We start from the raw sequence: 144179 nt of genomic DNA on the forward strand, positions 1-144179 counted from the left end.
TGTAGACCCTTCTACAACGAAATTTGTTTTACATGCACACGTATAAAAATTGCGGTTTTTATCCAACGCAATCATAGGTTTGAACGTAGTTTTCAATTTAGACTCGTTTATATTTTTTCGTTTGGGCTTGTATTATATTTTCCCTCCGGTTTATATGATCTTTTCATCCTATATTGACTCTTAAAATTCAAGTCGATCTGAAATTGAGGGTAAATTATATGGCCTTCCAAATACCGTTTCGATCCCCTAAGGGAGCTACTATTTGATTTTTATGGGGGGGGGCTAGGATGAAAAATTTTGTCCTGCTTTTTTTTTTAGTTGTAATCTCTGTCCTGGCTTTTTATTTTTTACTCTATTCGGTCCTGCCTTTTTTTAAACTAGTTTATCCTGACTTTTTTTACACAAATTGTCATCCTGCCTTTTTTTTTAACAAGTTTCTTATCCTGCCTTTTTTTTACTCAAAACTCCTGTCCTGCCTATTTTTTTCAAATTTCATCCTAGTCCCCCCCCCCTCATAAAAATCAAATGGTAGCTCCCTAACATCACTGATAAGACATATATTGTCGAAATCTAGATCTGGTGTACAAAAAAAAAAAAAAAAAATATTGACGCCTTGTGTTTGTTGCATGACATCTTGGTCACAAGTTTATCGTTTTGTGTTTAGTATTAAATTTATATTAAGATCCATTTTGTTATATCTCGTGATCAATCGCCAATGGCAGTCAGCAGGGTTTAAGAACATCAGTTGTTCGACCTGTTAGTCAAATGCGTTTTGTTTAAATATACTTTTTCACTTTTTTGGTCTTTTGGAAAATGTTGTGTGTGACTGGTCAAAAGCCGACAGACTTGCTCCGGAAAGTATTTGGATAAGTAAGCTCAGGACAGTTTCCCCAGAGGGCATTAACTAAAAAACTTAGAAGAGTCACTCATTTTCCCTACCATTACAGATTTTTTGCCATCACTTGAGTCCAGTAACTCCGGCTTCCGTACTGGACTCTCGAACTTTTCAGGAATTTTTGAATTATACTAGTTTTAATAACAGTTGACAGGGATGTGTAAATACGCAGCCACGTTCTTTTACTAAACCTTAGTAAACATTTATTTCTCATTTTTCTTATCATCTAATTACTATATTTTTGGGATGTTTAAAAACGCAGTCTCTGTTGCAATTGCTCTACCGTTGTCATATTTTAAATATTATACCAGCTTAGATCTGTCAGGACTGTTTATTGGGACTGTATTTCCATTCAGTTGTTTAAAATCTCAACTGTCACCACCTTTTGGAATTTATAGTTGTGCTAGTTCACATCGTAAATACTATTTTTATTTTGGCATATCTTTGTAGTCTTTGCGCCGTGTTTGGAAATTTTAAAAATTGTCCCAGCGTTCGCTCAAATTGTATAAATTTCAAGATTTTGATAGAGTCTTAATTTGAATTGACATGATTCATTTGCCATCGTGCAATTACCGAGGAAGGATATCTGTTATCCGAAATATCTAACATATTGTTCGTTTTATTGTGTGGTGATGTTGTACCCTTTTAGACTTGTTTTATATTATATTTTGTAGTGTACTGAATCGTTTTTATGATCCATCGCCTCGTAAGATTTATCGTTGACTATTTATTCAGTCATTTAATATATATATATATATACAACTCGTCTAAACATCAACCCAACAATGTTAATCTGTAAATTTGCTTTCGCAAATTTTTATTCTCCCCCCGCCGGGATTCGAACCCATGCTACTGTGATATCGTGACACCAAATCACCTGCACTGTAGCCGTCCCGCTAGACCACACCACCACCTTGGCTCTACAAAAATAAAGCTTTCGGTGGCCATGTGTTACCTTTTCCCGTCAGTTTTAATCTAGCGGCGTACTACAGTACATGATATATAAGGCATGAATATGTTATTGTTACAGATCAGCTCAATTATCTATAGTAAAGGATCCTACAAATCAATGCAAGATACAGTCACAGAAAATAATTATATTTATAAGTACGTCTGAGTCAGTGACAACTCTACAACAGATTTCTCCATCGGATCACCAGCAATGATGGTGATACATGGCTGTGTACATTATGTATATACAACTCGTCTAAACATATATATATATATATATATATATATATATATATATATATATATATATATATATATATATATATATATATATATATATATATATATATATATATATATTATAAGAAAATTATTAAAAGATAATAACGGTTTAAATGCATCACCTTTTTACTATATATACAATAGTATGAGGTTAACAAATACAAGGGAGACTACTAATGCCATTTTAAGTCCTTAAAATGATACGTTCAAATTGAAATATATTATTTTGTCTCTCCAACATAGAATTCCTCACAATTTGAACATATGACAGAATAGATGACGTTTGAACTTTTACAAGACATATTTTGCTTAACAGTAAAATGCTTTCCATTTTTGAAATAAATTGAACTTTCTTCTATTAAATTTGAACAAGTCATAAAATTGCTTACAATTCTAGCAGAGCCGTGGCGTCCCGAAATAAATGAGCATCTAATGAGATTAATTGATTACCCTGCAAGCGTCTGCAAAATAATATTTGTGAAATGTGTTTTTGCATTACATTTTTCATATTCATTAATTAAGACCTATTTTCATTTACCACAAAGTGTTTGATTAATCTGTATGTAGAAACAAATAGGCCGACAACAACGTTGATTTTGCTTTCTTCAACAGCAAATAGCACCTTTATCCTTTACATGCATTACCGATGAGAACCTATTTTGAGATTGATTGAAATTATATGCCAATAGACAAAACATTATCAAACTATAAGAAAATGTATAATACTAATTGGCGATGCATTATGTCAGATTGATTAGATTATTCACCTTTAGACATGTTTTTTTTTAATTTGTCATTAGTTTACTCCAGTTTATTATCGTGTCATGAAAAAGTAAAAGGATACCATTCTGATTAAGTTATTTTATGAATTCAACTACATACATTTCAACGTTGTACCTATTTCTATGAAATAGTTTACCGTAAAAATAAAAAATAAATATCAAGTTTAAACGAAATTTAAACATTTCTACTACTTGTTCGTGTACAAATCAGTTTTTATATTATACAAAAGAAGACTAGAAACACACAATTGCATTACTATATTTTACCAAATCAGATTGCTTACATTCCTTCAAGATTCACCAGGCCTCTGAATTGATTGACATCTAGTGTGGTTATTTGATTGCCGTTTAACCACCTAAAATATCAAATATGAAAGGTATTTTTACATTACATTGGTCATATGTATTAATTAAAGTATATTTGGGAAGTAAATCATAAGTGACTTAATTTAAGACATAGCTGTTTCCAAACAAGTTATTATATTGCATGTCTATAATAGATTCAACATTATATTTTCATGCATTGCTTATATAATAATGGTAAGCATATAGGGTTATTGCATGAGTATTGGGGAATATTGTCCCGATTAGAATTTTATATTGCACGAACAGACACAAAACTCAAAAAGTCATTGTCTAAGAATAACAATGAATCAATTTCCTTCTTATCCCTAAATATGTCCACATGAAACCATAACAATTCCTGAAGCATTTGACATCTTTTACACAATACTTTCCTCTTTTGTTTGGTCCAATATTTTTAAGGAATTCATTTGTCTAAATTTTTTGACTTCTCGTTCAATCGAACTAATGACAATTGTAGCGAAGGGAATACAGTTTAAAGCCTAAATATAACATCATGTTAGGTTGATTATCCTTAAAATAGGACAGAATTCATGAGCGATACATCGTACATAGGGATAGTTTAATTTATGATGTTATTGTGGCTTTATTTATTTTTGTTGGGTAGCAATTTGTGTGGATAAAGGATAACTAAAATGTTCACGAAGATTTAATTTCGTTGTTTTCCCAAATTCTGCTTACTATAAGTTATATGGTTTGCTGCTGACCCCCTACGAATCCATAGAGGGTAAGTAAAATCCATAGGGGGTCAGTAGTTAACCGTATAACGAACCTTTATCGCACGCTTTACTTTTTTTGTTACGTTTTGTTGAAAAATAAACAATGAAACACAACAACATTAATAGATGACGTCACCGTGGACGCTTCGTGAACCCCCTACGGTCTCATAGGGGGCCACAACGTGACGGCGTTAAACAAATCACAACGGGATAATTTACCCGCGGTGTGATAAAAGCATATAGACAGTTTGTTATTTGTTAAACATTTGATTTCGTAGTTCACCTACACCCATGAAATCAGCAAAAACTGGAAACCAACGAATAATAATAAATCCCCAGTATAGGTAGATCAGACAAGTAAATTACTGATTGAATATGTATATCATTGTATTGATTGTATTAATTTACTTTCGGAATGACAAAAAAGAAGATGTGGTTTGATTGCCAAAGCATTTTACATTTGAGCCTGGTCATCACTTAACCAGACATACAAAGGTTAATCAAAAAATCTTGATGGACAACATTGCGATGAACTGATTTATTTAATTCAATCATATTAATTTTAATAACCTTATGTTCTGGTTCTTAGAAATGGTACATCTTAAATTTAAACGAAACAACTCGTCAAATCTAAACGAAATTGATAACTGTTTTCGAAAAATATAAATGGTTTCCCAAAAAAAATAAAAAATAAATAATTATAGACCTCAAGAAATATTTTTGTACATATCAAACAGATCCATAAAAGAAGCGTCACATATATAACGCCAAAGAAAACCAGCATCACATGGAGGCATTATTATATTTTACCAAATCAAATTACTTACAATACTTCAAGACGTCTCAAATTTTTAAAAAGATTAGCATCCAATGTGGTTATTTGGTTGCAGTATAACCACCTAAAAAAACAAAATTAAAAAGTATTTCTGCATTATATTTGTTAAAATTCATTCATACAAGCACATTGTGAATGAAAATCGTAAGCAGTGGATTTTACGTACAGCTGTTAAAAAATAGATGACATATTGAATGCATACTGAACAGATGGCTATTATGCAGTTAAAATTGTGTTTTTCTCATGCATGGCGTATAGGTACACTATCTGTTTTAAAACCCCAATCGCCATTATTTTCAGACAGTCTCACCGCAACAATAATGATGAATATGTTAATAGACACTATTCTATTTAGGGACTTAACAACAGTTAAGTTGATATTAATATTGGCAGAGTTTTACTGGGATTTTCTGCTAGAATAATCTATAACCTCATTTTGTCATGTCCATGTCAATCGGTAGTTGACTTGTGTAGACTGAAGTAGACTGAAGTACTGTTTATCTACACAAGTCTGAAAACAAATTTGTCTACGAATATCGGTCAAACGTTTTCAATTCAAACTGCTTTACCCTAATCAAAATGCTTACAGGTGTATAATAGAGGTCACGTCACGAAATATACCAACATCCAAATTAGTTATACGATTATTCTCCAAGTATCTGAAAAATAATATTTTAAAAATATATTTCTGATTATCATTTCTTAAATTCCCAATACAAAACAATTGGCATGACCAATTGTGAGCAACAAGTACAATTGGATGTACATTACTAGAAATATTGCATAATTATCAGATGTTTTTCATATAGTAAATAGTTCAGTCTATGGCTTAAATGGTTTACATAAGCGGAAAACCCGGTAAAGATCTGCCCTCAAATATATAAATATCATCTTGTTCTCAATCAATTTTATGACGTTATAAGTGTTGAATTTGAATAAATCAAATGCTCAGTGATCATATTTTACAACTGTTAGTTCGATACAAGTGTAAACAGATTTTTTATAGGGCTCTTTTGATGTCTACAACTAATACACTGTTTCAATCATGTCTAAATCAAGCCGGGTGTAATTGTGTTCGCGCAGGGAATTACTTATAGAAGAACGGTGACAAGGAATATAATTCAACATTTTTATATTGACCTAATATGTCTGTATGAAATCTTTACATTCCTATTCGCATATATTATGTCTACAACGATTTCCGTTGTTTTGATTTACCAAACTATTGTTAGATAATTGATAATAGTCGCGAAGTTTGCTGCCTACCGATTGAAGGAGTTAATTACCACACACTTGCAATAACGACATAAATAAGAGAAAATAAGAGTAATGTACAGACCGTCACGAAATCGAAGTAGTCGAATCTAATCAAGAGACTTATCAGACTGTCGGGATTTTTTTAGACAATTTTGATACTATTAAGACGTTTTTCAAGTAAAGTCATGTAACGATGAAAATAGTCGAGGGCAATGTTTATTATATATGTGCATATTTAAGACAAATTTAGACTGATAAAAACAGCCACCCTTAAAGTATAAATAGTAGTTTTTAGATCAATGATATATTTTAGGATCAGTAAATAATTCGACACACAAAATCATCTTTTATAATCTAAATGAATTTGTCTTACATATGCACCTATATAATCATTAAGAAACAAAATATGATAAGAACCGATTTTCTGCTAAATCATGAAGTTCAACATGTTTAATTAATAGATTTAAGAAATAATATATCAATCGTACGATTGGTAACAAAGATCAATCGGAGACCAAAAATGTCGATATGAGCAACTATAGTTTATCTCACGGCCTCCAACAATGAAAGAAAGCCATTACATTTAGGCCTGATTGACATAATATAACACTTTATTATATCAATTATGTAGTCCAAAGGAAATTTTGATTTTTGATAACATATTAAACGGTTTGTTTAACCCTGATTTGAAGTGTAAATTTTTGATTTTTTTCTCTCTCAAACTAACGTTTTCTCTATTTCTCTTATCAACGATCTAACGATGGTGGTATCGTAGTTTCATGAATCAAATTGCTTACAAGTAATGTAGACCCGTCAAGCCACGAAACACATTAACATCTAATTTGTTAATTTGACTGTTGGACAAGTCCCTGAAAAATAGCATTTAGGAAAGGAATCACTGCATTACATTTTTCATATATGTTTGAAATCGACATATACATGTAAGTTAACACACCAATTGTTTTGGCTGTTCAATTACAAAATATCTAAACGGCCGTATTTTGCTAAATTTGAAATATCAGTAATTGTACACAAATGTAATACATGATATATTTGGACAGTATTGTTAAAATAATTGTGAATTATTTATTCTCGATCTATTTAATTGTATGAATTTCCATATTAGATACACGTCACAAAAGTACGTCTTTGGTTGAGGTGTCCGTTGTTATTCTGTGGTAAGCATGTTGTTATGTACTATCAAAGTATTTATTTTTGAAATTGGCTATGCTCTTGAGTTTGTTTGTAGTGTGTTCTTGTCAAATCTTTATTTGTTTTAACAATGCCGTATACGCCAGAGTTTTGGCTAGCAATAACATAAGGTTCAGCCTACCATTTTGTTCTTAAAATATCCTCTACCAAGTCAAGACTATGTCAGTTGTATGATGGCGTTTGTTTTTGTTGCAGTTTAGTGTTTCTGTTGTTCTTTTGCTTTTTTTAAATTTGAGATGTTTCCCTCGGTTTAAGTTTGTAGCTCAGAATTGTTTCTCTGATCCGATTTATAACTTTTCAACAGTGGTATATACTGTTGCCTTTACATAAACTAAATTAAATTAAGATCAACTGAATTCATACATTGTAGTTAAGGAAGTTCAAAAAAGAATAATAAATAACTATACATTACTATATAAAATAAAAGTAGAACGCGACAGCAAACCTGCAGTGCACGAAAACAAATTATTTTTACCGATTCAGCTTACTTACAAGCGCCTAAGAGTCTCCAAACCGCGAAATAAATTCGGATCTAGTGTGGTTACTTGAATGCTGTGCATGTGCCTGCAAATTAACATTTATAAAACGTATGTCTTGCATTACATTTTATATACTAGTATATATTATTCAAATTTGATTTACGTAGAAATTAAAGTCATCTTCGAATGAGGTTTAAATGTTAGAAAACTAATTGAAAATATTGTATGTCTTGTGATAGATTTTATACAATCCATTAAAGAGTTATCATTTATGTGTAAACTTGCGAAGTTTCTTGATCGACATTTAAAGAAACAATTATGCAAAATCTGCTATAGAAGATCTAAATTCATGTCTTCAGACAGTTTTACAATATCAAAAATGATGAATTTGAACGCAAAATAATTTATCTCAATACGCATATTCAAAGACAGCTAGGTAGATATTAGCCAGACATTCTTAAGACGATCAAATAACGACAGCTTTGCTACAATTGATTAATTTCATTTTGGGATCATTATAACTTTGGACTCCATTAGAATCAAAATGTTATCGATATTTGTCAATACATTTTGAAATAAGAACATTTTGGGTGGTTGCCAAAGTGACAACGTCACAATGAGTAATAAGTAAATAAGTATAGGTCACACAGCCATCAACACATTTCATTTGATCATAAAAAACAGCCATTTACATAGGGCACAAATATAAATAGTGGAAATAGTCAAACAGGAAAATCTACGGCCAAAATCAAAACGAGAAACAAGAACCAAAACAACAAATGACAACCACAGAACAACAGGTATATTTAAATTGAACCGAGTTCATTAATCTAAAATAGAATACAAACAAGAGTGTTTCATTAAAAAATCTAACTACAATGTTTGGTTGTACGGAAATTGTGACCTCACAGTGTCATGTTAAAAACTGAATTTCTGTTTTAGAGGTTTGGATAGGATTTAGGTAAGAATGTAACTATCTTGTTTAAACTAACTGTTTTATCATAAAACATACAAGGTAGCATAAGTTTTGACAAACATCACAATAATGTTATCGTACTATCTTTTAGTGTTTTAGAAAGAGTCCACCTGATTTGCAATACCAAATAAAATGAACAGAGAATATAATAATTTCTACAAAAAATTCGAACACGTTCTAAAATTATTTTTTTTTTTATAGTAACTTCATCACATATCTTTTTACATGACAAACTGAATAAAATTAGATGTGTGATATAGTAGCAAGACGACATTATATAGAGGTAAGTTTCCTTTTGCGGAATCAAGCTACTTACAAGGAATCAATAGCCGTCAATCCATGGAATAATTCAGAATCTAGCGTGGCAAGTGGATTGCCTGATATCATCCTGAAATATTCTTTTATAAACATTATTTTGCATTACATTTGTCATATCAATAAATACATACCAGTCTTTTCTTTTCTTGTTAATTCGACCTGTTGATACTGTTTATAATGCTTTTTTGTCATTTTTTATTTATACGGATCTTGTCTGTACACCAGCTTTGATTATTTGTAATATCTTCACTTATTCTTACAACATTTGTATAAACTTCAAGATTATAAAAAAACCGGTTTTTTTCTAAAGTGAACATTGATTGGTTAAATATTTCTCAGTCATGTCCTGTTTTTGAATTTGTTTGTTAGCTTTTTGGTCATGAATGTTTGTCTCTAATATTTAATTAACTGTGCATTTGTATTCAGATATCGCAGATCAAATTTATTCATTCATTGTTTAATCATACGTTTTTTGATTGAGTTAAGTCTGCCAATTGATATTTTATCGTATGTTTTTCTTTGTTGTGATGTTATGCTATTGTTTCAGAAAAAGGGAGAAGGTTTGGATCCATTAAAACGTTTAATCCCGCTGCAAATGTTTGCACCTGTCCTAAGTCAGGAATCTGATGTACAGTAGTTGTCGTTTGTTTATGTAATATATACGTGTTTCTCGTTTCTCGTTTTGTTTATATAGATTAGACCGTTGGTTTTCCCGTTTGAATGGTTTTACACTAGTAATTTTGGGGCCCTTTATAGCTTGTTGTTCGGTGTGAGCTAAGGCTCCGTGTTGAAGGCCGTACTTTAACCTATAATGGTTTACTTTTTAAATTGTTATTTGTATGGAGAGTTGTCTCATTGGCACTCACACCACATCTTCCTATATCCAGTCATACGAAGATTTAAAAGTGAGAGTGAAGTACGGATTTATTACGGGTAGAACTCTATAAAAACTGGAACATAAGTCAAAATTTTACAAAACAGTTATAAAAGTTGTTCGTTTTAACTCATATTTGAGTCTTATTTTTTACAAATAGTTTGTACTTAACATAACGGTTACCTTTATATTTTTGCCATTTTTTTAATGGAATGCTATTGGATTTAGCAGTAGCTTACGACAATGTTACCAAGGTAACATTTAAAATAAAAAAAAAACGACATGGCTAAAAAAGAAACATACAAACATACAAATAAAAGTACACAAGACCCAACAAAATAAAAATCCAACTAAAGACTGTTATAAATCTTCCGGACATGATTTATTTTCAATTTCATCATAATATATATAGTTGTTTTTGTTACATAATTAATGTTTGCATCGATTCCAGTTAATGAGTTTCCTTCGGAAATGCATGTAACAAGTCGGGGAATATTTCAGTTGTGAATTCACTCGTTCTATTGTTAATATCGTTTGATTATGTCAATTGTAATGGTATTTTTGGCATACCTTGGTAAAAACGTTATTCAGAATTGAATTCAAGCAAAAACTAGTTTCTGGAAAACCTTTTGAAGGTGGTATGGGTGTCTTCCTCCATCTTGGATTGTACAAATACAGAGAACCAAAGGTCCAGATTTTCCATCAAGTTAGCAAAATTTGATGCAGGAATGCAGATATTTATTGTGAATTTTCATTTAAAAGAACCAATTTATAAGAATATAACTTATAAATATTAATATTTCTGCAAATGTTGATTATTGTTTGTGATTTTTATTATTTTTTAAATTGGCATCTTAAGGGGAGGTAACTATAAAGGAGTGCATTTTCTGAAGGATTCTACATGGAATTTTCCTATTTTGTATTTTAGCCGGAAAAAACGTACGGTGACCCTATCTTTTCTTTTGATATTCTCAAAGCATTTTCTGAAAGCCATCTTTTCCTTAAGTATTTAACAAATCTATCATTTTGTTTAGTCTCTAATCACAAAATAGTGTGTTTTCCTTTATAATCCATACACAATGTGTCATTTTGTCACGTCCTGTAGCTTAAAAAAATGGGCGGTGACCTATCATTTTTATTATTTTTTTCAACATGTATCAATAGATACTACGTTTTGGCAAAGTATGAACAAATCTATGATTTTTATTTTAGACTCCCATACCAGCTTAAAAACTATAAGACCAATGACTATTGATAACGCCTGAACATCATAATAGTTCCATATAAACAAATGCAATAAAAAAGGAACATGATATCATGAGACAGCAAACCAGAAAGATTGTTTTGCCGAATCAAGTTCTGCACAAGTACAAAATGTATTCAAAGGCACGTGCTTTTCATTGACATTTCGCTTTTGGTAGGGTAATTTGATTGTAGGCAATGTCAACTTTGACAACAACACCACTGAAAGTAATTAAGAGCTTTTTAACTCGTTAACATATTGCTTACATACTACATGTAACTGAAATATGCGTACGGCGTAAGGAATGATATTTTGTCATGTATGGCTGAAATAATAAACGTAAAATCAGGACAGCAAAAATGTCTGTTCCAAAACCCTAAAACTTCTTGTCTTAGGTCAGTTGTGCTGCAAAAATATATATATATTCAATGTTGTAGTTTAATAGAAAATCTATACAGAGCCAAACAATTTAAGCGACATTTGTTTTCTTTTTTTGTTGTTGTTGTTTCTGCCTCAAAAAATACACATCAATGATTTAATCATAAAGGTTCACCTGTCATTTTAAACAGTCGTATTTTTTTGGGGGCGATTGATTTCGCGCCATTTAAGCTTTGCACGTGTAATTTTCTGTGTTGACATGAGTTATCATTGAGATGTTCATAATTATAAATTTAATGGTAACCACATTTTGAAGTTTTGAAATACTAAGGCTTTTCTACCTCAGGAATATATTATCTTAGCTGTATTTGGCATAACCATTAGAAACTTTTAGTACTCAATGCTCTTCAACTTAATTTGGCCTTTTTAACATGTTTTATTCGAGCGACACTGATGAGCCTTTTGTAGACGAAACGCGTGTCTGCGGAATATATGAAATTTAAATCCTGGTATCTATGATGAGTTGATTTACCTTCTGTTCCTGTACTTTTAAAATAAAGTTTGAAAACTATTTTTGACTACCGTGCAGAGACACACCATTGATAAGACACATGAACGTTTGAAAAAAATTGCATGGGGCGTCAACCCGGCCTCCCCGAAAATGACCGTCAGAAAGCTCTTGGAATGGTTGATGCTAGGATGAGTGTTGACGACGTCGCGGCTCGATTTAATATGCATAAGTCACTAGTTTAAAAACTAACAAACAGATATCGATAAACTGCACAGAATAAACCAATTTCTGGTAGACCCAAAAAACTAAAGTCAAGGGAGGAGCGTTACCTTCGCTTAACGTCAACACATGACAAGTTTATTCCGGCGACACGAGTAGTGCATGAATTAAGTACAGGTACTGGAGTGATTGCCAATCTGTTACCGATGCACCGGAACATGGACGAGTTATTGATTTTGAATAACCCATTTCTACATTTTGGCCCTAATGCGCTCCATACAAAGAAATTCATAGTGAATGTGAATGATTAACATGCATGCTGCTTTTGACATGTCATAATTCCTTCGTTTTATTATCAAAATTATATGTTATGATTTTGTAAAAAAAACCATGAAAATAATTTTTTTGTTTCAACACTTTTTTAGCTCCATATATAATCGTAGTGACCTATATTTTACAACAGCTAATGTTGATCAGGTATCTCTGTCATTATCTCAATATGGAGCGGGGAAAAATAAGTAATTTATTTCATTTAGAAGTGTGATATAATACGACAACAAACCAGCAACACGTATTGTTATTTTTTTGCTGAATCAAATTACTTACAACTGACTTATAGACGTCAAACGTTGGAATATATTCGCATCTAGCGTTCTTAATTTATTGTAGTTCACGTACCTGCAAACAAAATATTTTTAAAAAAGTATTTTGCTTTTCATTTGATTTATTCAATTCTAACCGAAATTCACTAGAGATAGTAGGACAAAGTAAGTGTTATACATATTTTTGATAAATAATTGAAATAGTAATTTCAACTTATTATATATATGTTACAGTAAATAGGTGAAATTAGGAATTACATGTAATTACTAAACATTTCAGTAAATACCTGTAATTACTAGCCAATTTAGTAATTACATGTATTTACTAGTTGTTTCAGTGATTACTGGTAATCACTGATTTTAAATGTCATTTTTACAGCTATTTACTAACTTGATGTTTTTGTTTTAAAATTCAAAACATAATTCAAGATACCAAATAAAAAAGTAAAGGGTAGGGTATTTTAAGTGAGCTTACTTAGGGATGTTGGAATATAAGACACATCAAAAGTGCATACTCTTTAGTGTTTTATGAATTGAAACTGGAAAATGGTTGTTTTATAGGTTTTGAAACTCCGTAAATATATGCATGCAAGACAATGATATCAATTCAAAATTGATTTTCATAATTTTGTTAAACTAAAATCTCCATCATGCACTGTGGTTTAAAACTTTAAAATCATTTTCTCCAAATATCCTGGATTTCTACCAAACTTGGACAGAAGCTTAATGCTTATGATCATAAGATAATATCCAAAAGTAAAGTTTGAAAAAAAATCCTTTTTTTTCGTATATTACTTATAAAAGGACTAGTTTTTCCCCAGTTAACATTACATACACTCTGCAGTTAAAGTTTTTAAAACATTAGAATTTATAAACCATCCTGTATTTTTACCCAATTTTGACAGAAGCTTCTTACAGTACTAGTCAAAAGATAGTATCTAGAGGAAAATTTTAATATTTTGTCCTCATTTTTGTTGAGCCTGCGATTAACAGCAAAAGAAGACTATTTGTTCTGCAAAACCCTTACAATTTTAATAGCTTAATACATCAATAACCCATCTCCAGCTAGGGGTTGAATTGAAAGTATTCAATGAGGTCCAAATATTCACTCGCAAGTGCACAACTCATCAACCTTGTTTCTCAGCTAATTTAACAAAATAAAACCAGATTGGCTGCTAACAGGGAATTATAATTTCACTATATCATTTTTATTAATGATTTAACAACAAAAAAGATATTTATTTTTTTTTTATCTAGAAGCTAATGACATAACTTTATCTTATCTTTATAAGGTAATAAGTCTAAATATTCTTCAAATTCAAAGTTTTCTTTAAAAAGTTAAATAATTAAACATAATGCTTTGGAAGAATTTTCCATTTCTGATTTCCATGTCTGCTGAAATTGGTAAAAAATCATCTGTATAATGGTCAACTTTAACCATTTTGGATTAAAACTAAACTTTTACTCTGATTTAACCAAGTATTTGAAAGTCCATATTTATTCAATAGATTTTTTTATACAAATCAACCATTCAAAATTTTAAGAGTACTAACTGATCTTCTAGTTAGTATTACCATAACTTTTGATCATCTAACCATAATACAACATTGTTTTAGCAGTCAGTAAATAGGTGTAAAAATTCATTTTAAAATTAGTAATTACTGGTAATAACTGGGCCGTTTAAGGAATTACTTGTATTAACTAAGTGCATCGGGAATTACCTGTAATTCCTAAATTTTAGTAATTACATGTAATTCCTAATTTCACCTATTTACTGTAACATATATATATATAAAGTGCCTAGAAAATCAACATATATATATATATATATATAATTAAAACATCCTCATTAGTCATTTAGGCTTAATGATTTAAGTTAGATAATAACCTATTGAACGTCTACTCACGAACATCTACACGCATTCTCAAATAATTTAAAGCCTATTATAAATGAATTTGAACATCAAATCACTTAGCTTAGTATGCATTTTACCTACAGCTGGGTAGTTGTCTTTTTCCCGACTTGTTACTTTTCTCACATGTGGCTGGTTTTATATAGGAACTTCGTAGGCAGAAAGATAAAAGTAAGCTGTATCCATCAACTTTACTTTCCGCTATATAGATGATTTTATTTCAATAAATATTTCACAACATAATGACTATATTGAATGCGTCTATCTCATCGAACTTGAGATGACGCAAACAACAGATACAGTTGCAAGTTCAACTCTCTCCGTTGTCAATCGTACGGACTCCACCAATAGTTGGTTGACCGGTTTGGAATATCAGTTCACAAAAGACAAAATGTTCGAAATGTTGTAGCTGCAATTTACTTTTCATATTGAACCTACCAAATTAGACCGGGATGGAACTTACACGAGCAACACTACAGGTGTCACATGCGGAGCAGGATCTTCTTACCCTCCTGGAGTACATGAGATCATCCGAGGTTTTGATTGGATTACTTATGTTGTGTTGTGTGTACTGTTGTTTTTGTCTTTTTAGCAATAGCGTTGTCCATTTGTTTTCGACATACGAGTTTAAATGCCTTTTTGGCATCCTTTGCCTCTCTTTTGCTTTGCAATATCCGTTTTACCAAATGAAAGGGAAGTAATATTCATAATACTGGTATAAAAACGTTTTCTTTTTCATGTTTTTCAATCAGTAGAAAATTGCATCATTGCCAAATCGGATGGCTTTTAAAAAAATCACTGTGGTTCTATTTTCCGGAATTTCTCACATTATAAGTATATCCTTAAATAGCAATATTTGCTGATATGTATTAAATATTGATCAAGTTGCTCAAACTATAAATGGATTACACACAAGAATAAATATGCAACTACTACGTTACATTTTTCTTAGTAAGGGTCCTCCCTGAACATGGTGAACATTATATCAAATCAAATTTCAATAAGTGTACAACAATAATAAAATGAAAAAAAATGCATACCGACAGCACCTTAAAAATATAATTTAAGGTGGTAAGCAATAGTTTGACCAAAATTAATTTGGCTCGTTTAATTTTCATAAAATTTTAACAAAGCTATTTACTGTGAACCTTTGACAAAAATATATAAAAAATCAAAACATTTGACCCAACCGTTTTATAAAAAAAAAATACACTGGGTATAGGGCAGTTGGACAAACACTTATTTTGATCATTGAGAAGCTTAATATTCCCTTTCAACACAACAGAATTAAAACGTTAAGCGTATTTTATAAAGTTATCTCTCTGCAATGTTAGGTACCACATTAACAAGAACAAACCATCAAACGAATGTGAACGATCTATTGCAATAACAAACCAGCAACACATCTCGGATATTTTTATGAAGTAAAGGTACTTACAGTCCTTTAAGACCCGACAAATCTTCAAATAAAATTACATCCAGTTTGCTAATTCTATTGCCATTTAAGTGTCTGAAAAAATTACATATTTTAAAATTATTTTTTTTCATTACGGTAACTTCAATGGTCAACATCGGTGTACGGTGTAATAATTTTAATTTATAAAATGACACTTTTAAGGTATGCTTTAACACCTAAAACCAACATATATTTTGAACAACAAATTCATAATGTTTTGGTTTTATGATATCAAAAACGAATAACAAAATATTATTTTTATTTAAAAAAAAAAAAAAAAAGAAAACATAAAAACACTTGAGATTTGTTTTCATTTTGTTTTTTTATTATATAGGAAAACACGGGCAGGCGCAAATATACACGGGCCAAATAACTTCAGGAATTTTAATTTTTGATATATAATACAATTGGAAAGAGTAAAACAATAAAAATAACTCCGCTGAAAATTCGAATAGGAAAGTCCTTCATCAATTGGCAAAATCAAAAGCTCAAACAAATCAAACAAATGCATATCAACTGTCATATTCTTGACTTGGTATAAGCACTTTCTGAAGAAAAAGGTTGATTAACCCTAGTCTTTAAGATAGCCAAATATCTCAGTTGTATGGCAGTTTCATAAAACTCCATTATGTGCTGACATGAATTATCATTGATATGGTTACATTCATAAATTAACTGATAACAAAATATTGAATTGTTGAAATACTAAGGCTTTTCTACCTCAAGCATAGATTACCTTAACTGAATTTGGCAAAACTTTTATGAATTTTGGTCCTCAATGCTCTTCAACTTCGTACTTTATTTGGCCTTTTTAACTTCTTTGGATTCGAGCGTCACTGATGAGTCTTTTGTAGACGAAACGCGCGTCATGCGTATATACAAAATTTAGTCCTGGTATCTATGATGAGTTTATTATATTGACAACGATGTGTAAACAAAAAAACAGACATAATAGGTTACCAATCAATACTGCGGCACAATCTCAACCATTATCAAAAACAAATAGATGAGAGACAAATTACAACAAAATGGCACACAGACTAATTAAAGATAATAGAATCAAACCAGCTGAAAATGATGAAATTATTTTGATTTGTCAATTCAAATAGCTTACAAGTATCGAAGATTCGTCAAGCCTCTAAATAGATGATTATCTAATTTGGTTATTTGATTGTTAGAAATGTACCTGAAAAATAAAATTTGCATTTTATTTGAAATTTCATATTTTGTTTAATTGTTTTTTCTATTGATATGTTTGTAAAAATAAATCTATTTGATCTAAACATTGATTACAGTAGATAACTCTGAAAGTAAGAGAAAATATATATAAACAAAATACATGGAATTATTAAAGATTGAAATGCGTTTGATCTCTAACAATGCGTTCTACTAATCGAAAACTTATAGCAATTGATATTTTCTTCCTTTTTATAACATTTCATCTAATAGAAGGTTTGGTCTCAGTTTGAAAAGTATGATTGATCACGTGCTAAAATGTCTAGATAACATAAATACATGTTGTCAATCAAATTACATGAATCTAAATGTGCTTTACAATTAAATCAATTTGAGCAACACCAAAAACTAGAATAAATTTTAGGGAAAGTGCAATACATTTTCAAAAAGCTTAAAGAAAAGACTTTATCTATTACTATATAATACAAAAGGAGGATTGAGATACGTTGCGAGAGCAAACCTGCAACACATGAAGTCAAATTATTCTCTGCGGAATCAAGTAACTTACAAGCGCCATAGAGACTTCAAACCTCGAAATATATTCGGGTCTATCATGGTAATTCTAGTCCGGGAAATTGCCCTGCAAAATATTGTTTCGAAACTTATTCCTAAACTATATTTGGAGAGCATATTATTAAAACTAAAGATAAAAGAAATTTCTTCATACAGTAACTTTGCAAAATGTACTTTAATTATCAATGACAAAATGAATTGAAGATATATTTAAGAATATGACAGCAAACAAACAACACATAGGGGAATTGACATACTTACAAGGTGTGAAGGGCTGTCAATCCATGAAATAATTTAGAATCTAGGGTGACAATTGGATTCTCGGATATTGACCTGAAAAAATATTATTAATAACTGTAATTCTGTATTACATTCGTCATTTATAAATACAAACCAGCTGTACGTAGAAATGACAGCTACTGAAAATGAAGTACATGCAGAAAGCTATGGTTAATATTTCAATACTGACTTACAGGTATTGTTTGTGCACTGAATTATCATGATAGATGTATGGTGCAAATGATTAACATTTACATACAGAAAATTTAGGGTTATTCGTTGCAATTAAATGAACATTAGCTGAATTATACAATATCACTTGATAACGTGTTACCCAATATAATTCATTTTATTATATGAATTGTAAATTAATCTATATTATATTTCACAACAAATTGGTAATAAGTAGTGTTGGCCGATTTAAATTGCGATCTTTAGAGTCAAAGAGTAATATCTTAACATCATGTCCATGTCGAGCACGGTAATGTATGAAAGCAGTCAAAAGTTCCAAGAAACCAGTTGAAATAAAAATGGAAATAGTTCAAGTACTATGTTTTCATTGTTCTGAGTATTCTAATCACCAATGAAAAAGATAGTATCAATTTCATAATGAATAAGGTGTTTCTGTTCCAGTAAATAAGTGGTTGACCGTTGTGGAATATCCGTTCACAAAAGACAACATTTTTATGTTTTTAAATCAGTAGAAAACTGCAACATCGCCAACATTGTGGTTCTATTTTCTGGAATCGCTCACATTATAAGTACATCTTATTAACATTGTGGTTCTATTTTCCGGAATCGCTCACATTATAAGTACATCTTATTATTTTATCTTTCCATTCTCAATTTTATCGTTAAATAGCAATATTTGCTGATATGTTTTTGATATTGACTGGGAGTCAAGTTGCTCATCTTATAAATGGATAACACACAAGAATGAATATGCAACTGCTACATTACATTTTTCTTATAAAGGGTCCACCCTGAACATGTTGAACAATATATCAAAAGTTTTGTTTTCAACCGACCCTCATTATCAATTTCTAGATGTAAGTCTAGATATGACTTAACTGTATCTGTAGTATCCCTTATATCTAGTTCGATGTGATAGATGCGTTTTACATAGACACCAAATTTTGAATTATTTAGTGAAAGAACATCATCTATTTAGCGAAAAGTAAAGTTAAAGGATATCGCTAACATGGCTAACTTCTTATCTTTCTTCTAAGAAGTTCCTGTATAAAGTCAGCCTCATAATAATAGAAAAACAAGTTTGCAAGTAGAGGGGCACAATTTTTTCCATTGGAGTGCAGACAGTCTGTTGGAAAACAAGTCCTCCGAACGTAACAAATATGTTGTCAAGAAATCAAGCATCTTGATAATGTCAGTTTCAGAGAATTTTGTGTTTGAAACAGAGTGATCCTTTACAAAGAAGGATTTATCCCTCCTTAAGACAAGATACTTATATCTACTTTGGCCATTCTTTTTTATGAAACAAAGCAATACCAACTCTTTCAATTGTCTTTTAGTTTGGAATGTGGAATACTTGTGCAGAGTCATAAAAGTTGGCAATCTCCGGCGCAGAGTTCATATCTGTTCCATACATGCTTTATAATATTGCACTTAATATGAGTGTAGTGTTACGAAGTATTGAACGAAATGGATATAGTATCTGTGTTGGAGATTGACAAGTTGGTGGTTACAGTCCTTGGATGGTGTAAACTTCCCACTAACACCATACACCATTACACCATACACCATACAGTACTTGCAACTTTAGGCGTTACTATTTTAGCGATCAGTCAGCGGTCATCGATCCGTCACCGATCAGTCCAGTTCGCGTCAAACTCAAGTCACCGATCAGTCAGATATTTAATGAAAATCCTTGACTGATCGGACGGATCGGACGGATCGGACTGATTGACCTTTCTGACGGATTGAACTCTGCTACGTCACATGTTGAACTCTTACAAATTACGGAATCTTAATTTCGTTTGTGTTTGTATTCAAGATGGCGCTACGCAAAAGTTCGAATCGTCTCTCTACAGTTACACGACAACTTATTTTGAAGTATGCTCCAAAGTTTTCAGCTCTAAAAATTTCACGTTTGTTAGAAGAGAAGTACGATGTTAAAACATCGAGACAATCTGTGTGGCGATTTTTAAACAGGTTCAAAAAATCCAAGAGCATTCGTGATCCACCAAGACGGAGAGTGCGCGGTATTTCAGATTTGCACATCAAGGCTATTGATCAGTGGCTAAAGAAAGACAATGAACTAACTGCAAATGCAATCGCCGACAAACTGAGAGAGACCTTTTCAACAAAGATAAGTAAGGGCTATGTGTCACTGATCCGCAGAAAATTAGGATGGACAGCTAAAAGAGTGAAATATTGTCAGCTGATTTCACATGTAAATAAAGAAAAGAGACTTCATTATGCCATGAAAGTGCTGTCCATGAAGGAGAAGTTTTTAAACGTAATCTTCGTGGATGAAAGTACAGTGGAGATGACTTCAAATGGCAGAATATTTTTCTATAAGCCAGACTCTGATTTGTCTCAGCTGCCAGCAAGAAAGCAGAAGCCAAAGCACTCATACAAGGTATTTATTTACATGCATGTACATTAAGTGGTGGCTCTAGAACTTCTCATCAAGGGGGTGCTGAATGACATTAGTGGTGGGGTCCACTGACTGACCTAAAAAGGGGCGCTCCAGTCTAGTCCAAATAATTATGACGTCTGGCAAGGCTATTTTAATTTTTTTCTGGGACGCCTTCCTAAAGCGTCCAAGAAAAAAATTAAAATAGCCGTCCCAGACGTCATAATTATTTGGACTAGCTCCAGTCATGCTTTTGTGATTCAGTGTTCTAGAATTTTTTTGGCACCTTGACTTACCACGGGTAAGATCAATAAAAAAATTACTTACCCTCATCTAAAAGTTAAATCTGCCAACCAATGCTCGCCGCCCTTAAGGCCGGGGGTCTGGGGGCCGCTCAAGGCCCCCAGAAGCTCTGGGGTAAATGATGCGAAATCCTGCATTCTAGCCATTTCCTGGCACCTTTTTCATGCTTCAGAAAGTACCCTTTTTTGTGATGTCAAATGATGTTTTGTATGAAGCAATGATGACTAAAGTGTATTGAAAAGTATTTGAAATATATGGCTTAATTGTAACTATATACCTATACCACCAGAAAAGTACATTGAACTATAACAGTACTTCATTGACTTTCATACCAATAATCCACTGTAAAAAAAATAAGGGACTTACATGCAACTCTTTTTAAAAATCAGACATGCTCTTTATAAAATACTGAATATTGTTCAGGCTGATTCCCTGAACATTAATGATTAAGGATAAGTCATTTGTTGCACATAGATTTTAAATTTAAAAACTTTTATGACATGCTTTAAATTATATGTTGTGAAGTTTGTCTGAACAAAGCTGGATTCGGATACGATTGAATTTTGTGCAAAATTTAAAAAAAACGATTTCTTACTAAATTTGACAAATATGTTATAGTTATTACTATGTCAATGTATGTCATTTATTAAGAGCTATAATAAATGCAACTGTAAGTTTATTTTCCTCCGATGACAAGAAAAAAAATCGTTTATGTCCCGATTTAAGCACCAGTTATCAATCCGGATTTTCCGATTTTACCGACACCATGACCGACTTTTAGAATGATAGGAGAAGAATGTGGTCTCTTTTGCGCTTGATTACACCTAGTATTAAACGAGTGCTTGAATAAAAGCGCCGATAGACATCGACAAAATCTTCGATCTTTTATCAAAGTTTTTTCTCGTGATATAATAAAAATAAAAAGCAGATATGGGAAAATTGAAGAGGACCGGGAAATTTCAAGAGTTTTTCGGCTTCCCCGAACTTGAAAATTGACTTACCACCGGGTGACAAAGGCTAAAAAATGACTTACCCGTTGTCCTAATCCACTTACCCCGGGTAACGGGTAATGGGAATCCTAGAACACTGCTGATTCCCAATATACATGTACATGTACATGTATAAAGCAACCTAATTTTACTTACAATAAGCCCCCTAGATCCTCCTCTGACATTGTTCTTGTATTTAAGTTTTATCAGAGTTTGCACTTCGCATTTTTTTCTCATAGCCTAGGCTAATTACATGTTGAACATATCTTCATGAAATATAATTAAGTACAAGCTAAAGAAGTACAGGTGGATGTCTCTGGTTCTAATATAACAATATAATTTTGTATTCTTTTAAGTTGGACATGACCAACAATTTTAACATTGAAATGTTCATAGTAATCAGAAATGCTAAAATAATGAATTTAACAGACTTTGGAACAAGGGAGCGGAGTAAAACTGTTTCAAAGTACATGTAGTATGATGTACATGTACCTATATATTTTGTTATCTTGACTGAAATTTTCCAGACATGAAATATTTTACTAAAATTCTCCCTTTAACAGTATATACTTTTAACCAACATAACCAATTCAAGCTCTCAATGCCTTCTGGCTCAATTTTGAGGGTGTGTTCTAGTGTACATGTAGTCCAAATAATTATGACGTCTGGCAAGGCTATTTTTTTTTTCTGGGACGCCTTCCTTTAACGTACATGACGTAGGACAATGTAGGACAGCGTCCCAGAAAAAAAATAAAAATAGCTTTGCCAGATGTCATAATTATTTGGACTAGTGTACATGTATAATGAAGATGACAAATAATGTTTCATATTTTTTTTAGTACTGTCATTGACTGTAAATGTATATCACCATGATCATGCATGACATGAGTGTTTAAACTATTTAAATGAACTTGACTTATGAGAATACATGTATTCATCACATTAAACAATGTTCCTGGATAAAAAAATAAATGTAACTAGTACTTTATTTGTGTCATTCTTTTACAGGTTCATGTTTGGGGTGGAATTTCGTACAGAGGGAGAACAGATGTGTGTATATTCACTGGAATCATGGACTCAGTAATTTATCAACAAATTCTTGCTTCTAATTTTGTGCCTTTTGTTTCTGCTGCCTTCCCTGATGGTTATCGCCTATACCAGGTAAGTTAAATTTTATATTTGTTATTGTAGATAAATTTGAGAAAGGAAATGGGGAATGTGTAAAAGCGACATCAACCCGACCGTAGACATGGTAGAGCAGACAAAAGCCAAAGGTCACCAATGGGTCTTCAATGTAGCGATAAGTTCATGAAGTTACATACATTGTATTTTGGTACATGTACAATGTATACAGTTGTCTGTCGTCCATCTGTCATCAACATTCTGAAAAACACTTAAAAGGGGGTCTCATTGGGGGTTCTGATCCCATAATCCTGTGTACTGTTTTGTCTGATTCCTGTATTTGGGCAATCACTATATGCAGAAGCAATTCTCATTTTTTTTTTTTTTTTCCATTTTCACAGCACAATAATTTGACTTTCATATGTCACACTTACAATCCCAAATCATGCTTAGACCAACTAGACCAATTGCATGAAACTTTAGTGAAGTGTTTATATATCAATTAACCTGACATGAGCTCCCTTTTAATATTAATAAATTTTTAATTGTACATTTCAAAGTCATGGTGTTTTATTCATAAAAAAGGGTGATTTCCCAGTTTGAGGAAAAGTCTAAAAAATGCTTTATACAGCAGTGTTAATTAAACTTAAAGTGAATTGATTCTATAAATATATATGTTCATGTAAGCTCCCTTTTGACAATGTTTGATTTTTTATCAATTTAAGATATAGATATTACTTTTCAGAGTTGCATGTACATTTGTACCATGGTTGTGTGATTTCATTTATCATGTTTATGAAATATAAAAGGGGGGATTTTCCAGTTTCCAATATCTACTTTGAGTAAATTGTATACCGTTCTAACAACTTGAAAGAAATTATCATTCATGCATACATGATTTACATGTACACACATGTATCATAGACATTGTTATAAGAGTATATAATATATACTGTTAAGTGCAGTAGTTCATCATACATGTAATCATTGTTATTTTTTTTGTTCCATTCTCAATTTCATTATACATTTATAGTGCAACTTAATATTATTTAATGAAGAAAAATATATATATATATATGCATTGTCATATTCAATGATATTAAAAAGATGTGGTATGATTGCCAATTAGACAACTATCCTCAAAAGATCAAAATGACACAAAATTAACAACTATAGGTTTCATAATTGTTATTCTAATACCTTCATCATGTTTATCCAAACAATTACCATGATTCAACTGCCATGATTACATGCTATATGCATAATACATTTGTGCATGATGAAAGAATTGAAGTTTGTCAATATTTCAAAGCTTTCTGTAAATTGACTTGATGAACATGAATTATTGATTTGATTTAAAATCACATATTGTTATCATATAATTTTTATGTACTTTACAGGATAACGACTCTAAGCACAAATCCAAATCAACCAAAGAGTGGATGAGACAGAATGGAGTACTTGACTCTGTTATGGAAACTCCTGCATCTTCACCCGACCTCAACCCCATTGAAAATGTTTGGGCAGCAATGAAACAGCATCTCCAGAATAAGGTGAAACCAAGAAAAAAAGATGAACTTGTCCAAGGAATTGCTGATTTTTGGTTGACCTTAACACCTCAGAAATGTTCAGCATACATAGACCATCTTCACAGAGTCCTACCTTATGTAATTTTGAACCATGGAGGTCCATCTGGATTTTAACATTTTGCATCTTCCTATTATATCTTAGTACAGATTTGGCATTGTAACAGAACAGATCAAACATTAACATGATTAAAAAATAGATAATTTAGCATGATTTAGTGTATCCATTTAATCAAGTAGGTAAATTCAATTCATGTTGATTAAACAAATAAAATTTTAAAGTTTTATATTTAGAATATTTTTGTAAATCCTCTGTACATCATGTACATGCTGTAACATGTATTAACAGAACAAATGACTGAAAAATTTGGAACAGATCTTTTCAATTGATATTTCTATGTTTGATTTAATGCAACATCATTTTACATTGTTTTAAACATTTCAAAGGTGTATACTGTAATTTTTCAACCATTCATTACAATATTCTAAACCCAAAATAACTGGATTGCTCAAAATTTGAATTTAGAAAGCTAGTGACCAAATTTAGTGTAGGTATACGACTTTAACAGAATATGGGTAAATATTGATAAAATCTACATGTGTAAATTATGCAAAAATTGGAGATGAAATTCAGTTCTTATTACATTTTAAATCCAGAGTTTTATCAAACCTTAGGTCTGATTTAATGTATACTGTGTCATGTACATGATAATTGCATCATGCAGTCTCTTGTAAATATACTTTAAATAATAATGCAACAGTTCATTATCATGATAATGATCAGTGCAAAAAGTACTCAATTTCTAGTCACTCAGTTTTGGTATTTTTTTAAATTTTTATATATATGCTCATACTGTAAATATATTTGTAGATAAAATTCTATTTCACATAAGGATGTGAAGCTGTTTTCACTGTACAGATTTTGTTTTGTAACTTTTGTGTGTGATACTTGTATGTCAATACATGTAATACTTTGTTTGCTATATTCTAGCTTTTTTCAAATCTTGTATATATATGTAAATGTAACAATTGTGAAGTTAAGGATTAAAGTGGAAAGTTCATACCTTCATATTATTTAAAATAGCCAAAATGTAAGAACAGTACTAGGCATGCCTAAATATTGTAACAGGGGACTCAAAGGTTTGGGGTTTATTAAATTTTTTAAGGGGTTCAATTATCTATAATTGCACAGTATTGCACAATAAATCTGTAAGAACTTGTCATGTATTTTGTGTCAGAAACCTTTCTATGTCAAATATTTGATCACAATCCAGATAATTCTGATTCGCACAGTATCAAGCTTAGAAATAGTGTCCAAATTTGCTCCAACTGTTTAGGGTTTAACATGTGCAGTTGTATCAGGCTGCACTCTGCTAAGCAGTTATTTCTTTTTTATATGACGATAATTTTATGGTAGAAATTAAATATATTATGTATGTCAGCTTTATGATTTTCGATCATTATCTGTTGGGATTTATTGACAAAAGTACTAGTACATATTGCATATACATGTATATATTTATAGATCAGTTTCATATGTTCTATCTAGAATAAATGTTAATTCAGTATTGTTGTCCTCTTTTATTTGTTATAGTTCTAGTTTTTTCCAGCTATCCCTGTTCTGCTATTTACAATCAAGAAGATTAAAAACCTTATTGCTATTTATAGATATAAAGATATGGTATGAGTGCCAACGAGACTAACTCTCCATCTAAGTCACAATTTATAAAAGTAAACCATTATGAGTCAAAGTGCAGTGACTTATATTTGTATTAAGTATTTACAATGGTTTCAACATGCGTCAATGAAAAGTTTCCAGCACTATACAATGTGAACAAGCCCCCTCTCTATTCCTTTTCACACATGGGAATAACAAGTGATGAGGTGTTAAAGTGGTCAAAGTTAAGTTTTTGTGCTTTGGTCTGTTTTACTTATACTGTATGCAATAGGTCTAATATAATTGGTGTATGGAATGATTATTAGGTGTACATGTTTAGCATGAAGGTGTCATCTGACCGTGACCTCATTTTCGTGTTTCAGTGGTGAAAGTTCAGTTTTGGAGTTTTTGTCTTTTTTACTCATACTTTTTGCAATAGGTCTACTATATTTGGAATGATTAAAAGGTGTACATGTTTAGCGACAAGTGTCATCTGACCTTGACCTCATTTTCATGGTTCAGTGGTGAAAGTTCAGTTTTGAAATTTTGTCTTCTCTTATACTATATGCAATAGGTCAACTATATTTGGTGTATGGAAAAATTTTATATCTAAATGTCTGTCGCACAGGGTTTATTTGATCTTGACTTCATTTTTCATGGTTCATTGCTTAGTGTTAAGTTTTTGTGTTTCGTTTTGTTTTTCTTATAACCATAAGCAATAGGTCAATTACATTTGTTGTATGGAAGAATTGTAAGCTGTACATGTCTTTCTGGCATGGTTCCTCACACCTTCACCTCATTTTCAGGGTACATCAGTCAATGTTTAGTTTTTCTTGGTTATGTTAAGTATGTGTAACAGTTGTAATAAAGTTTGTATTTAGGACTATCAACATTCTATTAATAATTAGAAAAGAAGGAGAGACATTTCAGTGTGCACTCTTGCTTGGTATAGAGGATGATGTCATGTCATTGTCAATGAGGTGATAGGTTTTTGCTCCTTGTTGAAGGCCTTTCTGGGACTGATGGTTAACACTGCAATAAGTGCTATTCCTTTTTTTGTGTCATAGATCGACAGTGACACAGTCATAAACAATACATGTCCACTTTGGTGTCATTGGCAATTATATCACACCTTGTGTGCATATACTAACTAACTAAGTCTATAACTTGTGTTTTAAGTTAGTTTTAAGCAATCACATTTCTAGAAAGTTAAAATCAACAATCAATGAAATAACTTGAATTGTAAGCAATCTTGAAATATTTTTTTTCGAAATCAAGCCCACAACAGCTTTTGTCAATGTTTGTTTTGCTGTTTCACAAATATTCTGTTGAGGCAATGTAACTATTAAAAACTAATGAGATGAGTTTACAATAAAGTGATAATTTTAATAAATATATGAACAAAAATAAATTAATCTTCAATAAAAACTATTCACAACATATGCAGATTACTATTTCACACCTTAATAGGTAAATGAAAGCTATTTAGCCACAAAACTAATGTCCATAAATTATTAATAAGGGAAAGTCCATTTTAAATGAACAATAACGATAACTGTTTATAATAATTGTTTATCACCAAGTGAATATATTTAGTCCATTGTTATAAATAAATGTCAAAAAGCGTGTTCAAATTTATTTCTTTCGGAACATGTTGCGTATCCCGTTGTTGATAGAGGACCCAATCTGTTTTAGCATGTGTGGTCCTTTGATGTCAAAAACACAGTGCTCGATGGCATGCTTCCTTCTTGGTGATAGACTTTGTTTCCCTTTCTGACCGGTGTAGTTCCTTCCAAACATTTCTGCAGGAGTAAACAACTCTTTTGCCAAGTTAAAGATGAATTGAGAATCAGTTAGGCTATTGCTTGAAACTTTACAGACTGTATCAGGATGAATTCGGAGTTCAAGGAAGTCAATTTCAATATCTGTGTTACATTTTACTTGATGAATTGGTCCAGGATAGCAGTTGTAAACGTTTGCTGGTTTGAAATGATGTAAAGCTACAGATGACTGGATTGTATCCCTTGTAGAAGAGGAATTTGATGACAGTGGTAATGTTGGTTGCAATAATGTCTGACGTACATGATGTATGGCTGATGAAACCTGATTGGCTGGAGTGGTGTTAGCTTCTGTAAATGGAGCAATGTCTGGTAATGGAGCAATGGTACTATTCAAAGGAAGTGTTATATCTGGAGATGAATGTAGAACTGGGGATAGTGTTACTGGTGTAGGGTTAAATCCTGGAGAGCTATCAATATCTAATGATGTGAAATCCATTGACTCTGATGGTGTAGAAACAATGTCTGATGCTGAGGTTATGATGTCATGCTCGTCAATTGGAGGCAGAGTGCGGATTCTAGGTCTTGTTATTGATGTTGGCATGTTTTGGGCCGCTGTTGTGCCGTGCTGAAGTGCATTGGAAATTTGACTAGAAATTAATGAATTTGGTCCTGGTGTTGCTGATACTTTCTTGGGGAATATGTGAATATCTGCAACTGTGGTGATAGGTACTGAAATGTCTGTTGTGCTGACCTGTTGTTCTGTTTGTTGTGACAAGTTGTCTGTGTTACAAGTTGTTGATGTAGTAGGCAATTGTTGATCTGCATGGCCAGATGAAGAAGCTACTGATGATGGTATCTGCTGTGTTGTAGTCATCATTTGCTCGAGTGAAGGGCCAGTGATAGAACTTGCTGATGGCATACTTGCTGCTTGACATAACATAGTAGTAAATAATGCAGTTGCATCAAAGCTGTCTGTTGGTGTTGATTTAGATGATGGAGGTGAACCGGTCACATATTCCATTAGGTCTAAGTCTTGTAAATCAGATGATGGGAATGGTGATAAGTCCTGTAACTCTTTGGAAAAGGATTGCTGTGATGATGGGATGTGTCTACGGATGTCTTTTACTACCCTGAGAATTTCGATGATCTGGCTTCTAATATCTGGAATTTCAGGGGGATCTGTCTGTGTTGACACTGATGTGGTCTTTGGAGTTGGCTTGTAATCTGCCAGTATATTCTGTAAATCTTTCTCGTCTGATAGTATGATTACAGAATCAGTCTCAGTTTGTTTGTCAACAACACCTTTCTCATAATTGTTGACTTGATTGGTCACAATATCTGCTTGGTCTAGGGTAAGGCCTCCCTTAAAACATGGCTCTCTCTGTGGAACGGCTCGTGTCTGACTATAGTCTCCAGCACCTTGGTATAACACTTTAACTAAACGACTTTTGCTACCCTGCCAAAACAAAAAAACAACTATAAAATAAATATTTCTATAAGGAATTAATTGACAATTCAGCCGAACTAATACATCTAAAATTATCGTCTAGTTTATCAATTCTGCTATTTTCATTTTTTCTGTCCAAATTAATATATTTTTGGAAAACAAATAAGGAATGAGTTCATGAACCACAGAAATTACCGATCATGCTATTAAAAATCATGTCAAGTTATTAAAGAACATAATTGAAGAAATGGTCAAACTGACACTACCTTAATTTGTACTGATCTGAGTCTTGTGGTATTCAGTATTGTGTTAGTTACATTTTATTTGGTTGATGCAAACTCAAGATTGAGAACGTGAATTCAGCATTTTTCAATTTGTAAAGGGGCATAATTCTAGAACAGTAAGTGATGCCCCCGAAATTCAATCTTGATCTGTTTTTCGTGGTTTTAAACCTTGCATATAAGTTTCATAACATTTGGCAAACCTATGACATTGGGAACAAAACAAAAATTTAGCAATTTTTCTATTTGCAAACAGACATAACTTCATTACTTTTGTAGTAATAATTATTATGAATAAGGTTCATAACATTTAATTGCAGCCAACTAAAGTGAGTGAACAGAAACAAAAAATCAGCATTTTTTCATTTGTAAAGGGGTATAATTCTAGAACTATTCAAGTGATGGGAAGTGTTCAACCTCTATTGAGTTTTGTGATAAACAAAATGCATAAGTATCATAACATTTGGATGTAAAGAAATAATCAAGTATGGGTTTTGCTCATTGCTGAAGTCAAAACATGGCCCATAGTATTTAATTTCTGTGTCTTTTGGTCTGTTGTATAGAGTTGTCTCATTTGCAATCATTCCACATCTTCTTAGTTATATTTATAAGGCTTATGTCACTCAGTCTAGATTAATAAAAGCAACTGAAAGGAAACTTAATAAACAGCTGTGTGGGGCTATTGCATGATTCATTTGTATTTTGCATAAAAAGTTTTGGTACAACATGTCCATTTCAACAAATACAAAAGCAATTGTTCTCTGTGTAATTTATTCACTGGGATCTTTATTTTTCTTCTAAATATATATCACTCATTCATTAACGTATGTGTCGTTCCCAAATCTAAATTCAAACTTTTACTAGTAAACTATAAAAAAGTTTCAAATTCAACAAGAGGGGGTGGAGCTATATAATCTCCATAAAAATGATACTTGAAAATGCAAATAAATTTGCATACCAAATTTCATTGACTTAACATTAGCAGTTCCGAACATCTTAAAATGATCTTATCACAAACTAATACATGAAAACTAAGATAAGTTACAAATTCATTAGACTGTGACTGAGGGGCGAGGCCAAATATTCTCCATGGAAATGAGATGTGCCAATGCTTATACAACTGAATACAAATTAACATTGACCTAACACTAATGGTTCCCCTTGAATTGACTTAATCACAAACTAATACATGATAACTTGTTAAAATTTTCAAAGTCAATAGACCATGACAAAGGGGATTGGATGGAACTTCATAATAAGAATTGAAAAAAAATCAGCCGGTAGAGAACCAGTCTAGGATTGACAGAGGGAAGTAATTTGTTAAAAAAGATTGTAATAACAGAATCAAACCGATAATTGGCAAATGAACTATTGGCAGAGGATCTTTTACTCAGTAAATTAATCAATGAGTGATATCTTTCTCTATGTAAGATATTTGATGATCCCAGTGAATAAACTACACAGAGAAATTAAAGCTATTGTATTTTTTCAATTGGACAAATTATTGGGTTTGCAGTGAAAATTTTAACTTATAACTATGAATGTGCCTCTGGCATCCTCTGCCTATTTTTTGACATTGGATAGGTTTTGGCTGGATAAATACAAATGTAGACTGATTATTTTCAACATACCTTGAACTCAGTAGGCTGGTCTGGTAAAATTGCTATTCCCAGAGGGTCAGCCTGTTCCTCTTGAATATCATCAGCTCCAATGGAGGTGTCATGTTCTGAATTAGCAGTATCCTGAAAAACACATAGAAAACATTAATTTTATCCTATTATATGTTAGTCATAAGCTGCAAACAAGTACATCTTATTTCATTTATAAAACAGATCATAACTACACTTTTTTCCTGGCTTACATCTTATTTACCATTACATATATTAATGAATTCGGAAGCCTGATAGGAACACAGTGGTCAAACTTTCAAAAGGTTGAATTTTGGTTTATCTAAGTTGTTGGGATATAATCAAGTACCCACAGTCACATCCACTCTAAAGCAGTATTTCTATTTGTATTTATCTGATGTGCCTGTCCAAGATAGAACCCTGTAATTCAGTGGTTATCATCATTTGTTAATGAGTAACATAATTGTTTTAGATCATTTTTTTAACATGAATAATGCCATTGGTTTTCCAGTTTGAAGTGTTTTACATTTGTCAGTTCAGGGTCTTTTATAGCTGACTATGCAGTATGGGCTTTGCTCATTATTATAGCCTGTACAGTAACCTTAAGTTGTAAAATTCTGTGTCATTTGATCTCTTGTGGAGAAATGTCTCATTGGCAATTATACCACATCTTCTTTTTTATATTGTTACAAAAACATTGAATTTAGCATTATGTAATTACCAATAAAATTGTATGCATTAAAGCAAAAAGATTTTTCTTGTTGGGGTTAACTAAATTGATACAATTGAATATTTTTCTCTTTTTTACCATGTTTACAGAACTTACATGTGATAAATCTATATGTTAAAATCTACATCTGCATTTATCACATATGTAAGTTCTGTAAAATAGAGTAAAACATTCAATTATATCAATTTGATTAACCACAACAGGAAAAATCTTTTTGCCTCAGTACATGTAACAAATGCTAATTTGCTTTATGACACAATAAGCTGTCAATCAAAACAACAAAAAAATAATCTCGCTTTCAGGGCAAAGTCTCAACAAATCAATCAGTTTCCAGTCCTGTTAGTATAATAGTCCCAGATTTCATATATATACAAGGGAAGTTGTCCACTTTTTAACGGTTTTCGGTTTTATTTCATTTCGCTTCTCTTTTTACAGGTACCCCTTTTTGTCCCTTTTCTATTTTTGATATTTTAATCAAAAACTTAAAAATCAAACTTTCAAATAGTGAAATAATCAAAATTGCACGTTAGGTTTAGTATTTTAAAAGTTTGATCAAATTCCTAAACTATCAAACTTCTAAATGATATTTAGAATTTTATTATTTTAATAATTTGGTTAAAATTTCAAAATTTCAAAACTTTTACACTGTTTGAAATTTTGATATTTTAAAACTTTGATCAAAATTCAAAAAATCTAAAATTTCAAAACTTTTTTAAACTTTGAATTGAAAAGTGTTACACACACTGTATGACCTGATGACTAAAAACATGTATGCTTAAATTTAGACGTGACAGTTTGATTATACTTGCATTTGTTAAAAATCTAAAAATTGCAACCTAAATTAAAATCTAGCGGAAACATAATGATCTTTTATATAAATATAAGTTTTATACCTCAATATCATCAGGCTGAAATGGTTCTGCAACATGTTCATCTGTTGTCTCAGCTGTTGATTCCTGCCAATAACAATTAAACATGTCTTAAATCTTTTATCAATGGCAAGTTTACCATTTTTATGTTAACTAAAGATTTCTTGTGCTACTGTTGAAGACAATGGTTTCAACTTGACACATTAAAAAATTTTCAAAGACACTGCAACCAATATTAGAGTTAAGAATGGTAAAATTTATACGTCACCAACAAAAATATTTGTTTGAAATTTCAAGTTACTATTTAAGTTAGATTTCTATGACTCTTATCATGATTATTGTTGGGTTAAAATAGCAGATGGCGCTTTGTTTCTGTTCAAGGTTTTCAAAACTTTGATTTTAGTACCATTAAGGTGGTACCTAACACTACAGGGAGATAACTCTATAAAATCTGCAGAACGTTTTAATGACGTAGTCTTCATAATTGAATAGGATAAAAAAAAAAGTCTTTATGAAACTGCCATATAACCATGATAACCAGTGTAATTTTTCTGATAAACGGTTGGTTCAGATTTTTTGAATTTTTTATATTTTTGCAAAGGGTGAAAGTAAATACTTTGGCAAAATTTTAAGAAAATTAAACAAGCCAATTTAATTTTAGTTCAAGTGTTAGGTACCACCTTAAGAGCTTAATATCAATTAAAGTATTTGAAACGCACATGTTTTTTAAAGCCCTTTGATGAGCATTTTATTAAACATACTGAAAGTTATTAATTACAACATAAGGTCATTAGAAATTTATCCCAGTAAGCATGGTAAGGAAAAATCTTACAAATGCTAAATAAAGCATGCTACAATATCCAATCAGGAACCTTTAGTTCAGTTGTTGTTGTTTATTGCTGTCCATCATATTTTTGTATAAAGTAAATCATGCCTTTAGCTTTCTTAAATATTTTATTTTCTTGTTTAATTTCATGGCCATTAACAAATCACTATGCTGTAGGGTTTTCCTCATCATTTTGCTAATTGGCAAAGGCCTATTATTATTAACATATATGTCATCTGGTCTCTAGTGGTTAGTTTTCTCACTGGCAATCATGCCTCATATTCTTATATTTTAAAAAGTACTTTTAAGTATTTATTTGGGCTTACCGTTTCTTCTGGCCAAACAGCTAAAAAACCGTACTCCTGCTGGTCTAAGTTTTGTCTCCGGGCGATTTCCCTGTCAATGGCAATAGCTCGATGAGTTTTCTCCCATTCATCTTCATACAAGTCTAACTCTTCTTCAGTTTCTGTTCAGAAAAAAATTAAAAATTATTTAATCAAATAAATTCATTAAACAAATGTCATAAAAGTGAAGTAACAAAGACACCCATCTCAATAAATATTTAAAACCCAAGCTCAATCACACACAAGTATGGATCACAAAACGTTGAAAATCAAGGTGAACTTTATTCAAGTATAAATTTGAAGTAATATAGGATATCCTCGGTATTTTACCTTATACATATAAGCATCATAAGTGGGGTTTCAATGAATATTTAATTGTCTTGTAATACACAGTTGTCTTTATACATAAATTTTTGATTTCATTGAAAATGAATATCTCTTAGATCTTGTAGATGAATTAATCATTGTTAATATCAATTAAAGTATTGGAAACGCACATTTTTTTTCGTACAACAATAAACATGATGAAGTGAGATGTAGTATGATTGCTACAGAGACAACTTCCAATCGATTGGATGTAGCCAATACCACGCAATTGTAAAGCTTTCAACAATGATAAACCACGTACTATATTATGTATATATATATGTGTATAAAAAGCTTGAACATGAAATATGAAACAATTCAATTGAGAAAACAAATGGCCCACATTTAAAAAAAAAAATATTAGATAGAACAAATCTGGATTTAAAGACTTTATATTTTATAAACGTTCCTAGAAACACATGACAAATGCATGATAATTGTACATGTGCATTGCAATAAAATTAGCATGATCAGTATCAACTGTAATTGTGTATTCAACAATAATATTTTAATATCATTTAATGAAATTAAATAATATGAAAATTATCAGTCATAGCAATAAAAACAATAGTATATACATGTATATACTTGGCATCTCTGACAATCAATTTTGTATAATAATGCTCTATTCACCATCATCACGATAGTAAAAGAAAAGCATCTTACTCAACAAGTCTTAGCCTAAAAAGCAATTTTTAATGTACAAAAAGTTTGTTTAATAATCAAACATACCTGCTATTTCAAGAACTTCAACTTCCAATGATTTGGTACCCAATACCAAGTTTACTTTAGTACTTTTTGTAGCTGATGACAGTTTTGCTGATCTGACCTTTGCTGTATTGCCGTCAATGTCAAATAATACAAGTGACCATTTGGCTACCTGAAATTGGAAAAAAATGTAATAATATACTGATGTTTATGTTTTTTTTTTTTAACTTATTATTGTGAATAGTCTGTTGTCCATTGTTATGGAAATATAAGCACTCATGTTGATCTGTTCCAGACCATACAAGTACCGGTATTTGAACTGTATGTGTTCAGTCTGCACCGTATGCACACTTTTTCTAAATATGTAGTCTGAGAGTATTGCATCATCATGGTAAAACATAGTCACCTGCTGGTTAAAGATTCCTAAATATATTGGAACAACATTCTAACTTGATCTTTTAATTTGTTAAAGTGTAAACTATATATATAATTAACATCTGCACCATGAGCTAATGATACACCTGTCACATTTTGAAAGAATGAAGTTCAATATAAACTTCTCAATGTCATATATATATATAAATATATAGAGAGCCAAGGTGGTTGTGTGGTCTAGCGAGATAACTGCAGTTCAGGCGATTTGGTGTCAGGATATCCCAGTAGCATGGGTTTCGAATCCTGGCGAGGGAAGAAAAAAAAATTGCGAAAGCAAATTTACAGATTTAACATTGTTGGGTTGATGTTTAGACGAGTTGTATATATATATTAGAAATTTTTAGAAATCAAAAAGGAGCTTTATTATGTTTATAATTCATGTCACTCAGTCAAAAGATTAAACAATAAACAATTTAACAGTTGTGAAAATATGGCAGGTAATTAAAGTTCGTGTATTGAAGCCGAAGTTTAACGATTGTCACCTGTTTGTCAACAATTGACGAAAAATAAACAAAAAAGCATGGAAATTGAGCACGTGTTTAACATGTAAATTCAGATAACAGTTTATTTTAAGGACATCCATGCATGCGTATTGTGGTCACCGGATTTTTACGAGATGGGTCACACGTAGGTCACCTTGCATACGGAAAATATGTCGGGGGAATTGCTTGCTGGAAGGAAGCTATTCAAATAAAGTAAACTTCTTCTAAATATGAATAAATTAAAGAATTTTCTTCAGAAAAAAGTATATGTACATAAGTTTTATAATGAAAACTATCCATTGAGTTATAAAAATCATATGCATTATTTTTTTTTATTTGAGGTTTCTTATGACTTTAAGTAGCGTTCTTTTTTTAAGTAATTAAACTCTAAAGTTAGTTTTTCAATTACAATTGAACTTTTTATATTAATTTTGGAGTTAAGTTGTGTTGATCTGTTATATGCATTTGCATCTAATAAACTTGACTATCTTCTTAATATTAGTCAAGACCATACGCGTATGGTCAGACCGTATGAGTATTTTGAAAAAGTACACATACAGTCCAGACCGTACGCGTACGGTCCAAATACTCATACGGTCTGGAACAATTACATGCTTGTTATGAGCCCTATGATAAGGAAATTAAAAAAAATATCTTTATCTTATCAGTCAGGGGTGCTACTTAAACAAGTGATTTCATTGTCCACTATTTAAGTGATTTGATAAATTCAGTTATCACCAGTATTTAAGTGTTTCCTTCGATGTTCAAATGTTAATTTCAGTGATTTTCCATATTTTCACAAACTTTTTTTTAATTTTCCTGCATAGATCAAATACCCCATGTTCTATGAATATTAACTTCACAAGTGTGCTTGGGCAGTAAGTTAGTGTGCTAAAGCTTTTAAAACTTAAAGTACCCTTGAGAATTGTTCTGTAATCAAATATACATTAACTTGCTGACTATCACGACTATAAGACAAAGGTCAACAATATTAGGTAACCTGATTGGTTTTCTTTAAGAGTTAAATTGATATACTTCAAGGTTATGTCCTGATCTACAAATTATTCCAGAAAATGCATATTTTAAATAAGTTGTTAACACGGACAGGCTTATCAGTCAGGGGCATTACTTAAACAAGTAACAATTAAAATTACCTATACAAGTAATGTTGAAAACGAGGCTAATGTGAATATAACTTATTTAAGTTATTTTTCTGAATATTATTTTTATAGGTGTCCAAAAATACAGATTTTTCTAGCTTTAAATAATTTTCAGAGTTATTTGGTTATTTTTCCTTTGATATATAAAAACTAATTCTTCAGAAACACTAATTAACTTTCCCACGCATCTTTCTTTCATACCGATGCTTCTGGGTCAAAGATTGGTCTCTTGGGACTATTAAATTATCATTTTCCTCTAAAATCTTGAAGGTAGACTGATATAAATAGATAGATACATGTACTTGTGAATCAATTAAGACCTGAAGTTATTTATAATTTGTAACCTAAATCAATCACATGTGTGCCTTAGATAAGTGTAATTGCTATTTTTTTCAAAAATGTTTAAAATAACTTATTCAAGTAATATTTTTGTCATTATTTTCAAAGTAATTTTTATCTCTATACTCCTCTCAAATCTGATAAATTCTTTATTTTATGATATAAAATGTTGTTTAAAATCATGAAAACTACATTGAGTCTATGTTTCTATTGAAAATTAAAATAACTCTATTAAGTAATTTTATTATTTTTAATTTAAAAAATTACTTATATAAGTAATTAAAAATAATAACTTGTTTAAGTAACGCCCCTGACTGCTTATCAAGCAAACGACAATATCTAGATGGACATAGTTGTTTTTCAATGGAATTCTTGTCTTTTTACCAATGAAAAAATCAAGCTTGTGGCAAAGTTATAAACACTTATTTAAGTGATCTTCTCGAATTACTTGTTTCAGTGACTTGAAGTCTGTCTATTTTTTAGATTTTTTGTTTAATATTTTACAGCCAAAATCACTTAAAGAAGTGATTCTAAAATCACTTGTTTGAGTTGTAAGTACCCTGATGGATTATTATAATAGGGATGGGGCAGATTTTCATAATGGAGGATAAATTAGTGTGAAAATACTGGAGCACATCATTTAAAGTTGATGTTTGTTTCCCCTCTCCCCATCCGGGTGAAGAATAAACCCTCTTGTCCAAAAAATATTTTCCTGAAAATAAGTTGTATACATTCTGATATTTTAAGCAGAAAAATTGATAATCTAAATGAATACACACTAATCGAGCACAAACAACTGAAAAGTGGCATCGACACCCGTGACAGGACAAGTCGTAACAGCTATGTGGGTCTCATTGGGGTATAAGTTTGATGAGGGATTGTCAATTTTTTATAAGCCTGACATATGAAAGTCAAATTATTGTGTCGTGAAAGGGGGAAATGAGGTCTAGCAGGACCCGGGAGAGGACAAAAAAATGAGAATTGCTTACGCACATAGTCATGATAATGTAGGCAGGATACATGAATCTGACTAAACAGTAAGTGGGACCTGGGATTGGAACCCCCAGCTATAAGAACATGCTATGACATTGTTAAAAAATGCCTGTCCGGTCTGTGTTACAGGCCAAAGCCTATTATTGGACCACAAATTAGTTATCACGTTGTGATTGGTTAAACGCCGTCACGTGGTGACCCCCTATGAGACCGTATGGGGTTAGTAAGTTTCATATGGGGTTCGTGACGCGTTAATGGCGACGTCATCTATTGATGTTGTTGTGTTTCATTGTTTATTTTTCCACAAAACGTCGCAGAAAAAGTCCAGCGTCCGATAAATTCGTTATACGGTTAACTACTGACCCCCTACGGATCCATATAGGGTTAATAAAATTCATAGGGGACTCGGCCTCAGGCCTCACCCCCTATGGATTTTACAAACCCTCTATGGATCGGTAGGGGGTCAGTAGCGAACCATATAACTTATAAGGGTAGGCCAAAGGGTAGACCCGAGGGAGTGGAAACATACATTCTTTTAAATGTGGCCTTATATATGAGTATCAACAAGTTGAAAGGAAAGTTTAAGTAGCGGACTCTGAATATTGACTATAGGCCATTATCGGCCCACAGATGAATTATCACGTTGTGATTGGTTCAACACCGTCATGTGGTGACCCCCAATGAGACCGTATGGGGTTAGTAAGATTCATATGGGGTTCTTGACGCGTTAATGGCGACGTCATCTATTAATGTTGTTGTGTTTTATTGTTTATTTTTCAACAAAACGCCACAGAAAAAGTCCAGCGTCAGATAAATTCGTTATAGGGTTAGCTACTGACTGCCTACGGATCCATAGAGGGTGAATAAAATTCATAGGGGACTCGGCATCTGGCCTCACCCCCATTCGGATTTTACTAACCCTCTATGGATCCGTAGGGGGTCAGTAGCGAACCATATAACTTTAATATTGACTATCTTGATAGACTTGTATAACTGGACTTGAAATGTAAATATAGACTTTCGTTATAAGTCGTGAAGAGCACGATTTGTTCTCCTACAAGAAATTCACCTCCTATTCATTTCGTATAACCAAACTGCAGTTTTACCAGTTTTTGATCAATCACAACGAATTGTTATACTATGGTATTCTTATGATTTGGACCATTAAAGTATAATTTTTTTGTCAAATAAATTTACCAATCTTGACACATGGGAAAAACGGAAGTTACCAGGTCGAACTATTTCTGAACTGCAACGTTGAACTTGAATACAGAAATGACTTATTTCCGTACTTTGACAATTGAATGAAAAAATCAGAACACAAACTGTATATACCCAAAGAACAGTGGCGGATTCTGATATTCTTATACTGGCCTGCTTATTGGGCCTATTTTAGTCGTTGTAAAGGGTAGATATACAGTATGAAATTACTTGTAAAAATGTTAGATTAAAACCAAACAAACAAAAACAAACAAACAAATATTTTATTTGCCAATCACGGCGCCCAGAATGAGCAGAATAATTATAATATAATTTTCAAACATAATGTAAAGTAAATTCAAAATAGGTTAAACAAAGTACATAATATGATTGATTTTGATTTAGTTGATTGATATAATATTAAAGAAAATGAAGTAGACAATTTGTAAATAATAAACATATATAATACAATATGACCAATAGTCTGTTATTCTGGTCCCTTTATTGGACAGCACACCTCGTAGTATATACTAATAATTTATCAAATGTAAAAGAAATAACTTATGTAATTGCATATTTGATCATACATAATTTTATATAGAGAAATCTAATTTAATATTGTATTTCTGTTTATATTTAAAACCTCTAATAACTGACAAATTATTATCAAAATGTTTTTATCTTCATTTCCCATTAGCCAAATAAAAAGAGATTTGTTATCAAGTTTTGAAATATTTTTATTTTTACTATATATTTTGCTTAGAAAGGGATTTCTAACATTATCCAGAGTTTTACATGTTAAAAGAAAATGCATCTCATCTTCTATTTCCTCATTACAGAGTTTGCATATTCTATTTTCTAGTTTAATATTAAAATAACGACCTTTTTCTATTTCAAGTTTGTGAGCTCCAATTCTAAATCTTGTTAAAACACATCTTTGAATATATGGTAATTTCAATAAGTAAGGCTCAAAATTAAAATTTGGTTTAAATAATCGATAAGTTCTAAGTTTATTTCCAGAGGTCTTATTTTGTCTTTTATCATTAAATAATTCTTTCTTTCATATGCTGAAAACCTCTTCATGTGTGTAATTTAATAATTTATATATAAACGTATATATACATATAATCACAAGGCAAAAGATAGCACTATATATTTCAACCACCAAAATAAAACGTAGTCCTATTAAAGGATTATAAATCTCGAGTTATAAATATAAACCCGGGATTGTTATAGAAACAGACTAAACGAGAAACGGGTTCTTCAAGTTGATAAAACCAAGGATTTGTATATAGTTAGATCTAACTATACAAATCCTTGATAAAACAATCTTTTTAAAAGAGCTAATGACAAGGAACTCTTATATAGTTATGTTTGCATATATACATATACATGATATAGTCTATTCAATATTTTTCAAAAAAAAATATTAAGTAGTTTTTTTATCGATTTTTTTACCATAAGATGTAAAAATATTTAACATTTTATTAATTATTTGGCTTTGATATTATTCATAAATACATGTATATAGGAAGATGTGGTGTGAGTGCCAATTAGACAACTCTCCATCGTGCACGTTTTAATTTTCTGACGAAGTTTACAGAAAGTAAAATAATTCTTGAAAAGCTTACATGTATTCTAGCCAAATTAAAATCGAAAACATTTGCATTTGTGTTTAACCTTTCCAAGGATTTGTATAGTAAGATATACAAATCCTTGACCGTTCAAATAAGGAAAACGAAACTCACGAAATTCAAAATCATGGCAAAATAAACAATAAATATTCAGACTTTCTACATCTTATGGTACATTGTATATATTTTATAATAATCGCTCATAAAATTACTTGGTAATATTCTTTTTTAAATATCTATTTTGGTTGAAATGATAGGACATTTTTTCAGTGGGAACTCACTTTTGTTCTATGGCTGTAACTGTACATGTATGTGTGTATTTGCGGATCCAGGGGAGGGGGTTCCGGGGTTTGGAACCCCGTTATTTTTGGCCGATCAATGCATTTGAATGGGGACATTTAGTTGGATCCCCCTTTTCAATCAATTGGCATTTTTTATATTTTTTTTATTTTTATTTCACGCAAAGGACACCATGAAGCCATTTAAATACAAAGCCATCTTGACATCTTATCATTTTTGGTTTTCAGGGGATTTTATTTTTTAAATGTGCATGTTTAAAAAAAAGCTTTCATTTTTAATAGTTCAAGAAATGAATTTTGATAGCAATATTTTAATGCTTCTTTTTTAAGAAATTGTAATCGCATAACTGAATTGCTACTTTTTTTTTGCCGTCCTACATTCACATTTTATACATCACATGTATATAAATAGTAAAATAGACCCACGTGAAATTGATTTATTAACGTAATTGGACTAATTTCAATAATTATTTGAAATTGATTTTCGAGTAAGTGGCTATTTAAATAATTGATATTTTTACAATAATTAACACGGATGAAGAATGATTATCTATCACAAGAAAACTTTCAACAAATTTTAAATCTATTTTAGAATCATTATAAGTAAAAAAGAAGTTTAAAATGAAAAAAAAAATGGGAATTTGGGTGAAACACTTTTCAACCTATAATGAGGGGGAAGACAGGGGTAAGGGAGACAGGGAGAGAGGGTAGGAGAAAGGAGAAAGGTGGTGGGAGAAAGGAGAAAGGGGGTAGGAGAAAGGAGAGGAAGGCTGGGAGAAAGGAGAAAAAGTTGGAGAAAGGAGAAAAAATAAAATATCTCTCCTTTTAAATTTTTTTCTAATATTTCAAGAAAAAATATCTCAAAAGGAGATGTTTCATTCTAATGGGAGAAAGGAGAACGGGGGTAGGAGAAAGGAGAAGAGGGGTGGGAGAAGGGAGAAGGGTACCCCCTGTCCTCCCCCTCTATAATGTATAATAATGTAGCAGTTCAGTTTAAAATCATTATGAGATATAATTTTTAAAACTATAAAACCTAAACATTGTTCAATCTTTTCCCTAATTAACTGACCAGGGTATAAAATGTTTTTTTTTTTAACAGAAATCGTATGCAAAATGTATACTGACCTTTTCTCTGCGCACTGTCTTCATGGTGATCTGTTTCTTTTGTAAATCGACGAAGTCAACGAAGTATACGTAATAATGATGCGACGGTTGTTTAATAAATTAATTTGTTAATGAATTCAATGAAGATGACATTGACTTTTTGTTCCATTTTTTGGGGGGGTATAATTACAAGATTTAATTGGTTATGTAAACTCACCAATGAAATTGAATGTCTTCTTCATCATTTAATGAAATTGGCATTAAACATGTCACAGGTGGGGGGCATATGAATTAATATATTCGTTTATTCCTGTGTCCTTATTTTGGAACACCTGTCATCACAAATTTGTGTAATACATATAATCCTATGTGTCAATTATTTACTTTAATTATTGTGTAAACAAAATTCTTACTGATACATGTACATAAATGTGCAATGTGCATAAGTAAATATAACATACATATATATGTACATAAAAATAAAGAACACAAGTACTGGGGGGAGGGGGCTAAAGATGGACAATTTAATGTTTGTCTCTGAAAAATACATAGAGGAAAAAATACTTTGTCTTTTACTTTCAAAACATGTAAAATCATACTTTGGATGGGTTTTCAAACTCTGTTATGGCATAGTCATACACATTTTAAAATAAAACACATGAGGTTCTGAGGGTGTTTTTTTTTCAATTCTCGACTATTTAAATGTTTATTTATTTATATATAAATTTTGATTTAAAAAAATTTCATGATTCAGAATAAACTATTATCATCAGAAAGTGCATCATAAGCCTAATAGGCCGGCTGATTATTTTGTATTTTTAAACATGCATTTATTTGTATATTCAGGTTGCACTATAACATGTATAATAAATTTCTTCTATATATTAATTTATGCCATGTTTCTTTATTTTTTTATATTTTAACACCCCATTATTCTCTATTCATTTTATTAAAGCTCCTCATTTTTTTCTATTCTTCATTCTTTAGCACCCCATTATTCTTTATAATTTTTGATATTTTTTCCCTGTTAACATTGTTTATATTTTTGGCCATTATTATCTATTTTGTTAACCCATATAGACCATCCATCATAAATTATTTACAACTAATTTTTCCCTCATACTATTTTCAATAACTCAAAACAGAAAAGTCACACTTCATTTTTCACACTAAGAAATATGTCAGAACATGCAGGACATGAATTCTCAGATCTGTTCTCAGAATATAGAATAATGGACATGAAATTTAAAACAAAGAGAGAACAGAACAACAGATAAATACATAGACATTATATGTATAAAGAAAAGGTTACCCCTGTACATGTTGTTTTTATAATTTGAGAATTGAGTCTTCAGCTTCACAAAAATAATCAATCTAGTGAAACTGATCCTTTAGAAACTAATAGTTAGTAGTAGTGTAAACAATAATAGTTTTGTCAGGTACAAATCAGACTGCAAAATTAGTACACAAAAAAAAAGTGTGTGATTTCAAATTGTTGAAGTATTGTACAAATAAGAAATGTCTCTTTATACCAGCATTGTGTATACAGCCTTTGCTTATAAACTAGAGAAGTAGAAAGGGAGACTGCAATTTTACTCTTCAATTTTTGGAGAAACCCATTTACTCTTTTATGCATAAATCTATACTTTGTAAATAAGTAGTGTAGGTACATAAGGGGGAAATTTTCATCATGTATAAATACTTTTTATAATATACCTACAGGCAGCTCTAATTAATTATGGTTATATATAGTTTCATTTTAATACATATTCAAATATTGATTTGTCTTTTGAAAACAAGTTCATTTTAAGTTGACTTTCAGTAGCATGAATGTTAAACATAAACTATTATGTTAGACATTATAATAGCTATATTTAAATTCAGCCTTCTCAATATACATGTATATATGTATTAAACTAAATCATTTAATAATTCAACGTCAACTTTACATTTCAAATACTCAAATTTACTGTAGCTTATTAATACTTGATTTAGAAAGATTTTTTTGTCTTTCTTTTTCTGATATATATAGTAGATGCATAAAATCAAGATCATATTTTTTTTATATCTGATTATTGATATCAATCGTTACAATGTATATAATTACTGTTACAATTTAAGATTAAATTCTAAATTACAAAATAAATATTTAATCAGATGATGTTTACTTTTTCTTGCCGGTTATGAACAAAAAGTCAAATTCATCATTTTGTTTTTGTTGAAATACCCAGGATTAGTGCAGATTTTAAATGTCATCAAATCATGAGGGTTTGGATGGGTGTTCTTTGATTCTCTATTCTTTGACTTAAAAAGGTTATTTCAGTTATCTATTCTATATACTTTTGTTGGATAAGAATCTCTATTGTTCATATTCAGGCACCTAATTTTTTTCTCTTATTTATTTTTAGGGTCTATTTTGTCTAATCTTTCAGGGGCGGATCCAGCCATTTAAAAAAGGGGGAGTACCAACCCCCTCCACACCTTCAATGATATTTTTTTAGTTCAAATATCAATGTAAGAATAAGGATATGTGACATGATTACCAATGAAACAACTATCCACCATAGTTGAAATGAAGCAGAATTTTGTTTTTGTAAGCCTGGCTACAATACAGTCTTCAACAATAGGAAAATCCCATACTATATACAACATTTTAAGTCATCTCTTAATCATTTTAAAGGCCCTGACATGTACAGTGAAACAATTCAAAAAATAAATCTAAAATCCTAGTTTACAACAAAATAATTTCCAGAAGCAAATATGGCAGCTAGATTAGAAGCGGCTTGATCCTTACCAGATAGGCACATTACAATTTAATGCATTGTCTGAATTTACTATTAAAACTTTGCGTTCAAATAAGGGAGCTACCATTTGATTTTTATGGGGGGGCTAGGATGAAAAATTTTGTCCTGCATTTTTTTTTAGTTGTAATCTCTGTCCTGCCTTTTTATTTTTCACTCTATTCGGTCCTGCCTATTTTTTTATAAGTTTATCCTGACTTTTTTTACCTAAATTGTCATCCTGCCTTTTTTTTTTTGCAAAGTGTCTCATCCTGCCTTTTTTTTTTACTCAAAACTCCTGTCCTGCCTATTTTTTTCAAATTTCATCCTAGCCCCCCCATAAAAATCAAATGGTAGCTCCCTAAGTGGATGCAATGCAAGTTATTATAGGATACCATGCCACCTTCTACAATAAAATAATAAATTGTATGGGGGGGTTTAAAGGTCCCCCTGACCCCCACAAGAAAAATATAAAACAATTTAATTCAGAATTTAACTTATTTATAACAAATCAATTTATATGAAAGTCCCATTTCTGTTTAATTCCTACACATCTAAGATCATCACGATCCAATTCTCTTGAGCCCGTTATTCTCTACTCTTTATTTTTTTATAAGGAGAAATAACATATATCTTTTCCTATTCTTTTAATATTGACAATTATTCTGCACATGCCCATTATTCTCTATTTTTCAAATCTTTTCAATGCCACCAAAAACTTGCATTTGGTGCTGTACATTATATGTAATTGCAACTCAATTATAATATACATGTTTCTAGGTCTTGAAATTAATGCATGTGTGTTTCATGCAGAAAACATAGGAAGTAAAATGAAATAAATATTACTTCCATGATAAAACATGTAATAAACTTTGCAATCCTTGTACACGAATGAAGCTGAAATTTCTGTGCGAATTTTAACTACATTGTTTTAAACCATGCTTTTATGTTATGCATTGTAACAATATTATAGTTACTGGCAAGAAATACAAAATGAAAGACTGGCAAGAAATACAAAATGAAAGCCACGGTACTATACGGTAAAAAGAAAGGTACAACGACAAAGGTTAGAAAGAAATATCAATGCAAACTGTTCATCTGTTTAGGCAGCGGTTTGAAGTTTATTTGCCGGTATATTACTGTTGTGTAAATCGGAGTCAAGCTGTCCAATTGAACGTTATATTTAATAAGAAGGAAAAAGATGCAAACATAATAATAAATATTATAATGATACACTTTGTATAATTGACTGCGTCGTTTGACGACTTCCTTTTAGAGATCGACTAAGGTGTCTTCATCGAGGTCCGCGTTTGTCACATGCTACTATTCCAAAGTTCGTTTTACATACAAATTTTAAATATACAGGTATCCGTCCGATCCGTGCATAAAATTAAAGAACGGATAGCCTGGGATCCGGCCCAATCTATCTGCGCGTCGTAAGGGCCAGGTGGGGAACAAATACCATGTGATCGATTCAGTGCCAGTTGACTCTGAATCTAAAGTGAGGCTGAATAAATATTTGCATAAATTTTGATGTTTGATGTAAACCAGCACAATTGGAATCCAATTGACACCTTGGACATGTGAAATCTTAACCTTTTAATTTTCTCACCAGGCGATTGCTGATAAGAATTAACCCTTTTCTGCTTACTAATTATCATCATACTACTAATTAGATATGATAACACTATACATCAATTCATAAAGAAAAATAATTAGTCTAATTTTTACTAATTGATGTTAAACAAGAATTGATTGGATACAGATGTAAAACAAACATTGAGGACAAAATTAGTATTAACCAATCATTGACAGGCAGTACATTGATACACGCCTGGCTATACTGACAAGATTAGCCAGGACCCCAGGCTAAAGAACGGACTGATCGATGACCGTTGTCACGGTAACTCTCACATAGCTTATTTGACGTATCTGACGGATCCTATGGGTCACCGATCACCGATCAGTCATCGATCAGTCAAACATCCGTCACCGATCATTCACCGATCAGTCCAGTTCACGTCAAACAGTAACGCCTAAGGTTGCAAGTACTGTACACTATTACACCATACACCTTATACCATTACACCATACACGTTACACCTTTGCACCATACACGTTACACATTACACCATACACCATTCCCCATTCTATCTACACGATCCGAAATTACCCATAATGCAATTAAATTTCAACGACTACAAAATTATTTATTTGTTTTAAAAAACGAATTTTGATCACAATATTGCAAATTAATATATAAAATTAAGACTTCCGTGATCATGACCATGTAAACAATACAGATCAAATACATGTATTTGTAAATAAAGTACGCATAAAATTTTGCTTGTATAAATTAAGCCGTGATCTGCCTTCCTGTAGAGGCTGTGTCTGCGCGTACACGCGTGGCCGAATTGGCCTCCGTTAATAAATAACGATATAGGTTTCACTGCTATTATTATTAAGTTCTGATCGGTTTTAAAATGTAGCGCAAATTTAAAAAACTTGGTTTTCAGATAAAGTCGACAAACAATGCAGAAAACGAATAGAACTAAGATCATATAAAATATTCATATATAATCATGAAAGCGATATTGGTGTACAGTTAACCGGTCAGGGCGAACTCTAAAAATCGAGTATACTCGGTTTTGCGAGTTTACGATCCCGTCGTGCAATAACTATTCATGCTTATGGCCAGCGTAATATTATAGGGTTATTGCATGAATATTGGGGAATATTGTCCCGAGTAGAATTTTATATTGCACGAGCTTGCGAGTGCAATATATGTTCTACGAGGGACAATATTCCCCAATATTCATGCAATAACCCTTTTATTGTATAGCAATATAATATTTGAAAGTAAAAATTGGTTTAAACTTAGATTTAAACGTTGATGACGTCATGAATTTTGAATATTTATTGCACTAGTGCAATATTAGAATTTATTGCACGCTAACTTTTGGTTACGTTCTGTGGGAAATATTATATTACTATACAATAAAAATGATTATTATTTTTCTGCACCAATCAACAATACATTCCTACATATCCTTTTTTATTTAATTAATTGAATTATCCACAAAAATTATAGCTTTCACATCTCATCTTCACTAAAAACTAAAACGAACGAACCTAAAAATATTCCGGTAAATTTTTGCAATTACTTTTTTTTCTTTTCCTCCCTTAAAATGACGAGATTGAAAACGCATTTGTGTTCCTTTAAAGTACGATGATGTATTATTTTAAAATGAAACTTGAATTTTTTTCCTCAAATTTGTGAAAAAAAATCTCAATTTTTTTTTAAGTAATAATCCTTATACGTTCAACATTCAAAGTTTTCGTTTGGTGTTAATAAAATGTATGTATCACTCAGTAAGGACATTGGTCCGCAGAAATTCAAGGTTGGTCAGGTTTGAGTGTTAACGTTTCTCGGACCAACATATTTTTGGTCATGCCAAGTAATCCTTGATCACAACTCTGTTGGACCTCCTACGGCTTCCATTAGTTATTAAAAAGATTAGATAAAAGAACATATAAACCTATCAAATGTACCGTTCTTGAAATAAAATTATTGCCAATGGACCACTCAAACCTCCTTTTTTGGCGCTTACAATTTTCAACCCTCGAATTAAGCTTTCCAAACTAACTAAAATTAAAAACTTGCTTTCTAACCGATCTTTTCGTGTACCGGACAGGCACCACTCGTTATTTTATAAGAAAAGCCTGCTATGGTCTAATACACATGCATGTTGTCTACTTGAGAGTTTCCGCACAAACAATTGACTCAGATTAAACATCGAATACGGCAGTGGAACTACCATTCATTTTTTTGGGCAAAGGTAATACCGGGTTTATACGGAGTTCAAAATATACATGAAATGTCATAACTCCGAGATTTCGAACTGTTTCATGCCAAGAAATTCTTGCTCAAAACTCTAGTGGTTCTCCTACGGCACCCATTAGAATATGATTTCATTCAACAAAATAATGTGTCCTGCATGTACGTATCGCTTTAAACACGGACATATACATGTCATACATGTACCAAATGGTGAATATGAATCAACCTTGAAATTGCTATGGCAAATTGTTAGCTCGTAAAGTTAAAAAAAAATCCATGTTTGACAAAGGTGTTGGTTTTTTTTTGGGTTTTTTTTTCGTCAGAGAAGTTAAAATAAAATTTACCGGTAAATGGAGTTACACTGAATCATGGAAGTAATATTGTGAATCTTCTCAATTGAAGAATGATGGATTGAACCTGGTTTTATGGCAAGCCAAACCCTCTCTCTCTCTTATAGGCAATGTTAAAAATACCGCTATTATATGACAATAAAATTTGTCTTTATGGCGAATAATACACTATAAAAATCTTGAAACTATCTGCTGTTATTCGTATAAATGAAAAAAGAAAGTTGCGATATGATTGCCAATGCGACAATTCTCCACAAGAGACCACAATGACACAGACATTTAACAACTATAGGTCACCGTACGGCCTTTAACAATGAGCAAAGTCCATAGTATGTTTCTTTTTATCATAATTGCAATATGATATTTTATAAATTATCATTAGACTTCAAAATGTTGAATGAGTTGACGCCGTATACTGCTAATTGTATTTTTTTTTTATAAAACTCTGTGATGTGTACAATGGTGTAGTTTTGAGGGTATTCAACAGATTACACTCGTGTCACAGAATGTCGATGTATATCCTATAGGTGGTCATTCATGTTCAATAAACGAATGTAGGACAGAAAGTCACAGGACAAAAAGTCACAATTTAGTTTAGTTAAACAAATTTTATTTGTTCAAGTACAAATTGGATAAGACACAAAAATAAATAAAAGAATATTAAGAGAACTAAAACAAAAAAAATAAAATACAAAATTAATTCAACAAACGAAAAAAGGGAAGCATTTAACTTAGATGATGATTTGTGTGCGATCATGGTTTGCTATCTAGACAATTAGAATTCGGCTTTTAGAATATATTTCTTTGAACAAGAAAAAAAATCATTTTAAAGATAGTGTTGTGTTTTTTCTTGAACTATTATATATAAAGCAACTTTGTAATTAAAATTATTCAATTTAAATCAATACAAAATGTCAATTATTATATATTTTGTCTCAGTCTCCATAATCACTGAAATGCACTATCCTTAATGTATTTAAGAACATGGAACAATTCAGAAACATTGTTGAATATGTATTATTTTATTTTATTTAAACGTTGTTCTTATATCATTATAGTCATAAGCAATAAGGATATCCTAATCGATGTTGTTGATTGTGTATTAATTCACGGCTGAGTAGGTGTGTAATCGATGACACGTGCATGCCCGCATTATATTATGAAAATTAAAAATATCTCTCTAAGTTCGGTTTTAAATATCTAAAAAAGATTACCTAATGGAATCGGTCGGCAGATTTTTTATGTTTTTAATTTTTTTTTTTTTTTATATTTCTTGTCTGGACACTGGACACATTTTCATAGTAAATACTGCCCATGGACAATATCTACTTATTTAAATGTGTACTGGACACAATTTCCTATGAAAATATGTCCTTAAGTATGAAAAAGAGTCCATGAACAAAAACATTATTCACTACCATAATATTGTCCAGGGGGGACATTTTTTTCAGAGGACATTGTGTCCACCAGGGCATCTTTTGATGGGATTTAAGTATTAAATGATATTCATTGCCTTGTTATTACTGGACACATTTTAACTTTTAATTGCAAACTTTAATTAATTGTTACTTTGACATAGAGTTGTCTCATTGGCACTCATACCATCCTTATCTTAATATCTCTTAATATAATTATATACATGCATAATTCAAACTCAAATAAGTAACAGATGCTGTACAGTATTATTTTCCTTAAAGGACACAATTTAATAACATTTACTACAACAGTTTGTTCTGTAGATGGACCATATTTCATAACTGTCGCTGTAAAATGCTGTCCACTTAGGAGACAATATTTCATGGCAATGGATATTATTTATTTTCAATTGCCTTCTTCTCTGACATATCAAATATAGTAAAGTTCTTCGGACTTAATTTTACACTTCCTTCAATCAATTAAAAATACTGCTTGTAAATATATTGTACTGTAGCACATATTAGAACCCCACTTAAATCATGAATGGTCATGTTTTACGAATTTCTTTCATATTACATGTATGACCCATTCTGTTTGGCTATATACAATGATATAGGTAGTGTTATACCTTGACATTTCCGGGTATTACAAATCAACATGTATATTAACGGCTCATTTTTTATAATGGCGTTAAATACCTATCTCTGATATAACAACATTTTTATAACATTCACATTTCTGAATGTTCTGTATATCAATTTCATATCTTATTGACCGAATAAGAATATGTTTATATGCAAGGAAACATATTGAGTATCAAATTAATATAGGTGGTTTTTATTTATCTTGGTATTAAATTAAAGAAATTTGAAAATACTATTGCGTGTCAGGTAGTAAAGTAGACTTGTTAGCGGAGAAATAATATGCCCTGTACTAAAGAATATGAATGAATGAGACAATGACAAGTCTTGCAAAGGAACAAGATATTAAGCACATCGATTTCCCAGCCGGTGCGTCTAAACACTCGGCTGCTAAGGAGTCCACTCTGTCTTAAACAGTTCACAAACGTTTTTTTTTTGCACTAAATACTAATAAGGAGCACGCTTCAGCTAAACTTTTTTTTCTTTCGGTTTCATTCTATCTACATAGGCAAAGTTGACTTTAGATATTTTACCAAATGATACGAAACATTTAAATATGTCACAAGTATTACTTAATGATATAAAAAAGAAGATGTGGTATGATTGCCAATGAGAAAACTGTCCACAAGAGACCAAAATGACACAGACATTAACAATTGTATGTCACCGTACGGCCTTCAACAATGAGCAAATCCCATACCGCATAGTCAGCTACAAAATGCCCCGATATGACAATGTAAAACAATTCAAACGAGAAAACTCACGACCTTATTTGTAACACATAAACAAACGACACCCACTGAATTACAGGCTCCTGACTCCACATCCATAAATAATGTGGTAGGGTTAAACATGTTAGCGGGATCCCAACCCTCCCATATTTTTTTTTAAATCATATATTCGTCCTAAATATGCATGAAATGTTTGCCACTGGACGTTAGGCAATCAACAATCAATTGATCAAATTTTGCACTAAAATAGGAATTCAACAAGTTAGTTAACTTTCTGAATTCGTTTTTGTGCAGAAATAAATTCCATAGAATATATTACGTATGTAAATATATGCAAAGGGTATCTTGTGGTCTTGTGGTATAGTTTATATTAGATCAATCATTTGGCTGTTGTCTGCTCTTTGGTTGTTTTGTTGTCTCTTTTACACATTCCCCGTTTTCTTTCTCAATTTTATCGTATGTTTATTTTTATTGTATGTGCCAGAGAATGTATTAGCCAAGTTTAAATGAAAATAAAGAGAATTAGAATATTGTTGAATAGAAAATACATATCCGTGTGGAATTCGCCTCAGGTTGTTTTTCCCAAGTTTGATATCCAACTTCTTTACCCGACAACCTTGTATATTGTATATGTTTGATGGACTATCATCATGCTCATGTGACCATCAGGTACTGAGATAAATATGTTAGTGTTTAAACTCTGTCAAAGCCAAAACGATTAAATATATATATCTAATTTAAATTCATTCATGCATGCAGTAAAACGTTTCTTGAATGAGTGAAATTATAAAAAATAATTTTTCAAACTTTTATCTTTAATGCGTTTAGCCTACATGTCAAAATAAACCGGGAAAGGAGTTATGATAGACAAATGGACAACTATATACATGATACAAACATATGTATTGATATTTTCTTTAGTTATGAACTGTAGAAAATACCCGATTCATTTATCCTCATTACACATAATCTGTGTTGAAATGCGTTGAAAGCATGGGAGTTTGTATTTCTTGCTCCTATATTATGTATTTCTTAAATATTTTCTTCGCCTAAAATGTGCTCGATGTTTATATTGTTCTTATTAGTCCGGAATTTTATAGTACGAATCACCAGATCACACCTCTTTAACACAAGTGAAAAAGAAAGGGGGAACCTTGAATGACACAGTACAAAACTCCCACTCTCCCAGTATATTTTATTTTATCATGGCCATTATAATGCTTAATCTACATGTATATATTGTTTACTACAAACATGAAATCGACAATAAAATTATACCACCAGCTATTTAATTGTACCATGTTGGTACTACTTCTACTACTTTGCGTTACACAAAGTTCCTCAAAACAAGGACTTGGTATAGAAAGTCCCTGCTCAAAATAAGGCAATTTTGACATTTCAAAGAACTCTGGTGTTTTTCGTTTTATTTTGCCTGGCATTGTCGGTATGTTTTCGTCTTATAAGTTTGAAATCCCCATTGCACGTTATATGTTGCCTCCCTTATTGTGCAGCAGCAAATATTCCAGAAGTACGTTATAAATACTTAGGATCTCGTGTCATGACTAAATAATTGAATCCTTTTTTCAGACAGGATAATATGCTCATCTCGGGTCCTTTAATAGATAACTAAATTTGGTCTCTTGTGGAGAGTGGTCTCATTAGCAATCATATACTACACATATAATATATATATATATATATATATATATATATATATATATATATATATATATATATATATATATATATATATATATATCATGTATATATATAGTACCACATCTCCTTTTAATGGGCGCACTACGTTTGCACACATTTGGGAATTAAAATGTTTTACGTTTCCACTCAGCTTTTGATTACATTTGCACGCATTTATTGAACAGGTTTATTTCAATAATAATAATAATAATTTTATTTGCAAAATACACCCATATGGGTCAAGCAAACACAAATACAACATTTAATACAGACAGTAAAAAATTACAAATATAAACATAAAAAAAAACATAGTTATAAATGGTAATTAATGTAACCTTTGATGGACATGGACCTCATTTTCGCAATTCTAAAGATTGCTTTATAAAGTCACCAATTTCTGTCAAAAGCTCAGATTTAGGATTTAAAAGTTGTTTTAGCTTTAAAAGTGGTTGATAATTTGTAAAATCAGGATTTATATTATTAATCTTTAAAAATAAGCAATCTCTTAAAGTTGAGTTTAGTTTGCAATATAGAAAAAATGGTATTCATCATCAATTTTATTACAAAGTTTACATAACCTTTGATCTCTGGGTACATTTTTATATCTTCCCATTTCAACCTCTAGGTTATGGTCACTAACCCTTAATTTAGAAATTAATTGTCTGGTTTTAAAATTTGATTCTTTTAATAAATAATTTTCAATTTTTATCTCAGTCAATCTAGATTGCCAGTATGTTCTCTTTTTATCCAAAAAAGTGTCTCGCAACAAAATTTCAGTGATTTGATACCCCAAGCTGACTTGCATAATAAAATTATATCAATGCATCAACAAAAACTGACCATATTTACATTTTATTATGTAAATCTATATATAAAGCTGCACAGTACACAGTAAATCAGCAATATTTTGATATCAGAATGCATTGCATTATACAAATGAGTCGACAGTAACATTGCAACACAATGTCAACACATATTTATTCCAATCATTTAGATTGCCAGCATATCCTCTTTTTATTTAAAATAGTGTCTTGCAACAAAATTTCAGTGATTTGATACCTCAAGCTGACTCATATAATAAAATTATTTTAACGTGTCGACATAATTTCAGTGATTTGATACCTCAAGCTGACTCATATTATAAAATTATTTTAACACGTCAAAAAAAATTCAGTGATTTGATACCTCAAGCTGACTCATATAATAAAATTATTTTAACTCGTCAACAAAATTTCAGTGATTTGATACCTCAACAATGCTCAAGCTGACTCATATAATAAAATTATTTTAATGCGTCAACAAAATTTCAGTGATTTGATACCTCAAGTTGACTTATATGATAAAATTATTTTAACGCGTCAACAAAATTTCCGTGATTTGATTCCTCAACAATCATGACAATGCTGAAGCTGACTCATATAATAAAATTATTTTTACACGTCAACAAAATTTCAGTGATTTGATACCTCAAGCTGACTATATGATAAAATTATTTTAACGCGTAAACAAAATTTCAGTGATTTGATACCTCAACAATGCTGAAGCTGACTCATAAATAAAAATTATTTTAACACATAAACAAAATTTCAGTGATTTGATACCTCAAGTTGACTCATATGATAAAATTATTTTAACACGTCAACAAAATTTCAGTAATTTGATACCTCAAGCTGACTCATATGATAAAATTATTTTAACGCGTAAACAAAATTTCAGCGATTTGATACCTCAACAATGCTGAAGCTGACTCATATAATAAAATTAGTTTAACACGTAAACAAAATTTCAGTGATTTGATACCTCAAGCTGACTCGTATAGTAAAATTATTTTAAGGAGTCAACAAAATTTCAGTAATTTGATACCTCAAGCTGACTCAAATAATAAAATTATATTTAAAACTGACCATATTCGCTCTTTATCATGTAAATCAATATATACAAAATGATATAGCAGCATAGTAAATCAGCAATATTTTGATGTCAGAATGGATTGCCATTATATAAATTTGGTTGATTGTTGGCATGTCTTTTTTTATTCAAAATATTGTCTCGCAACAAAATTTCAGTGATTTGAAACCTCAGGCTGACCATGCTAACTCATAATAAAATTATTTAAACATGTCAACCAAAACTAACCATATAAGCACTTAATCATGTCTACTATGTAAATCTATATAGCAGCATAGCAAATCAGCAATATTTTGATTCTTTTCTGTTTAAGTAATATAAAACGGTCACTGAAGTCAGTATCTGTATCTGTATTTCAAACTTCTGAACATGGATGGGTATGCCGTTAATTCATTTTGGCTATTGTTTGATTGGTGGATCTGCGCATAAATAAGTCATGCTTGCTGAGGTGTGCTCATTTAAACCCAGTGGTTCGGGATATTTTGTAAGATTCACCATATCACTAATCTTGGCTGAGCCGGCTGCTTGAACTTTTCATGCATATAACATGTATAACAATCACTTTTCCATGGTGGCGTCATATATTTTGTTTTATGACATCAACATTTTACGGGAAATTTTACATGTCTATTAATGGCAGACAAATAGCGATAAGGTTTATAAAATTAACACAGTAGTACATCCCTCAACAATGTGACTGACATGAGAGATACATGAACTTATTGAAATTAAAAAATGTAATTACTCTTTTAGAAATAACAACATAGCAGATGTTCCCAGGGTAAGGACAACTACCCATGGGCTACACTCATTTAGATATGCAGGAGCCAAACTCTGGAACGAACTGCCAAATAAAATGAGGGACGAAATGCCATTGGGTCAGTTCAAAGGTTTGGTTGGTAATTGGGAGGGCAGTTCGTGTCAGTGTTCCTCCTGCAGATCTCAATGAGCTGTGGATCAGTTTATTTATTTATCATGTATACTCTGGCTTTTAAATTATTTGGCATAATTTTTTTTTATTTGTGTTCTTAATGCTTGGATTACTTTTAGTGCTTTATAATTGCTATTGCATGAATGTTAGTTTATCTGCATTTTATGTTTGCTTATATGCTTTAATTGTGCTAATTAATTGTTGTGCTTGATAACATTATTTATTTTGCATGTTTTATGTGTTTTATGTATTGTGCTTGTCTTATATGTATGTCGGATAAAAGCTCTACAGAGCTTATGTTGTATTGTTATATGTATAACCGACTTTAAATAAATCTTTTTATGCTTTATGCTTTATTAAGATACTTTCATGACTTTATAATGAGAAGTTCTCTTCTTGGAAAAGTATACTGTTACATGTAGTATATTATGTCGGTTGGTTGATTTTGTTGGTAGCTAAATTTCAAGTGGCAAATATTTCATTCCTGTTCGCATAAGTATTTTTTCGAACGTTCACGGTATCATTAATAATTTATAATAACAAATCTAACACAATTGACGAGATTGTTCATAGTTATACAACACCTTATGTGCAATACATGTAACACTGTACAGTGTACAATTTCCTTTTGAACATTTTCTGGAAAACAGAATCGTAAATCCAAGGCAAACAAACGTGAATTACGAAGGAATATTTATGAAGAGCCTGTCAAAAATGGGGAACGAAACAACGTTAAAAATGATGTTGATAACCCATGATATAAAAATAATGTTCCTATGCGCGGATAACCTCTGTATACGGCTTCTACTTAAAAAAAATTCATTTATTTTAATTTATGATAGCTGCTAGTGATAACAACTGTCCAATCTTATAGCCATTGTTCTCTATAAATAAGAATATGAAAAAATAAAATAATTACTTTAATAAACACATTAAAAAAAAATCGTATTCTTATCTATAATATATATTTAGACTACCGGGTATAGTAATTTGCTACTCTGGAAAAATATTAATTAAGATTATTATTATTATTTATGTTTACAATCCGAAAAATTAAAATAAAAAGAACTTCGATTTCCACCAATGAAATGTCGTACACCATTCATTCACACCATTCCCGATTGCACGTTACACGATCACACCATTCCTCATACACCATTACACCATTCCCCTTACACCATACACCATAGCACCATACACCTTACACCATTGCACCATACACCTTACACCATTACACCATACACGTTTTTTTGGGAAGTTTACACCATCCAAGGGCGTTTGTAATTTTAAATTGGACACATTGGATTGTTGATATTATAACAAATATAATCTATACAGAGATTTTTAATTTTAGTTTCTTGTGTATAATGCGGAGTTTAGTATGTCGTCAATTATCACTGTACTAGTATACATTTTTTAATGGGCTAGCTGAAGGACGACTACGGATGCGGGAGTTTCTCGCTACATTGAAGACCCATTGGTGGCCTTCAGCTGTTGTCTGCTCTATGGTAGGGCTGTTGTCGCTTTGACACATTCCCCATTTCCTTTCTCAATTTTAGAGATATATGTATTATATATTTTTTTTCAATTTGCAATTATTAGGTTTTTAGGTTTCCCGTTTATTGTTTCTTGTCGCCTTTTTAATACTAAATGTAGCATCTGTTAATGTGTACGAAGTATCTAGTACGGCTCACAATGACATGCAGTGTGGTATTATCTTGAATATGCATTATTATTGATGGGTGTATTTTTTTCCTGAAAGTTAGTACAAAGTATAAAAATACGAGGTGCAAATCGAAGTTTATATTCTGTAGAAAACGAAATCAAGATCATACATCATTATAAGTGAGCAGTTTTTAGGGTTGAAGAAAAAGCAAGTGGCATTAAATTAAGCAAGTTTCATCGTTTCAGCAGTTTCGGATAAATATAAGACTCTAAACCAATATGATACTTCGAACCGCTTTAGTGAAGATGATGTGCGGTAGTTTGACGCTAAAGTGCGTTTATGATCACGCAGTGCAATGGTGGAACTTTTTTTTACGGACGATATATCTTGAAATTCTTTAACTACATATGCGTCCGCAGACAGACTCGCCGTATTATGATATTATGGAAAACGCAGAACTCTTGAGATCTTAAAATAAAGATTACTTTAACGACATATAGTTACCTCGGATGAGAGGTAAAACGTACAGATTAACTATTAATGTTTATATTATATTTACGTATAATGTTACATCTTTAAATGCAGAAAATTTAACGAGAACGATCTTTCGTTTATCATGAAACTGTAACAGATGACATAAAGAGACCATCGCACTTCGTCGAAACAGACTATTGCAAATCGGAGGAGACATTGCACTGCTGCGTGACTATCGCACATCGTATCTCAGAGTCCTACATATACATTTGGAACAGAATAGGTTAATGTAACAAATTTTTATATTTTGACAGTTAAAACCCAATATTACAACATAATATTACCAATAAAACAGTTACATGTTAATAAACACTGACATTCGTCAGCTAAAACTGCTGAAATTGGCGTATGCGTTAGCATTATTTTGAACATAAATGGCTATTTATAGAGGGCAATTCATAACGAGAGAAACATTGAATATCAACAACAATATTTTGCACAGAGAGTTATTGCTATAAATTATCATATATGCAAAATTTCAGGTCAATATGATAACATTACATTTGTAATGAAACATCATAATTTGATAGGATGGACTGCATTCTTGCATGCGATAGGTCAGGTGCAATGTATTTTTGTCGTATAAGGAGAAACATTTTGTTTTAGAAAGATCTTATTGCCGTTTGACATATGAAAGTCGTAAACACTCTATGAGAATTCATTTTAGGTAAACGAACAACTTAAGTTATAGATAATGCATATCATGTATATTTAATGTTTTTATTTATTTTTTTATTCAACAACAGTATTGCTCGCTGTTAACAATTACTCCACTGACACAGCTATCTTAGTGAAGGTCCCTGTTTCATTAGTACCAGAAGTTCAGGGATTCTTCAGGTAGATAAACTGCATATTGATAGTTTACAAAATATTATAAATATTACATCAATATAGATAAATAATGCTATTCTAATTATATTAAAGTATTTATATATTATCTAGTCTTATTTTCGGTATATTTAATGTTAACTTGTTTTATAACACATCGAGGGGTGTCAGGATCGGTCAAATAAATTAAAAAAACGACCGTAGAGAGGACCTTTGTATGGCAATCCAGACATCATTAGTTGTGTTACAAGAACTCATTTAAAATATGTATTATCTGACTTATACGAGTATATGAAAAATACAAGTCATTTTGTAAATAATTTATTCAATGAACCAAAGGGGAAGCTTTGTTTTATTTTCTCTCTTTTTCACAACAATTATATCTCGAAAAAACGTGTTTTTTAACAGTTTTGAACATACTTTAAAATTCATTGTTTTCTTTCTTTTGTTTCTGGGGCTGGTCTAAGAAGTCACTACTGAGATCACTGCCAGTCAATACTGAGATTGTGCGGGTGCACTGGACTCCAATCTTAATTCACTAGAATTGTTAGTTTGAATATCGAAGGTAGACGGTTTTTTTTCTTTTGGCATTCCTGCTACCTCCACCAATAAAAAATGTATACCACGAAATAACATAAAAGCCGTGCTTAAAACGGGCCTGTGTATGGTAATACATTATATTCTTATATTGAGAATCAGGATTATGTATAATACCCCACCCAATTATAAAGTACGTGGCTATTATTCTTTAGAAAATAAGATTGTGTAGTCATTTGATACAGTAATAGGTATATATTATGTAAATATAGATAATATAAAAAAATTAGGAACTAGCACAAAGTGTACAAACTCGTGTTATATGTGCAGGTTTGTAACACGAAAAACGAATAGCCATATGTTGAATTATGATTTCAAGAAAAGTAGGAATCAATAAGATATGTAGAATACTACAACCACTTAAATTTGGCTTGTTTTATAAGTGTAATGCAAATTCTGCATCATTAAATTCATTTCACATAATGAAGTTTCCTCAATAGTAACGACAAAATTAACAAAACAACCAACGTTATGTTTCAAAAGTGAAAATGTGTGTCAACGACGAATCAGTATAATAAAAGGAGAAACAGATTGTTTCTAACTTAAACCTATGAACGATGAAAATTGAAAAGTAAAATCACAATTGCAACTATACACGATAAATAGCAAACGAATTAAACGTTTTAATTATTATAGTTTGCATTTTAATTAATCACAGAAAATCATGACCTTACACAGGTCATTATTTTTCTACCTTTAAGCAAATTTCATTGAAACTTTGTATCCTCCGAGTTCATTTTGCAAACAAATGACCTATCATTCTAAGAGAAAAAAAAATATATATATCACAGTAGCATGGATTCGAATCCCGGCGAGGTAAGAACCAAAAATTTGCGAAAGCAAATTTACAGATCTAACATTGTTGTGTTGATGTTTAGACGAGTTGTATATATATATATATCAAACTTCTGAATAATAGTCAACGATTTTTCCCACGTAAGAGCTGGATCGTTACAAGTAACGATACATGTACACAATAAAATGAATTATATAAACGCCTAAAAAGTGTACATAACAACACCAATGATATAAAAAGGAACTATATATGTAATTATTTATAAATATTTCGGATAACAGATATCCTTCGTCAGTCAGATTCTGATGTTAAATGAACTTTTACTACATCTTGAAATTTATACAATAAAAAAGGCAAACTGAACATCAGTTAAGACGCTTGCACCATTCTAAAAATTTGTTGAATATGACATAGGTTATATGACTAATTACATCAGAGAGTTCAAATATATGCTTTAAATAAAAATAATAATGTGCGATGTGAACTAGCACAATTTTAAAGCTTTAACGGTGTCGATATTACGATGTTACAAGAAAGATTGCGACAAAAAGAATTCCAAATAAACAGCACTGAACGGTATAAATTTCTAAATATTTCAGATTTGACAACTGTAGTGTAGTTACATTAGAGTCTGCGATGTTTAAAACAAACGGCCGTTAAAATATAATAACAAATTTTGATTAAAGTAAAATAGTTGGACGTTGCTTGGTACTTATACATCCCTCAAAAAATTAAGCAATTTAAATTGTTATATACAACAGATGTATTTTAGAGATGAGTAAGGTAAAGAAATAGAAACGGAGACTGTAATAATAAGTAATATAACCCAGATGTGAAGCACTGCATGGTGTCGAACTACATCTTTTGATTTATCCCATTTGGTGCCAAAGTTAATTTTCTTATCCAAAATCCGACGTAACATATCTGTCCACTGCTACTTCCCAAACATTCAACAATTTATCTTCTGAAGAAAACGAAGCTGTGCGGTTACTTAAAAACAGAGACGACATTATAATTAAACCAGCAGATAAAGGTAGCGCTGTTGTCGTCATGGACAGATGTGACAACATTCAAGAGGCGAACATCAACTCTCTGATGAGAGATTCTATAAGAAATTAGACTCTGACCCCACCCCTCAATTTAACAAAGAGATCACCACAAACCTGAAAAACATGTGTGAACAGGGATATATTGATGAAACCACATTTAAATATCTAAAACCGGAAAAATCAAAGCCGGGGCGTTTCTATCTTCTGCCCAAAATACATAAAGTCAATAATCCAGGTAGACCAATTGTTTCCGCCAATGACCACCCTACAGAGAAAATATCAGAATTTATTGACTTTCATCTCCGACCACACGTGGAAAATTTACCATCATATATACAAGACACAACACATTATCTTAAAAAATGGAATCTTTGAACCCTCTCCTACCTGAAACGATCCTTGTCTCGCTTGATGTTACCTCCCTCTATACTAATATCCCCAATGACGATGGTATTGAAGCCTGTAGGGAAGTCTGGAACTCTCGTAACACCTTACATCCACCAACGGAATGTCTCATCCAGCTTCTAACTTTGGTATTAAAATGCAATAACTTCACATTCAATGGTGAACACTTTCTCCAAGTTAATGGAACAGCAATGGGAACAAAGATGGCCCCGTCGTATGCCAATATTTTTATGGGGAAATTAGAACAGAGAATTCTCAATTCTTTTCTTTATCAACCCCTCTCTTGGTTCCGATTTATTGACGATATTGACATGAAGTGGGATAATACTGAACAAGAACTAGATTTGTTTATTCAACATGCTAACGATGACCATCCCTCAATAAAATTCACATATGAAATCTCTGACTCTAAGATCACATTTCTTGACACTACAACGCAAGTGAGGGATGGAAACATATTTACAGATCTGTATTGCAAGCCCACAGACAAACATCAATATCTGTCTCCTTCAAGTTGTCACCCTAAACATTGCACCAAGAGCATTCCCTACAGCCAGGCCATACGAATAAAAAGGATTTGCTCCACCAACGATGTTGCCAAAAAAAACGACTACAAGAACTTCGCGGTCACCTAAATCATCGAGACTACAAAAGGAAAGACATTGATAAAGGTTTTTCTCGTGCTAGCAACATCAGCCGAGATGAACTTTTACAATATAAAGTCAAAAAGGTCAACAGGAGGGTGCCTTTTGTGTTGACGTACCATCCAAAATTTGACAACTTGTCTCACCTTATCCGCAAAAGTAGGAAAGATATCGAAAAACATCCTAAACTGTCCAAGATCTTTTCCGAGCCACCTGTACTGGCTTTTACGCAGGCCCAAAAGCCTTATAGACTTGCTGGTGAGAGCTGAGTTATCCTCTCAAGCAGGCTCTTCGTCAGTGGGCTCTTGTAAGGGTTGTGGAAACAAACGATGTCTGACTTGCAAACAAATACTAGATAACCAGACTTTTAACAGTCACTCCACTGGTACAGAATACACCATATTTTGCAATGTTAATTGCAAGACTACAAATGTTGTGTATCTCCTACAGTGTAAATGTGGTAAACAGTATGTAGGCGATTCAGAACAGCCGTTTCACAAACGAATGAACGGTCATCGTAGCGACTACCAATGCAAGCCAGACCTCCCTCTTAGTCGACATTTGAGATCCCCTGGCCACACTAAGGCAGCTCTCAATCGACTGACCATTACTATCATTGACCACAACTCTGCTTGGTCTAGGGAGGATAGACTTACTCGGGAAAGATTTTGGATAAGAAAATTAACAACTTTGGCACCAAATGGGATAAATGAAAAGATGTAGTTCGACACCATGCAGTGCTTCACATCTGGGTTATATTACTAATTATTACAGTCTCCGTTTCTATTTCTTTACCTTACTCATCTCTAAAATAAATCTGTTGAATATAACAATTTAAATTACTTAATTTTTTTAGGGATGTATGAGTACCAAGCCACGTCCAACTAATTTACTTAAATCAAATTTTTTTATTATATTTTAACGGCCGTTTGTTTTAAACATCGCAGACTCTAATGTAACTACACTACAGTTGTCAAATCTGAAATATTTAGAAATTTAGACCGTTCAGTCCTGTTTATTTGGAATTCTTATTTTCGCAATCTTTCTTGTAACATCGTAATATCGACACCGTTAAAGCTTTAAAATTGTGCTAGTTCACATCGCACATTATTTTTAGAATGGTGCAAGCGTCTTAACTGATGTTCGGTTTGCCTTTTTTATTGTATAAATTTCAAGATTTAGTAAAAGTTTAATCTAAGAAGACTTATAGATGATTCATTTAACATCAGAATCTGACTGACGAAGGATATCTGTTATCCGAAATATTTATAAATAGTTACATTTATAGTTCCTTTTTATATCATTGGTGTTGTTATGTACACTTTTTAGGCGTTTATAAACGAGTCTAAATTGAAAACTACGTTCAAACCTATGATTGTATTGGATAAAAACCGCAATTTTTATACGTATGTGCATGTAAAACAAATTTCGTTGTAGAAGGGTCTAAATGCAGAACAAACAAGATTTTCCAAAAGACCAAAAAAGTGAAAAAGTATATTTAAACTATTTAAACAAAACGCATTTGCCTAACAGGTCGAACAACTGATGTTCTTTAACCCTGCTGACTGCCATTGGCGATTGCAAAATAAAATTGATCACAAGATGTAACAAAATGGATTTTAATATAAATTCAATACTAAACAGAAAACAATTAACTTGTGGCCACGATGTTATGCCACAAACATAAGGTGTTAATATTTTTTTGTACACCAGATCCGGATTTCGACAATAAATGTCTCTGCAGTGATGTTAGGGATCGACACGGTATTAGGAAGGCCATATAAAATGTACCCTCATTTTTAGACTATATATATATATAAATATATTGGTGTTTTTTTATCTACATTCGTTACACATGTTTATTAAGAAATTGACATGAGGTTACGAAAGCTCTTACAATGTATATGGTGGCTAACGTTACAATGGTCACACACGATTTTTCCTCATTGAATTCGTATTTACTGTGATTGTTTTAGATTCAATAACAGATGTATCCAAGTATACAAATGATATAAAAAATGTCAGTTTGCTTCTTTGAAGGGGCACTACCTGTCAAATGCATGTTCACCGATTATACTCAAATTCTCATATTTGATTTAGAACAATATAAAACATTCCTTCAAATTATTTAAATTTTATATATCTCGTAGCTAGTGACCCTTTTAGGTGTACATTTCAAGTGAAAAACTATATCAATTCTTTCCAGAAACTTTGACACAGTAAAGGTGAAGAATCGAATCTGAATCATTCTAGTCTTAACACTTTTTTGTACGTAACTATTTGAATCAACACAAACTTGTATATATTTTATATATGTGTGTAAGAAAGTTGAAAAAAGTTTTTTTTAGAAAGATAATATAATGATAAAAGAGGAATCTTTAAATAAAAATAACAGCAAACCAGCTACAATTGTTGGAGAATATTTTTGTTGGAGAATAAAATCACTTACAAGGTGCGAAGTCCCGTCGAAACTTGAACGATTTCCCAAGTAAGCGCAGTTATGTCAATAATGGGTTTCTGATAAATAACATAAAGTAAATCATTTTGGCACGTCTGCCTCAACAATCATATACTATAATTTGTAGTAAAAGCACGTATAAAAAAGTAACTCAAGTTACTTACAAGTCTGTTAGAGCCGTCATATTTTGAAATATATTCGAATCTAGTGCCATGGCGGTCGAGTTACATCAAACTTTCTGGTCAGGCCGGGTATATTGAAATCACAGAGAATTCAAGAGCAAAATAATCCAATAATCTGTAGTCTTGTTGTCAAAGAAATACACAAGTAAATTCACTAATCTATTTATTAAAATTCCATTCCAGGACACTATTTACATTATATATACAGTTTACAAAATGTATAGTTCATATATTCATTGGCACATTACTTTCACACATCACAAATGGATTTCATTACAATTCCGCATCAAAATCGGCAACAGTGTCCAATACTGTGCACCCCAAAGAAAAACGCCACAGGCATAGTGTTCTAAACCACGCAACAGTCTGAGCGGACAAAATATCAAAAATGCATACAGTTGAATAGTAATGACACAACTTTCTAAGAATCTATAAATTCTCCCAAAATCGGCTAAAACTGACCACAATAATAAAATCTTTTTAACGTTTCATAATGTATAGTTCCTTTCTCAACTTCAATTTCATAAACACTAAAACTTCTAAGGGCTCTTATATACATATGATCTCCAAATATTCTCCAAATATTCTCCAAATATTCTCCAACTGACCTAAATATTCTCCAAATATTCTCCAACTGACCTAAATTATCTCCAAATATTCTCCAACTGACCTAAATAATCTCCAAATATTCTCCAAATATTCTCCAACTCTTTGTTTACAAAAATAAAACATATAAATCAAATAAAAGTATTACTACGTGACCTTGGAGAACATGCTATGTTAATCTCTTATAGCAGGATAGCCATTTGACTTAATGACTTTAACAGACGATAATCAAAACGTTAATATGACAAAATTAATTACAGTGGACATAAAATAACACTTGTACATTCCTTCCCCTCTAAATGATGACTGACCTCAGTCATCGAACTCTTAGACTACTTCTATAATGTCTATAGTAACAAAATAAAACCTAAGTAATAAAACAAATTAATTGTTCAAATAAAATCCAGCATAAACACCATTATAAATTGTCTGCACTTGTAAATCTTTTGTTTTAATTTTTTGAATGTTCATTGACTTCACTAACGGTATTAGTTGCGAAGGCGGAAAAGTCTATTTCCTCTGGATTCAATCTGTTTGAATATTGGATACGGCTTCCACGTACTGTTTCTTTTACCCCATTGAAATAAGAAAAGTCTCTTTGTGTTAATCGATGATAATAGATATGTTTCTTCTGTAACAACATGAGAAGAACTATTCATATCACCAAATGTCAAAGTATCTGATATAGAAATAATGTCATCACCAGTTTTGTCTTCTTTGTCTTCAGATTTATTGGCACTGTCCTCAACAAGCTGGAAGTCATTTGAGATATCACAAAACGTTTTGTCCAAATTGTCTAAATGTTCCTTTTCATCTATTAAAATTTCATTGTCCGAGACATCACTATATAGAATTAGAGAAAATGTTGTATAAGGGTCTTCTGGCAGTGGTTCCTCATCAGAAAGCTCATCAATTTCCTCAAATGTACCAATGTTGGTATCCTTGAATAGTTTAATAACTGGTTTTGAAGTTTGATACAACACTTAAAACACAACATCTTTGTCACAAACCAAACTTTTGCCGGTAAAACTCTCTATTTAGCAGTTAATTGACACTTGGTTCAACAATTGCAATCATTCCATTTACATCTATTTTTCGAATTAAATTCATCCTGAACAAAGCACTTGATGGGACACTATTTTGATCACCACTTCCTGTAAACTTTACATACATATTATTCCAGTAAGCTGCTTCATCTATCATATCAATAACTATTCCATTTCGTTTCATAATATCAGTCCCAATGATAGCATCATACAGTAAATTATCGACAACATACATATTGTGCACGGACACTTCAGAATTAACACTAATTTCACATCCAATAATTCCAGTAATATTAAGAGGCTGGCCGGTTGCTGAAACAATGTGTTTATAATTTGGTTTAATATTTAAAAGTTCAATATCTGGCACCATGTTTTTGTTAACTAAAGAAACAACTGCTCCGGTGTCAATTAATAAGGTTGCATCTCGCATGAAAACTTTTCTTTTTATCTTAATTCCTTGCATTAAAATCTAAATTATCTACACAATCACTATGGAAATGTTGAACGTCAGTCCTATTCGAAAACGAGGGATTTTTATTTACACAAGTGGCCGCCTTCCCCTCTATGAAGGAAGCCGGTCTTAGTTTAAACCAGTTTGTCCACCTCCCCTTTGCTGTTGTTGTATCCCTTGTTTAGCAGGGCAGTACCGCGCAATATGGCCTATCTTATGACAGTAATGACATATCGGCTTTCCATCTTCTGACCTTAAACCACTTCCTCTAGGATTTCCTTGTGCGAACTGGGTTGTACTACCCTGTCCTGGATATGATTAAACACTTACACTATTCATTTTTCTCTACAGCATATCTAATTTTTTTGTTACATCTTCAAGTTTTTGAATAACACTTGCATCAGCAGACACTGCATTTACTGCGCAAGCAGTACTCACCTCTTCTATGCGTGTAAGCCGTTCATTACACTCTTCCCGTTTGGCAATTCGAAACGCCTGCTCAAAGCTCTGGGGGTCGCTCATCATAACAAATCGTCTAAAACTAGGATGAAGTCCTTGCAAAAAGTGTTCCATAGCTAACCTGTCATGCTCGTCAAGTGACACGCCTCCATGTGCCCGTCTTGCCAGTTTTAAGATTGCATTTCCGTAATCTTCAACACTTTCACCAGAAATGTGCTTCCTCTGAAATAACTCACTATAGTACATACGTTCAAGTTCTTTTGGGCAAAATCTTTGCTTTAACTTTTGCACAGCTGTATCAAAATCATTTTGAATTTCACTATCCAAATCCTCGAAATAGTCAGCAGCTCTGCCCCTCAAGTACGCAGGCAACATTTCTCCCTTCCTGCCATCACTCCAACGATTGGCTCGGCTGATCCTATCAAATATTTTAATCCAGCTTTCAAAATCTTCCCCAACGTCTCCAAAGAATTTCGACGGTGTTACTTGTGATTTTGTTTCAGGCAAATCTCTGCGTTCATGAGGTGTAGATGAAATTGGTGTTCGCACTACAGACACAGATTGAGCAGGTGAAAGACTTCTATTTCTGGTTTTCCTTGTACGGCCCATAATTACGTATTTAAATAACCAAAAATAAAAATAATATGACGAAACACTTACAGTTCAGAAATATATTAAAGTACATCCAAAAGATATATCTGGTAGTCCATATGTTGAATATTATAATCCACTAGTTGTTCTTGTTGGATCCCACTTCTGACACCAAAAATGCCATGGCGGTCGAGTTACATCAAACTTTCTGGTCAGGCCGGGTATATTGAAATCACAGAGAATTCAAGAGCAAAATAATCCAATAATCTGTAGTCTTGTTGTCAAAGAAATACACAAGTAAATTCACTAATCTATTTATTAAAATTCCATTCCAGGACACTATTTACATTATATATACAGTTTACAAAATGTATAGTTCATATATGCATTGGCACATTACTTTCACACATCACAAATGGATTTCATTACAATTCCGCATCAAAATCGGCAACAGTGTCCAATACTGTGCACCCCAAAGAAAAACGCCACAGGCATAGTGTTCTAAACCACGCAACAGTCTGAGCGGACAAAATATCAAAAATGCATACAGTTGAATAGTAATGACACAACTTTCTAAGAATCTATAAATTCTCCCAAAATCGGCTAAAACTGACCACAATAATAAAATCTTTTTAACGTTTCATAATGTATAGTTCCTTTCTCAACTTCAATTTCATAAACACTAAAACTTCTAAGGGCTCTTATATACATATGATCTCCAAATATTCTCCAAATATTCTCCAACTGACCTAAATATTCTCCAAATATTCTCCAACTGACCTAAATTATCTCCAAATATTCTCCAACTGACCTAAATAATCTCCAAATATTCTCCAAATATTCTCCAACTCTTTGTTTACAAAAATAAAACATATAAATCAAATAAAAGTATTTACTACGTGACCTTGGAGAACATGCTATGTTAATCTCTTATAGCAGGATAGCCATTTGACTTAATGACTTTAACAGACGATAATCAAAACGTTAATATGACAAAATTAATTACAGTGGACATAAAATAACACTTGTACACTAGCATGGCAATTTTATTTCTCCTCAGGTTTCTGAAATAATTGAAATAAAATAATTTGCCAACTGTTCATCTTTATTTAATATTTCTTTTTTTTTCAGGAAAGGTAAGGTAGATGAGTTTGAACACTTGATTTAATACATATATACCGACAGATGTTTACAACACAATAAATAGTAGTTTTATCTAAATGGCTTAGATTTTTAACGTTCAAGGAAATGTTTTGTTTCATCAATATTTTAAATATTCGCCTTTCCTCATACTGCAAATAGTCGCTATTTAGGAGTTATAATAGGTCTGCTTCACTTCTGCCTTTGCTACACTAATATAATCGATTGCATGGTGGACAAGTCTGAAGTTATGTAACTAACGAAAATAAATTATTGTGTTGTCTATTAAGAGCTGCAAAAAGTGTTAAATATTACAGACATTTACTACATGACAGGAAGTAATTTTGTTTGCAAAATTAATGTACTTAAAAGTTTTTAAGTGCCGTCAAAACCGAAAGTATATTCCTATCCAGTTTTGAAATATTTCATTATTTGTCAAATTATTAGAAAAAAGTGTATGCAATGTATTTCTACATTGCGTTTGTAATCTTCGGAAAAATAAACAATTTGAATTTGTAATATAACGCAGTTGAAAGTGAAGTATAAATGTTGGATACAGACTAAAAGATGTGTAGAATACACTTAATATTAATAAAGCGGTTATTTTGATGGAATCTGAGACAACAACATCATAATTACTTCAATTGCAAACAAAATGTAGCATGACAATTCTATTTGTTCCCAAGTTTTGGAAATAAATTAAAGATTACAAAAGATTACAAAAGTTGTCAAATGTTTATCTGCATTTAATATTTCTTTTTCAGTTAGATTAGTGTGAAAACTTAATTTAATGAATACCTACTGACAGATGTTTACAACACAATAAATAATAACTGTACTTGAATGGCCTAGATTTTTAACCTTATAGGACATGTTTTGATTCGTCAGTATCTTAAAATGTTCTCCTTTGCTCATACTGCACCAAATTCGTAAAATAGGCAATCGATTCTGTTAATTAACAAAGCGCATTTACGATAAGTGTGAAAACTAATACAAGGTATGTAAAGAACGAAATAATGTATTGTGTAGGCTATCAAGAGCTGCGAAAAGTGTTTTATACAGCGAAAGCAGACCAACAAAACATGGTGGGGAAATATTTTGTTTGCACACTTTATTTACTTACAGTTTTTTAAGAGCCGTCAAAACTCGAAATGTATTCCTATCCAGTGTTGTTATTTTATTATCTGACAAATCCCTGAAAAAAATGTTTGAAATGAATTGCTGCATTGCATTTGTAATCTTCGGAAATACAAAAAAAAATTAAATTAGGAATAAAAGGCATTTAAAAGTGAGGTATTAATGTTAAAAACATGTTTTATACTGGATATATTCTAATAGATGTGTTCAACACAGTTTATAGTAATTATGCATGCATCTGTTGATCCGTTAAAGGAAAACATTTTTTAGTTCTGCTACTAAACCGATTTAAATGTTACTTGATATCAGACAAACATTCTGCTTCGTAAATGATGAATTTGAAAAAAAAAAACAATATCTTTGCTATCATATTTTAAAGCAGTTATTTTTATTTCAGTGTAAGCTGACTTTGGCTGATTTTCGCAGGTCATTATCGAGCCGCAAAACAGAGAGGTATTGTATTTTCGTGTGCAAGTAGTCTAAAGTCTCAACAAGAGGCAGGAACGGAACAATAGAAATTATCTCACCTCCTATACATTTCTAGGAATGTGATTGGTTAAAAGCGCCCTCGTGGAGACCGTGTATATTTCATATTAAGTTAGTATGGAGGCGGGGCTTATCTCATACACGGTTAGTAGTGGTGTTACGTCCCTTTGTATTCCATATTAGGTAGTAGGGAGGCGGGGCTTATTTCATACACGATGAGTAGTGGCGTAACGACCCTTATTAAAACTAAACAGTACTGAGAAAAAATTGTAAAGGTTTCAACAGACGAGAATTGATGTTAAAGACTGAAATAAATTCATAAAACACATTTAAACCTAACAAGTTGTTATTGTTGGTATTTTGTTTTGAAGGATCACCGGAAGTAGTTTCTTAATGCTAACAGTATTGAAGACTTGTTCATTTTGATAGGTCACTAGTCTAAATTTCATACGTTAAGATAGTCGGTAAGATAAATTCGTTACATAGTGTGCCAGTGACCTAATACAGTATATATGGGGTCAGTAAATTCCATATATACCGTATTAGGTCACTAGCACACTATGTAACTAATAATAATGGCAGTATATGAACACCATAATTATTTACGCTTATCATATATTTTGCAAAATGGTTTCCTTTGTGGTTTTTACCAAATTATTTATGGGAATACTATATTTATATGAAATGTATTTCCCTCCTAATCTGTTTATTTACTAAAGACATCTTTGAGAAATGTGGTTTATTTCAAACAAGACTTCTGGAATCGATTGAAATCGAAATTGCGTGGTAAACTTTAGGTTGTCAGTTACACATTTTATTTTTATCTGTATTATTCATGTTGAAAACTTAACAAAAATAAAAACAATAAAATTTCGCATGGCAATCTTCTAAAGTTAATGTGTGTGCCTTTTTTAATGATATTGTGAATAACGTATTCAAGATGTTATTCATGTTAAATTTCCTATGAGTCTTTTAGATTCCAAGTATCATTAAGATGCATCTTTAAAAAAGTACAAATAATATAACTTCAGAACCAAAAGACAATGCAATTTTGTTTCGAAGAAAACTCGCAACAAATGCATGCACACTGAAGTTTTGTTATATCCCTACTAGAAATTGTGTGACAAAAAGGATTTATTTCATAACTTCAATTGCATATTCAATTGATTTCGTAAATCTTTAAGAATCGGTCGTTTCCGATTTTCGTTTTATTTGAAGTGACATCAGCTATTTAACGACAAATATTTCATAAACAAAGTGTCGCAATGCATTTTTGTTCTATTTTGCATATAGGGTTGTTATGCTATTTAAACTCGTAAGATAAGTTTTAACAGTCAATGATATTGCCACGAAAAGTGACCTAAAGAAAAACACCAGGTTATTAAACTGAACAACACTAATCAAACTAAAAACTGGGCTGGACCCCTAGTGCTACGGAAGGTAAACAGTTCCTGTTTGACATGAAGGACAAATTTTCTTACAAATGGCTTGCGTTCTGAGTTATGAATTTGAATTTAAGTTGATAAACTTTATAAATAGCAAAAACTTTTAAAAAAAAAGTAAAAAATATCCTTTAGCAATTTGTCATTGGTTGAATTGTTCAATGTAAAGATGATTTATTAATTTATAAATGATAATTTTATGGCGTTATTTCTCTTGAGAAAAGATTTTCTGGTTGGTAATATTTTTTGGCGAAAAATCACTTAAAAGGTACGAAGTCCCGTAAAAACTTGTAATATATTACAAGCGAGCGCAGTTTTGATTTTAAACATATTTTATTCATTATAATATGAAAAAAATTGAGCAACAGGCACATCCTATATACATATTCTCAATATTGCATTTATAAGGTATAAATCAAATATTAGCAACTGTTATTATAATAGTACAATATACAATGGAACATGTATGCTACTTATGTGCTCACACAAGAAAAGGTATGTTTAAAGTTTTAATACTTAATGTAAAGTATAATTAAGTATATATAGGCAACTACTCATAATTTATTCAAATACCTTGAACCAAGTAAATATCCTTTATAAGTCATTATAAAAATATATTTAGGGTTTGGAAGGGACAGTAAGCTTGCTCCGTGGAATAAATAAATTAATGTTGAAGTGGAGAAAAAAAAAACAGAAAATCAAAAACAATCAAACAACACGTTGACTGTCACTGATATATTTCTGAACAGATTTGTAAATACCAATATTGAAATCATGAAAATAATCTGCTTCCAAAACTAATATTTTAGTATTTATGACAACTTTATCAACAATGGAGTAAATGGAATCAAGTAGGATCTGTCCAACATAAACATGATAAAGTAAATCATTATAGAACGTCTACCTTCACAAACATATAATATAATGTGTGATAAAAACACGAATAAAAAAGTAAATCAAGGTACTTACAAGTCTGTTAGAGCCGTCAAACTTTGAAATCTATTCGAATCTAGCATGGTTATTTTATTTTTCCACAGATTTCTGAAAAAATCAAAATGAAATAATTTGCCAACTGTTTATCTACATTTAATATTTCTTTTTCAGGAGAGGTAAGGTAGTTGAGTTTCAACACTTAATTTAATGCAACTTACTAAATCCCTAAAACAAGTTTATACAATGTATTTCTGCATTGCATTTGTAATCTTTGAAAATACAAACAATTTGAATTGTAAATAGAACGCAGTTGAAAGTGAGGTATAAATGTTAGATACAGATTCATAGATCTGTAGAATACATTTTATATTAATCATGCATGTGTTGGTTGAACATTAGAAAATGCCTGTACCAAGTCAGGAATATGACAGTTGTTATCCATTCGTTTGATGTGTTTGGACTATTGATTTTGGACTTTCCTTTTTGAATTTTCCTCGGAGTTCAGTATTTTTGTGTTTTTACTTTTGATTGATTAACGTAAAAGGAAAACTGTTTCAAGTTCTGCTCTTAAACCGATTTAACATGTTTAACTGTTATTTGTGTTCAGACAAATTTTCTACTTCATTAATGATGAATTTAAAACAAACAACAATATTTTTGCTATTATATTTTTAAGCAGTTATTTTGATAGAATCTCAAACATGAAAGATTTGGACCCGTATTTCATTAGTTCATTTTTGAGCAGCAAAACAGAAAGGTAATGTGGTGTCATGTGTAAACTGTCTAAAGTCACAACAAAGGTAAATTTTGATACTTCAATTGCAAACAAAATCGATTTCGTAAATCATGAATTCCTAATCATTTCATTTGCAAGTTAAGTCACCTATTTTAACGCAAGAAATGTCAGATACACAGTGTCACAATGCATATTTTTCTATAGTTTAACTTTTGTATTGAGGTAAACAAAATATTTTATACATTATAATATGTATAATATGTAATAAGCAGGCTTTCCATTTTTGCGTTTTGCGAAAAAAAAAATGTTCGGAAAAAATACGCATGAGTTTGAAACATAGTTTTACGTCTCCTCGTTTTCTTTTACGATAGTCCAAAAAAGAAAAAAATGTTGTTATGGGGAAAACTGTTCAAACGACTGAAAAATCTCTGACTTTATAAAGTTTTTGTTACCATCACTTAACATCTGTTTTTTCGTCCCAACTTTTTCTTTTTACAATGATCCGGGAAAGAAAACTGTTGTAACAGGTATGAAGAAATTAGTTCAATTGTAAGACAATCTTTGACTTAATCTTTTCCCTTCAACTAATCGGGGAAAATATGTAGTCAATAAACTAATTGAAGATTAATCTCGTGTTCCTAGAAGTGAAAAGGTAATGATTCCATGATCTATATTTCAATCTTACAGTATCTTTTGAAAAATACATGTCTGATGCTTATTCATCACAATGTAGATAAAAAAAAATGTAGAATGATCATAGACAACAGTAGGGAATTTTTTTTGGTTACAAAGAAGAAACATTTGTTATATTAATTGTTAATTGGAGAAACAAATTGAAAGTGGTGAAAAATATTTTGCTTTGACGAAAGAGGTGACGAAAAGGAAACTAGCTCAAGGGAAACCCTGTTATAAGCATGTAGTTTTTTTAGCTGTCTGGTATCAGTTAACATCAGGAATATGTATCATTAATAAACTGTTAGTAAACTGTAACATGTGTCATGTTAACAAAATGGTTTGTACAATGCGCATTCAAACAACTATGATTTAAACTACTGTTAAACTCATCACATGTTTCTTGATTGAAATTTTGCATGCAAGACGAGTGTTAACATATATTTTGTCTACAAATATTTGATTCAGCATAACTTCTTAAGTTTTATATTGCCATTTACAAAAATAAAATCAAGGAGCTCTAAAATACATTCGATTTGGTATGAGTGCCAATGAGACAACTCTCCATCCATTTGTTTAGTTGAAATAACAATATTAAACTGAAATACTCACAAAGTTGTTGTTGCATTAGGAATGTTAGATGGAAATGTTGTTAGTTTTTTATTACTGCAATCCAATTTCAGGTTCTCACATGTACATGCTGTCGGACAAGCTTGAACTGTGCTTCCCAACATGGTGAATGTACTTACAATTAAGATGAACGTTTGATACATTTTCTCCTTTCAACACCCTGCAAAATAAAAAATTATAATGCATAAAGTACTTCGGTTGAATATATCTAACAAGGGCAACTTGTAGAGTAATATTAATATCTATTTATTTCATTCAACATATTATAAACACTGAGAAGAAAAACTCTAAAAATAGATACCTTTGTTATGTAAGAAATGAAAATTAAATACAGTCATTTAGAATAAAATTTAATACCTTCTTTTATTATTTGTTTGACAGATACATGTACATTCTCGAATAGTAAGATTTACTAACTATTTATAGCGATTTCAAAGTTGTCTTTCCGTAACTAACTACAAAACAATTAGGTTAAGCTAGCTAAACTAGAGGCTCTAAAAAGCCCGTGTCGCTCACCTTAGTGTATGTGAATATTAAACAAAGGACACATGACAAAACTGTGTTTTGGTGATGGTGATGTGTTTGTAGATCTTACTTTACTAAGCATTCTTGCTGCTTACAATTATCTCTATCTTTAATGAACTTGGCCGGGTAGTTTCAATGAAAATGCTAGTGAAAGTTTACAAATTTTATGAAAATTGTGGAAAAATTGACTTTAAAGGGCAATAACTCCTTAGGGGTCAATTGACCATTTTTGGTCACGTTGACTTATTTTTAAGTCTTACTTTGCTGAACATTATTGCTGTTTACAGTTTATCTCTAACTATAATAATATTCAAAATAATAACAAAAAAACAACAAAATTTCCTTAAAATTTCCAATTCAGGGGCAGCAACCTAACAATCAATTATCCGATTCATTTTAGGGCAGACAAATCTTCACCTAATAAACAATTTCATCTCCGGTCAAATTTGCTCTTAATGCTTTGGTTTTTGAGTTATAAGCCAAAAACTGCATTTTACCCCTATGTTCTATTTTCAGCCATGGCAGCCATCTTGGTTGGTTGGCCGAGTCACTGGACACATTTTTAAACTAGATACCCCAATGATGATTGTGGCCAAGTTTGGTTTAATTTAGCCCAGTAGTTTCAGAGGAGAAGATTTTTCTAAAAGATTACTAAGATTTACGAAAAATGGTTAAAAATTGACTATAAAGGGCAATAACTCCTAAAGTAGTCAACTGACCATTTTGGTCATGTTGGCTTATTTGGAAATCTTACTTTGCTGAACATTATTGCTATTTACAATTTATCTCTATCTATAATAATATTCAAGATAATAACTAAAAACAGCAAACTTTCCTTAAAATTACCAATTCAGGGGCAGCAACCTAACAAGGGGTTGTCTGATTCATCTGAAAATTTCAAGGCAGATAGATCTTGACCTGATAAACAATTTTACCAATGTCAGATTTGCTCTAAATGCTTTGGTTTTTGAGTTATAAGCCAAAAACTGCATTTTACCCCTATGTTCTATTTTTAGCCATGGTGGCCATCTTGGTTGGTTGGCCGGGTCACGCCACACATTTTTTAAACTAGACACCCCAATGATGATTGTGGCTAAGTTTGGTTTAATTTGGCCCTGTAGTTTCAGAGGAGAAGATTTTTCTAAAAGATTACTAAGATTTACGAAAAAAGGCTAGAAATTGACTATAAAGGGCAATAACTCCTAAAAGGATCAACTGACCATTTTGGTCATGTTGACTTATTTGTAAATCTTACTTTGCTGAACATTATTGCTATTTACAGTTTATCTCTATCTGTAAGAATATTCAAGAAAATAACCAAAAACAGCAAAATTTCCTTAAAATTACCATTTCGGGGGCAGCAACATAACAACGAGTTGTCCGATTCATCTAACAATTTCAAGGCAGATAGATCTTGACCTGATAAACAATTCTGTCCCATGTCAGATTTGCTTTAAATGCTTTGTTTTTTCAGTTATAAGCCAACAACTGCATTTTACCCCTATGTTTTTTTTTTAGCCATGGCGGCCATCTTGGTCGGTTGTCCGGGTCACGCCACAAATTTTTTAAACTAGATACCCAAATGATGATTGTGGCCAAGTTTGGTTAAATTTGGCCAAGTAGTTTCAGAGGAGAAGATTTTTGTAAAAGTTAACGACGACGGACGACGACGACGGACGACGGACGACGACGACGACGACGACGACGGGCGACGGACGACGGACGACGACGACGACGGACGCCGGACGCTGAGTGATGGGAAACGCTCACTTGGCCCTTTGGTCCAGGTGAGCTAAACAAAACAGGTCAAACTAACAGTACTCTTCCGAAAATGCATGTTCTAAGTCATTCCAGTTGTTTTCACTTATTCTTTGGTTGATGTAGTTCAACCATTGTATTTGAGATGTCTTTTTTTAGTTTTAATGACTTCCCACTTTATACATTTTTTGCATTATATTTACGTTTTTGACTGTTTCTTCAAAATCATTACATTCAGAGAGCTAAATTATTCAGTAGGACAAAACCTACAATTAGTCTTGATGGCCGAAATTGTAAGGCAATTCCGTTTAAGAGGTAATGATAGTTCGTGATTGTTTAAAAGGATTTAGCAAATATTGGTGTTTACATTTTATGATAAAAAGAGAGGTAAACAGAGCTAAAATGGTTAGTCGAAACCTAAAGGTCGAAATTTCATAGGGTTAATTATATAATAGTTCTTGAAAAAATGGTCATTATCATGATATATGGACTGGCCACAGGACAGTGGTATTGACTAAGATAGAGATAATGACTGAGCCGAAGCCTTTTCAAGAACTATTATGTTTATTTTATTGAGAAACCATGTTTTGGAAAATTCTCATAAATTCAAAATGCCTAAAGCAAACTCGAGTAGTTGTACGATTTCTTTGGCAAAGAGTGGAGACCAGTCGTAGTAATACTGCCATTCATTTTAGTGCAATTTTTCAGTATATCTTAATCAAGTTCTATTAATTTTATAGTTAACGAAAACATATAATAACAATTCAACAACTTAAATATAATATTAAAAACAGGAAAATGTTTATAAAAGGTACATCTCTCTAAACAGAAAAACCAAGCCCCAATGGTCATTATCAGAACGGAAACCACGCCCAACGCTCATTACCAGACGGAAAACACGCCCCACCAGTCATTATCATGTAAAAGTTCGATAACAACTGGTTTTCTGGTCCGTTTTGTTCTGTTAATGACCGATGGAATTTATTACTGAAGAATAATGAATGTCATGCGACCCCTTTTTGTCCAATAACAGAACCTTATTCCCAACCGATATGAAATAAGGGTAATAATTGGCGCTCGAAAATGTTAAATGAACTCATCACAGATACAAGGATTGAAATTTTATATTTGAGCTAGACGCGCGTTTTGTCTACAAAAGACTCATCAGTGACGCTCGGATTACAAAATGTTAAAAAGGCCAAATAAAGTACGAACTTGAAGAGCATTGAGTTAAAAATAATTCTAAAAGTTTTGCCAAATACGGCTGTGGTAATTTATTCCTGAGGTAGAAAATTTTTAGTTAAAAGATTCTGTTCCACAATTTATATTTATTTGGTGATAATGAAACACATCTCTGAAGCTAACTGTTCAAGTTAATACATTTTCCCATATATGTATTTCCGTTTAACATATAGACATTCAAGAGATTGAAAGATGATAAAAAATGCTTATTACTTGTTCAAACAATAAGGAAGCTGTGATGCTTACTGCATGTAGTTCGATGTAACATGTTTGAGGAAGTAGACACTTGTGTTCCTATACATACACAAACACCGACCAGATAATGATATTCACTTCAGTCAATTCATGTCAGATACTTATTGCAGTGATTACAATTTTATTTGTCAAGTTACTTTAGAATCGAATGGTAAAATAAAATCTCAACGCATTAAACAAATAGAAAATAACTGTCATATTTCTTACTTAGAACAGGCGTTATCTCATGTAGAAAATTATGGATTTAACCTAATTTCATAGCCAGCTTAACCTTTCAAATGTATTATAATGTTTCGCAACTTTCCAATTGTAAGATGAGACGCAGTAGATATAAATGGTTATTGCCAATGAGACAACTATCCACCGAAATTAAAATAAAGTGGATGTAAACGCTTTTAAAGTCAACTACGCGGCCTTCAACAATGAGAATAAACCAATTCAGTATAGTCTGCTATAAAAGACTCTGACGTGAAATAAATAACACAATTCATTTGAGAAAACTGATGGACAACAAAACAAGTTATGTAAAATCAAAAAAATAGAGACATAGCCGAACGACAGTCATGAACTACTGTACCGCTCCAAGTCTCCATCCAAGTCACAATGTATGAGAACTTGACAATTATAGTTTAACAAATAAAGAAATACTTCTGTTAGATTCAATATAAAATGGATAGAGGAATACACAGATAATATAGAATAATTACATAAGATGTATGTTTCATTATAATACGTTATTCTGATTGGCTAACTAGCAATCTCGTGATATTCCTTAATCAACTGCGACACGAAGTCCCACAATAAAGTGCACAGGTAAATGAAATTAAAACTTGATAAAAGGCGTGTTTTCATGATCCTATAGGTAAAAATGTAATTGTAAGTATTGAATGCTTTTTTTTTGTAACTTTATAGGGTTGTAAAAGCGTTGACCGTGCGCACATTTTTAGTATGAAGCGCTTTTACACCCCAATAAATTTACAAAAAAGAGCATTCAATTCTTAAATAAACAATTTACTTAATACTGTATCAACAAAATTAATGATAATACCAACTAAAAATTAAGGATCTATGTGTATACTGATTGGAACCGCAGTCTTTATATTTTAAAAGCTGTATAAAGAAAATGCAAAATTAAGAAATGTAAAGCAGTAAAATAAAAGACCATAAAAACGAAAACATTTATAACATTATATCTGTATCTATGATTATAGAGGCCCAATAATTATATTTTGACAATAAAACAAAAAGATCATAATAACTTACTATTAGTTCTATCAAGAAACAAACTGGCAAATCTTTTAACAGTACACAGTATTTGACAACACTAATGTCTATGAAATAGACTTTTGTGTCACCGCACGTTTTATATATCAACTAATATTTCCTTAACGTACTTTCACGTCTATTTCTATTTCTATTTGCATCACTACAATCTAAATTAATGTTTCCGAGAAAGATTTGACAAATATGATAAATAAAATTAGGGAAAAACGGTTTGTAGTATGTTTGCGGCAAAATAATATTTAGTTATAAAAAGCAATTAGAGCTATATAATCAAACGAGACTTCAAACGAAACCAATCTTGTTTAAACTTTGTTAGAGAGAGTTGGGATCTAATTTTCTTTATTATTTCTTAATATATAAACGATGAATTTAATAAAAAAAAAAAACATGCTTATAGATATGATCGATATCAATACAACCGATATTGGACTGACAATATATAGATATAGGAAGAAGTAGTATGAGTGCCATTGAAACAACTTTCTATCTAAGTCACAATTTATAAAAGTAAACCATTAAAGGTCAAGGTATGGTCTTCAACACGGAGCCTAGGCCCACATTGAACAGCAAAATATAGAGGGCCCCACAATTACTAGTGTCAAACCATTAAAACCAGGAAAACCAACGGTATAATCTATATAAAAAAACGAGAAACAAGAAACACGTATAAATTACATAAAAAAACGACAACTACTGTACATCAGATTCCTGACTTAGGACAGGTGCAAACATTTAAATAGTACCAAACCTTCTCCCTTTTTCTGAAACAATAGTATAACATCACAACATAGAACAACACACGATAAAATATGAATTGGAAGGCTTAACTCAATCAAAAAACGTAAATTAACAAACGAATAAATTTGATCTGCTATATATGAATGCACAGTTCATAAAATATTAGGGACAAACAATCAAGGCCAAAGAGCAAACAAACAAGTCCAAACAAAGCCATGACAAGACACCACCGCGAAATATTCAACCCTTCAAAAATACGGTTTTAATAATATATACAAGTAAATGAAAAATAACTTTGTCGTTTTAGGTAAACAACTTATGTGTTTAAAATAAGCCATATGGGTATATATGATTCACGTAATTATTTTTTTTATTCGGTAATCAGATAAACGAGTATTAAAAGTGAATAATGTATTTTTCTATATTCTTTTCTCTCTCATTTTTTTATAATTAGAGAAATGAATCCCTCCTTTAGAAAAAACAAGATCTAAAATTTCGTTTGCAAGATATTGTCGGCGCATGGAAGACGTCTTTGACATTGAAAGATTTATATGTATGGTAGCAGTGATAATTTCCGGCACATAGAAGAAGTTATTGACATTGATGTATTACATTTTATAGTAGCACTTGTATATACAAAAAACATTGTCTAGTTGACAATTACTGAGTATATATAATCAAATGCAAAGTAACTGTTTCCGGTCAATGGCGTTCTATCGTTTATTGTTTATCAGTTATCAAGTTGAAATTACTTCATAGTGGACTTTTCACTAACGACTGCACATAGAAAATTTAGAACAGTGTCTGAAATGACATCACAGCTTTTTTTTTATTCAAAGGTGTGCAATACAATCGAAACATTGCACGTTACATCCGGTTTCATACGAAAAGGATCGTAAACATCATTTGTTGAGACCAAAGTTGGTTGGTTAACTTATTTTTATTTGAAATCAACACTTTATTGTAAACAAGCATTTTTAGCATGTTTCGGTCCCCTAATCGAGAGAGTACTTATTTTTGTGAATCGAATGTGATGAAGCTAATTTTGAAGTTAAACGTTTTTGAAGCTATATTAGAATACCATGGTCAACCAATACGGTATGTTTGTTATATATGAGTCAAAGAATATGTGTATTTAATAGAAGTTTTTTTTGGTAAACTATTATAAGAGTATTTTGACCAATTTATCGTAACTTTGGAGACGCCGTAAATTGTAAAAGAGAAAACATAGAAATGTTTAATATAGAAAAAAGATAGACCTGGTATAAGACATATATTTGGTTGTCAGTATTATATAATGCATATACAATCACATATAAACTATAAGAAAGTATTATTAAAAGTATGATTTCAGATATTTTATGATCACGTGTTTTTGCTGTATTTTGTTATGGTAAGGTGTTCATTTTGCGGTTTCGATTCTTTATTCTATTTTTGTGTATTTTTTGTATTTCAGTTAATCCTTTCATGTGTATTAAGAGAATTGAATTAATAAAGAACACAACCCTACATCATTTGTTTGAATTTGTTAGTAGTTAGAAGTTAGGAGTCATTAACATATAGTATGTGTAATACGAACAAACATTTTATCTATATACGGCTTTTCCATCACATATTTTTGAATCTTGAGATGACATGGTTACTGAAGATTGCCCCAAAAAAACAGAATCAAATAAGGGGTGATTATCTACTATGTAATGAGATTTCATATGACCTAAATTTGCAGTTTTGTATCCAAATGTTGAAGAATTGTCACTGATAAGAAAGATTACTGCCTTATACAAATGTAGTCACAGTTAAACATTCAGTTATATATAAAGTATTGTGATCATATAATTAGTAGCCGTATACAACCAATAGTTTTAACCTGATTGTTGTTTTAAGGGGGTTCGCGGGTCTAAATCATTTATATAGGATTTCTTTATATTTTTCTATAAATGAACTTTATCTTATAGTTAATAGAAAAATAAAATAAAAAAGTGGGGTCACCGTTCATTTGCGCTCACAATCTGACTTCGAAAGAAGCATACATTTTTGTAAAAGTGTTTTTTTTCTGTTGAAGTAATAGGAGAAATAAAGGTAATATCGAAATAAAAAAAAAGAAATTTATTACAAAAATCGCTAAAATTTTACAATAATTTAGTTTAAGTACAGCTTATATGGAAATTATATTAAAAAAGATAGGTCACCGATGAGTTTAAAAAGATATTTCAATTTTAGAGCCAAAAAATGGAATTTTTCCACCAAAGGGAGATAATTTGAAACTTTTTCAATGATGTATACATTTTGATAGTCATCTGGGGCCAACACGAATTGATTGTTTTGAATGATTTTTGTACCATATGATAAAGTAACAACTACAAAAGGAAATAAATAAAATGTGTAATGAAAAACAAATGTTTGATTTTTCTCTGAAATTTTTATACCCTCGAGCCTCCTTAATATGTCTAAATATCTTGCTAAAATTCGTTTTGTAACTGTGCTGTTATTCGTCTTTCAAAAATGCTAATAATTTCTAGTTCGTGTTATGGTGGAATTTTTCAATATATTTATATTTAAATTTGTAAAGCCTTTCTCGTACTTCGTCAAATTTTGTTTTCCTACTAATCTAAAAAAAAATTTCTGTAATACATGTACGTATAATTCTAACACTCGAGGTATGATATTCATCTTTAAGTATGTATTTCCTAACGACACTAACAATGGAGAAGTCTTTTCCGTTCCAAATCAAATTTTATCGAAGGACATCGATCGAAATAAAAAAAAAACCAATGAGATGATAACTGAGGCCTAAAATAAAATTTCATTTGTTTGGCATTGCCGCCCGACCCACTGAAAAACTTGCCGCCCGAATAATTTTATTGGTGTTTCAAAATTTGTATTTTTTTTGTATTAAAAAAATCGGAAAACCGCCGGAATTTTTATCATATCCGCGGAGTTTGTTTCCGGGCTTTACTTATTTCAAATCATGATCTTTAAAGTGCTTGTTGTACACCATATTCAGAGCAAGCCTTTGAATGACATAGATTCGATAAAAGTCTGCCAAAAATGTCAAAAAGACAGGCAGTGGATAGCATCCACTTATGCTCTAGTCAAGGGAGAGGAACATTTTATTAAAAATAAGATGTTCACCTATTCTTTAGATGGAACATGGGTTGATGTTCTGATAGGCCTTGTAGAGAACTCAAATGTCGTCTTTGGTAAAGCAGACAGTGACACTGTTATTTTTGGTGTCTGCTTTGCATCCTCACATCATGAGATAGAAGCTTTTCACCCAGACATGACAGAACAAACATCTGTGGCTTTAACCTCTGAAAGATCTCTTAAATATGTGAAATCTATCATTGACAAATTTTCTTTGAACCAGATAACAAAGCATGTTGCCATGTAAATTCCAAAACAATGTATTCTTTGACCTATAATTGTTTACTTTTACAAGTTGTGACTTGGATGGAGAGTTGTCTCGTTGACACTCATACCACATCTTCTTATATCGATTCAAGATGATGATGCATTGGCTTGATGGCTGAAAGGTGTACCTGCATGAAAGCACCAAAGCTAAAAGACCAATATGGTCAAAGATTTACAGGTTTATAGTAGTTTTGTACCAGTAGAGGTTAGCCTGGTACAAAACATACATATTTCAAAGACTAGCCTCTTTTGTGTGTCAAGAATTTATGAACCCAACCCCTCTCTTTCTTCTTAACATGAATAAGATAATTCTTAAAACAGAAAAGATATCTGACGGCAACATATTTATAAATATATCTACTGGTAGTGTTCCATTGTTTTAAGCAAACCAAGGGCTCATGAATTTAACTGTATTTATGTCATGCATGTCCAGAACCCTGTCAATCAAACAATCATAACAACCTTAAAATTTATTTTAAATCATCTGTAAAAATTGTCTGTCCTACAGCATATTTATATTTTGAAATTATCATACTTTTACTGCGGTTATTACAAATGCAGTATAAACACCCTGCCAGGGTGAGGCATTCATGACTGTTCTTGTGCCAACCTTCTAAATTTGTAATATTTTGCTATTCTGAAAGCTGATCAGGGGCTGTAGTGGCTTTGACCATTTGGTAGTTCCGCAAAATTTGCATGTATCAATGCTAGTCTTATCACCTCTAGGGATAAGTACATGTATGCATTCACAAAATTAAGGTTAGATTGTCATGACATTTATAATAAGGTTCCTCTGTGCACTACACTTTCGTCCACCAATAAAACTGACTGTAATGAACTTGCCCATATGGTGTAGAAAGTTACTTTTAATCCCATCAAACAAGCAAACAATCAAAGCTTTAAATCTGACATCTATTTGTACAAGGAACTGTAGTGTTCGAACTGATTAAAATATGATAAGTTTACCAAACCGAAGGCAATTTCATGATGTGACATTAAGCCTCTATTCAATGGACAGTCCCACAATTAAGATTCAATTTTCATGTCTAACATGTTACATGGTTAATGTCAGTTCCCTACCACAGATATGTTTCTGCTGGGTACTTTGGTTTACTCCTCCAAAAAACTGAATGTTTGACATGAAATTATCCATGTGTTGTAGAATGTGACATTAACCCCTATCAAAGAAACCATAAGTTTGTACACACAACAATGCTGCACTGCTTTTGGCTGTGATCTAGAGTCATCATGGTTGTGATATATAAAGTTTTTAAATGTAAAAAAAAAAAAAAAAATCCCTACCTACCTACCCACCTGCTGATGGTGTGAGTCGGCAATGCCAAACAAACAATTTTTTAAGGGTGGCCTGATATTTATCTTCCAGTCCTTATGGTAAACAAAACGGAGAAATTTTATATCTTTCAAAAATATGTCCTTTGTTAAAAAACATAGATTTTGTAACACAATGGGTATGACGTTTATCCAGTATACTTTAAATTACTATGCTTGTTTAATTATAAATTCAATATAATTGACAATTTTGAGAACAAACAGATTTCGGTAAAAGAATGGCATACATAACCTAAAAGGGAAATCACACTATTTAAACTACTAATAATAATTCATTGAAATTTTGCATTTAGACAGATCATACTTATTTCAATATTTTAGGCGAAAAAAATTGGGGTCACCGATGTTGTTTTCGAGATATGCCGTCATCAAAAAGTAAAGAATTGCGTTATACCGTAATATAGAAATAGCGCTCAAAAATGCTAAAAGAAGACAAAATTTTTGAAAAACGATGTTTCACTGGTTTAACTAAAACAGTCAATTTGTAACTTTTATCTTATAAACATTTATTTTTTTCAGTTTTCTTATTTTTTAAGGCCTTTTTACTTTGCCCGCCATTTTTAATTGCCGTTTATTATAGATTTTTCTTGAAATAAAAAAAATCTACTAATGTTTTTTCCTTCAAACTTCTGCATTAGTTGCAGCTTCATGGGAGATTTTAAAAGCATTAATAAAAAAGGGGGGTCACCGATGTTTTAAATCCGCTACAGTGGAAATAATCTTATTATCAATTTTTGACGGGAATTATAACTTTTTCTCTTAACGTTATAGAACGACGTTGCTAGCATCGCAGCATTTCTTGCAATACTTGGAACTATTGGGTTAAATTATATATATATATATATATATATTTTTTATATAATAATGTTTTTTTTAAGGTATTTTGATTATTCATTATTAAACATACAGTAACAGTTTATTAAAAAGTAATTGTCAAAGTTGGAGTCATCTAAATTTCTTAATTGCATTTGTTGTATAGGAAAAACCAATGTGTGCCTCGTGCCGTATTAAAGAATTAATTTACGGCTTGCAGATTTAGAATCTTCTACTTCGGAAGATTGAGGATATCTGGGCTGAAAAGTAACACGTTCCATTTAGACTACAAACAGAATAAATTCACTAACTTGTCCATTGCAACGGGAAAACAAAATCCGAAATGCCGTGTTTAAAAAGCCACAAACTCGGCACTTAAAAAAAAAGCCCTCAATGACACCGTTTTCGGAAGAAATTTAAAATTGGCTAATATTTCGGTTATTACACAACGCTCCATAATCGACATAAATTAAGTTCGAGTTCCAGTTTTATTTTGATTTCGAATATTTTTTCCAGTAAGAATTCTAGTTTAAGCTCGAGTTACACTTAGAAACTCCTTGAGTTATACTGTTAGATAGAGTAAAAATTCTGGTAAGAGTGTAAATTTTGAGATCCGATGAAATTAAGAGTAAGAATGTGGTTTCTATTTTCTGTTGGTGCACCTCTTTTTGTTTGAATGTATATTCTTTTATCACATTTATCTTTCATTGTGGTAAATGCACCTATTTTTGCCAATACTGATTAATGAGGGGGCAGTACCTTTTTCGGGACGTCGGGATCAAGTGTTTTAAGCTCGGGATTTCGGGATTGACTCTTTCGGGATCCGGGATTTCTTTTTTCGATGTTCGAGATGTCAGGATTTTTTTTTAAAATTCTGGACCTCAGGATTTCATGTTTTGAAGCTCGGGATTTCGGGATCAGGACCCCTCTACCCCCCCTCCCCCCCAACCCCCAACCCCTCATTAATGATAGTTAATTTGAAAATAATTAATTGAATTTCTGTGCCAATATTTAAGCACTCTCTGATATATCATGTTGGCTATTTTTGTTTAAAGAACCAAAGAATAAAGAGTAAAAAAACTGGATGTCCTTTTCAGTCACGGTCTCCGACAATATCCCTTTATCACTGTCGACAGTGATCACATTGAGTGATCTAAACTCGAACCTACATCTGAACTTTTTATTAATTTTATTACCATTGTTTTCTTGATTTTTGAAAAACTTTCAGTGGCAAATATTACATGAACATCAGCACAAAACATTTGTCTATATGAGTGGAATATCCTTTCACCAGACGGACCATTAATGTGTTATAGTTTTGCAGTACTCTGTGAGACATGTGTATATATCTACATAAATACATGTGTGTGTTGGTGTGTGTGTGTGTGTGTGTTAAATATTTCTCTTGTTGGAGATTGGTAAAGCCAAATGTATAGTACGTGTTGAATTATTATACGCCCGGTTACGGGACGTATTATGGTATACATCTGTCCGTCCGTCCGTCGTCAACATGTCGGACATTAACTCAAAAACGCTTTACCCAATTGGCATAAACTTTAAAGAAATTGTTTATATCGATTGACATGAGCTCCCTTTCATTTTTTTATAAATTTTGATTTTATGTTTCCGAGTTATCTATTAAAAAAGGGGGATTTTCCAGTTTTCGGACACTTATAACTCAATATCGCTTTCATCAATTTTCATACGACTTTGATAAATTGTTTATATCTGTTGATGTACATACCCTTTTGATTTTCATAAATTTCTAATATGACATTGAGAAGTAATGAATTTTTCTCAAATTGTACAACAAGGTTCCATATCACAAATGAAAATCTGAAATTGATTTAAGGAGTACATGTTATTGCTCAAAACGTTCAGGAATTAGGGGCCACAAACAAGCATTTTACTAAAATTACTATTTTACAATAACTTGTGTTATGGATCTATCTAAAAATATACTACCAGGTTCCATACCACACAGGGAAGGCTGGGATTGAGTTTGGTGGTAATTACTCCAAGAGGGAGGGGGTGGCGTTTCATTTTTTTTTTGCAAATTTTTCGAAATATCTCAAAAAGAAATCTCCAAATGCAAAGTATTGCACAATAGATTTTTAATACCTTTGACCACATTTATTTTGTGTCAGAAACCTATATTATGTCAAAATTTTTATCACAATCCAGGGTTCAGAAGCGGTAGATATCAAAGGAACATTTGGGAAAGATGGACGACACATGTGAAATAAATAATGATTTTAAACAGGACTTCACACAGCTACGTCCAGTGGCAAGTTTAGTGCATATTCAGGACTAGAACATATGAATTAGACTCTGCTTTGTAAAAACCCGACAGGCTGAGCCGGATAAATACTTATATGAAATGAGATGTTTGATGAATTATTTATACATGTAGTATAGAAGGCTATAATAGTTATGACGTTGCATGCATGTGATATGAGAAAACTGTAAGTTGAAACTCATAGTTCTTATTTCCAACCCTCTTTTGAACAGAAAACTACAGATTTCGATAGCTATACGCTAACATGCTGGTACACTTGGTCTATATGTTCCCCCCCCCCGGAAAATATACACTGAACCCTATATACTGCATCGTGGCGATACGCTGACCACTTTTGGCTATTTTTTGCCATACATTTTGTCCATATCTAGTAGCATTTTCATTTTTGCACTTAAGGTCAAGATGAGTCCATAATATCTTTGGAAATTTAGAATTCAATTAGATATTGAACATATACATCAGAAAATTAAAAAAAAATTATATGTCACCGATTTCGTTATCGAGAAAATGGTCGGAGAGGGTACTAATATACATTGAATATGCTATGAATTTCCAACGTTCTCAGTGTTGATTATGCATAATGATTATGTGTTTTGTATTGGTAGATACTTTTTATCATAATGGTCTGGATAGTGGGTCATTCATTTATTAATATTTATTTTGTGTTTCCAATATTTTTTATTCTTTATATTTTAGCACCTCATCATTCTATCTTTTTTTTGCCTTTTATTCTGCAGTATTTGCCTATTATTTTGTATTCCGCAAAACCCCAATACAATCTAGAAACTCGCCAGTACAACATATCAGTTGTAAAAAATATGATATGTCTATAATCATTTCTCCTGCTTTAGTGGAACATCCCTTCGAGCGTTCGCTTTTTCATAAATTAGCAACCTTTACGGCGGAATCGAAAACGGCGACGTCATAATACAGTTACGACACTATGGCGGCGCCGAGAGCGATGCGTATAAACAATAGTGTGATTTCCCTTTAAGTCAGCGGAGGTAAATTGGTGTTGTCGTAATGCTCTTTCTCGATTAGTCGCTTAATAGAGATTTACTGAAAGTCTCGGTTCCGACTGTTGACTCCAACTCTGACAGATAAAATACAGGTGTGGTCTCAAAAATTACTTTAGAGGTACACTAGATTCATAAGTTGTCCATAAGCGGAGCATACTAAGAGTTTCGTAACAGCACATTTCAATCGGATAAGTCCTCCAGCACATACACACGTTACAAATGTATTTAAACTTATCTTTGATATAAAAAAAAATATCTCAATCTTTCAATCAAAAAGGTTTACTCAATTAGAATATCAATTTGTTTTTTAAATGCTGAGATAAAATAATTGTGGCAGCAAAGATATTTTGAAATGTTTGCTTTGTTTAGTTTACCCCCCAAAAAACTTTTTATCAGTCTTCCATGTTGACAATTTGTATGCCGATAACACAATTGTAATTCAATGGAAAAGGGTGCGCTCGATTGTCGTCCCCTCTCCAAAAAAATCAGCTCGCATGTTCAATATTTTTAAGGTTAGGTACTTAGACATTTTTTGTAAATCATAACTCCAAAAGTTCAAAGTTCAAAAAAAAAGCTCAATTTGATTTACAAATACAAATTAACGGAAAAAGTGGTCCCGGTGATCCCGGTCCCAGTTAACGGTAACAGAAATTTAAAATCGGGGGGAAGGGGGTTCAGAATTTCGCTTCAAACGACATGTACATGTACATGCTCACTTAGCTATTCGAAAGTTAATTTCTAAAATTAAGTTGAAGATAACAATTAATAGATCCTGTTAGAAAACAAAAGTTTCTTCAGATTTTTCCTGTTTTAAATCTTCACCCTCCTGATTTAACGTAGTTTCCTAAAAAGATTATTCAGATCATTCTTAAATGGATAACATTTATCCAAATCAGCATCCGTTCTCAATTTTATCCTGTAATTACACTATTTACGCGACATCAAATCAACAGAAAACATGATCACCAGAAATGCAAAGGTCAAAATTAAATATAATCATTGCCGAATATTGAATTCTTGTCGAATATTCAGTAACTCTTTGTGGCACCCAAGAGAAAACTCAGAAAAATTGTGGAGACTGAGGACAAATAAAAAATCGTAGTGTAAAATCTCGTTTAACTAAATTTTACATCGAAATGCTAATTAATTAATACCTTTTATTATTTTGAGACGACCCCCTTCATTTTACCTGTCAGAGTCGGTGTCAACAGTCGGTACCGAGACTTTCCGTAAATGTCTATTCCTAAAAGTATTGGAAACTATAAATAAAATAATTTTGTTGTCAGGAGAACGGACATATTTTTTAAGAAATAATTTTGTTGTTCATAGTACTTAACACATGTCAAAAGTGGTATCCGTTAAATTAATGCTTTCAATAGAATTTATTGTTTGAACGGAAACAAATCTCCATTTTAATTATCAACAGGTGAATATCATAATAATAGTGTTGGAAAAATCTATACCTAAAACAGAAAAAAAATAGGAATTGTAAAATATATCAAGACAGACTGAAAAACAATTATAAGGTTTGAGCTATGGGTTGACTTGTACAAGGCTACCAATCATATGATTACAAGACTTAATAACGCTAGTTATGAATAATTGAATGTTAAACTGTGACTACATAAGCACAGGGCCGGAAATCTATCTAATCGTTAACAATAACTAAGCATTTGGACAAATATGCGGTAGTGGCCGGCTGTGATATCTTGTTTTTTTTTGTTTTTTTTTTTGCAGATGATCAATTTATCGTCACAACAACAAAATGAAATAACTGATCGTATCCTTTAGACTCTATCGATTTGTATTTCAACAATTAGTAAATATTTCATACAAATTATGCTCTTCCTGTAAAACAAACCTGGTTAAGATATGTCTAGTTGGTAGGATACAGTGAACCACTACATCGAATGTAGATTTTGCATCCAGGTGGCCTATATATTATATATGTTGGGCGTTTAAGATCTTTATTCTCTCTTTCAAAATTTTCTACTATAAGTTCACAAAGTAAAGGTGATGAATTTTCTGTGAAACCTCTTTGTAAAGGATTTTGAAATATTATTATTTTACAGTTCTCTCTAATTTTTAGTATCTTCTCGATTACTTTTGAGAAGTTTGGTGTTACAGTAATTCCTCTGTAGTTTTTCGCATTTTTACAGTCGCCTTTATTTTTAAATACCGGAACCCTCTGTTCCAATTTTGAGTGAATCAGGAATAAAATGTTTTTCAAAAGATTTGTGGATTAAAGCTTGTAGATATGTTAAAAGGTTGGCACCGCCATGGATAATATTATCAGTTGTAATGCCATAGAAATCTGCTGCCTTATTTCGGTTCAAACTGTTTATAGCTTTTAAAATTTCTTCCTGTGTTACATCAACATGTATAAATTGTTCACTGCAGAGTTCAATGATGTTTTTATTTTCATTTTCTGTAGTCTTTAAATAATTGGAATCAAAATTTTCATCAAGAGTGTTTTCTGCTAATTGTCCAAAATGTATCTTTCACCCCTCCATTATTTGCTATGGAGTGTTATAAATGTTGTCACCTACATTAAGCTCATCTATACGTCTGGATAGTTTTCCACGTTGCTTGTTGATAAGTTTATAGAAGAGAGTTTTGTTTGATGAACTTGCTTCAATAATTTCATTTCTTTCTTGTATGCGTTTTTGTGCAACTTCCAATCTACAAGTCTTTCTCAATTCCGGTGTTGTAAGTTTCTTTTCAAGTAGAAAAGGATATAAGCAATCAGTTGGCCGTCCTTTTGCTTTCCAATAATAAAATGCTGATTTCTTATTCCTAATAGTATTGGAAACTATAAATAAAATAATGTTGTTGTCAGGAGAACGGAAATATCTTTTAAGAAATAATTTTGTTGTTCATAGTACTTACCACATGTCAAAAGTGGTATCCGTTAAATTAATGCTTTCAATAGAATTTTTTGTTTGAACGGAAACAAATCTCCATTTTAATTATCCACAGGTAAATATCATACTAATAGTGTTGGAAAAATCTATACCTAAAACAGAAAAAAAATAGGAATTGTAAAATATATCAAGACAGACTGACAAACAATTATAAGGTTTGAGCTATGGGTTGACTTGTATAAGGCTACCAATCATATGCTTACAAGACTTAATAACGCTAGTTATGAACAGTTGAATGTTAAACTGTGACTACACAAGCACAGGGCCGGAAATCTATCTAATCGTTAACAATAACTAAGCATTTGGACAAATATGCGGTAGTGGCAGGCTGTGATATCTTTTTTTTTTTTTTTTTTTTTTTTGCTGATGATCAATTTATCGTCACAACAACAAAATGAAATAACTGATCGTATCCTTTAGACTCTATCGATTTGTATTTCAACAATTAGTACATATTTCATACAACTTATGATCTTCCTGTAAAACAAACCTGGTTAAGATATGTCTAGTTGGTAGGATACAGTAAATTGAATTCTATAGGAGTAATACCACCATTGTTTTCTCCTTTTTGTCTTTGTAACTGATAAGCAAGACTAAGCTTTATCCTTTCCAGTACTAAAGTAGAATTTTCACATCAGGCTATTTATGAATTTATGACATTGAACATGAAAAATATAACAAGTATGGAGTATTGGGTGATTTCCGAACGCATACTGACAAACGTATGTATTACAAATTAAAGAACGTATTATAGAAAGAGATAATAAACTAACTTTGAAGTAGTTCAGACTGTTTGTAACAGTAATTTATTGTTGATATTTATCTTCACGGTCTTTAAAAGTATAGATTCTAGGGACTGACGTGGTTTATCATCTTAATTACGTGTTAAAATCTCCCCTTTGAGTCCTTGTATAATTTTACTGTTTAGTCTTTTTGTGATTATATAGTTATGACGTGCCTCGATACTTATACATCCCTCCATTGTGTTATTGTCCAATGGTCAATTTTGAATTCTTATCTTGTCTATAGGCCATAAGAATATATTACAATGTTGACTGATGTACTCCAATGTTTTTACCTTCTATGTCTGTTTATGTTGCTCACACATTGTTGTCTATATAATAGAATTCAATGTGGCTGTCAAACAAGTGAGAGGTTAAGCTAGCTATAACACCTGGTTTAATCCACCATTTTCTACATAAGGGAATGCGTCTTTACCTAGTCAGGAATATGGCAATTGTTTTCCATTCGTTACATGTGTTTGAGCTTTTGGTTTTGTCATTTTATCAAGGACTTTCCGTTTTGAAATTCGGTATTTTTCTACTTTTTTTTGCGTTCAGATATTTGTCTTAAGCCTATTTATACTTGATTTTGCTGACTATTACCTCTTGATATTTAGTTGTAAATTCTTGCAGGGATAAATGCTGTACACCAAGTTTTGTCGTTAAACAGCAGTATTTGCAATAAAACATAAATTTGAGTGTAAAAAAGTAGAATTGTTTGCTTTCTTCAAGGCTATGATGCTGCCATTCATCATAATTCTTGTCGCCATGGAAGCTGCGTGATCATTACGAAGTGTCCGTTCACAAATATTACTGGGCCTTCTCCCTTTGTTATACTTTTATCCCGTTTCTCTCCCTGATATAACACTTTTTACCTGTTTTACCATGAACAATAAAAATGTGAGTATCAAAAGAAGCAAGAACTGCCTACCTTTCCGGATCACCTGAGTGCAACGCCGGTTTTAATGAGATTCGCATTATCTACATTTTTAGATTTCCAGTGTTTGTTTCTTGTTGGTATTTGTCTCTCTCTTATATTTTCGCAAAGCTGTTGTCTTTTTTACTTGTCGAGTTTGCCCTTGGTATCTTTTTACTTTACATTTGCAATGTCTTATGATTTAAAATTCATTTCAAAACTTAAGGTATTCATGTAACTTTTCTTGTAATGAACAAAGCAGTATATTATTCAGACAGTCGTTTCAACCAAAAACACGACAACAATACAAATGCTTCAAGCTTACATTTACTTAGTTCTGACATCAGATAGTTATCATAGATTATAAAGCGCTTAAGTAGAAAATGTAATCGTCACAATGCTAATTTACTTTTAAATTTGTTTTATTCACCCAATAATATTAAATATTGAACATGCATTCTGATCTTTAATGTAGAGTTAAAATTGAACAGACAAGGAACATCACGAATACGTAGATAATATTTTTCATTCATCTCGGTGACTCACTAATGGTTCTCTATTACAGTACATGCAGCATCAGCAACAGTACAACCAACAAAGGCTGCTTCACACAGACCACCGGCAGGTCCAGCACAGGCGCCTAGACATAATCCAAATGTAAAAATGCCAAAAATAGCACATCCTGCAGTCACTACACCACAAGTAACTCCAAGTGTAGTGCAACTGTCTTTCAGTGCTTTGTGGTCACATGATCTCTTTTGTCTATTATTTGTTCCAACCTGTGTGTTGTTAAATTCCAGTGCATCTGCGATGACTTTCCCAAACACATTCTTGGACAATAGTGTGGTAATATCCCCCAAATCGTTGACAGTTTCCAGCAAGTCTTTTGGCTCATATGGGCATTTGGAGTACATTGATTCACAGACATCACTAGCTTTAACGGAGTGTCCATTTGTAGCTCCATTTAAAACATGTCCAATATTCGGATAGTCAGCTAATAATTTCCTGGCTTCTGCATATAACAAACTATCATGGTCTTGTCCATTGTCAGTTGCAATTTTGGTTAGTAGACCTAAAGGGTTGTTCAACCTCTGATTCCATTTGGATTCTGGTAATGCAGCAAGTAAACACATCATTTCTCCTACACATTCAGTAGTATGATCGTGAGAGTCAATTAATTTGTCTGCAATAACAATAATTGTTTTTGCATTTTGAAGCTTGTTCGAATCATTGTCGTTTACCAATGCTGTTCCAGAGGTCCCCAATACAATGACTAACCAACAATATATGGCAATCATCCCTTAATAATTTCTGCAAATTAAAAATTCAAATAAAGATTATAAATAAGTTATAAATCTGTGTATAATAATTTTTGCGTTTTTGTTTAGTTTGCTGGTCAACCGGAAAAATGGTTAATACAATGCAATCTTATTTGTACGGAATATTTAAAACGGTTGTCGGACATTTATAGGTATCCAAAACGAATTGTAATTTGCAATAAGCATTGGAATAATTCTTTGGTGAATATCAGGTAGGATTGTCAATTTTGATATGGAAATTAGCTTTACAAAATATCTTATATGGTTTATTTCTGTTGTGAACTCTTGTTTCCATCTGTTTTCAATTATATCAAAATAAAATTGTTTTCTACAAGTTTTTCATTATAAGAAAATTAAGGCAACAGTAGTATACGGCTGTTCAATAGTCATAAATCGATTAAACGAAAACAAATCCGGGTCAGAAACCAAAACCGAAGGAAACACACCAACTATAACAGGAAAACAACGGAACAACATAAACACTGAACTGCTACAAAAACAAACGCCAACATACATAGAAAAGGACTACGAGTATTTGATAACAACTGCAAACCAGACGGTACTTAACATTGTATAAGCAACTAAAACAATTAGTCTATTTATAGCCCTATTGAACAAAAGCCTACATCCATGTGCATACCAATCATTGGAAAACATTTAGTGATTATAGCAACGAAATTTGTTAACATGATACTATATAATGCCTTTCTTCACCGTCGTATGTCGTGTTATATAAGCAATTCAGTTTGACACTCACTTATATTTCTATTTGTATGCACTATTTGATATTGATTTTGATTCGCTAGTTCAGAATAAGATACTGTTTAATACATGTGGGTTTGAATGGTTATACATTGACACCAATATACTAAAAGTTTTTTTTTAAATCTTATTTATTACCATAACAATTTCAAAAATTAAGTTTGTTTGTCTTATTACTTATTGTTATAAAATGAAAGTACTCAACAACTGACCGTCTGTATTACCACGAAGACAAAACCACGTCATTTCCAATTATTAAAGATCAAAATTTTTAGATTATCTTTAACAATTGATTAACCCAATTTGCGTCCTAATATCTGAAGATATTTTAGTATTTTACTTAGTCCTCCTTCGGACTTCATCCAAATCAACTTTTGGATAACAGTCCTTAGTGGTTTGTTATTTATTCATTTCTAAATGGTATTGTTATTTATACATAAAACTAGCCAATAATGTTAAATTTTCTGAATGTATAACGTTACACTTTTTGATTTTTCCGTTTGTAATTATTTTTATGCGTGATGCTTTAAGAGAATAAAAATTAACAGCTAAAATGTATCCTTTTAATTTCCCCTTTTAGTATGTCTTTATAGTAGTGTTTTTTCACTCCATTTGTCTTTCCTCCAAAATAAATTTAATCAACCCGATTTAAATTCTTTGCTGTATCTTTCTTTGGAGTACTCGCAAAAAGATGTATTTTGGTAAAATTTATGACCCAATTATTGCCTATTTTAGTTTTATTTTAATTTATAGGTCCAAAATAATTACCTTAACACTTTATGCTTTTTTTCCTAATTCATTCCGTCTAATTATTTGTGAGCATCCTTGTTTCCCAATCCACTTTGCTCCATTTTTGTTTATACTTTGTTGACATCAAGCCAGACAGAGAACCAACTAATTCAATTTCGTTGAAATGAATGATAATATTTTGAAAAAAGAGTGTAATTATACGGTAATTGAGAAATCTTTATACTATGAGTTTTTTTGTCTACCTTAATCTTTATCTCTTGATGTATTTATTGCTTCTTAATCTTAATGACCTAATGACTTAAAATTTCTACTAATAAAACAAATAATAAACAAAATAAAGGACACCCTTGACGAACATCTATAGAGTTTTAAAAAAAACCGATACCAACCCGTTGTTTAAAACAATGTTTTTTTTTATATTATGTTTTCAGCTATCATGATTTATTAAATCCAAAAATGTTTCATTGTACATGATGTACATGTTTTAATAAAACCTACAAAAATTGTAGTTCCTCAATTTGATATGTTTCGCCCTAATAAGTAACATCTTTTTATTTGCATTTGCATTGTTGTTATAATTTTCGTGTGGGTCAATGTCATCTACTTTTAGTATCCTCATTGATCGTCGTTTATCTTCCTTACATTTTTGAATAATATAATTTATAATGACTCAGTTTTATGTAAAAACAGAATTAAATAGATTTAAAGGAAAACTTATGTAAGATTTCCAAAAATATGACGTATTATAGAAAACTTGAAACTGTTTATTCAAAATATAATCCTTCTTATATTGATTTATAATTTATCTATACACCATTATTTGTTTGTGAATTACACCCAATCTAAATCGAACAGCTGTCTATTCCAAACAGAATGTCTGGTCGCAATGTGGTTTACTTTATGCTAGTTTTATTGCACGTGCATTTGCTTGATACTTGGCGTACATTAAGTGAATTCATAAAAGATGACTAAATTTTGATCATTCCGTAATCAACACTGACGTTAGAGTATTTAATAAAAATTCGAAAATTAAAATTGAAGGACAAAAATGTGGCCAGAATAGAAAAAGACAAACCGAGTAACCAGAAATCAACTAAAATTTTGGATAGGACTGAAGTGCTTAAGAAAGAGTGAGCAGTTCCTACTCAAAATGTGGCATCCGCCGTGTTATAACAACCTTTTTAATCGCAAAAGTCATTTAACAGTATGCTACATGTAATCAGTAATGGTACATATAAAAAAGAAGATTTGGTATGATTGCCAATGAGACAAATCTCCTCAAGAAACAAAATGACACTGAAATTAAGAACTATAGCCTAGGTAACCATACGTCCTTCAACAATGAGCAAAGCCCATACCGCGTAGTCAGCTATAGAATGCCTCGAAATGACAAATGTAAAACAATTCAAACGAGAAAGCATATTCACTTTTCAGCATTTTAGAGTTGAGCTTCCTTGTTTTGACGAACAACATCAAATGTTGCATCAGCAATAGGAGAATGTACGATACCCCGCCTAATCGATAGCTGCATGAATAGCTCTAAATCGTTAAGTGTAGAATCAATTTTAAACAATAAATCCATCACAAATTCACCAACAATTTACTCGTTAACGACAATTTTGAAAATCATCCGAGCCAGTATGTAAATGTTTAAACGAGTAGGTCAAGGACATGTCAACTCAATCAAAGAACAACCAGAAACAGTACCTGCTAAATAAGAATTGAGAAAATCAATATGTGTGGGCCAGTCTTAAAAGACACTAAAAACAAATTATAAATTCAAAATTCAAAATTCAAACAGAAAAAGTTTGTGGAGGAAAAAATAATGTTTTTTACAGAATAAGATGTCGAATCAAATCAGTTGATCATTGCTGCAGTCCTAAAACAGTTTGACATGATATTTTGTTTTTATAATAAGTAGTATTTCAAACAATAATGTCATGAATGACGAAACGGTGGATAAACATGTGTATTCGTCAATCTGTTTGGTTTTTTTTTGAAATAGGGATTGCGTCTTCTGACACAGTTTAACTATAGGTGATGTATGCCTAGTAGTCATCACTACCAAGTCATGTTCAGGGTTTTTTGGTTGTTTTTTTTTAAATATTTTATACCCATTACAATTCTATGATCATCTGGCTAAAAACAAGGGTGAACTTTTGCTATCTCTTTGTGTCCGTCGTCTGTCAAAAATCTTCATATCTTAAACTACTTGTCTAATTGGAACAAAAGTCGCTGGCATCATCCTAATAACATTAACGGTACCAATGTTTCTGCACCAGATGCGCATTTTGACAAAACTTGTCTATTCAGTGATGCTCGTGGCCAAAATATGTAAAAACTAAAGCTTATATAAAAGAGGAAGAGCTATAATCAAAAAGTTCCAAAAAGTATAGCCAAATCAGTGACAGGAATCAGAGTTTTGGACGAGAGAGATACATTCCTTAATTTGTAATAATTTTTAACATTTTGTAACAGCAAATTTAATAACACAAAAAAATCCGTATTTTCATGCCAGTACTGGCTACTGGGCTGGTGATACCCTCGGGGACTAACAGTCCACTAGCAGAGGCATCGACCCAGTGGTAGTAATAACATTAACGGTACCAATTTTTCTGCACCAGATGCGCATTTCGACAATACATGTTTCGATCTTCAGTGATGCTCGTAAAATATAGCCAAACCCGTGAAAGGAATCAGAGCTTTGCATGAGGGAGATACATTCCTTAATTTATAATAATTTTTAACATTTTGAAACAGCAAATATAATAACACAAAAAATCCGTTTTTTCATGCCAGAACCGGAGTACTTGCTACTGAGCTGGTGATATCCTCGGGGACTAACAGGCCACCAGCAGAGGCATCGACCCAGTGGTAGTACCAATTTGTCTGCACCAGATGCGTATTTCGACAATACATGTCTCTTCAGTGATGCTCGTGGCCAAAATATGTAAAATCCAAAGCTTATATAAAAGATGAATAGCTATAATCCAAAAGTTCCAAAAAGTATAGCCAAATCCGTGAAAGTGATCAGAGCTTTGCATGGAGGAGAGACAGTCCTTAATTTGTAATAATTTTAACATTTTGTAACAGCAAATTAAATAACACAAAAAAAATCCGTATTTTCATGCCAGGACCGGAGTACTGGCTTCTGGGCTGGTGATACCCTCGGGGACTACAGTCCACCAGCAGAGGCATTGACGCGGTGGGGTGTCTTTTTTCAAAGTTGTATCCGATGATCCCGCTTTCAAACCAACATCGCCATCTTTATTATAAATAGAGCATAGGACTAAAATGTATTGATGTAAAATTTAAACTTTTTGCTGATTTTGTCGAATATACAAATTAGGCATATTTTGACAGAAAATCAATGTAAAATCTTCTCCCTTGAAGTGGATGTGCAATTGGATCTAAACTTAACATACATAGTCCTTAGGTTGTCCCTTTCAAACTTTATCTTATAGCTTGCCTTGCCAACCAAAATGGCCTTCGATACTGAAAATAGAAATTTCTTAAAGTAACCCAAACTGGTTTATATTACAGGAAAATGGAATGACATTTGAACTACTGTCTCGTGACAATAAGTCGGTTTACATATTCTGTGTCAATAAGAGTCGCCAAGGTAGCAAATAGAAACCTTACAAGAAAACAGTAAACACCATAAGCAATAGTAACGACGAGATTAAAACCATTATTACCAAATTTAAGTTTGTAACGAAAATGTATTTTCTTTCAATCGATTGATGATCTTTGAACAGCGGTATACTACTGTTACATTTATCTAAATAGAAAACTAAAGATAGAATCAAACAAACAAAAAAAGCCTAAATGCTTCAGGCTGTCATGGAGTGTTTAAAATGAATTTAATATCAGGTTTTCATTTTTGTCCAGTCAGCACATATGAAGAGTACACAAAGGTTGATTTTAGAAAGTACATGTATATATGTTAATCATTTTGACATAATATATGTTAAGTGTTTAAAACAACAACATGCATAATAAATTTAGCAAGGTAAAAAATTTGCTCGGCCTTAGCGCAAACACAGGTACATGGATTCTCTATGGCTTATCGTTTATCAACACAATTATAATTTAATTATAGATACATGCTTTTAAAAGAATACTACAGTGTAAACAGATTGCAAACATATCTAGAAAGAGTCTATATGTCAATACTGTATATGGTGTAAATCAATAATACTTATTTCGGCAGTTTGATAAAAAACGTATAATTTCTTGTGGTTAAAAATGCTATATCTGTTAACTGTTCTTCCAGTGTAATTTTATCATGTGTCTTCTTTTGACTGTTTATAACAATATAAGTATAGTATCATGTAATTAAATGTAAATCAATCATGCTCAAATAAAGAAAAAGTAATAGCGATAGGGAAAAACAACATTGGTTTTGTCAAAATCCTTATAATCACAACATACTATATTCATTTATGTCATACAAAACAATATCTACATGAATGGTATATGATCCAATACAATATATCATGCATCAATGTCATACTTACGATATATATATATATATATATATATATATATATATATATATATATATTTATGACATATAAATATATATATATATATATATATATATATTTATGACATGTAATACAATATGTACATGGACATTTATATTATACTATACAATACATTTATGACATGCTATACAATGTGTACATGAACAATTATATTATACAATATAATACATTTATTTCCCGTTTCTTAGGGCGATATAAAGATTTGTTTACCAAAGAAGATTCATATTTCACGAGGGCTTTGTCCAAGGGAAATATGATTTTTCAAGGGGGGACAAATCTTCATATCTCTCGAAGCTAAGGGAAATAATTGTCTTGTTCCACTGCCTATGCTTTGTTATCTTCCAAAATATAGTATATTAATTCATACCTTTTTGTTTAAATAGCTAAACGAGGCATACACATTGACAAACAGTACGAATCAAAAGTACAATCAATAGTCTTTTTTTATTTTAATGCTGGAATAAATTTTAACACGGGAATGACTTTACTACAGTGACGCTATTTTATTAAAACCACTTCCAAAACGGTAGGTTCATTAACCGCGAGTAACGTCGTACTACGAGGTCCCGATCAACAAAGAGGAATATGATGTTCAGAAGGGAATATGATACTCAGAGGGGAATATGAAGTTTTACGTGTGATATTTTCGACCAATCAAATGTTGATTTCACGATCAAAATCAACATGCAGTGGAATAAAATATATACATTTATGTCACACAATACAGTTCATACATTGATTTCACACAATATGAAATACATTTACGTCATACAATAGACCAAATCACTACTGAACAGTAGGAATCAGCACCCAAATATGTTTATATATAACATGTAATTTGACCCCCTTACTTAATATGTTATACATGAAATATCTAGCAAAATTGGAAAAGTGTATAAAAAAGGTATACACCAATTACACTAGGGACTATATTCGAGGACAAGGAAAACTAAAGTACGATAACTGTGTTCTGGCAGCATATTTGCACATAAAGACACATGATGTTGCAATAAAACATTTTGACATGTGATTAAATTTTTAATTTAGCAATTGGCATGTGTGGGGTGTATTTCTTCTGGACAAGGTTCTAATGGGTCTAGGAGAAAGGATTAACGAGAACAAACTGTAACAAATATAAAACCACAGTTATACTGTAGATATAGGAACATGTGGTATGAGTACCAATTAGACAACTCTCCATCCAAGTCTCAATTTATAAAATTAAACTAATATATATCAAGATACAGTCGTCAAAGATTGGTTCACACCAAACAGCAAGCTACATGTATACAGGGTCTAAAACAATTACTATTGTAAAACCATTTAAACAGGAAAACCAATGGTCTAATCTATATAAAAAAAAGAGTAACGAGAAACACTTATGACATGTTTAATGTAATTTTTTCAACTATATAAAGTTTAAAAAACAGTTCTTGTTTAATGACAAAAGTGGAAACAATTAACATCATTTTTATAAATAGTAGATTCGAACTAGTACCAAAGTGTTAAATAATCTGTGTTCCAGAGACTTTATTGAAAGTGAGCATAAATCCTATCACTGTGACAAATTGTGTAATATATCTTACACAGTCACAAAGCAAACTGGAGTAAAATTTATGATACCTCATGTACCCGGTCAATTGGTAAAAAAACTATTATTATTCAACATTTCAGGACACGACCTTGCACAATTCATTATGAAAAGTCCAATAAACGTGAAACAAAAAATGTGAAAAATCTTCGAATTAAATCACAAATGTCTTACTAAAGTCGATTTTAGCCTCTCAATTATATATCTTTAAATGTATGTCAGTTTTGAATCGGTCTGAAATGACGAACAATACATTACATCGAAAGTTGTTCATATTTAAGACTTATCTCCTGCAGTAAATTAAATATTGTACAATACGATCAGTCCACTTTATGTTAAGCCGCTGGTATTTACCTATACATATCAATCATAACGCAAATTGATTGAAAACGGAACAGGACCTTACAATTTATTATTCAGACTTTTAAGATCCTTTTTAAATCACAATGAAAGTTCGAGACTACAAATCATTTACCAGATTAGATGCTATCAACTATTAAGATAAATCAACCATACAGCCATCTTAGTATTTAGTTTAAATGGTTAATATACATGTACGTGTAGTCAATGTGGTTGTTTATATAAGCACAACATAACATATTTGGTTTTTCCGGTTTAAAAAAAAATGTTAGTGGAGGGCATTGCTTTTACGACAATGTAACATTTCATGAACTTTTACAAATATATATACCACCTCAATATTATATTTTGTGATTGGGATTTTTTTAGTCTTTTTAACTCTTCCAATTCTTATCATACCAAAAATCTAGCAAAATTGTTAATGTTGCTTATTCACTTATTAGTAAAGAATAAGACAAGTTTAGTCGAAATCTGATAATGTGTCACCATGAAGTGAATTTTCTTACATATTATTATCATTATTGTTGTCGTCGTAATAATCATCCACTTATTTAAAAACTTGTCATAGTCAAGAAATAATTTAATATCATCAAGGAAATCAATTTTGGTTTGTTTTGCCAGCTGTTCATGGACTTATTTTAATTGTCCTTGGATTTTGGTACCTTTTTAAAAAAAATTATTTTCACTTTGCAGATGGGCGGTCAACTAATGTAGAATTATAAAAGTATTAATAGAATTGATTAACAAGTTTTCTACTTTTCGTAAGTGCACATTACCAGACAGAAGGCAGACGATGATATATCATTTTGTATAAGATGACCAGTAAATGGTAGTATTTATCATCGAGTGTCCTTGATTTATAACACCTGTACCATGTCTCTGATGTTAAACACACATGTACCTATATTAGTAAGTTTCATACGGACGTAACCATAAATATTTTCTGATGATACATGTTAGAGCACGAGAGTCCTTCATTTGACTTTGAATTGAATGCATTTTAACATTCAAGATACTGCTTTACTATTGTCATAATGAATTAACATTTTGTTCCAAATTGCCTCATGGTTATAGTATCAACAAAACATAACGATGAATTTTGAATTGAAAAACTTGTTCAAACAAATTTAATTTCATTTCAATGTTTAATATTATACTGATACAGAACAAAACAACGAAAAGGCATACGGCGTATATAGAATTGTTCGTAAATGTATCACTTTAACTCGGCATGATTGTAGACAAGCGATTTAGTTTGTTGATTAAGTAGGAATAATTAATACTCTTTCTGGTAATTATAAGAACTCGGCTGAATTTTAGACAATTTTGTTTTAAAAAATTATACAGTATCAGCCATTTAATATGATTGATAACATTCTATATTTTGTAAGGGAGGCCATTTAAATGAAGTATGTGGTAATCTAATACAATTAATGAAAAGAACATATTTTGTTGTTTTTGTTTGACCAAGTATGTTAACAGGATAAAGTTTTTGTACTGATTTTTTTCAACAATAATGTAAAATGACGTTTACGATTACGAAGGTTATCAAAACACGGCGGGAACTGCCCACTCTTTCCAAAGCACTACACTCGGTTAGTTTAATGTATTTGTTCTCGTTGGTTGTTGTTTGTCTGTTTTCTATTCATGCCACTTTGTTTCCTTTCGATATTGATTATTTAAATTTTTTTTAAATACCATTACATTAGTGTGGCGATCGACATTTAGTCTTCTTTTATGAACCCCTTGAATTTACCCCAAATATCAAGGAAATGGATGTACAATAAAATATGCATAAACTAAACCAATGTGCTACCAGACGTTTTATTTGCAATTGAATATTCGATTATACTGATTTTATTCAATTATATATTAAATGAAGTGTATAGATAAAATGTAAATTCAATAAACATGCATTATTGATTTAAATCGGGGTCAGTAAGAAGGATTAGGTTTTGAATAAACATATTCAAATGCCCAAGTATTCCACAATATGTAATATTTTTAAAAATCTGTTATACGTTTTCTCTTGACATGCTTAATTAAATTGAGAATGGAAATGGGGAATGTGTCGAAACGACAACAACCCGTTCATAGAGCAGACAACAGCCGAAGGCTACCAATGGGTCTTCAATGTAGCGAGAAACTCCCGCACCACGAAGCGTCCTTCAGCTGGCCCCTAAATCTATATAAATATGTTTTGACATAAAACTGAGGAATTATAAATTGTATCATTAAGAATATGATGAAAATACACGACAATTTCTGAGGAGACTTGAAGGACATGACATTGACTCACACGTACATTAAAACGATAAATTAAATGCAAATTTTCGAGAAAAAAAATATCAACTTTCTTTTAAAAAAGTATGTCATTTAAAACAAAGCTGGCTATAAAATGAGCGCCTCAAAGCTATAGACGCATCAGCAAACCTACAGCCGTCAGTAGCAGTCAATTACATCCTACAGCAGCAGCCTTCTGGAAATTCACAGGTACTGTCTGTTTATCATAAACGTTATACATGTAGATGCTTCAAACACTTACAGTTGTTTCATGTCGGGTATTTAAAATATTACTGAATTAGTCAACACATGCATCAATGTTTGTGGGGTCGTTTATAGGTTGACGTTCGGTGTGAGCCAAGGCTCAGTGTTAAAGACCGTACTTTGACCAATAATGGTGTAATTTTATAATTTATGACTTGGATGGAGAGTTGTCTCATTGGCACTCATACCATATCTTCTTATATCTATCATATACATTTTTTGTAGATTTTTTCTAAACTTGTTTTTATCTTTTATACACCGAAACATTTTTGGATTTGATAAATCATGAAGGGTGAAGACATTTTATACTAAATGTACAATCTTGTTTAAAACAACGGGTATCGGGTTATATGTGTGCGTGTTTTTTTATTTTTAGCCGACACAATGGTATTAAGGGCATACAATACTGTTACAGGGGAAGTAATGACGTTACTAACGTAAATTGTTATTTTCGCGACGTCAAACTATGACTTATCGGGAAAACATTCAGTTTTCGACTTATTTTTATCATTCAAACTTGTTTAACTTGAAAACGAGTTCATGGACCCCTCTGTTTTAAAATGCCATTTTGGTTTGATTACGTAAGAAGATTATTTGTGTCAATTTTCATTAAAGCGTAAATAGTACAATTCTTTTTAATTTAATAAATATACACCCAAAGATGATTTTTTTTCTACCTTCATGAACATTTGATAAATATGATTTATTTCTGAATAATTACATTAGATGTATGTTTCATCATAATACTTTATTCTGATTGGCTAACTGCACATCAGGTGTTATTCCTAAAGCAATTACATCACTAAATAAAACTTTTCATTCATGATAACACGTGGTCCCACAATAAAGTACAAGTGTGAATTAAAGACCAAACAGCATATTCATTTCTATCAGTGATTTTTCCTTCCAATTTTGTGTGAAGGTGTTGCATGATTTGAGGAACAAAATATGATAAAAAGAATTGGGGGTCACCGACTTAGTTTTGTCACTATAGCAACCTCAGTTTCGTGTTTTCCCGAATATTAACATAATATTTGCTTGTTATCTAAACTCTCTAAAAAAATGCTTTTTATCAAACCTACAAGCATTATTCTTGTTTCACGTTAAACAGTAGATTTGTATCTTTTAAATATACAGGTTCAAGAGTTTATAGGCTCATACTGATATGATCTTTAAAAATATGATTTATTTCATTCCCGCCAAAAATTAAGCGTAAAACTGAAAAACGTTTCAAGTATTAAAAAATATCTACCAGTGATTTCTTTATAAAAATTTAAAGAAGGAAAGTGCCATATGTACTCGTCAAAATAAAGCAAAAAAAAATGTATGTCACCGACCTTTCAAAACGTTATGAGTAATTTTGATGTTTTGTTCGCGTTCGTTTTGAAGAAAAGAGTTGTCTTTTTTCAGAAGAATGCATCTGACGTCATAGTACAAAATTTCCTTGCTGGCACACTATTTGAAAAAAAAATTCGCAAATTGGACGTTGGAAACCCACATTTAAATTTCCAAGAATAACAACTATATTCACCTATTTTATTATCCGGTAATACTAGAGATTAAGCATGTATCAGTTTCAGATCTTTATGATGTTGTTGCCGCACAATATAAACCTCCAGCAACACAATCCGCCGGAATGGAAAATTGTTTGAAATAACCTTTCACACCGCTTTTGTATTGAAAGTCTGTTTTTGTCCTCTGTCCCACATAAGCAAAATTATTGAAAAAAAAATGTTGAAATCCGTGAAAAACGCGAAATAGGACGTTATGATTTGACGTTTTTTAATTGCTAGAAACAATGTCATAGAGCTTTTATGTCGACACCAAGTTGCGTTAGCTGATGCGCATAAACAATAGGCTGTTTGGTCTTTAAATAAAACAATTATAGAATTCGTGTTTTCATGATCATAGCCAAATAAAGTAATTATAAGTATTGCATGCTTCTTTTTGTAACTTCATATGGTTGTAAAAGCGTTGATCGTGCGTACATTTTTAGTATAAAGCGCTTCTACGCTTCATACAAACTGTACTTTGGTCAATGATTTTACACCCAAATGAAGTTACAAAAAGAAGCATTCAATTCGAATTAAAAAATGTATAAATTTTTAGAAAACTTATAAATTACAGAACTTACAAATTATTTACCAAAAAAAAAAAAAACAGTTTGTGTTTATCTTTTAAAACAAAAAAAAAGTTATGTCTTTCTTTCGAAAAGAAAAATACGGCCACACATTCGAATTTTGAGCAAATATACCAAATGTTTACCTCATTTTACTAAAAAAAAGTAGCACATATTTTTACTACATATTTTGTTTAAAAAGGTAACAAATAGTCTATATGGAAATTTTTATCAAATGTGAATACGGGATCAAAACTGTATTGTATGCCCTTAAGACTAAAAAGTAAGAAATAATTAAAAGGAATTAAAATTCTTTTTTTTTATTATTTTTTCTAAAATAATATCTTTATTGCACTTTTCTTTGCTGTTTTAACAAATTACTCGACTTACAGTAGTTGGCCGAGTATCCCTGTGAATTAGTCACTGGATAACCAGGGAATTTTTCAGTGAATTCATATCTATAGATAAGTTTGTTTATTTTACAATTCATAGGTATTACATACATCTGAGACATATATTTTACAAATAAATATATTGTTTCATGATTACGGAAAGTCTACAGTTTTGTCCGGTTTTGTTTCTAAAGATTAAAATTTTGTGATCATTGACCTTAACCTTTTGGTATTAAGATTCAAATAGACAAAAAAGTCAGCGTATTAAGATTTCTCAATAACCTCTTGATACCACGCTTTGTTTAAGTTTAAAGCACGGAATTTCCATTCTCTTCAAAGATATTGAATTATTTGGTTCTCTGTCTGACATAATGTTAACAAAATATAAAATAATTTAGAGGAATGTGGATTGGAAAACAAGCACTCTCAAAATAATTTAGTAGGAATAAAGCAACAAAAGTGAAAGGTAAAGATTTTTGACCAATAGACTCGAGTATCAAAATATGAGATGGTAAATTTCCGAAATGAAAACATTTGTCTATGTTTGGCAATGTAAATTATAATAATAAGTGATAATTATTTTTCACAAAATACATATTTTCTCTTAAAATACAACAAAGACATTACATCTTGTTGTTTAAATTTGTTTTGACAGGAATAGTCCAGCAGATAGGTGCAATATAGGAAGAAATTGTACACTTCGTGTTTAAGCATTAAACTTTGCTTAAAAATACTTCTATCTATACTCTTAAATTTAAGATATAAAGCAAAGCTGAAAATATTATTAACTTTTTATTATTAATCGTTATTAAGTTTTGATCAGAAACTTTAGTTTAAAGTATTATAACTGATCTTTTAATTTCATTTGAGTCACATCAGATGAGTTTCAGTCTAATTTTATAATGTTGAAGCAACACTTGGTGACGTTTGATCCACTTCCGGTTGCAATTTTGTGTTAAAATTAATGAAAAATATCGGCTTTTAAATTTCAAAAAGTTAAAGGAGGATGTTAAATAATTATTCAATTAGTTCTTTGGAAACCATTTAAAATAATTTTTTGGGTGAATGATATTGTTTCAATTGTTTTTTTTTGAATATAGATGGACCTTTCACTTTATAAACAGTCTAAATAACAATTCAAAGTTAGATCTAAAAAAACTTGAGACATCTGATGGTCAAAAACCACGAACATCTTCTTCGAATGTTGAGGATATTCTGACTGGACTATGTACAATTTGTCAAATTTTGACAGAAGAATTACTGCAATGCCTCAACAATGCGTATTAATAGTGACTTGGATGGAAAGGTTCTCATTTGCATTCATACCAAATTTCCTTGCATTTAATGCTTGCTTATTTCTCTGATGTCCTTGAAAAAAAATAAAGAAGAGATAGTATACTTGCTTTAAAAGATAACAAAGGAACCGCCCTTCAGAGAAATTCTGTTATTGTGTTATTGTGTTATTGTGTTATTGTGTTATTCTGATGTATAATTGAACAACTATATCAGAGAAGTTCAATCATTTCGTTTAAAAAGGCAGGTCCATCGAAAGAATTCCGCCAACATAAACAGCTCTATTTCATAACACATAACGTTCTATCCATCAAGTGGATGGGTGTGGGGTGAATGTCTCAGCTTGGAATCACAATTGCATATCCCAAATGCGTTTGGATTGAAAGACAAAAGCGACCAATGGAAACAATTTTTAACGACATATCAGAGGCATTATATTCATGTCAAGAGTTTATTCACAAGTTTAGATGAATATACATTTTGTAGGTCTTTTAACAATATGAGAAAAACTAAAAAATTGAAATCTCAGTTTGTTCTTGTAAATGAAATAAACAATAATTGTTTGTATACACTACAATACTATAATAAGTTAATGAATGTGGTGGTATTAGTATGTTACCATTCAGATACACATGCATAAGCCAGTGTTTATTTTCTGATGATTTTGCTAATCAAAATCCAACATTCATTGTGTAAATGAAAATACTACTAAGTGTGTGTCAAACTGAATTGATTATATTAAACGGCACACGACAGTGAATATATATTATTAATATAACCTAGCAGTCAAACAAACATTTTTTGATATCTTTACGATTTTTTTAATGATAAGTATGCACTATGAATGCATGTTGTCGTTCATTTGGGCTAGAAAAGGACGACGTGTTTCGTGATCGTTTTCTACCATGTGCACTGCCTTCTGGTTTGCTTCAGATAGGCAAACATATAGGAAACAATAAAATTCTTTTTATTTAGTTTGAATACAATTTAAAACATAAAGAAACAGCAGAAATAAAACGTCCAAGATTTTTTTAAAAGGCTCGTTTCTCGATCATGATTGAAAATCCTACTTGATATTTAACAAAGAACCATTCCATAATTGTAAATGACTAACTTTTGAATAAAATAGTTCGTGTAAATAAGATGGCATTGTATACAATAAACTCATCATAGATACCAGAACTAACTTTATTTATATACGCCAGACGCGCGTTTCGTCTACAAAAGACTCATCAGTGAAGCTCGAATCCAAAAAAGTTAAATGGGCCAAATAAAGTACGAAGTTGAAGAGCATTGAAGACCAAACTTCCTAAAAGTTTTGCCAAATCCAGCTAAGGTAATCTATGCCTGAGGTAGAAAAGCCTTAGTATTTCGAAAATTCACAATTTTTGTAAACAGTTGATTTATACATTTATAAATATAACCATATCAATGATAATTCATGTCAGCACAAAAAGTGCTGACTACTGGGCTGGTGATACCCTCAGGATAATAACTCTCCATCAGCAGTGGCATCGACCCAGTGTTTGTAAATAAACTCATCATAGATACCAGGACTATTTTATATATATATATACGCCAGACGCGCGTTTCGTCTAGAAAAGACTCATCAGTGACGCTCGAATCCAAAAAAGTTAAAAAGGCAAAATAAAGTATGAAGTTGAAGAGCATTGAAGACCAAAAGTTCTAAAAGTGTTTGCCAAATGCATCTAAGGTAATCTATGCCTGAGGTTGAAAAGCATTAGTATTTCAAAAATTCAAAATTTTGTTAACAGTTAGATTCATCAGTAAAATAAATAAAAACGCAAAAATCAATATGCACAATTAACATAGACTTGAAAGGAAAATAAAATTTGTCTATAACAAGATAAATTCAAACTACTAGTACTGAAAACTTCATTTGACTATTTCAATTGCAGAATTAATAGAAGGATGATTTCGATATATTTTTGGTGTTTCATTGTATTGGGGACCTCTGGAACAGGAATGGTACATGCCAATGATTCGAACAAGCTTCAAAATGTTAAAGCTGTGATTGCTATAGCTGACAAAGTAATTGACTTTTACGACCATCACACTGAATGTGTAGGGGTATTGATGTGTATTTTTGCTGCAGTACCACACTCTAAACGCAATCAAATGTTGAGCAACCCGTTAGGTGTCCTTACAAAAATTGCAACTGACAACGGACAAGATCGTTACAGTTCGTTATATGCAGAAGCCAAGCAATTATTAGCTGAATATCCGAATATTGAACATGTTTTAAATGCAGCTAAAAAGGGATACTCCGTAAAAGATAGTGATGAATGTGAATCTATGTACTCTAAATGTCCATATGAGCCAAAGGAATTGCTGGACACTGTCAACGATTTGGGAGATGTTACCACACTATTGTCTAAGAATGTGTTTGGGAAAGTCATCGCAGATGCAATTGAATTTAACAGCACACAAGTTGGAAAGCCTCAAACAAATAATAGAGAAAAAAGATCATGTGACCACGAAGCATTAAAGGATAGTTGCACTGCTCTTGGAGCTACTTGTGGAGTAGTGACTGCAGGATGTGCAATTTGTACCTTTTTTACATTTGGAGCATGTGCAGCGCTCTGTGGTGAAGCTGCAGTTGGGACGTGTGGAGCAGCCGTTGCTGGTTGTACTGTTGCTAGAGGTGTATGTAGATAAATGCAACAACATGTGAATCATCAGTGAGTCATCGAGATGTTTCTGATCTGCTTGATTTGAACGCTATATTAAAGATCAGAAAGCATGTTCTTTGTTTTTAGCATAATTCGGTCAATAAAACAAACTATTCTAATGATGACATGTTATACTTAAACGCTTTATAGTCTATGATAAATATCTGATGCTAATTAAATGTAAACTTTAAGCATCTGTACAGTGTATTGTTGTCTTTTTTGTTTGGAACAACTGTCTGAATAATATATTCTCAGAATATACTCCTTTGTTCGTGGCAAGAAAAGGTACATACATGTTTTAAAATGAATCATAAAAAAATAACACATTACAAATGAAAAGTAAAAAGATCCCGACGGCATACTTTATAAGTAAAATATAAAAGAAAAACAAACAAGAAACAAACCCTGCAAAACTAACAATGTAGACATTGAGAATCCCATTAAATCCGGGGTTAAACTCAGGTGATACGGAAAGTCAGGCAGTTCTTGCTTCTTATGATAATCACATGTTTTTATTCACGATCAAATCAGGTAACAAGTCTTATTCCAAGGAGAAAAACGAGATAACAGTATAAAAAAGGGAGTAGGCTCTGTATCATCTGTGAACGGACACTCCGTAATGATCAAGCAGCTCTTCATGGCGACAATAATTATGATGAATGACAGCTGGGTAGCCTTAAAGAAAGCAATGAAAACAATAATACTGTTTACACTCAAATTGAATCTTTATTGCACATATTGCTGTTTAACAACACAACTTTATATACAGCATTCCATCAAGTACCTCTGTTAAATTTACCAAAAAATATCAAAGGGGAATATCAGCAAAATCAACTATAAGTAGCATTAAGATCAATATCTGAACACACAAAAAGTAGAATAACAAAATATACCGAACTCTTAGTGAAATTCAAAACGGAAAGTCTTTAATAAAATGACAATACCAAAAGCTCAAACGTATCTTACTAACGGAAAACAACTGTCATATTTCTGACTTTGTACCGGGCAATTCCTTTATGTAGAAAAATGGTGGATTAAACCTAGTTTTGCAGCTAGCTATTACTCTCACTTATATGGCAGTCAAATTGAATTACATTATATTAACAACAATGTATAAGCAAACTAAACAGACATAATAGGTAAAAACGTCAAAAATTGGGGCACAGCTGTCAACATTGTAATATATAATTTTATCACTATAAAACAAATAACAGAATCAACAAAGACACACACAATGGTCTATAGACAATAAACATAAGCAAAAATTAAAGACAATTAAAGGTCTTTCCACCAGTTAATATCTATTTTGATATTAAAATATAAAAAATCAGTCTTAAATGTCAGTTCATATGGCTTTATGATGTATAGATATGAATTTAAAGGAAAGGTCAAAATCTAGAACGTCAAATTAACCTATGACCTTGACCTCAATTTCAAGGTCACAAACTGAGGATTTCAAATCAAAAGACTTTAGTCTCTAATATGTATGGTTAATAAGTTATATCACTTTAAACATAATTTAAGATATGATAGGGGCTAAAACTCCCATTCATTGTTTACGCACCCTTTCAACTAAAATTATTCAGTTACCACATGTCGCAACTAACAATTTATACAAAATAATTTGTCGATATCTTATAAGGTTAATGAAAATGAGTGAAAATAAGACAAATTCAAAAATTAGAATATGACCTTGACCTTTGACCTTGACCTAATTTTCATTTTTTTGGACCAAGGACCTCAAATCAAAAGATCCTAGGTCTCTATCACTTATGGTGTTCCAGTTTAAAATACATTTCAAAATTTCAAATACAAAAAGGGAAATAACTCTCATATGGAGCGTTCATATTGCTTCGGTCGAAATTGGACAAATCATGCGAAGGATATAACGAGCAATTTTATAAAATAAATTTGTTGTAATTTTTTACGGTTGCGAAGGAGTTGTGGACACAAGGAAAACAGTGTTTGGGGAGATAACTCCTACAAAGAAAAGTATTCGGTTACGCAGGGTAAATTTCAAAAGTGCATAAACTGTTCGATATCATATACCTAATATCTAAACGCCATATTGCGAAACAAATGTTTATCGCAAGAACAAAATTTGGCGGAAGAAAAAAAAAATAATCAGAAGAAAAACAATAGGTCTTTCCACAGAAAAGTGGAAAGACCTAATAATACGATATGATATAACGGAATGAAATATATATATATATATATATATATATATATATATGGACGGAGTATAACATATTCATCGAAAGATATATAGTGATAATGGAAATTACATTTCAATGACACTTATACATAATAATTCACTATTGAATTCATTAATGACTTTATCCAAGGGTTTCCATTGCATGTTAAAATCTGTTACACTCATATTTTTTGAGAAATTTGTTTTACTAAAATAAAATTTTCTTTGATATAGTTTTTAAGTCCCTCTATGTGAAGTTTTCCCTCTTGCATCTTAGATCTTTACTAGTAAAATGACTTTATTTTTATAACATTTAGTTTATAGTTATCATACAGACCAAACATGACTATATCCACATTAAGTGGAATTTCAATATGTGTTGTTTCAAAAATCCAGGCATTCCCGCCCAACTTGTCCAAATGATTAGTTAATGTTAACGATTAGAACGATTCCCGGCCCTGTACTTATGAAGTCGCATTTTCACATGCAATTATTTATAACAAACGTTCTTAAAAGAGGGACGAAAGATACCAGAGGGACATTCAAACTCGTAAATCGAAAATAAACTGACAACGCCATAGCTAAAGACGAAAAAGACAAACAGGCAAACAATAGTACACATGACACAACATAGAAAACTAAAGAATAAGCAACACAAACAACACCAAAAATTAGGGGTGATCTCAGGTGCTCCGGAAGGGTAAGCAGATCCTGCTGCACATGTGGCACCCGTCGTGTTGCTTTTGTATTGTAATCATATGATTGGTAGCCTTATAGAATAGAATAGAATAGAATATTTTTATTTCTCAAATTACAGGGGCCATAAAGGGCATAAAATCAGATACAATTGATTTACATAATTGGTAACAACAACAATAGAGGCATATACATATATATTTGGAATATAAGCATTGGTCAGAATCAAGCTAAAAACCACATATATATTGTGAATAAAAGAATAATAAAATTACATTATACATGTATAATATTTATTCTCAAATTATTTACTTGACTTAGTGTCAGTGTTCATACCTGATCTCCTTAATTCAAAACAGTCACAAATATAACAGCCCAGTTTTTCCATAAGAGTGACATTTTCTTGGGTCAAGAGCCATAAAAATTTAAGATGTATTTAAATTTATAAAATTACAACAATTGTTAGAAATGTCTTGAAAAAAATCGTCCCTTTGAATATCATAAAGAGGGCATTCTAATAAGAAATGAAGCTCATCTTCAACTTTACCAAGTGAGCAATTAGAACAAAGACGCTCAGATCTTTCTATATGCTTTTTTGAATATCTGTCTGTCTCAATTTTTAGAGAGTGAGCACTTATTCTTAATTTACAAATTGACTGTCCTTTTTTGAAGTCCTGCAATTCTAAATATTTTTCTTTTTTAAAACAATTTTTTATAGAAAAATAAGTACCAAGCTTCACTTTTTGGGAGTTTATTGTTTGATACTTAAGTTTATTCCAAAATGTGAAATAACTTTTACATAGTTTATTTTTAACATACTGACATAAAGAACCAATTGATTGGTCAAAATTTGGTAATTCAATCTCTCTCTGAATATAATCTATACTACAATACCATGTATTTACATTAGAGCTATGTAACTGTTTACAACATATAAATGCATCAAATAATAATCCTTCTTTCAAATGTTCCAGTCTATGACAATATTTTAACATTGATAAAATTATAGTAAATTACATAGGAAATCTACCAAGCTCTGACATTACAGCTATATTACTTGACTTTCTGTTTACAACAAGAATATATTTCATAAATTTGGTATGAGCTTTTTCAGAAGAATCCTGACCAAAGACTTTTTCTAATATATAATCATTATCTTTTTTACAAGCAGCTGAATCCGTTCTAAACATTCCCCATATTTCACTGCCATATAATAGTATGGGTTTAATTGTATGATCATAAAGATGTAAAAAAGTGGCAATACTAGGGTTAGATGATGACAAGCATCTCTGTAGCTTAAAACAAGCTTTTAAAGATTTGTTGTATAATTCATCTTTACACTGCTTAAATATACCACTAGATGTAAATGTGATTCCAATATATCTATATAATTTTGCACTTTCGATCTCTTTACCTCCAAAATGTAAACAGCATTTTAAAAATTTTCCTGGCTTGTTAATAATTACACTTTTTGTCTTTTTTAAATTTACATCAAAACACCATTCTAAACAATATTCATGCAACATATTAATTCTCTTTTGCAAGCCTTCCTGTGTTTCTGAAAAAATTACTACATCATCAGCATACATAAGACAATCTACTCTACGGTTATTAATATTTACTGGATCAGGACAAGATAAAAACTTGTCAGGTTGATCATTGATAAATATTTAAAAAATATTTGGGCTTAAAACATCACCTTGTCTAACCCCTATAAATGATTTAAAACATGGAGTCAGTTCATTATCAATTTTAAAACAGAGTTAAACAATTTGCCAACACAAGAATTAATGGCAATGCCACGAGAGTTATCTGGTTTACTTGGATCACCAGACTTAAAAACAGCAGATAAATAGACTGATGACCACTGCATTGGATAAATACCAGATGAAAAAACATGATTAAACAGTTTCTGAATTAAGGATTTAGAACTAAACTTCCTGCCTTTAGCATCTCGTTAGGTACATGTATACCATCCACAACCTGGGGCTTTACCACTTTTGAGTTTAGATATTGATTCAAATATTTCTTTAGTAGAGAATCTATAATCTAATTCACAAAAAGTTTTATTTTTTTCCATATTTTCTATTTTAGAGTTAATTTCTTTAATTTTTGTCTCACTAATTGAAGGAGATTTATTCAAATCTGAAAAATGATTAAACCAGACTTCTGGTTCTACTGACTTTCCTTTACTATCATCTGTAGACTCCTTTAAAGAATTAATATTATAAGTTTTTAGTATTGTTTTGGATCAGAATCTCTTAAATTGCCAAGGCTTTTCAGGATGGACTGTTTAAATGTGCGCATTTTATATTTACGCAATTTATTATACTCTCTGTAGCATTTATAATATGAACCTCTGACAATACGATCATACGGAAATTTTTACAATAATTCTCCTTTAGATACTAGAATTTTCCTCTTTACACCTAAATCAGAATCAAACCATTTACAATTAGGTTTTCTTTTTTTAGATGATTTATGGCGAAAAATATTTGCCTTTGTAGCAGCAACATTTATTATGTTTAAAAAATCAGGAACTGCTCTCTCTGAATCTTCATTGTCATATTCATGATTCATGAAATTATTTAAAAGAGATTTGCAAACAGGGTGGCAAAGTGCATCTTGAAATTGACTTGTTGATGATTTTGTCCACTTATAACCACCTGGAAATGCATTCATTTTAAATTTATTAATAGATAAATGTGAAAAATAAGTTGCTAAAATTCCAAAAGACAACTTACAATGACAATCTGAAAAATTTGGGATGAAATCTGATATTTTGAAAGATAAAATTTTAGGTAAAAGTGCCTCTGAAACAATAACATAATCTGATCCTGTGGGTTTATGGCATGTAAATTTACCAAACAAATCTCCCAATACTCTTCCATTTAAAATTCTCATTTTTGTAGGTAAACATAAATCTAATAACTGTCTACCTCTAACATCAACCTTACTATCATAACTATGTCTTACATCTTGAATAGTATCACAATCATAATCATTATATATAGGTAAATGAGTATCAAAATTATCATTTTGTATAAAGTCTGGCTCTGGTCCTGACCGAACATTCAAATCACCACATAATATAATATCTCCTAACTGTTTATAAGTGCATATCATATCCCTTTCAATACTATCTATTACATCATCATCAGACTGATGTAAATAACTTGACATACTTGGAATTATATGGGCTAGACACAGATATATATCATTTGTTAGATTAAAAAAATTCTTTTTCAGTTTAATCCACTGATAATCTTTACTGGTATTTTGCAAAATGTAACAAACTGGGAAAAAATTGTATCCCTGAACACTAATAGGGGTGTTATATCCCAAATGTGTTTTTGTCTATAGTATAATATCATAATGAATGATCTGTTTTAGAAATGAGGGGTCATGTAATTATTGTAGGATTTAGAAATTAAGCCCCCAACATTCCAAACACAAAAAGATAAATTAGATAATAGAATATTCTTGTGCTTATTCACTACTTCAATTTAATGTTTAAGAAATAGTGTTGTTAAAATGTGTACTAAAATATTCAAGTAATTTGGGAGAAAAAAATAAAATAAACCTTGTGTAATTCACAAGATGTTATATGAAATATAAACACACACAAAAAAATTAAAAATTCCCAAACAGATATGTTAAGTTCAAAACTAAATTCAAATTAATAATACAATACAATACAATATAAATGTTTGTATATATTTGGCAGAAATTAACGCAAAAAAGTTGCTTTGCCTTTAAATTGTAATATCCCCTGCGGTGATAACCGCGATTGCCTCGAAACTGATGATTGTTCCCTCTTCCGCCTCTATATCTCTGGCCTCGGCCTCTGTTGTACATATACTGTTGTGAATCATCATCTGGCAAAAAAATCATTTGTATTGTCACAATGGCCTCTAGGCGGTGTATAATTGTATTTGTTAACGTTACGTTTCATGAGAGTTCTCGGGGGGAGGCCAAGAATCCGGTCTATTGTGTCTCTAATGTTAGATGCCAACATTTTAGTGCCATTTAACGAAAGATGATAATTGTCTTTGGGATCCAAATATTTTTGGAGAGCACTCCCTTTAAATGCCATATTACTGTTGTCGCATATCTCTACATTTGGTTCATTCCTGAGATCTTCCTTTGCCATTAAACTCAAAATTTGTACCTTATTATTTAAGGACTCCTCGTCGGGTCTTGGAGTTTGGAGAGAAATTACTATTTTGGTATCATTAAATTTCTCTTTAGCACTATCAATGATTGTATGTAGATATTCAATGCTCTTTTCATTTGGGGTAGATCGAACAGCATTTGATAAAGAATGCAAAACTAAAATATCCGGTGTAACTTCTAGCTCCTATATAACATGATCAGTTTGCTCTAATGTGAATGCCTCATGATTTTCTGCAGAGTATTTGGACGAAAGTTTATTTGGGTCAATCCCCTTAATGTTGGGTGTACCAATTAGAACAACATGTTTTGTATTTCTTGTTTTAGGATGTTTTAGTTTCACTTCCTGAAAATCGTTTGTATTGTCTTGACTCAAATGTAATTTTAGACTAAGTACTTCATCTTCTTTATGTTTCAAATTTTCAGATACTGAATTATAAGCTGAAGCCATCTCTTCAATTTTACTGATCTTATTGTTTAGCTTAGTTTGTAGATCAGAAATGCCACTTTGTAGGTCTTTAATTCTTGTGTCCTGAGATTTTAACTCCATTTGGGACTTTTGAGTTTCAATTTTAGATTTCCAACATTCAATATTAATGGCAGATGTGTTTTTAAATTCATTAACAGATGACTTTAAGATGATATTTTCTTTTTCAAGAGAGACTATACGAGCAGCGAGTTTGTCATTATCACTTGTAGGTTTAAGTATGGTAGTGATAGTATCTTGCAACATTTTAAAATTGTTGTTTGTTTCTATAGATTGTTTGTAATAATGCTCCATCAATTGAAATTTCGAATTGAATAAATCAGATTGCTGCATAAAAATTTTGTCAAGCGCCAATGTGAATCTGGCCTCCATCCTACTAAACATCTGGTCGGGTTGAAAATGTGCAACATTCATATCTGACTGACTTATATCGTTTGTTTCATGCACCTGACCTGATTTGTCTTTGGAAACTGTCCTGTCGTTATGAGATGCTAAATCTTTTTTATTATTATTGTCAATCAATGTTGACATTTGTTTAATATTTGTTTGTTCACTTAAGTCAGTTGCACTTCCACTTTGTGTTGTGTTATGATATTGTAATTATTGTATTTATTTATGTTGGCCTGATTTGTGTTGTGTGGCCTGATAGTTATTTACAGAATAATCTTAGAACTGCGCAGTTTAGAAATCTCTGGAACAATTACAGAATGATTGGAACTTTCCAGAATGATTCTAATAAAAGATGGGTTATATAAACTTCTACATTTTACTAGAAACTTCTGTTGTAACCTTCTAGGATGTTCCATTATAGACTGTTCTAGAATCTTCCATGAAAACTATATATATACAGACACTAAAGTTAAACGATCACTCTTGCACTTGGACTTAGACATCGATAGACATTAGCATTCACAGCATTTGGATTGACACTTTTATTCTACAAACAACATCATACTGGATTGTGACCGTAATATTCAGATTGGATTCCGAAAGATATCCGGATACAGATAAAGATAAAAGATTGGACTCATATTTTGACAGTTAAGTTGACAGTAATATTTGTGTAATACTTCTTGTAAATTTGTGTATAATAAATATTGTTAAATTTTACTATTGATTTGTGTCTTTTGTTGGCTACAATTTAAAGGCGATTTCTGGCCGTAACAGTTGTGTTTATTTTACATGACCCAGATTCGTCTGTATTAGTTGCCATATAAATTATGTTAACCAGCTTAACAAGGACTGGGAAATCTTTATCTACAAAAGTATCTTTATGATATCCTTGCACTTGCACTAAGCCTGTGTTTACAAATAGGGTGATTTTGTACAATAAAGAGTCAACATCTGCTTTTGTTGATATTTCTACACAGATGGATTTATTTCCAGAATTCTTTGTAGACCAGTTTTCAGGGTCATCGAACCAACTCACAACATAATCAGACGATTTACCACAGTGTTCATAATACAATAGCGATAGACTTTTGATCCAAGTTGCTAGCTTTGGATGAGGAATACGAAATGCTATCATGTGTGCTGCCTCATCATACAAATGTGTATCACTTTCTTCTGTAAGAGAACGCTTGCCTTTGGGTCCTGATCGTTAATAAGTGTTATTACTACTTCATTTCATTAAATAACTATATTACTTTGGATACAATCGTCAAATTCCGAAGCAATTCAGATTTTTCACTGGAGGCTGCCATTACAATTCAAGGGAGGTAAGATCCTTATACAAGTCATCCCGTAGTTCTAACCTTATTGTTGTTTTACATTATGTCTTAATAACTTGCTTTTATTTATCTCGCAGGATTACTAATTATTTCTTATTTGTGTGGTGGTGGATGTTTTCAATGTATTAGGCTTAACCTCTAAATCTGTTTAGCCTAACACTTATTGTGTTCACTTTATTTTGAAAACATTCCTACTAATAGTAATCAAGACTTTTTTTTTCTGTTAACGTATAAATTTTCCAACACTATTGGTTTGCTATTCATCTTTTAGTGTATGCTTCCTGTGGATAATTACAATCGAGATGTTTTTCAGTTCAAAATTAAATTATATTGAAAGCTTTCAAGGACATCCGTCACTATTTAAAATCAAACAATTAGATGCTGACTGATGTTAAACTACCAATCTTTATGGTACATAAAAAAATGAGAAATTTGATAACATTCCTGCAAACCGAAAATGTTTCCTGTGTTAAGTATAGATTTTCTAACACTATGGGAATGATGTTCATCTTTAAGTATACCCTTCCTGATGATACTTACAAATGAGATGATTGTTCCGTTGTAAATTGAAATAAAAACTTTAAAATAATATGTCACTATCCCATAGACATACACAGCTTGCAGTCGCGTGTAGTAAGTTAAGTTCTGTACGAAATTGAAGTAGTAAGCTTAATTGTAATAAAATTTCTTAAAGCATAATTTTCAATAAAAGTTATAATTTTAGCTTATAATCTAGATCAAGAGTTGATTTTTCATCATCTTATTATATCAAAGTTAAGAAGGCATATAAAACCCTTTTGACAATGAACTAATGCATTAAAGTTTTTGTTCGGTAATAATTACATGTTTCACTTTCTGACACTAAAAATGTATATTGTTTATGAATTTCAATAAAGAACACAGACTTCTCAACAACATTCGTGTCTCTACTTATTAGATGATCATAGACTTGTAATCAATGAGATACAGCTTTTGTTTTTATTTCAATTATGTCTAATCAAGTGATAGATTGATTACATATTATTGGCCTAGGTACTTTCTTATTCTCCATTGACAGTTGTATAACCTGAAATTTCCATCTTTTAAAATAGCTGAACTAATTTTTCTTTTTTTTTCTCAGAGGAAACCTCTCACACTGCAATACATTATATTCAAATATACCTGTTTATAATGAGTAAATATAAAACGTTATTAATATGACAGAAAACATTTGCAAACTATGGAGAAAACTCATAGATTAAAAATCATCTGACAACGCCATGTCTAAACAGTAAGTAGGTCACATTCGTGAAAAGGAACGGGTATTGTAGTTACGACATATGGAACATATCCGATATCATCTGTGAAACGGTTATTCCATAACGGTCAATAAAATCGTGTCCGTAAAATTTACGAAGGGAAGATTTCAACTTCACCATTCGGAACTCTTGGTTTAATAGCTTCCATGTGAGCATCAATCCTCGTTCAAGGACATCACGATAGGAAACACAAGTCCGGGAATATCGTATCAATTTGGAGATATGTTCTCCGTTTCTAGGCGCTGCTGGGATGTTACTATATAGAAAAGGAAAGTTCACAATTAAGAAGCTGAAATCATCTCTTTTGTCATGTAATGTTATCATTTTAATGATATCTTTTTAATGTTATCTTTTTAATATTATCATTTTAATATTATATTTAAGATTGTCGTAAAAGCGATATTTTTGACATGCCACGAAACCACGTTCAACCCATCATTTTTTTTTCTAATAAATGTCCTGCACCAAGTTAGGAAAATGGCCATTGTTTTATTATAGTTCGTTTCCGTGTGTGTTACATTTTGATGTTATGTTTATGTTGTGTCGTAGTTATCTTCTAATATTTGATGCGTTTTCCTCAGTTTTAGTTTGTAACCCAGATTTGTTTTTTTTCTCAATCGATTTATGAATTTCAGCGGTATACTACTGTTGCCTTTATTTGTCGTAAAGTTTTGTTTTCAACCGACCCTCATTGTCATTTTCTAGATGTAAGTCAAGATATGAGGCAAAATTAACTGTAACTGTAGTATCCCTTATCTCTACATGTAGTTCGATGGGATAGATTCGTTAAACATACTCACCCAATTTTGTATTATTTAGTGAGAGAACAGCATCTATATAGCGGAACGTAAAGTTAAAGGATATTGCTAAATTCTTATCATTTTTCCTAAGAAATTCCTGTCAGCCTCATAATAATAAAGAAACAAGTCGGCAAGAAGAGGGGCACAATTGGTTCCCATTAGAATTCCGACAATCTGTTGAAAAACGTAACAAATATGTTGTCAATCAAGAAATCAAGCATCTTGATAATGTCAGTTTCAGAGTATGTTTTGTTTGAATCTGAGTGGTTCTTTACAAAGGATGATGTATCTTTCCCCAAGACAAGATATTTGTATCTAAGTTCGCCATTATTTTAAATGTAACAAAGTTATATCCATTCTTTCAATTTGATTTTTAGTTTGGAATGGGAAAACTTGTTTAAAGTGTAGAAATGTCAAATGTTGTAATACTATAATAATCGCAAGATGAGAGAGTCTTATTGTATGTACATCGTAAAGATCTTTAGATTTTTTTAGTATCCACATCTGATTGATGCCATCTTTGTAATAAGCAGTTTAACAATGACTTTGGAGTTATATAAGTTGAGAAACGTAATTGTCTTTAAATTTTCTTCATTATTTGATAGCATATATTGACAATAATCGAAAAGTAATGAAATATTTTATAAAGAAATCAGTTGAAATTGTTTACACAGAACAGAGTAATCAATTATAAATCGATTGGACAAACATTCTTAAGTTTTTATTGGCTGTGAACCAACTCTCAGTAACTGCAAGTATTCTAGTATCGTTCATTTGTGTCTGTCGTTTTAATGCAAGTTGTTTTTGATAAACTTCGTAATATCTATAGACAAATAATTTAGACAAGCCACCGATGTTTTATATTTTGGTCTAATACAGTGCTGCTACACTACTCTCCAACATTAGATGGATGATTCACAAACATGTTAAACCCTGCTAACTTCTGTATGTGGCTCTCTCAAGTCATGACACTTTTATTCTGTATTTGTCGTAAGTTCATTACTGTAAAACCAGTCCAGAAAACATAGGAAATACCATAATATTATGGAATTTCATAAATATGGAAATATGAAAATATATACGTGTATAAAAGGCTCGTGTTTCATTGTTTACGTTTCTTCATTGACTCAATTTATGGTTTTAGAGATAAAAATGCATTATGAAGATATTTTTATTGATCATGTGCTTACATGTTTCATACGCAGAACATTTGTTCATTTCATGTGTTTGGTGACTAATCTGCTGGTCCTATAGGTTAAATTGTACCAATACATGTAGTAAAAAAATAACCTTTTATGTTTGAACCATTAGTTAATATTATCAAATAAGAATTAAGGGATTTCATCGTTTTTTTCATTCGAAAAATATATTTTGATATTTTAATATTTATCGCCTTGAAAATACATACATAAATATACTTTAACGTGATTAGCAGAATTATGCTTGAGTTATATTGTCCTGATTTTTTTTATGAATCAGTGATATTGCACATCTTAATGTCGAAAATAGGTTATCCTGTCGTTTTGTAAAATATAACAAACATATATGATAATTTTGTACCAAGACAATTTCAAGTTTTTGTTTTGTTTGCAATTTATCTTGAAAAAATCCTTACCTGACATACTTGCAACAAAACATTGAGAAATGAATAACCATTACATGTAGTCATTGAAACAATTTCTCTTTAATGATGTCAGTGAAAAGGAATTCACAAAAAGACCGACCTCCATTGCAAATTAAAGACGGAAAGTCGAAACAATCTTACATTATCAATCGTCTTACGGATGTACTCCTCTGAGGAGCCAAACATTTCTAGAAATAATCTTTGTGTTCTTAACCTGAAGTTTGGGTTTATACGACAGTAAAATAATAATTGGTGCAACAAAAAAATTATGTGCTGGTGAAATTCATTTTCTTCAATATTGATGATTTTCCAATTTCTAACCAATTTTATCCATGTTGGGCTATTATCATGCAAAATATCACATTTTTCAATCAGTCTGTGTTCAAATTTTCAATAAAGATGACTTGAACCAATCTAAATAGGTTTAACTTTAAATTATAGGTACATGTAGGTGATAATATAAAAAAGTTAAATACAGAGTTGTTGCTTTTTGGTATCAAATTTATCATGCTGACAACTTTGTAAATATGGACGTTTTCTTTTATTTTAGAAACATAGCATATTATTTTAACTTCTGTGTTATAACTGATTGAAAAAAATACATATCTAAGAAATATGACAAGAAATAAAATGATCTGGTATGAACATATTTCTGGTAAAAGCATTTCTTGCATCCCTTATCCATTTTCTTCACATTTAAGTTACCGAGACTGACTTGATTGGTAAAAGAATTTGAAAATATTCTTACTTAAAAAACTACTTAATATCGTAAATACACATTTTTTTCACGAAGTCAAGTTTGAATATAATATTTAAAAAATATGATAAGAAGATATAAGACATAACAAATAATACAAATTCAATGATAAGCTTTTCTCATGCAATAGAAATTAAGTGCATCAATCTACATGTATCTGAGGATTTGGTTACACAATTTTTTTTAAGTGTTTACATAATTTACAAGTGAATTGCTATTGACAATTTTCAACTAATAAATAAACATATAAGAACAGTAAACATTTATGGAACAATAACCAACAAATCTAACAATACAATGTACAACATAGAAACGCCTTTTCATTACATCCGAATCAAATTTCAATATATCTAAAATACAAGATTGAGAAATTGTTTATCTTGATATTTCAGGAGAAATTATACATACAGCATGTAGAGTATGATGTTATAACTTATTGCAAAAACAAACCAATCACAGGTAAGCTAATCATATCGAAAAATAGTACATTAATCAGATCTACATGTATACACAAGGTTCAAACAACTCAGAAATCAAATCAAATCAAGTCAGTGAGCATTTCGAATTTCATCTTCGCAACTCTATGGATTGCTTTTCGTAGCTTGTTTTTTCCGATTTGTAAGCAAAAAAAAAAGAAAATGAATGAATCAATCTATATTGATGTGTATTTATATTATGTATTATTTTTAATTGTATTTTACTAACTTTTATATAATATTCTATTAAATATTCTTGATGAACATATGATAAATAATATAGAGGGAATCTTAGCCCAATGATGTTAGCTAAGGAAATTGTTAAACAGCATTTAGCACAATAAAGATGATTTGATGGTTTCAAAAAAATATAAATGAGTTGTTATTGTTATTCTTAAGTTCAATTTTGTAAAAAAATATATCTAACAAAATTGCGGAATTTCCAGACAAATTAAAAAACGAAAATGTCCATAATAGACAGCAATACAAATGCTGTCAAACAATCGTGACAATTAAAACACAGCTGCCATATTCCTTGCTTTGTACAAGAATTACCCGAACAATCTGGCTTTATTACTAGCTCAAGCTAAGCTAAGCGAGACAACTATAATTGAAATATGAAATGTTTTAACTTGTCTTACAAAAGAAAATATGACATTCTTGCATTTGGTGACTAATTTTTTAAAGTCTTCTCCTTTTAATTTCAATAATTTCTTTAAAGAAATTGAAATACCACTTCAATTCTATATTTTCTATCACCAGAAAGGCTCTTACATAAAACGTTAAAATGCAAAAATAAATGTTCGACACACATTAGAAGTCTTGAACTAAATTCCAAAATCCATTTTAGGTCATGCTAATTTGTGACAATCTTACTAATTTATAATAATTCTCCATTTATTATATGAAATACATAACAGTTTGATATCAATCAAATTTCACCAACCCATTTCTATTACGATAATGCACATAAAGTCTAACAGTCTACTTAGTGATATTTATCTAGTGCTATAACATTAACATTCATAAGAATGACAAAATATACATGTGGTTTTGTTGTAGTAAGTGTAATGATACTTGAGTTATGTAATATCTAAACTTGACTTAGTTATTAACGAAACAACCGGATAAGTTTATTAACAATTGATCAGTAATTAAAAGGCAAGTCTAGCTTTAATCTCATTACTACATGTGTTAGGTACACGAAATAAAAGGTTATAGTTTTGATACAGTTTAATTTCAGAAAAAGGGAATTCAAAAGAATAAAGATATCACTCCTTTAATCTGTCTTCTTTATTATGAGAAATAAGGGTTATTTATAGAAAAACTCATCGAAGAATTCACATAGAGATGAGTGACCGAACATCACATTATTTCACGAATGCGCGTAGTTGAATATTTTTCGAAATTCTAATTCTTTAGTTAGTTATTCGTTTTCTTACATTGGCAAATGACCTCTTTTTTTATATTAAATTAACGTAGAAAATGTCAGGATCTATATATTGTTCTACGCATTCTTAATTTGTTTTGATCCGACGTAATTGGCGTCTTGACAACGCATACTGTTGTATGACGTCAGAGGAGTGAAATAACCACGTTTATTTTACATGAGAAATTATCGGTTTTTATTTCCCTGGGAAATCAATGTAATTCCTTGGAAGTAATTTTGCCATTGGGTGTTATGGGAATTAGACACCACACTTATTGATTGATTATTTCTTGTGTCAATGTTCTGTGACTAATGTGAATTTGTTAAATAAGAAAACGAAGTTATATTTAGAGTAGCAAAGATATATATCATCGGAAAACACATTCGCAGCAAAAAAAAAAAAAACAGTTTATCCCGGCTTTTGTTAGGGTTTGTGTAGCTCAGTTTTTAGTTTTCAATGTTATCTTGAGAAGACGTTATTGAATTTATCATTTTTCTGTTTACATTTGTCATTTGGATGTCAACATCATTTTTACTTTCAAGGTTGGATTTTCATTTGTTTATTTGAATTCTATGTCGGTCTTCAACCTATTTTTTGTAAAATTTGTGCATTAATATCTCCACGAAAGTTGATAACAAGGTCTTCACGTCATATTTGAAATACGGCATTTACCTTTGAGTTTGAGTTAAAGACGAATTAGATGAGGTGTTGATCTGATGTCCATTCATTTTTTTTTTTTTTTTTCCAAGTAAATATCTTTTATTATATATCTGCTGTTTTGACAATCTACTCGGATTACAGCGTTAGCCCGAGTATCCCTGTATTTAGTTACTGAATTTCCAGGGAAAAGTTCAGTAAAGTATACTAAAGTATTAAAGTGTTAATTATATATATCACATATACATTCTTTTAAATACAGTGTATACATATTAAGAATAAAATTTCATAGTATAAATCACGTGTTTACGGAACATCATTTGCCTTCCGAATTTGTATTCATCGTCCCGTGTTTACATCTTTGACCCAGTTATTTGTACTTGACCTTTTGTGCTGGATTAGTTACAAATCATTGTCCGAAAGCTAGTGCAAAAGGAAGCACATGTTTGTTGTGAAAATAAATTTTTGGATTAGATAAAACTTGTTTGGTAAGTGTTATTTGCTATTCGTTAACAATTTTGTCTTAGAAACAAAATAAATGTATCTAGAGTGAAAAAGATTAAATGTTTCTGGAAATATGATAGAAAGAATAAGGTTTTTAACATGTGATTTGATACCAACAAAGTGAACATACACACAATTACTTGATGATATTTGGTGCAAAACAAATCAGTGTTGAATTATAATCATTTTAGTTTTATATATTATATTAAATAAAGTGTCTTGTTTGGTTTGTTTATACATACAAAAAATGAAAAACCAACAACTGCAACATACATGTACACAATATAAAGTCTAGCATAGCTATTAATGTTCACACCACACAATTGTATACATTTCAATTACATATATTTGTGAATATTTTTAAGCATCTTACTTATTGTTTTATTTCTATACTCCATCAGATAATATCTGTATTTAAATTCTTGTTTAAATATTTCATAAACATTAACTTGATTTATCTTATTATTTGAAATACAATTGCATTTGTGTAGAGTGAATAGGATGACTGTCAAGAGATAATTAATATCATTTAATGAGTCCTCTTCTATTTTATATCCTACTACTAAGTGTTTTAAAGTAACTATATGCTCTCCAATATGAAGGTTATGTAATAAAATACAAATTTTATTCCAAAAAACTTTAAAATAAGTACATTCCATGAAATTGTGTTGATAAGTATCTGGTACCCCACACACTGAACACAGATTGGTGTTCTTAATTTTCCATGTGAAAAGATGTGTACCTACAGGTAGTATATAATGTAATAATTTCCATCGAACCATTTTTAATTTATTGTCTTCTAAATAATTAAAAATAAAATTTAATGTGTATTTAATTTTTGGTTGAATTTTATCTATATTTAGTTCTTTCCGCCATTTTGTAAACCCTATAGGAATATCTTTACTTACATTAGATAAGATTACATAAATATCTTTATTATTAATTTTTTGTAAATCATATATAATTGCGCCTTGTTTTAAAGATAGTTGTTTTTTACAATTAACAATAGTTTTTGATGAGTTTTGTTTTTGTAATATATCTTTCCAATGATTTGGTATGCTCTTTCTTATTTGTATTATTTCTGCAATCCAATTTCTTTTACATTTTAACTTATTGAGTATTTTTTCTTTTGATATTCTACCTTTGTCATCAATTATGTCATTTACATAGATTATGTTGTCTTTTATCCAATGATTAAAAACTAAACTGTGCCCATTTAACTTTATGTATTTGTTACCCCATATAATTTGTTGTCTAATGGTTCTAAAGTTTTCTGGTTTATTAGTTTGACCACCGCCATATTTTACCCAGGTTTTAAGTATTTCAAAGTAAAAATTAGGGATTTTGTTGTTTTTTATATTTATTGATTTTAAATTATCCAGATTCATGTGAAATATTAAAAAATTTGATCCATATTCAATTTGATTAGAGTATAATGTGGGAATAATTTTCCAATTTGACTGTTCACCTTCTATTAATCTTTTTACCCATTTAATTTTTATTGCATCAATAAACTTGTCAATATCTATCATTCCAAGTCCTCCCTCAGTTTTTTTCATGTTAATTGTTTTTCTTTTAATTTTTTCTTTTTTATGGTCCCAAATGAATTCATAAATCATTTTTTTAAACTTAAATAGTGAATCTTTGTCGATATCAGTTACAGAAGCTAAATATGTTATATTTGGTATAACTAGAGATTTCACAACAGTTACTTTTCCGATCATTGTTAACTTTCTTTTTTTCCATGAGTTAAGAATTTTATCAGATTTTTGAAGTTGTTTTTCTATGTTTAAATTCATACATTGAGATTTATTATATCCAAAGTGAATACCTTTTAACAGTCTCTTTGCTCCAGTTAATATTCTCAAAATTGTCCTGAATATGTTTCAATTTTCCGAAACCTAATCCTTCAGTTTTACTTCGATTTAAAATAAGTCCTGATAGAGAACCAAATACTTCAATTATATTAAGTGACTGAGAGATTTCGTCTTTAGAACAGAGAAACAATGTAGTATCATCAGCTAACTGGCTTATTATAAGGCTGTGCGTTTTTCCATCTAACTTTATATTTATTCCCTTAAGATTATTGTCGTTTCTTATTCTACAGGCTAATATTTCGACTGCAAAGACAAATAAAATGGCGCTTAAAGGACATCCTTGTCGAATTCCTCTAAAAATATTCAATGGGCTTGAAATCCATCCATTATTAGAGATGCATATCTGCATACAAGGTTTTGACCCATCTTAACATAGAATTTTCAATACCAAATTTTGTTAGTGATTGATACATGAATTCCCACTCTAGGGAATCAAAGGCTTTGGAGAAATCTAGAAAAAGTATAGCTCCATCTATTTTTAACTTTTCAGCATGATCTATAATGTCTTGTATCTGATGTATATTAAAACCTATATAACGGTTTTTAATGTATCCATTTTGGTCACTGTGGATAATTTTTGACATCACAGGTTTTAATCTTTGGGCTAATGTAAATGCAATAATTTTAACATCAACCTTTAATAGTGTAATTGGTCTGTAATTACCTAATTCAGTGGGGTCTCCTTTTTTAAATGTTAGAGAAATTAGGCCTATTTTTTGTGATTCAAATAACATTCCTTTTTTATAGCAATACTTGAAGCTTTGAATTGCATAATTCTTTAATTTGTCCCAAAATTCTCTATAAAACTCTACTGAGAGTCCATCTAGGCCTGGGGATTTATTTAATTTCATTTGAAAAATTGATTTTGTACATTCTTCTGTTGATAGAAGTCCATTTAGAGAATTGCTTTCTTCTTTACTTAATGATTGTTTAATATTTGTATCCTTAATATATGTGTTTATAAATTTTTTATCTGGTTTAGTGCTTGTGTAAAGCTTTTCATAATATTTCTTTTCTAAATTTAGTATTTCTGATTGTTTCGTAATTATCTCCCCTTTTCTCGTTTTTTAAATTTATTATATTTTTTCTTGTTTGTCTACTTTTCTCTAATCCTAGAAAAAATTTAGAATTCTTTTCTCCTTCTTCTATCCATTTTATCCTTGAACGTATCTGTGCACCTTTTGCTTTATAACTATAAAGAGATTTTATCTCACTTTCTAATAAATTGATTTCGTTCTTTTCTACTTCACTTGATTTATTATTATCCTTTCTTTTCTGTAATGTTTGAAGTTTTTTTTCCAAATTTTGAATTTCATTTTTCCTTTGCCTAGATTTATTTTTGCAAAACTGTATTGTTAATTCTCTTACTTCAATTTTAAACAGGTCCCATAATTGTGATAAATTTTCAGTGTAATTGCTTTTAAGTATAAAATAGTCTATAACTTTTTCTATTTTATCTTTATAAGATTTGTCAGTAAGTATGCTATTGTTTATTTTAAAGAACCCTTTACCCTTATTATCATTGGACATGTTAATTTTCAATGAAATTGCCTGATGGTCTGTACTAGAAATTAGGGCTGGTCTTATATCTGTAGACTTTATCATAGTTCTCAATTCCTTACCTGTTAGAAAATAATCTATTCTACTTGCCTCATCGTCCTTATTTTTACGTTTCCATGTATATTGATATAGTTTCGGATGTAATTGTCTCCAAATATCTTCTAGTTTGTTTGTTTTTATTAAAGTTTTCAAACTATTTGTAGTTTTTTGTTCTCTTTTTTTCTTATTATTCTTTCTATCTGTACTACTCAATGTTTCATTCATATCTCCCCCTACTACTAAAATTCCAAGACTATGTTCTTCAATTATTTTATTTACATTTTTAAAGAAGATGTTTCGCTTTTTTTTCTCATTAGGTGCATATAAATTTATTAAAGAAAATATGTTGTTGTTTATTTCAACATTTACAAGAATTATGCGACCTTCTTGATCAGTAAAAGTATCAATTATCTTTGGGTTTATTGTTTTTTTAATAAATATAGCCACTCCTTTTGATTGTGTTGTGCCAAAACTGTGAAAAATATCTGCGTCATATTCATTACTTACTTTATTTTCTATTTCTTTAACAAAATGAGTTTCTTGGATGAAAAGTATATCTGTTTTTTGATATTTTAACCAAGTATAAAGCCTATTTCTTTTTTCTTTTTGGCCTAGTCCTTGACAATTTAAGGAACATATATGTAAAGTTTTATTCATATTTCTTATAGTTTTTGTAGCTTAAAGCGAGTATTTTAAAACTAAATACGTTTGACAAACATACATGTATACAAGAACAATAACATGCATAGTATAAAAAAATACATATATACATTAAGAACAACAGTATATATAACATGATTATAATAATTATACATATAATAAATACATGATCTTTTATGCATATTTTATCTATCCTAAAAATTGGACACCAGTTCAGGAAAGGTGTACATGTTTTAAATAATTTGTGTAGGGATTTTCCCACATCTATAAATAGCCATAGTTTGCTCATGTAATTTCTATCAGTTGTTTTTGTTCTGATGAATTCTATTGGTTCTAATAATGCACTTATATTGCTATGTTTTGTTTTAGTTGAAGTTGATTGTATCAATTTTGTTTTTATTTTTGTAGGTATTTCAGATATATTCGACACCATTTGGTAATAGGATAAATTTTCTTGTTTCACAAGAAGACTAAAATTCTTGGATTTAGTGATGCTGAAGACTTTTACAAGAATACGTATGTGTGTGAGGAATACTATTGCTGGATTTTGACTAGAAATTCCTTCCCAGTATCTATACATGTGCGTGTATTTGTATAGTGATGCAATATATTGAAGCCAAAAGTTAATTCGAACGAATTTACATGTACAGTGTAGTTTTGTCCAGATGTAATTATGATCTGCAGTTAAATGTTGCTGGATTACTGTTTGATTCATGGATTTATTTTCCCAGCTGCATATGATTGGAATTTTGAGATTCTTACTCCAGTAAAACTGTTGGAAGTTATATTTTGTTTGAGAACTGTTCTTTCTACTATAATAATACATACATAAAGGAATCGGTATTGCAAATTATGGAATATTATTAGATATTTATTGTTTTTAGGTCTGTTTATTAAAGAACATTCTTTAATTATGTTTGTATTCTTTGCATGATCCAGTTGATAACACAAACCAATACTGTTTTTATTTATATTACTCTTTGACATTATGTTATAAAACACAACATTAAAGTTCCTTTCTATTTTACTCTTCTTTCTATTACTTCTTGAAAGTATGAAATCTAATATTCCATCACAATCATCGCTACATATTTTGGTATTTTCACTGTTTTTTTTTTAAATTTACATAAAAAGCATTGTCTTCAAGGTGGTTGTTTACCTTTGGGAATATGCTTGTCATACATATATGTATGAATAATAATAAAACTATATACAAACAAATCATTGCGAAAAAAAGGGTAAAGAGATGATAAACCAACAGAAAAAAAAGGAGTTAGTTACATAATTGTTCATACATGTTTATTTCTCCTTTTTAACTTTGTGTTTTGGGTTTGGTTGTTTGATTCTCTCTATCGAAAAGGTCCGTTGTAGGAGTTGTTGCAGACCTTTTTGAGACTTTATTTCCAGGAGTGGTTGCACTGGTTTGTTTCTCAACTAGAAATTGTTGTCCATTCATTGTTTTAAAGACGCAATTGGCATCTGTTAGACGGTAATTGACCACCAACTTGTAAATAGAAACACAAAAGCGAGGCCGTTAAATCCTTTATAAAACAATGCATTCGTTTAACCAGGTTGAAGTCAAATCTAAAGAGGAGACTTATTTGAAAACATTTGCTGCAAGTGATGTACATCAACCACACACGAATTATAAAGTAATATAACTGATTAAGCTGATCAATTGGGCCTGTCCATTGTCAGCATTTAAGTAATGTGTTCCTACAAACGCAACAATAATAATGACAATACAACAAATATCGCTGTAATCTCGTAAAATGAGATATCGTTCTGCTAGCGGACAAGAGGATCTGTCATACCATAGAACAATACATTGAAGGTACTGAAAATTTCTAATTATTCAACAGTATTTGAATTCTTACTGTATCATGGAGTAATAATTCTGTGTTTTACATTAAATAGTAAAATAGGTATAAGAAATACAAATGCATGTGGTGTTTTTTTTAACTGTAAACTCAGTGTCATAATAATCTGTAAGTTATCAATAATTGTGTCACAATTATAAGTTAGCCACTTGAGATATGAAGCACAATTATTAATCATTAAATCGTTGAATAGTGGTGAAATGCCAGACAATTTATAGATGTTTACTCCACCTTCCATTGTCTTTTAAAGGGTATATTGTAATTTGTATATTTAAATATAGGTTTTTATTTTATTTTAACAAGGAATACTGTAAGCTCTGATTGTAAGAACAAAAAAAAGGTAAACTTAAAACCCTTCAAACAAAAAGTAAAAACACAAAAATACTCCGAGGAAAATTCAAAAAGGAAAATCCAAAATCAAAAGGCAAAATCAAAAGTCCAAACACATCAAACGAATGGATAACAACTGTCATATTCTTGACTTGGTACAGGCATTTTCTAATGTAGAAAATGGTGGATTGAACCTGGTTTTATAGCTAGCTAAACCTCTCACTTGTATGACAGTCGAATCAAATGCCAAGGCATTTTTCAGAAAGGTATCAAAACAAAAAGTCATAAAACAATAACAGCTAGCTATATAATGCACTCTTTGAATTAACCTTTTTCAAAAACACATAATTGTTTATTATAAGATATCAGGAAATAAAAAGAAAATAATCGAACTATGCACCTTCTAATATTTCACAAATTTAAACATATAATGCATTTAACAATGTTTAAAATAAAATATTCTCACACTTTGAACACAAGACGTTTAAACTGCAATTATGATAGATAAAAGTGGCTCTCAGCATCCTACAATCATATAATACAATATTGTCTATCTTATAATTTTTTTTCGTGGCCCTTTGTCAACAAGTATTTAGTAGTAGATAATCACCCTTAAATTGGCATTGATGGGTACTTTTTGCGGGACATTGAAAGTAAAAAAATCATTGAGGTTCGTGTCCATTTATCTTTAAGTCTAAGATGGTACCAGTTTCCTGTTGGATCAATTGTAATTGATGGGAAATATGGAATGTTCGAGTACATATATGTCTTAAAATGTAACCTCCTACAATTTTCTGTAAATTATAACAAATATAACAAATCAACGTCAACATTAGAGGGCATTTTTAACGTACTGTCTGTTCTTCAGATCAGAGGGTTTTGGTTTTGTACCAGTAAACTTCCGAGAAAGAATGCACTTTAGTTTGAAATTAAAGTTATGTTGTATTTTGTAGGACACGTCAGTGTAAGGTATAATATTAATATGAAATGTCTGTCACTTTATTCTAAATTAAGAAAAAAACATTAAAATTTCATTATTGAAATAGAAATTAATGGGGCTATCAACAAATGGTTTTATTTCATAAGTAGATGTACACATATGTAACAGTGTAATTATAAAACTGTGTGTCGTTACTTTTAACAAGTAATGAAACATTTCCTTGAAAGTAATCGATAAATATTCGTATTCAACGGGAAAACATTTACATTGTAAGTGTTTGAAGGAAGTATATACCTAAAGATGAACATCATACTCAAACTTTTGGATAATCTACATATTTACTAAACAAAGACAAACCAAAGAAGGAATATAAACAAATTAAATAGGACGAAATACACATTTGGTTAAAGAGAGTTGATTTAATAGTTTTTAACCGCAATGATTGATAGTAGAAATCAGTCATCATCAAACGTTTAACCTTTTGCTATACCCACAATTACATGTACTTATTGCTTTAAACACATTTTATCTAGCCAGTACATATATTACTAAATAAAGACAACAGTATATTTATATCTTATATCTCTTTAGTCTTGTAAAAAGGGACGAATCAATGTTGACTATTCGACGAAAATTCCTTCAAACACTTACAATGTAAATATTTTCCTGTTGAATATGAATATTTATCGATTACTTTGAATGACATTCGTTTGATGTGTGATCTTTTAGTTTTGCCATTTGATTAAGGACTTTCCGTTTTGACTTTTTCTTCGGAGTTCACTTTTCTTGTGATTTTACTTTTTAATGTATTTATGGTGATAAGAATGTATAAGAGTATACTTGAAAGTTTTCAATAGAATTTAAATTTCAACGGAATAATCATCTTAAGTGTAAGTATTAACATATTAATATATACTTAAGGATGAATACAGTACTCATAATAATATATAATCTATGCCATGTTAACATAAAAGATGAACATTTTTCATAAGTAGCAATGTTATGAAAATAAAGTGGACAAACTACGCGTAAGTATTACAGATTTGTATTTTGAAATTATAACATTGATACATAACCGCCACATTGCTTATTTGAATCTTTGTTGTTATGCTTTCTCCGTTACTTTGACTTATTTAAAACTTTTTATGCGTTTTTATTTTTGTTTATAGAACTTTAATCAAATGAAAATGGTGTAATTTCTTTATTGTACATACTATACAATTATATTTCTATCTTAATAGTATATTCTGTTTTTCACCATGATAATTGGCCGTAAAATAAAAGTCAGCATCTGATTTGTCTGTGTTATTCAATTCAACTATCGGTTCAAAATCATTTGGTGGAAGCAATACACATATTACTACATTAAGCGACAGTAGTTGATGTTTCAATCTCGGTTATTGAATAATAAGCGACTAACCGAGAAAGAGCATTAGGACAACATCAATTCATTTACGCTGACTAAAACGTATATCAATTATATATTTTGTGTATGTCACTTTTTACCGAAATCTGTTCGTTCTCAAAATTGTCAATAAAATCTAATTTTCAATAGAACAAGCATATCAATTTAAAGTATACTGGATAAACGTCATATCTATTGTTCTGGAAAATCTATTTTTAACACAGGACATATTTTTGAATGACATAAAATTTCTCAGTTTTGTTTACCATAAGGATTGGTAGATAAATATCAGTAAGCATCTCATTGTTTTTTTTTTTTTTTTTTTTTTTTATTTCGATCGATTTCCTTCGATAAAATTGGCTTTGGAACGGAAATGACATCTCCATTGTTAGTGTCCTTAGGAAACACACACTTAAATATGATAAATATCATACCCAGAGTGTTGAAAATTATACGTAATACAGTAAAAACTCTCGATTAGTATGATCTCAATACTTTATATATAACTGAATGTTAAACAGTGACTACATTTGTACAAAGCAGTTATCTTGCTACTCAGTAACAATTCTTTAACATTTTGATACAGTACGGCAGTAAAAGTATCATATGATATCTCATTGCATATAAGATAATTCCTATCACTAGAAATAAAAAATTCAAATGACCACCCCTAACGGAAATAGTTTCTTTGCATTTGATTATATAATCAGTATATTGCAAGTCCGGAAATGTTTTCAATATATACTAGTTCTACCATAAAGTATAATACATCAATGTCAATGACTTTTTACACGCGCCGGAAATATCTTACCGAATTAGACTATTTACCGGATTTTTAATCAGATAAGCAACACGACGGTTGCCACATGTGGAGCAGGATCTACTTACCCTTCCGGAGCTCCTGCGATCACCTCTAGTTTTTGGTGGGGTTCGTGTTGTTTATTCGTTAGTTTCCTATGTTGTGTCATGTGTACTATTATTTGTCTGTTTGTCTTTTTCATTTTTAGCATGGCGTTGTCAGTTTATTTTCGATTGATGAGTTTGACGGTCCCTCTGGTATCTTTCGTCCATCTTTTACAACCGACCATCTAATATGTTTTAGTAATTGTAAGACAAGTGTTGTTGTGTTGACTACATGACTTGTCATTTTAGGGGTTTTCTTTTTAGAACAAGAGAGATTCATTTCCATAATTATGAAAATGACACAAAGCAGTATAAAGCAAATGCAGGATTCACGTTAAATACTCATTGGTATGATTTGCGAATACAAAAAATCATTCATACACAATAATAATATTTCTGAAATTTTAATTAGTCTTGGAAACACAACGTAAACGTTGTTTTGATGACAATTCATTATGTTGACATGGTGTCCCCTGCAAAAGCTGTCTATATTAAAATATTTGATAGGGATTATTTGTTAAAGTGACTATATGTGTATTATATCAACACAGCTGGTTTAAAGTTACTTCTGATTTTCCACGAAAATGTTTACCTTGGTCGATACTACTACTGGTGGGCTTTAAGTCTTTGAGGGTTTCATCAGTCAAGTATTCAGTGCTATATATAGTCACATTATTATTATATGTTGATAAGTTAAAAAATTATGAAAAAGTGATTAAACTATATCATATGTAACCTTCGTGAATACTTATCTTTGGATTTTGTTTTAATTACATTGAATGTTTCTGGTGAATGGAAATTTTGAAAGTGATCGGTAGCATACATAGATATAAGAAGATGTGGTATAAGTGCCAATTAGGCAATACTCCATCAAAGTCACAATTTGGAAAAAAAATCCATTATAGGTCAAATTACGATCTTCAACACAGAAACGTGGCTCACACTGAACAGAACGCTATAAAGGGCCACGATAGTGACTAGTGTAAACCCCTTTAAACGGGAAAACCAATGGTTTTATTCTTATAAAAAACGAGAAACGAGAAACACTGAACATCAATTTATAAGTGTTATCATCACGTTTTGTCATCGGGACCAGATCGGTTCTATTATTATCTAAATGTCTATAGCATGTCGTTCTTAAATTCCTGTATTATATATAAAGAGTTGATAAAGAAACTAAGATTATAACTCCCTCCATAACTCTAGTGATACGGATGATTTAACTTAAACTAATAAAATTGAGAAAGGAAATGGAGAAAGTGTCAAAGCGACAACAACCCTACCATAGAGCAGACAACAGCCGAAGGCCACCAATGGGTCTTCAATGTAGTAAAAAACTCCCGAACCCGTAAGCGTCATTCACTGGCCCCTTAAAAAAATGTATACTAGTACAGTGATAATGGACGTATTACTAAACTCCGAATTATACACAAGAAACTAAAATTAAAAATCATACAAGACTAACAAAGGCCAGAGGCTCCTGACTTGGGACAGGCGCACAATTGCGGCGGGGTTAAACATGTTTATAAGATCTCAACACTCCTGCTATACCTCTAGCCATTGTAGAAAAGTAAACGCATAAAAATACGCACATTAAAGGTAAGTTCAAGAGAAGTCCGAGTCCGATGTCAGAAGATGTAACAAAAGAAAATAAATAAAATGACAATAATACATAAATAACAACAGACTATTAGCAGATAACTGACATGCCAGCTCCAGACCTCAATTAAACTGATTGAAAGATTATGTCTTCATCATATCAATATCAGACACAATCCCTCCCGTTAGGGGTTTAGTATCATACTATCATAAAATATATGAGAAGAACATAATCCCTTTTTATTATATAGTTATTAATTTGTTTTAGAACAAGATATTGTTTTGACTCAAACATACCACAAATCGTTCATCCCTAATATGATTTATCATATTTGTCAAATCTTTCTAGGGAAACTTTTAATTTTGATTTTAGTGAAACAAACAGAACTAAAAATAGAAGCGAAAGAATTTTAAGGAAATATTATTTAGTGTAAAAATTGCGGTGACACAAAAGTCTACTTAATAGGCGGCAGCGTTGTCAGATACTGTGAACTGTCAAACAAAATTGCCAGTTTATTTCTTGATACATCTAATTGTAAGTTATTATGTTCTTTCTGTTTATTGTTTATATATATTTATTGGGCATCGATTATCATTAATATAGAAATAATTCTATAAAATCTTTAAATGCTTTTGTTTCAAAAGGTCTATTTGATTACATTTTCTAATTTTGTTTTTCATCTTTTTTTGTACATTTTTTTAAATCTTAAGACTGTCGTTCCAATCATTATACACATAATTTCTGAAAGTTTAACTCGTATTAACTTTTATCAAAACAGTATTTTTATAGATTATCGTAGGTCATCTCAATGAGATTGATTTTCTCGCCTGAACCAGTACGGCAGACGTGAGAAAAACAATTGAGTTGAGATGACGAATGGTAATATGTGTATCGCTATTTTACCTATTGCGACGTTGTTAATTTCTTTGAGAATAGAATTTACCCCCTTAGTTTCAAGCGAGATTTTTTTTCATATCCCTCTAATGTGTTGAGAAAAGAAATTAGCTGTCCGTAAGATCAAATAAAACATTCATAAGAATAGCGAAAATAATGATTGTCACATTTTGTATTAATTAGAATATTTTACTGAATTATATTGCTAACAGGTGTTCAATATGCGTCATACCTCAAAATAGATTAGAATCTAATGTGGTAATTTGATTTCCTTCCTTCGTATTTCGCAGGCGTTATAAGGAGAACATGTATCAATCTGTTATCATAATTGAATGTACTGTGTTGGGAATCATAACAAATGCTTGTCCGATAGCGTGTTCATGCGAGAACCAGAGAGTAGACTGCAGTTACAAAAAACTAACAACATTTCCATCTAACATTCCTACTGCAACAACAACTTTGTGAGTAATTCATTTCAATATTGTTATTTCAACTTTAAAAACAAAATATATATTTCAGAGCTCCTGATCTTTTTTTTTTTTTTAGATCAAACAAGAAATTATGTTGAATCATATATGTGCATCAATAAATAGTATGTATTGTAATCAGTATCCTCG

The 144179-nt window shown here is 31.1% G+C and overlaps 3 protein-coding genes and 2 long non-coding RNA genes across 5 annotated transcripts; 1 reads left to right on the plus strand and 4 right to left on the minus strand.

Annotated features, from left to right (window-relative positions):
- Positions 1 to 5375: 5375 nt before the first annotated feature.
- LOC143074276 (uncharacterized) lies at positions 5376 to 12992 on the minus strand. The gene is made up of 5 exons (XR_012977768.1): positions 12901 to 12992; positions 9068 to 9139; positions 7789 to 7860; positions 6882 to 6953; positions 5376 to 5486 (listed from the first exon to the last, which is right to left on the minus strand). It is a non-coding gene; the product is annotated as an uncharacterized LOC143074276 (long non-coding RNA).
- Positions 12993 to 17999: 5007 nt separating this feature from the next.
- Positions 18000 to 72078, minus strand: LOC143074277 (uncharacterized). The gene is made up of 3 exons (XR_012977769.1): positions 72044 to 72078; positions 18276 to 18347; positions 18000 to 18081 (listed from the first exon to the last, which is right to left on the minus strand). It is a non-coding gene; the product is annotated as an uncharacterized LOC143074277 (long non-coding RNA).
- LOC143076797 (uncharacterized) lies at positions 27919 to 43217 on the minus strand. The gene is made up of 6 exons (XM_076252666.1): positions 43194 to 43217; positions 35551 to 35698; positions 34435 to 34574; positions 33307 to 33369; positions 31687 to 31797; positions 27919 to 29783 (listed from the first exon to the last, which is right to left on the minus strand). The coding sequence occupies exons 1-6, from the start codon at positions 43215 to 43217 to the stop codon at positions 28182 to 28184; spliced, it is 2088 nt and encodes a 695-aa protein (XP_076108781.1). The 3' UTR covers positions 27919 to 28181.
- A 24739-nt stretch (positions 72079 to 96817) lies between the features above and the next one.
- On the minus strand, positions 96818 to 97580 carry LOC143076799 (mytilin-1-like). Its single transcript, XM_076252670.1, has one exon. The coding sequence runs from the start codon at positions 97568 to 97570 to the stop codon at positions 96818 to 96820; it is 753 nt and encodes a 250-aa protein (XP_076108785.1). The 5' UTR covers positions 97571 to 97580.
- Positions 97581 to 113887: 16307 nt separating this feature from the next.
- LOC143076803 (mytilin-1-like) lies at positions 113888 to 114634 on the plus strand. The gene has a single exon (XM_076252675.1). It carries the CDS (start codon positions 113888 to 113890, stop codon positions 114632 to 114634), a length of 747 nt encoding a protein of 248 aa, XP_076108790.1.
- Positions 114635 to 144179: the final 29545 nt, after the last annotated feature.

Source organism: Mytilus galloprovincialis, chromosome 5, assembly GCF_965363235.1.
Source record: "Mytilus galloprovincialis chromosome 5, xbMytGall1.hap1.1, whole genome shotgun sequence".
NCBI lineage: Eukaryota > Metazoa > Mollusca > Bivalvia > Mytilida > Mytilidae > Mytilus > Mytilus galloprovincialis.

What these genes read in the sequence shown, in the direction of transcription:
- LOC143076797 (XM_076252666.1), bottom strand. Translation starts at nt 43,217, where the DNA reads ATGAAGACAGTGCGCAGAGAAAAG. An exon ending in TTCAGCCTGATGATATTGAG is followed by an intron (nt 31,798 to 33,306) that starts GTATAAAACTTA and finishes TGTGTTTTTCAG; the next exon opens with GATACTGCTAATTCAGAACA. An exon ending in ACCAGCCTACTGAGTTCAAG is followed by an intron (nt 29,784 to 31,686) that starts GTATGTTGAAAA and finishes TTGTTTTGGCAG; the next exon opens with GGTAGCAAAAGTCGTTTAGT.
- LOC143076799 (XM_076252670.1), bottom strand. Translation starts at nt 97,570, where the DNA reads ATGATTGCCATATATTGTTGGTTAGTCATTGTATTGGGGACCTCTGGA.
- LOC143076803 (XM_076252675.1), top strand. Translation starts at nt 113,888, where the DNA reads ATGATTTCGATATATTTTTGGTGTTTCATTGTATTGGGGACCTCTGGA.